This window comes from Akebia trifoliata, chromosome 3, assembly GCF_017979445.1.
Source record: "Akebia trifoliata isolate Shusen 1 chromosome 3, ASM1797944v1, whole genome shotgun sequence".
Taxonomy (NCBI): Eukaryota; Viridiplantae; Streptophyta; class Magnoliopsida; order Ranunculales; family Lardizabalaceae; genus Akebia; species Akebia trifoliata.
This window is the reverse complement of record NC_141377.1, coordinates 43,557,615-43,701,793: the sequence shown is the minus strand read 5'-3', so window position 1 is coordinate 43,701,793 and position 144,179 is coordinate 43,557,615. Positions and strand designations below refer to the sequence as shown.

At 34.8% G+C, this 144,179-nt stretch overlaps 10 protein-coding genes across 14 annotated transcripts in view; 4 read left to right on the top strand and 6 right to left on the bottom strand.

The window, feature by feature from the left end:
* The window catches only part of LOC147407187 (transcription initiation factor TFIID subunit 1-like), a 51,769-nt gene extending 8,288 nt beyond the window's left edge, over positions 1-43,481 (bottom strand). Inside the window, 21 exon segments of the mRNA XM_086432592.1 lie at positions 801-1,007; positions 2,598-2,804; positions 3,256-3,348; positions 3,538-3,747; positions 6,970-7,238; positions 7,241-7,270; positions 7,273-7,304; positions 15,629-15,749; positions 15,752-15,865; positions 16,027-16,186; positions 16,188-16,230; positions 18,455-19,155; positions 19,620-20,023; positions 20,354-20,522; positions 21,298-21,407; positions 22,980-23,060; positions 23,383-23,640; positions 25,855-25,903; positions 26,040-26,102; positions 42,923-43,032; positions 43,436-43,481. Of these exon segments, the coding sequence (XP_086288718.1) occupies positions 801-1,007; positions 2,598-2,804; positions 3,256-3,348; positions 3,538-3,747; positions 6,970-7,238; positions 7,241-7,270; positions 7,273-7,304; positions 15,629-15,749; positions 15,752-15,865; positions 16,027-16,186; positions 16,188-16,230; positions 18,455-19,155; positions 19,620-20,023; positions 20,354-20,522; positions 21,298-21,407; positions 22,980-23,060; positions 23,383-23,640; positions 25,855-25,903; positions 26,040-26,102; positions 42,923-43,032; positions 43,436-43,481 (3,477 nt within the window).
* Positions 43,482-48,974: 5,493 nt separating this feature from the next.
* On the bottom strand, positions 48,975-56,867 carry LOC147407186 (Clathrin adaptor complexes medium subunit family protein). The gene is made up of 13 exons (XM_086435617.1): positions 56,709-56,867; positions 55,922-56,016; positions 54,879-55,082; positions 54,081-54,197; positions 53,825-53,953; positions 52,379-52,505; positions 52,074-52,177; positions 51,862-51,966; positions 51,671-51,765; positions 50,304-50,391; positions 50,145-50,205; positions 49,914-49,987; positions 48,975-49,220 (listed from the first exon to the last, which is right to left on the bottom strand). Exons 1-13 carry the CDS (start codon positions 56,764-56,766, stop codon positions 49,122-49,124), a joined length of 1,356 nt encoding a protein of 451 aa, XP_086291743.1. The 5' UTR covers positions 56,767-56,867; the 3' UTR covers positions 48,975-49,121.
* Positions 56,868-63,977: 7,110 nt separating this feature from the next.
* On the top strand, positions 63,978-74,099 carry LOC147407185 (peptidyl-prolyl cis-trans isomerase CYP40-like). 5 transcript variants are annotated; one of them, XM_086435613.1, is made up of 11 exons: positions 63,991-64,352; positions 65,220-65,720; positions 65,812-65,899; positions 65,991-66,043; positions 68,319-68,423; positions 72,275-72,350; positions 72,936-72,973; positions 73,071-73,124; positions 73,226-73,333; positions 73,668-73,726; positions 73,833-74,099. In XM_086435613.1, exons 1-8 carry the CDS (start codon positions 64,182-64,184, stop codon positions 73,122-73,124), a joined length of 1,086 nt encoding a protein of 361 aa, XP_086291739.1. In that variant the 5' UTR covers positions 63,991-64,181; the 3' UTR covers positions 73,226-73,333; positions 73,668-73,726; positions 73,833-74,099. The 5 variants fall into 5 exon arrangements, with proteins under 5 accessions (XP_086291740.1, XP_086291741.1, XP_086291742.1 ...); XM_086435612.1 differs by lacking the exon at positions 73,668-73,726; XM_086435614.1 differs by lacking the exons at positions 73,226-73,333; positions 73,668-73,726; positions 73,833-74,099 and adding an exon at positions 70,326-70,389 and having other exon boundaries at positions 63,978-64,352.
* A 2,111-nt stretch (positions 74,100-76,210) lies between these two features.
* Positions 76,211-77,216, top strand: LOC147407184 (blue copper protein 1a-like). The gene is made up of 2 exons (XM_086432591.1): positions 76,211-76,391; positions 76,957-77,216. The coding sequence occupies exons 1-2, from the start codon at positions 76,211-76,213 to the stop codon at positions 77,214-77,216; spliced, it is 441 nt and encodes a 146-aa protein (XP_086288717.1).
* Positions 77,217-79,599: 2,383 nt separating this feature from the next.
* On the bottom strand, positions 79,600-82,235 carry LOC147407183 (patatin-like protein 1). The gene is made up of 6 exons (XM_086435610.1): positions 81,891-82,235; positions 81,589-81,770; positions 80,737-80,926; positions 80,489-80,650; positions 80,062-80,364; positions 79,600-79,973 (listed from the first exon to the last, which is right to left on the bottom strand). Exons 1-6 carry the CDS (start codon positions 82,101-82,103, stop codon positions 79,734-79,736), a joined length of 1,290 nt encoding a protein of 429 aa, XP_086291736.1. The 5' UTR covers positions 82,104-82,235; the 3' UTR covers positions 79,600-79,733.
* A 5,419-nt stretch (positions 82,236-87,654) lies between these two features.
* On the bottom strand, positions 87,655-90,165 carry LOC147407182 (patatin-like protein 1). The gene is made up of 6 exons (XM_086435609.1): positions 89,891-90,165; positions 89,604-89,785; positions 89,022-89,211; positions 88,783-88,944; positions 88,187-88,489; positions 87,655-88,036 (listed from the first exon to the last, which is right to left on the bottom strand). Exons 1-6 carry the CDS (start codon positions 90,137-90,139, stop codon positions 87,797-87,799), a joined length of 1,326 nt encoding a protein of 441 aa, XP_086291735.1. The 5' UTR covers positions 90,140-90,165; the 3' UTR covers positions 87,655-87,796.
* An 8,139-nt stretch (positions 90,166-98,304) lies between these two features.
* On the bottom strand, positions 98,305-101,071 carry LOC147407181 (patatin-like protein 5). Its single transcript, XM_086435608.1, has 6 exons — positions 100,897-101,071; positions 100,611-100,792; positions 99,543-99,732; positions 99,302-99,463; positions 98,867-99,169; positions 98,305-98,648 (listed from the first exon to the last, which is right to left on the bottom strand). The coding sequence occupies exons 1-6, from the start codon at positions 101,014-101,016 to the stop codon at positions 98,412-98,414; spliced, it is 1,194 nt and encodes a 397-aa protein (XP_086291734.1). The 5' UTR covers positions 101,017-101,071; the 3' UTR covers positions 98,305-98,411.
* An 11,278-nt stretch (positions 101,072-112,349) lies between these two features.
* On the top strand, positions 112,350-121,435 carry LOC147407180 (CDPK-related kinase 5-like). Its single transcript, XM_086435606.1, has 11 exons — positions 112,350-113,139; positions 116,001-116,131; positions 116,605-116,646; positions 116,793-116,901; positions 117,141-117,219; positions 117,331-117,627; positions 117,711-117,823; positions 119,854-119,961; positions 120,043-120,105; positions 120,222-120,389; positions 120,795-121,435. The coding sequence occupies exons 1-11, from the start codon at positions 112,591-112,593 to the stop codon at positions 120,933-120,935; spliced, it is 1,800 nt and encodes a 599-aa protein (XP_086291732.1). The 5' UTR covers positions 112,350-112,590; the 3' UTR covers positions 120,936-121,435.
* A 760-nt stretch (positions 121,436-122,195) lies between these two features.
* Positions 122,196-130,742, top strand: LOC147407179 (SAP domain-containing protein). The gene is made up of 9 exons (XM_086435607.1): positions 122,196-122,497; positions 122,602-122,768; positions 126,861-126,978; positions 128,202-128,263; positions 128,354-128,405; positions 128,521-128,626; positions 129,234-129,332; positions 129,402-129,510; positions 129,906-130,742. Exons 1-9 carry the CDS (start codon positions 122,394-122,396, stop codon positions 130,421-130,423), a joined length of 1,335 nt encoding a protein of 444 aa, XP_086291733.1. The 5' UTR covers positions 122,196-122,393; the 3' UTR covers positions 130,424-130,742.
* Positions 130,743-139,417: 8,675 nt separating this feature from the next.
* LOC147407178 (uncharacterized) lies at positions 139,418-141,082 on the bottom strand. The gene has a single exon (XM_086435605.1). It carries the CDS (start codon positions 140,812-140,814, stop codon positions 139,765-139,767), a length of 1,050 nt encoding a protein of 349 aa, XP_086291731.1. The 5' UTR covers positions 140,815-141,082; the 3' UTR covers positions 139,418-139,764.
* Between the last annotated feature and the right edge of the window lie 3,097 nt (positions 141,083-144,179).

The following is a 144,179-nucleotide window of genomic DNA, read 5'->3' as shown; positions in this document are numbered from 1 at the left end:
TAAAAGAACCCTCTAGATTTTTTTTCCAGGATAAAAGCACAATGTTCCAACACCTTCCTGACTCTTCTAGATGTTTCTAACATCTCTAGAGCGTGGTGGGAAAGAGATACCTCAGGTTGCACAATATTTCCGTGATAATAAGCTATTGTTACCAAAATGCTGAGTGGAACACATCAAAGCGGTAATGTCTACCCAGGCATTACAAATCACAGAACACTTTCTAATATGTAAATCTCGACTCTCAGAGTTTCAAAAGGTGAGCTAAGTAAAATGTTAAAACCTCAATTTGTGGTCTAGAAATCCAAATATCAAGAAAACAAAGCTACAAGTGGAGGAGGATGGAGAAAAGAGTTCTTCTATTTTTTGGTCAGCATGTCAAAAATTTATGAATCATACTCAACAAAGATAATTCAAACTTTATATCCACCCATAAAAAGATCGAATCTTACTGACTTAAAACACTGCACGAAGATAAAGGAGGAACTCTACAGGCTTCGGGCGAATACTAAATTATGCAGGTGGTGGGTCACGTTCATCTTTAACAAGCAACAATGCAGCTATAGTACAGTAACACTGCATTATGAAATATAGGTATTTACATGCCCACTGTGATTTGTAGTTTAGCTTCTCAGTATTTTCTAGTTGTATTCCATTGTTACTTTTTCCGAATTGTGATCATCAACTGAGATGATTTGTATAACCCCCAATCAATGTAACAGACATCAATTTCTTCATGGCCAATTTTGTAGGACTTACTCAAGAAACATTACCAGGAATTTGTTCGTGTAAAATAAACACACCTCACGTGCAGCCTCCATGCTCAATCTGCGAAGATCGGCATCTGTTCCAGTGACAGTTGAACCTCCTCGAGCAACAGCTGTCTTTTTCTTCACCACTGCACTTGATATCGGTGCCTTGGGAGCAACACGGACATAGCTGAAACCTAAGCCCCGACCTGATGGATCACCAACTCCCGTAATTTCTAAGCGTTCTATATTTTCCCTATCCTGCAGATAAAAATAATAAAATTTTAAATACTTCAAAATAACACAAAATTCAATCCACAATGAACCATATGTAGAATAATATATCTATCACTGAATATGTTCCCAATAAATAATGGATTTAATACACAACCAAAATTTTAATATGGTTTGGCATAAGCCAGGGATTGCCAGAAAGTATGAACTACGAAGTTGACACTACTAATAGATAGAAGAAACAATAACATGTAGTAAAAATATTTTCATGTAGTTCCTTGATCTCACACAACGTCTTAGTTATGTCTCAATGATAATCAATGAAACCTTATCCCAGAGATTTGGGGGTTACTTATATCTCAGTCTGTTAAGAAAATGGTATATCCAAACTGATACAAAGTGTCATGTAACCAATACACAAACATGTCCACACAGCTTATTCCATACATTGAGGTTATATATATATTAAAATGTTTTAGATCATGATACATGCAAAATACAGACAAAATGTATATAGGGAAGTTGATATGCATTAAGATCACATAAACAATACAAATAATAACTGAAAACAGAATAAATGTATAAATTTGTCATTCGGTATCAAAAAAAGTGTCTGAATGTGTCTACACGTGAGTACAATATGGTAAGTCAGGATCCCATTCACTTTAGTGGGTCTCTATCTTTCGAATCGAAAAAATGCATCAGTTGCCAGATGGCAATGAGTTCCAAATTTCCCTTTGAAATAAATTTCTATTCAAATACATCGCAGAATGCTTAGAAAATGGACTGCCCATGTTACATAGGCCCTAGTATATTAATAGTTCTTAGAAGAACTTCACAATAATGACAAAGTGGGTTCAAATTTTCAGATATTTAATGGCAGAACAGGATTAATGTTGCCAAACACAAATAGTTGGGACAGTTTCCACCGTAAATAATAATTATGATATTTTCCATACCACTTGAGATAGTAATCCGTACGACACCCAAGACATGTTAGCTCACAGAAGAAATAAGCCTAGGACTTAGTAGTCCAGTTTTTTGTTCCTTTCTTTTTGATTGGTAAAAAGAAATAAACCAAGAAAGATGGAAAGGAAACTAGAGATTAGCATATGGTACATATAGAATGCGCCAAGAGGCAATGTAATTGGCCCATGATTTCAATATCTTGCTGGCATCATCGATGAAATTAGGCTTGAAATGGATCAATCTCAGTTGAATCCAGTTGGATCATGTCTGGATATGGCTTTGTACACACCATACCATATTTGATTCCAATCTGGAAACTAGGATCCATAAATGACACATATTTGAAAACCTATATATGAACCAGATTGAATCCAATATGAGAACTGAAACATATTTCTAAAAAAGCATCAATTACTTCTACAACATATTTTAATTTATATAAAAAAAGAGTTTAAGTCATTTGCATTCCACTAATCAGCAAAATGTGAAAAGGGAGGAAAATCCTCCCACATACATACTATCAAGAAAGAAGCATAAACGAATAAGCTTGTGTATCTACTTATTGGACAATGATTTGTCATTCACCATTGAGGCAGCAGAATTGATGCCTTACATTGCATAAATAATGACAAAAATATATTTTTTTACCTGATTTGTACAGGCAACGAAATTGCTACTCAGATTCCATGGAGTTATCTGCACTTCCCTCTCAATGTGTGATGCAGCAGCAAGAGCTATGGCTTCATCAGGAAGTTGGTTCATTGCAGAAGAAAGGCCAGTAGGGTGTGTCAGCTTGCTAATTCCTAAACGTTTGAGCCGGTAAAGGCCAGCTAGCATGCTTTCATAACTGCACACCTGAAGACAGAAAATGTGTATGTCACACTGCAATTAAAATGTGATAAAAAGAGATCTGCGTGCGACCCATAGATGCAAAGTATCAAACCAGATTACAAATTTAGGCAACCTGAACTACAAGAACTAACTTTGAAACCAATTATAGTTGCAAAATACACTTCTAGGTATATAAAAAGACCATCTACACCAAATTGTATACAAACAGGATACGGTTACAATAAAAGAATCAAAAGTCATAAAATCACAAATGCTCGGTGAGAAAAATACACCAAGAGAGAATGTTCAATAATGCAATTCCTCAATACATGGTATATTAAGAAGTGCCCAAATTTCTTCCATTAGATTCAAGTTATGTTTAATTTGTTAAGGTAAGGGGAAACCTTTTCCACTTTTAAAGTACAATACACTACATAATCAAAGCAACAAAGTGAAATGACATGTAAAAACTCACACTCTCCGGTGTCACCATCCTTCTCAGTTCTTCCTCCAATGGAATGCGGAAATTGCGCCTCATAACCCAAAAAAGCTGCCCGTTTGATCCCCTCTGACAGGTTAATGACACAGCAACAAATTTTCAGATTAACAATAAAGCTAGCACATTGAACAGGAGAGAGAGAGGTAAAATTATCTTGGTTAATAGAGCAAACACAATTTTGCATCATCGTCATAGCTTTATCCCAAATATTGGGATCCGCTGAACGAATTTACAAGAATAAAATAAAATGCAAACTACCTGTAAATCAGCACAATGCTTCAACCTTTTCCGAAGAAGGGATTCAGTCAGGTTAGGGAACTGGGCAGACAACTCATCTGCTAGGACGCAAGGAAGCAGACCACGCTTCTCACTGGCACGAAACTCACGATACACATATACCAACAACCTGTTCCCAACATATGTCTGAAGACTTTTTGTAGCAGGAGAAATTACTTCCATGTGAGGCTCCTGAAAAGTACCATGATCTAACTAGCTTAAACAACTAAAAAAATTCAAATATAAGAGTTTAAAATAAACAAGTTCAAAATGCCACTAATTAGTCCACAATTCACATAAGGAACTAAAAAGATAACTCTATGAATGAAAACTAACAAAAGAAAATATTTAAGTCAAAAGATGAATTGAATGTTTGATTATGGATCATCGTCTATCTCTAGTTCCCTCTCTCATCCTTGCAAGAGTGTGAATATATTTTTTTTCTCTGATAGGTAGAGATAATTTCATTCAATCAATAAAATGGAGGTCAAGGAGACTAGCTAAAAGAAAGAAAAAACAAACCTAACAATAGGTCTGCAAACAGCCAAAGAACAGAATCAGAAACAAGATTACCCCATATCTATATTACACACCCTCCAACATCTAACAATGAAGTTTTCGAAGAATATACCCCCAAACTCCTTAAACCTTTTACACACAAAAAATAAAATAAAAATAAGGCTAGCACCTCCAAAACTAACTCATGCTCTTCCTTAGATTTGTTCTCAACCGCTCGTTTGTTCCTTTCCTTCCAAATCATCCAACACACTGCAAAGGGAATAAGATCCCAAAGCGTCCACTTTGCCTTGGTAAAATATCTCCCCCAAACAATCCAACTCTCCATCTAAACCTTCACCGAGCTTGGTAAACATCCTACCACCCCAAACAATTGAAGATAATGATTCCAAACCTTAGAAACATAGCGGCAAGAGTGTGAATATCTTTCTCACTCTTTCTTGTACCCAACCTATTATATAGAGAATCGTATGCCATACACTTTGCCTCACTTACTACTTTATTTTTTTGCTTCTATTATGTTGCAAAGTTTTCATTTTACTATACAGACATACAGCTTACAGCTTTTGTTGATCTCATCATATTTCGGTATGAACCCAATATTGTTGTCTTAATTTACCTAAAATGATTTAGGACTTTTCTCTTCTCTCAATCTCGCAAGCACTTAAGACATCTTTTTCACCCAATAAAACATGAAAACCATAATCAGAAAATTGCATAACATCGGTGAAAAATAAGAGCAAAACACATGATCTAAGACCTACTAATTATTAATGATATATGGCAAGACAATTAAAACCTTCCATCCGAGCACACAAGCATAATAATCATATATAAGTAGAACATTCATAAGACAAGTAATATGCAAAGAGTAACAACTTTCAACAAGTGCAAGGGGATCCGTTATCTCCGTTTTTGTTTCTTATTGTTGCTGAAGCTTTAGGGAGGTTGTTTAGAAGAGCGGTTGTTTTAGGTAAGCTCTCGGGGTTCAGGGTGAATGAAGGACCGTTGATCTCTCACCTTCAATTTGCCGATGATACCTTAGTGTTTTTGGAGCATTCTAGGGACCAAGTGAGGGTGCTCCGTGTGTTGCTGTGCTGTTTCGAGGCTATGTCAGGTTTACATACTAACTTGCAAAAAAGCAAACTGTTCAGAGTAGGGGAGGTAGAAGATATTCATATGCTGGCCACTACTCTTGGTTGTGAGTATGATACCTTGCCCACTACCTACTTAGGCTTACCGTTGGGAGCACCTTACAATAGTTCTAAAATTTGGGATGACGTGATTGAGAGGTTGGAAAGAAGGTTGAGTACGTGGAAGGCTAATTATTTGTCGAAAGGAGGGAAAGTGACCTTGATTAAAAGCACCTTAACGAGTATTCCAGTTTACTTTCTTTCTCTATTCACACTCCCGAGGTCCGTCGAAGATAGATTGGAAAGGCTCATGAGGAACTTTCTTTGGAATGATAAGAATGGTAAGAAGAAGTATCATTTGGTTAGATGGAAGACGATTTGCATGCCCAAGAAGAACGGGGGTTTGGGCATTAGGGGTCTTAGATTAACCAACAAAGCGCTTCTAGGTAAGTGGCTTTGGAGGTTTGGTGAGGAGAGGGGTAGTCTGTGGAGGAAGGTGATTAAAGCTAAATATGGGGACAGGAGTCTAGGATGGTACAGCGGCAAGTCTAAAGTCTCGTATGGGTGTAGTGTTTGGAAAGGGATTTTGAAAGTTAGCAAGGATTTTGAGCAAGGGATTAGATTCAAAGCAGGCATGGGGGACAGAATCAGATTTTGGGAAGATAATTGGTGCGGCTCTTTGTCTCTGGCGACTCAATTCCCATCCTTATACACTTGTTCTATTAAGAAGAACCATTCAATTCAGCAGTGTTTGGTTCGCAACGAGTCCGGTCCTACTTGGGATTTGGGGTTCAGGAGAAATTTTAATGATTGGGAGCTAACTGAGGTTACATCTTTCCTTGATTTCCTGCATACTTGTCACCTCAATGAAAGCGATCAGGATAGGTGGGAATGGACTAAAGTGAAGGATTCGAGATTCTCCGTAAGGTCATTCTATAACCAGCTCACTCCTCTTGTTGAACGGGCCATCCCAGGTTCTATTATTTGGTCAAGGTCAGTGCCCTCAAAAATCTCCTTCTTTGTTTGGTTGGCTTCACTTGGTAGAATTCTTACGATGGATAACTTAATTGTTCGGGGTTGGATCACTCCCAACTGTTGCCCCCTTTGCTTGTTGGAAGGGAAATCGGTTGACCATATTTTAATTCATTGTTCATTTTCCTATCAAATTTGGTCATATTTCCTTGGTTTATTTCGTATTAATTGGGTTCTTCCTCGTAAGTTTTCTTCCTTGTTGGATGAATGGACCAGTAAAGTCTTCCACACCAGAAAACGTTACCTGTGGAATATGCTTCCTTCGGCTATTGCTTGGGGGATTTGGATTGAAAGAAATAACAGGGTGTTTAACAACAAGATCAAAAGCTCTCATGCAGGTTTTTTAGAGATCTTAGGTTTATTATACCTATGGTCTAAGCAAAACATAGAGTTCGCAGGAACTTCTTTTGATGATTTTATTTTTAGATGGGACTCGTTATGTAATTAGTGTTTTTGTTTATTCTTTCCTTGTTGTTCTTTTGAGGCTTTCTCGGCCTCCTTGTACTCGGTTCTCCTCTTTGCAATATATTATACTTATCAAAAAAAAAAAGACCGGATTTTAATAACACGGCCAAGCAAGAGTAAACAAATTGCATACAAATAGGGATTTCAAGCACTGTTTATTTTTCCATGTCACCATTTCAAATATCAAAAAGAAAATCATCAATGAAAGATGCAGTTATATAATTAGAGTAAATGTAAAAGCGGCATTCATAAAGAATAAATAACTAACCTGTTGTCCAACAACATCTATTCTGTCTATGCGTCTAAGGGAAAGTTTTCCCTTCACGGAACGAACCAACAAGTAGTCAGTTGAGGACAATTTATGGGGAAATATCGGTGCTCTGTACATGTTTGTTTCAAGGCATGACTGGCTGCTACCAGGTCTTATGTCTCCGAGAAAAGGGGATTTGTCTGCAGGATCAAGTGTGAGGACATTCCCTAGACTGCTACTGCCACTGCGAAGCAAGGATGCATTTTGGTCACCAGTGGTCGATTTTGATAATAAGTGCAGAGTCTTGCACCCATCCCAAATTTCCCAACATCAAAGGTCTTTCTTCACAGTACCTGCAAAAATCGTCAACAATATGAGTCGTGAGATGATATCTTTCAATAATCAACCATGAAATAAACATAAAGTAGTAACAGCAATAGCTAATATAATAAATTGACTATAGTTATATATATATATATATATATGGGGAGCGTTCGGAGGCCCTAAAGAGAGCCAAACATTTTTTCAAAATATGGTTTAGAAGTTTCGGAATGGGATGATTTTTTATGAGTATGATCTCTATGTGAGGAGATCATCCTCACAAAAAATCAGTCCATCCGAAACTTCTAACCCATATTTTGAAAAATGTTTGGCTCTCTTTGGGGCCTCCGAATGCTTCCCAATATATATAAAAAGAAATCAAAACAAAGTCAGATGATATGATTTGAAGGTGATGGACAGAGAGCATAGCCGAGAGATGATAGTTCAGCCACTGAAAACAGACATCCAAATATAAAATAATAAGATACTAACATTGAGCTATGTATGTGTGTGTGAGAGTGAGAGAGAGAGGGTGGAGTTCCTACCACTGTTCACTTCTTAGTTCATCCAAAAAATTTAATCGTTATACCTTCAAAAATCAATATAAACATATAGTGGATGGGTTGCAAACTTGCAATTTTGTTTATATTATTTCTTTCTTGTGATTTCATCATTTTAGTTGGGTAATCAAGAAACAACAGATACATAGAATGAAGGTGGCAGAGGAGCAGATGTTGCTACTGATAAGTAGCAAGACAAGAAAAGACAATGAAAAACAATACGCGTCTAAGGGAACCCTGAGTAGCCCAATAGGTAACAATAGAAAGCAGAATTTATCATAAATGCCAAAGCCTTGTACCCAAAAATTTGGGTTGTGCTGAACGAATCTTATTTGGGGTTGGCTGAACATATCTAATTCCTCCATTCAAAAAAATATATATATATATATATATTTTATTAAAGATATATTTTATTAAAAAAAAACAGGTAATAGAGGTTGAGGTGACCATCATTACAAAAAGACACTCCACAAAACAACACAAGACCCTAAAAACAAGAGCCACTCTTCGCTAAGATTACAAACTCTATCCCACCTTACAAGAAAGTCCTCAAAGAAAATTCCTTTAAACTCCTTGAAAACTATAAACCAAACAAGCGACACTATCAAAATAGAACTTTCAACTCAAATATGTTTATATACACCCTCACTATCTCAATTCAAGTTCTTTTTGTAGAAATTCCTATAAGGGTTTCTTGGTTCTTTTCAATCTTCCAAGGGTTCTTTTGTTATTAGTAACACTCTTATGATGTTAATATATATATGAGTGAGAGAGAATAAAACAACTCTCTTCATATCTTTTCTTCTTGTCCACAAAAACCCTAACCCTAAAACTCTCAAATCTACTTGGTATCAAAGCTCAAGATCAAAAAGGACCTTAGAAATAAATTTAAAGAAAAATGAGAGAGACAAGAAGACTCTTACTTGCTGCGTCTGATGACATCAGCAGCCGGTGTGCTGACATCATTTGACGTTGTTTTCGTCGGATATTTTGATTTTTTTTTTTTTCTGATTGTTTCTAAGAGAGGATGAATTTAGAGAATTTTTTAAACAAGTTTCATGCGATTTGGAGTTGTTTTGAGCAAGTTATGATGTTTTTAGTGAAAAATCAACAAAAATGATAAAAATTCAAGATCTGTCATTTTCTCTCTGTTTGTTCATTTTGATTACTTGCTTCTGAGTTTGGACTTGAGTAGTTTGGTCTTTTTTTATGAGGAATCTAATGGTGGTGGCTGTTGATCGATTGGTCAGATATTGAAGCTTCAGTGATCCTTTCTTTGGACGCCTTTTCTGATTTTTTTTTGCTGAAAATTGTGTTTTTAATACAAATCTGATCTCTTGTGCTATTTTTTTATCTAGATTGACTTGTTCTTCATATTCTAATGCTTGCCATGTGTTGTTAAAGAGAATAATAAGTGTATTTCTCCATCGGGTGAAATGTACATCAATTTCGAGTATCTAGTCGAGTGTATTTCGTGCTCACAAAGTGTTTGTTATTTTTTTCGAAAGGCTTTTTTACAATGTCCGAGATTAGTCAGTCTTCGAATGTGCCTTTGAATGGTGAAGGGAGTATGAGTAATCCTCAAAGTATTACTCCAAATATTCAGATCACTACTTTGAAGCTAGATGACCATAATTTCCTTGCTTAGTCTAAATCGTCATACTATACATTAAAGGAAAAGGCAAAATGGGATATTTGACCGGTAGGTTACCAATTCATAATTCTGAAGATCCAATCTTTGACAGATGGGATGCAGAGAATGCTATTGTTATGCCTTGGCTTCTCCATTCTATGCAACCCGACATTAGCAGTTATTACTTATTTTTGCAAACCGCCAAGGAGATATGGGATGCAGTTACAGAGACATATTCATAAATAGGCAACACAGGTCGTGTGTATGAGTTGCGCCATAGTATTTGACAAATGAGGCAAGGTGATAAGCCCTTGTCTACATATTACTCCACTCTCCAACGTCTATGGGAAGAGTTGGATCATTATCAAACATTTCGGGCCCATTGCTCTATCAATGCTATTGCGTATAAGAAGTTGGTTGAAGAAAATCGTGTATTTGAGTTACTTGCTGATTTAAACTCCGAGTACGAACAAGTCAAGGTTCAAATTCTAGGAAATGAGCCTCTTCCATCATTAACTATAGTATATTCGTACTTGCATCGTGAGGAGTGTTGTTGTAATGCTATGCTCCAACCTACAATTTATGAGAGATCAGCCTTAGCCTTGATGTCCCAAAGAGGAGGCTGCAATGGTAGTCGTGCTGGAGGCGGTGGTCATTCAGGGACCAACTGTTGATGATAAAGATAAGTTGAAATGTGACAATTGAGTCTTACTCGCCATACTAGGGATACTTGTTGGGATCTTCATGGCCATCCATCACATAGAGGTTTCATTCGCCGTTGGCTGAGGAGGGTAGTCGTTACAATAGTGGAAGGGGTTCAAGCGCTCTTTCTATTACTTCCATGGAGACATTAGAGCCTACTCCAACTCTAACACAGGCATCTGATAGTACTAAAACATCTCTCGATGTGAGATTGAGGCTTTTCAGCGTTTTATGGCTCAATTGGAGCCTCCTAGTACTGCTTCTACATTTGCGTTTGCTTACTCAGATACTTTGGCCTCAGCCTTCAGTGCATCTGTTTCCACTCCTAACAACTCTTGAGTTATTGATTCAAAGGCATCGAATCATATCACTGGTATGTCTTCATTTTTTTCATCTTATCATATTGTTCTGGTAGGGGACAAATGGTTCTTATTCTTCTATAGCTGGCAAGGGTAGTGTTATTGCTCATCCATCTATGATCTTATTATTTGTTCTCCATGTCCCTACTAATTTTGCTTTAAACCTCCTTTCTGTGAGTCATATCACGAAATCATTAAATTGTAGTGTCGTTTTTTTTTTCTTTCTCATTGTGTTTTCTAGGACTTGGATACGAGGAGGATGATTGGTACGGGGCATGAGAAAAAGAGGACTTTTTTTTTGGATCTCCTATCACGGATTGCTACCTCAGTCCAGAAGCTTCCATCTACTATTCGGAGTGGCCATCGTTTTGAGGAGTTATTACAATGGCATAAGCCCCTAGGCCATCCCCTTTTTTGTTACTTAAACGCTTGTTTCCTCAGTTATTTTGTTTTATTTCTATGTCAGCTCTTCAATGTGAGATGTGTGAATTTGTTAAACATTGTCGAGCCTCTTTCCTACCAGTGGTAACAAAAGCAATTCACCTTTTTCTCTTGTTCATTCCGATGTGTGGGGACCTTCCCCAGTTACCTCATTACGTGATTTTAATTATTTCGTTATTTGTGGATGATTTTCTCGTGTTACTTAGGTTTACTTACTCAAGCTAAAAGTGAAGTGTATTCTGTATTAAAATCTTTCACAAAATGATTGAAAACACAATTTGTGTAAAAATTAAAATCCTTAGATTTGATAATGGTGGAGAATACATGTCCGATGGCCTAGCTTCATTTTTAGTGAGCATGGTATCATTTACCAAACCACTTGTGTACTAATTACTCATCACAAAATGGCGTGGCATTGAAAGTACTAGAGTTCTCTTATTTACTATGAATATACCGAAAGTGTTTTGGTCGGATGCTCTCTTAACTGCTTACGTTTCTTATTAATCGCATGCCTTCGTGTGTCTTGGGATTTAAAATTCCCATTGAGGTTTGTTTTCTCCTAATAAGGTATTTTCTCATTCCCTCCAAAGTCTTTGGATGTGTGTGTTTTGTTCATGTTTCTCGAGCTGACCGCACAAAACTTGACCTAAAGCCATCAAATGTGTTGTTTCTTGAGTATCTTTTCTAATCAAAAGGGTTATAAATGTTATCATCCTCCCTTCTCCGTAAATATTTTGTATCTATTGGATGTAACATTTTTTGAGTCCCCACTCTTTTATTCCTCTTAGAACACATCTCTCCAGGGAGAGACAAACATTTTTTGTAGAGAGATTTTTTCCCCAAGAGGAATTGTCTTGTCCTCTTCCTCTTCCTTCTGACATGTTGATAGTGGTCATAACAGTGGTGATGATGGTCCAGGGGGGTGGGTATCCTATTCTACAAGAGAAAGATTACAAGTTGCAATAATCAATGGCCAGGGGGAGATTCTTATTATTCAAGAAGATAAAGAATTACTTAATGTATTCTCAAACGTGACAAAGGCACTAAAGAGTCTTCATGAGCCCAACCAAGAATCCTCCCCAAATCCATCTGTCAAAGGTAATATCCCCCTACTCCTAAAGTTGATAATTCTAATCTTCCCATTGCTTTGTCTTCCTTCCTCCTATCTCCGCTTTTGCTATTGCTTTGTCCTAATATCTGTTCCTCGTAGTGTTGTGTTGATGCCCTGTCTCAACCAAGTTGGAAAAAGGCAATGGAGGAGGAAATGCAGGGCCCTTGAGAAGAATAATACTTGGGCCTATGATTGTTCTTCCTAGAGGAAAGAAACCAGTGGGATGTAAAATGGATCTTTACTATGAAGCATCGCCCAGATGGATCAATGGACAGGTACAAAGCCAGACTTGTCGCCAAGAGTTACACTCAAACTTGAAATACTTTCTTGGGATGGAAGTTGCTAGATCAAAGAAGGGTATTTCATCTCGCAGCGGAAGTATGTTATGGATCTCCTTCATGAAATAGGTATGATGGTTTGCAAGCCTTGTGATACTTCCATTGACTCAAACCATAGGCTTCGTGAGTCCAATGTTGAGTCCTGCATTGGTGTTGAGAGATATCAGAGACTTGTGGGCCGGCTTATCTACCTCACCTTAACCCGTCCAGATATTTCTTATGCAGTTAGTGTGGTAAGCCAGTTTATGCATGCACCAACTGCAACTCATTTAGATGCTGCTTATAGAATCCTAAGGTACTTAAAATCCACTCCTGGACAAGGTTTATTATATGCTTGTCATGGTAGTTTGCATGTTGAAGCCTACGTAGATGTTGATTGGGTAGGATCAGTGTCAGATCGTCGTTCCACCTCTGGATATTGCGCATTTGTTGGGGTAATCTTGTTTCTTGGAGAAGTAAGAAACAGACAATGTTTGCAAGATCCAATGCAAAAGCTGAGTTTAGGTCTATGGCTCATGGGGTGTGCGAGCTTTTATGGCTTCAAATCCTCTTAATCGAATTGAACCTTCCTATTCATGGGTCGATGAGTTTGTATTGTGACAATAGGGTAGCCATTAATATTGTTTATAACCCAGTTCAACATGATAGAACTAAACACATTGAGGTAGATGGGCACTTCATTAAAGAAAAGTTGTAGTCTGGACACATTTGTACTCCATTCATACAAACTAAAGATCAGTTGGCTGACATCCTTACTAAGGGGTTGGGTAGTTTACTTTTTCATAGCGTTGTTAACAAGTTAGGCATGAAAAATATATATGCACCAACTTGAGGGGGAGCGTAGAAATTCTTATAAGGGTTTCTTAGTTATTTTCCATCTTCCAAGGGTTATTTTGTTATTAGTAACACTCTTACGATGTTAATATATATATGAGTGAGAGAGAGAATAAAACAACTCTTTCTCCATCTCTTTTCTTCTTCTCCACAAAAACCCTAACCCTAAAACTCTCAAATCTATTCTTTTGGCCTTCCACTGGCTCTTTTAGAACCTTCAACTTGCACATTCCTTCTAATTGCGGACGTAATTGGCCTTCGTTGCACATGACCAAAACATCTCAATTGACTTCCCTTAGTTTACCACATAGTAAGGTTACTCCCACATTATTTTCATGAATTGTTAACATAGTACTCTAGAAGCACACCACTTTGTTCATACTTGATAATGATTGTTAGCAACACCAATGGAGAGAGCTTTTGTGCAAATGAATGTATGGCTTAAAATGGGTCGGATTTATCTGAAATCCGAGTGATGATGTGAATCCGATTTTAGCATATTTGGTTTCTTCAAGTATATCTATATTAAAATATGGGTTGATGTCCTTTGACCCGAGTCAAATTCAAGTCGGATACGGATCCATCTCTATATCCGAATGATATATTACTTTATATGTTATATTTTTATATTTTTTAAGCTATCTTTCATCAACCAACAAGTGTTGGGCGTAGTGATCAAAACCTCTCTTCAAAAAGGAAGAGATCTTGAGTTTAAATCACCTTCTGGCCAGACCTTTAGCAAATTTCCTCGAAATTGTTTGAAATTATCCGACTTGACCGACCCAAATCAATTAATTTGGTCGGATCGGATCTGGATAATCTAGATATCATTTGAGCTAGTAGGATCTGAGTTGGATCCGGATCTGGAACCGATTAAAAAATCCGGATATGGATATACGCATATTCGGATCCAACCCAACCCGTTTTAAGCCCAAGTTGAATGCTCTAAAAGATCCAAAATGACTATGGATACCAAATACTATGTGGTTACTTCTACACTACACCTTTTCTCTTAATTTCTAGTGCAACGGAAAGACAAGTCCCAATCAGAGAATAAGTTGAAGCACAAATATGAAGACATGTGGAAGTATTATGATCTCACCAACTCAATAGGGTGTTAGTTCTTCCAAACTTGGGAAGGAGGGTACACTATTGGATCTCATGAGTCCCCCATATGATGTTGCTTGGAGGCTCAATATTTTGTATTTAAATTTCGACACTTGGGGTTATTTTAGGCACTATTTATCATAAAAATTAAGCAACAGTACTATGAGTAGTCCACTTAAAGTATGGTCTTAATTATAAGTACTGAGGGTTGCTTAGACTTTTATTATTTAAATAGTTGTGAGTGGTATAAAAACCACATGAGCTCCAGAATTTTTTTTATGTTACGCTTTTAGAATTGCTTACGATTATAGAAAATGCTTTTCTTTGCAATAGAGAAGTTACTTCTCTTATAATTCTTGTAATGGTCTCGTCTCTACTTGTTTTTCTCTCTGTTTTCTGTCGTTTTCGTTGTCTGTTTGTATCAAGAAGTTTAGAGAATATAGGGGGAAAAAACATTATTATGGTTTTGTTAGACTTAAAGAGAGTATACCATAAAGTACCTAGATAGTTAATCTGGTATGTGTTGGGAGAGTTAGGAGTCCCAAATGGAAATATCGACCTAATTGGGGGCATCTATAAGAGATGTGATAACAAAAATGACGTGGTGGTGATAAAGCTGGCCAGTTTTGACATACATACTCCAGACCTCCAATTGAAGGGGGAGTGTAGGAGAATGTAGAAGGCACTACTTGTATGTAGAGGGTGTAGTACTACTTGTTTTTCCTATTTTCTTAACCCCCCCCCCCCCCCCCCCACCCCCCAACACACAATTATGGGCATATAAAAGGTGTTTTCTTTGTTTAGGGTGGGTCCCCTCAACCACCCTCGCTTTCTTTGATTATCAAGAAATTCATCTTTATCAATCAAAAAAATAATAAAAAGTGTGTTTATGAGCCCACCAACACAATAACCTTCTCTTAATCGTTATTTTCTTCTCTTCTTCTTCTCTTCTCCAATTGACTAGGTGATGCATATTAACATAAATCAACTGGATGGACAAAGATACCCTTAGTCCATTATACTTATAAATAAAAACATCACAATTATGGCATAACAAACAACGTAGTAAGCAAAAGTAAATAGTACACTATAGATTAAGAAGACAATTTTTTTTTTTTTTTTCAAATTTTGCTAAACACATAAAGAGACAATGTAAGGCAACATAGAATTTGAAATAACTCAAAACACTACAAACGTAGAAGTTTATAAATCTATTCAGCTTAAACAAACAAGTAAACCTAAATGAGTACATTAGTCTGGAAGTAACTTACTCCATTAGGAAGACATGTCCATCTTTCACAGAAAGGTCTGATTTTTTCTTAAAAGCTCCAGGAGGACGCAAAGACTTATTTTCACCAGGCAACTTTTGGGCCCTTGGCCACAAGTGAATTTTGTGCGCACAAGATGAAGCACAGAGTTTGGTTTAACATTTTGTGTGGCAAGAGTTTTTACATCTTCAAGCTCCCTTCCAGAGTAAAATATCTTTACCATTTCTGATGGTTTGAAATCTGCAGAAGCAAGGTTTCAACATATCTTATCACGAAATTGACCATTGTGAAATGTCAACAACAGTTACGCAGTAAAGTCTGAGTTTTTATGAACTTTAAATAGGAATGTCCGAAAATAGTTGGCCAATAAACAGTTAGCAAAAGAAAGAGACTTGACTAGCCTAGCTTTTTTGAAGCTTTTGCTTTGACAGAAGAGACTGTCTCCTCGGCATCCACATGAAGTTTGCTCCCTTTCCCTCCCATGCTCTTCAATATAATTTTCATGGGTCCCTGTGTAGATAGCTTGCCTTGTTCCTTCGCTGCAACTTCATTGTCATGGGGGGTACCATTGAGCTTTCGGTCTATGAAAATTAGCAATATCTTTACTGCAAAAAAAAAATAAATAAAAATCAGGCTCGACAGTTATAGTTAAGTATGAAGTGCATAGACCACAGGATGCAATTTGATATGATAAAAACACACTAGGAACAAGAAAGTTCGTGAATATAAAAAAAGAAACAGAGGAGCAAATTTCCAGCAGATCAATTCAAAAGCACAGCTTTTGGGTTAGAAGATATACTGTAAGCATGTGATAATAAAATTTGCAACACTATGGCATCCATCAACAATAACAATCAAGAAATTGGTTCATGTCTAAAAACAAACCCAGACTAGTTCCAAACAGGTTGGTTGCACTTAACAATTGTAGGGTGTTAACCAACCAACTACTCCAGAAGACCAGTCTGTTGGAGATGAGGAGAACTACGAATATAAAAGGGGTATGACACACCCGAGAGTGAGGAGGAAAATATACACTCCACACTCCCCCTCACCCATAAGGGTGGAAAGAATCGATCGCATGACCTATACAAACGTAGCGCTCCGAGACCAAGTTAACCAACCAACAACTCCAAAAGCCCGATCTGCTGGAGAGGGGGAGAACTATGAATATAAGAGGATCACAGGGTTTAACTGGGGTATGGCACAACCAAAAGTGGAGGAAAATATATACTCAACATAGGGGAAAATTCCTACGATGCAGTTGACTTCCAATAGGTGTACTTCTCACCTGGATGTCTATTTTCAGTATCTCACTCATTTCGTAGATATCTCCAGGACCTACAATGGCCACTTACTTGGTGAATGTTTGGTCGCTTTGGGCCTCACAAAGTGACTCAAACATCAGTGACAACATATGGGGTAATTAGATCATTTTTGGGTTAGATTCAGATTGTTAGCAGATGGTTATGCTTTGTTTCATGGTGCTAAAGTCATTTTTAATTTTCTTGCCTTCTTTCTGAGGGATTACTAGTTGAAGGTTCTACAAGAGCGAGAGGAAGGCCCAAAATAATGTGGATTGAGATAATGAAAGAAGAAGAAGATATGAACACAATTTCAATAACAGAAGACATTGCTCTGGACAGAACTGAACAGAGGAACAGGATTCGTTTAGCCAAACCTAGATCTTTGGGATAAGGATTCAATGATGTGATGATGATCAAAAAGGTTTTTATTTTGTTTATAACATGATATAATGTAACATAATAATAACTTTCAATTCATGTTGCTCATAATCGAGTTGAGTTTCTGAGCTAACCCATCTGATTTTTGAGCAGTGTCAAAATTCTGAGGTTTCCAAAACTGCTCCATGAACTAGAAATTTGGTATTAAATACTATGAAATGGATTAGATAATAAAACCAACAAGGACCTATCTAACAACGAAATGGGAAGGCGCTTTGGTGACTCAAATTGACGAGGCGTCTCATACCGCATCTGAAACTTAAAAACATGTCCTACACATTAATGTAAAATGATATTTCAGTTATTTATTGAAAAATAAATTATTTTAAAATAAGGAAAGAAAATTTTGAAAATTAAAATAAAACATCCACATTCACATACAGCATGCAGCAATTAATAGCTCAATAAATATAAGTAGATGTATAAGGAGGACTATCAAATAATCATATTAGCATTAACAACATAATAAAGTAGTGTGCAGAGGATGGAATGCACCAAGCCCCTTTTAGAAATTGTTTATAGCCAACATCATTAAAAATTAAAGGTGACAACACTGTATAACACGTCCAGATGTGTGCAGGGATGTACAACACATGCATCTTTGTTGATACAACATCAACAATAATGAGTGCATGGCTGTGTCCTTTTTACAAAAGTTGAACAAAAAAAAGTATAAATGTTCCTTTTTTATTCAACAGAAAGATATCAGTGCCTTATTGCAACTGTTTGAGATCAGCAAGTTGAATTTTGTTCCATCATTCACCTCAATCCATAAACATGTGCTTGAGAGTTGAGAAAATGAATTAGGATTCATGTGAAACGATTTGGCAAAGAATTTCTTGCCCACAGAAGGCAACTCTCCATCTAGCCTTATACAACAATGCAAGGCTGAACATATTAGTTTCACCTCAAAACTCATGTTTTTTTTGTAAGTATCATGACAACCCCACATTAAACATTTCAGTTGTACAGTTCACATGAAAAAAAAAACAGCGAAAACAAACTTATTCACATACTTCAAAACTTCATAGCACCTTCCTAAGTAAAATAGAACTATAGAGAAAAAAGGAAAAAAAATTACTCTTACTTGCTCAGTTTTGGTTTCATTGTCTGCAGTTTCAGTGCAGGTATTGAATGCAGGACTTTGACACCATGAGCTGCACGCTTTTTTGAATGTGATTTCATTTGTTGAGAGATTTTTCTGTTGGAATAGTACTTGTCATTAGATATATTGAATCGGCCGACAGATGCCAACCCTGGACCAGGTAGATCAAAAGAATCCCCATTGCACGCCTTCACAGAATGAGTAATTATCATAGCCCCAGCATGGAAACGAAGATGTCTACTATCCTTGGTCTCTAAAATTTCAAAAAGCATCTGCTCATCTCGAAGATCATAGATCAATTTGGGTTTTGAAATAGATTCATCTGTATCCCATATAATTTTGTCCAACCAAGACCCTTCTAGAATGTCCTTGTTTTGCAAGGAAAGTTTGTTAAATTTCCTTAGAGCATCACCCCTCTGAAGATTTTTAGTGTCGTTCTCCTTTCTCACTTCTGAATAATTTGAATCATCCACTTTCAAACGAGATTCTAACCTCAAAAGTTGGGGATGATTCTTTTCTGAAAACGCTGAATCGGAAAATTTTCTAGAGCCAAAGGGTTCTACTAGAACAGAACAGCTACGCAGAAAAGGACTATGATTCTTCTCATCTGGCTCCATTTGGAACTCTGACCCCAAATTCGGTGGCCCAACCTCCAATTCTGTTTCTCTATTGGTAACTTCAGACTCAGGTCCAGAGATGATGCAACTCTCAGAGGACTCATGATTCACAAGAGGAGAATTGTCCCAAATAATTTATCTTCCCCAGTTTTGCTGATCAAGAGGGTAAAATCTGGGACATCCCATATAATTTTGTCCAACCAAGACCCTTCTAGAATGTCCTTGTTTTGCAAGGAAAGTTTGTTAAATTTCCTTAGAGCATCACCCCTCTGAAGATTTTAGTGTCGTTCTCCTTTCTCACTTCTGAATAATTTGAATCATCCACTTTCAAACGAGATTCTAACCCTCAAGTTTGGGGATGATTCTTTTCTGAAAACGCTGAATCGGAAAATTTTCTAGAGCCAAAGGGTTCTACTAGAACAGAACAGCTACGCAGAAAAGGACTATGATTCTTCTTCATCTGGCTCCATTTGGAACTCTGACCCCAAATTCGGTGGCCCAACCTCCAATTCTGTTTCTCTATTGGTAACTTCAGACTCAGGTCCAGAGATGATGCAACTCTCAGAGGACTCATGATTCACAAGAGGAGAATTGTCCCAAATAATTTCATCTTCCCAGTTTTGCTGATCAAGAGGGTAAAATCTGGGACATGAAGGTGATTCCCATCCAGCAGCCAGATTTACAGTTATACTCTCTTTCATTGGCTCCGCACTGAGATATGAGTCTTTCCTATGCTCATCAACCTGTGTAGGCTTTATACCAAACTCATGCCTAACACCAACCATCATTGATTGTGAATCACCATCCTTCACCAATACATTATTATCTTGGTTCAAATTCGGCTGTTTAGTAAATAAGCCTTGGCAGGAGCCCCTTAGAAAAGCTTCCTCATCCTCCTCCACAATATCAGAAGCATCGATGACCTTATAACTCTCTGGAAGCATTTGAAGAATCACAAAAATTACCAAAACTACCAATAAAAGAAACCATGCTACCACACACAAAAAGGGAAAACATAAAAGTTAAAGATTTGCTAATAAGTACAAAACTTCATCTGTTTTTATCATAATCGTCAACACCAAGCCAGAAAGATGGCTATGATAGAGCTTGTTATGCTAAGACCATAATTAAGAACAAATGGATCTATCAAATTCCAAGGTCTCAAAGATCAATCCTCCGTCATGTCACTGCTGGAAAGAATTTCTTAAAAATCACAAACAATGACTATATATAAAAATGGCATCATTCAAATGTGACCACATACCTTTACGAATAGGATACCTATGGTTTCTCTTGTCCCTTTTCTTCAAGGGCTCATGAACACCGAAAATTTCTGAGAAACGTAAGACCACCTTTCCATCTTCCATACACAAAATAGGCAATGAAGTCACACTTTCTTCATTAAACAACTCCTCCAACACTTCAGGTTCATCCTATCAGATCAAGTGTATTAACACCAGGGTGTAGAAAAAGTTTATATATAAAAAAAAAAGTAAATACAAGTGAACAAGTACACAACGAAATGCATGAGCATAGATGTGTCTACGTCAATTTTTTTGTTTTTTATAGATGTCTACATCTATTTTAAAATAGCAAAAATATTGAAGCAAACAACATAAATCTCAACTCTTGTATTGGTCTCCTACTCTTTACTACTGATCCCTTTTGCCATTTGTTGGGCTATTTGGAAGGAAAGAAATAGGACGATCCTCAAGGACAGAGGTGGTGTAGAATTGCTCATTGCCAGTAAATCTCCAATCATGTATTTGTCTACTATTCTCTACGAGTGTAGGGGTCAGATTTGAAGGTTATAATTAGACTTGGAGATACTGTACGCAAGTCTTGATTTTTGTGTGGATTTGGGATCGGAGCCTTGCTCACCACTATTCTTCAAATATGTCATCAGGATTGCCCCTTCTTTAATTAATAGAATAATAGCTATTACATATCAACATGATACTAATAGTGGTACAAACATGCTGGCTAGTTCGGCAACCATTCAATATCAGTTCACCATGTCATGTCAGATGCATATTGAATCTAAGTTGCTGGATTGTTGTAGTCTGAATGCATGTGCCACCAGCCTGTCATCACTAACAATTTCTACTAAAAACACATGCAATTCATGAGTCCATTTTCATTTATTTCCTGTAACTACATAAGGTCTCAACTCCAAGGTTCCAACTACTACTACTACCGTAGACTAACCTCCTGAAAATCCTCCAAATCAACAGCCAGTCTTTTGGCATCAAAAGATCTAGGAGAAGGCACATTATTCACAGGCCCTTCTTCCTCAGAAAATACTCCGAGATCCTCATCTGAAAGAAGATAACATAAAAGGATTCAAACTTGTGGTGCAATGTCAAGAAAAGAGTCCTAGATGAATTAAAGATAGGTGTCCAAATATTAAAGATAATATAGCAGTAAAAATAATATATATAATATATATATATATATATATATATATATGGGGGCGGTTCAAGGGCCATATGTAAAAACATATGAAAAAACAATGGTTTTTCAAATATGGGTTAGAGGTTTTGGATTGAGCTGATTTTTTGCAAGGATGATCACTATGATGAGAAGATCATCCTCACAAAAAATCAGCTCAATCAGAAACTTTTAAATCCATCAAAAGTGATTTATAAATTATTGATAAAAATTGGCAAAAAATCAACGGTCCACATTCTAAATCACTTTTAATGGGGTTAGAAGTTTCAGATTTGACTGATTTTTTTTTTTTCAGATGATCTTCCCATCATAGAGATCATCCTCACAAAAAATCAGCTCAATCCAAAATTTCTAACCCATATTTTGAAAATTTATTAATGTTACATTGTTTTTACATATGTTTTCTCATATGTCCCTTGAACCTGACCCTATATATATATATAATTTTTTGATAGTAACATTTTAACAAAGATAAGAATTACTTAACAGAATGAGAAGAATTATATTAGTGATTGTCAAAAATAGCGTTACTAGAAAAAATTGTCTTACATTGGACGGAGCTATGGATTCATATTCAAAGAGATCTCAAGCCCTCAAAATGACTACTCAAAGGAAAAAAAGAAGGAAACAAAAAGGCATTGTAAGAGGGCATATTGTTGTGAGCTCATATTGGCACAACACGGTACAAAAAGTAGGCCTGTTTTAGAGTTCTATAAACATTTTCTTCAGGGGGGTGTTAAATGGGTTGCTTTTTGAAAAAGGTGAATCTATTCTAGAAAAAAAAATCTGGGCTCAGTTGAATGAAACTTGTTCCTCCATTCAATTTTATCTAAACCAAAGTTTCAACTCACAAACCTTTAAAATTATGAGCATTGACATACATGTTAGATATATTTCCTAAGAAAAACACCACAAAGAAAATGTTCTTCAAATGATTGAATTGGAAGAATCACTTATGGCACAATATTACATTTGTAACTCCTGATTCCTGAAGTTAAATAAACATATTATTTTAAAATAAAGCAATGACATACAAAGTAGACTACGGACTATCTTCTCATCAATAGAATGCTTGCACAAACAAATTCAATTAATTTCATGTCCTAAAACTTAACCACATAGGAGGTCCTATTGTGTTGCCCTATTAACTTTCTTGTTAATGACCCTTGTAACTTATATAGACAAAATGAAACAAAAAAGAGAACTCAAAAAAAATCTACAAGAGGACCCACAACTAGTGGTGGGACCATATTAGAATGATCTTTTTGTCTGGGAAGAAACATGCCTCTGCCCTGGAAGGCTTGGTTCATGGTGAAAGAGAAGTTTGGGCCAGGAGATTGAGAAAGAGACAAAGCAGATGGCTCGGTTGGCCAAAAAACAATAGGTGCAGTGAAGGGGTATGGGTATAGGGCCGAAATAGTAAGAAATATTCAACTAACCATTCTCAAGGGAGGGTCGTAGATTTTGTTCAATAATCACATCGCAAGGGTGCTCCGAATTATGTTCCAAATGAAGCGTACCTGCCAATTCTAAACAAGGTAAGAAAAGATGCAAGATGGAATAGAAAACACGAAAAAATTATCGTCTATGAAAAGCATTACAAAATAAAAGCTTCTAATACGATGTGACAGAGTCATTAATAAAGCCAACCAAAAATACCAACAAAGTCAAGCCACCGAAAGGAAGGGAAACTCCCGAAGCATTTCAATGTGGCTGAGTTATATGGTTTAAAGAGTCGACCTCGGTAATTTTCACTTAGTTGGTATGGGCGGTATGAGTGAAACAAGATATTCTAAAATAAACCACCAACATGTCGATCTGTTTACCATTGATATGTCTCACCTGCTGAAGAAATGGATTGTGCTTCTGAACTATTATCCACCACTTTTTGTTCCTCATCAAAATCCTCATCCTCATCATAATTTTCATCGTCAAAAACTGATTTTCTATGCTCCAAACTAACAAGTGAAACTCCAGCAGAGAAATATTCCTGTTTTGGCAGCAAATGGTCTTCCTCAGAAGTAGCTTGTATCTCAGGCCCTTCATACTGCTCTTCAATGTCTTCATAGTCAACAGCATCTTCAGCCTTTTCATCATAATCTACCCACAGGAAAAACAAACCAACATAGCCATTAGGGAACAAGTGAATTATTTAAGAAAGTGCCACTTAGCTAAGGGGTAAGACGTGCGGAGAGTTGCTCCCACGTCCTAGGTTCAACCCCCTTTGAACCCATACTTCTTATGCTAACCACTAACCCTAACCACTAACGTTATTATCAGTCACTAACCAAGCATTTACCTATCAAAAAACAAGTGAATCATCCTTAAGAAGATAATCATATGAGGTAGATTAATATTTTGCCTCAACAAACTGTTAGAAAATGTGAAGGAAAATAATTCCAAGGTTAAGGTGATCAGTGTTTAGCATAGCTTCGATGAGTGCAAAAGAACTTTAACATGCTAGCATTTCATATATTAAGCCAAATAATATCAGTTTATTATTGTTAATCCTTTTAGATCATTTACGATGTGAACCCTGATATTTGGCATAGATAATGATGGTTAGCTGTATACTCATGCTTCAAATGTTTATATATGTGTAAATAGATCATTGGTGGTAAAACCAAACTGTCAATATCAGCTATTTTAAAATCCTAAGGCACATCAACGAAAACTTGGATGTTATTTTAGTTGATGTAGATGCATCCAATGTTCCATGCACCTGATTCCTTAAAAGAGAGGGCCACCAACAGAAGAACAAATTTTTCCAGGAATCTCTAACGAGAATGTAATTTACTATTGGTAAATTACATTTTCATTGTTTATAATGATACTTTAGTTTACTATTCATATTAAATTACAAACTCGTTATTTATAATAAATTCTATTTTATTACTTATAGTGTAATTCATTAGTTAATTAGGGTTTTTAGCTAGGTAAATATGATTTTTTAAAGAAAATTATGATATCTATTAGAGACCAAATTCTCTCGAATGAGGTTTGGAATGAAAAACCCACATTGTTTGCCTAGTGATCCTTACCAAAGATCCCAAGCCAGCTTATGGGAAGATTACGTCGATGAGAAAGTTAGTTCTACAACTCTTTGTGTGTGGCGTGTGTATCGCGTTCAAGAACAATGAAGTTGAGGATTAGGTCATTGGATTCGAAGGAGTCGCCGGAGATCCAAGCACCATCTCCATCTACTCTCCAAGATCTCAAAGTTGAGAAGATCTCACTTCTGGAGATCTGATCTGATCTACACTCTAAACCCTAATGTATTTTCCGAAAAAATTGTAATTCAAACTCCAATTTTACAAGGGGAAAGTTCTCAAATTCAAGCAACTAATATTGAAGTCTCTCTCTCTCTCTCTCTCTCTCTCTCTCTCTCTCTCTCTCTCCAAGATCTCAAAGACGCCATCATTGAAAAGATCTCACTTCTGGAGATTTGATCTTCTACACTCTAAACCCTAATGTGTGTTCCGAAAAAATCGTAATTCAAACTCCAATTTTGCAAGGGGAAAGTTCTCAAATTCAAGCAATTAATATTGAACTCTCTCTCTCTCTCTCTCCTCTCTCTCTCTCTCTCTCTCTCTCTCTCTCTCTCTCTCTCTCTCTCACACACACACACAGAAAGAAACATAGGGTAAAAGTTGAACTCTCACAACCACCAAATACCAAAGTTACAATCAGGGGTGGAGCCAGGATTTCAGGATTTCGCCCATGTAGGGGCAACTAAGATTGGGAAAAAAAAATTGTGGGGGCGATAGTGACAGATTTTTTTATCCGCCACTAAAATCTGTCACAATAGCTCACTAATTCATAAACTTGGAAAATTCTTGTGGGGGCAAGTGCCCCCACTCTAAATCCACCCCTGGTTACAATAAACTCTCACCGTCAACTTTCAAGAGTGGAACCTGGAGAATTGAACTCTTGAAAGTTCAACACTTACAGAGAACTCTCCCTTCTCAAACACACCCTAAATCAAATTTAAACCCTATCACACATACACACAAAGGGAGAGATTAAGACTTAATAATGAACAAACAAAGAGAGAAGGGCCCTTTAAATAAAAAAAAATTAACCCTATCGCTCATTACCTATTGATCAAACAATAGCATCCTGACATAATCGAAAACCACATAAATTCAACCATAATTTTTCAAATAAGGTCAGTTTTTTTTTTCAAACAAAAAGTGAGATCAGTGTATTGAATTCACCAATGCACTACTATATATCCTGACATTATTGTCGCATTGTGAATGACTATTACTACCCTATAAACATTGAAAATGAATGAATTAGATATAAAATCACCTTGTTCAGAAGCATCTGCAGGTGTTTGTTGTGACGATTTTATTGATAACTACAAATTAAACAATTTCAGTTGTGTTAGAAGGTAAGACTATGATTGCAAAGAAGGCAACTCATATCTCAAATAGTATCCTCAAATGTGTACAGAACTAATAAGCATAATGGTCATATGATGGGAATCATCATACATCAATGTCTGTCAGCGATGGACCTAACTTGTCAGCCAGTGCAGCAAGATGCTCTTTTGCGTCCTGAGAAACAAATATTGTTCCGTCCAACATCAAAAAAAAATAATAATAATAATAATAATTATAAATATTCTTATAGAAGATTTTAAGGCCAAGAGAAACATATAAAAAGTAGAGAAAGAGAAGTACACAACATGAAATCGTTGTAGAATTAAATTTACAGCATTTACAATATGTAAAACATCACAAAGAAATAGTATTGTTTTCTCTCTTTACATGTAAGATGGAGAAAATGAGTCAATAAGAAATTCAATGTATTAAGGGCTGTCGATTCAAAACTTTATGGGTTCCTTCTGGGCATTTGTCCCATTTTGGATTCAAGAGAAAATTATGATTGAGAAGTCCAAATCATAGCATCTCTCACCAGTCCTAATCGATTGTTTCCTTTTTTCCTCTCTGATGAGGACTGAGGGTTTGAGCTTGCAATCAGGATGGTATGTCGTAGGTTAAGTCGTTTTACAATTCTATATTGCCTCAATCTAGTGTGGAATTCCCAGTTTATGTTTACTAGTGTGCAACAGTTCCCTTTAAGATAGCTTTTTCTTTGGTTTGCAGCCTTGGAAAAGATCTTAACCATTGGTCACATATCATACCAGGGGTATATTCTCAGTAAATTTTTGTTTATTATGTAAATCTAGTGGTATTCTGTCAATCATTTGTTAATTTATTGTTCCTTTTTCCGGGATTTGTGTTCACTTCCTTAGTTGTTCCACACATATTAGTGCTTCTCAAGATCTGTAGTTACGTTGTTTCAAAGTTAGCAGATCAAAACCTTTGTTGATAGAGAAAGGATCCTATGTAAATTGATTTCCGTTACTGTTTGTTAGGATATCTGGAAGGAAATGGACAACAGGCTTTCCAAAGGAATGAACACTTCCTTCAAAAAGTTATTATTAGTATTATTGGGGTTTGATTTTTTTTCCGGTGTGAAGTTTTTGAGGAGTTTCACGGATGTTCTTTTTTGAGGATCTTTGGTGCCATGCCAGTTTCTGAAAAGAAAACACCGCCACAATACAATCTAACAAATCCCAAACCAACCAAAACATCACAAACTTCTCCATCTAAATTAGAATGAGGTAAGAGATTACTAACGGACTCAACACGGAATGTGCGCATAAAGAAGTAATTTTCAAAGATTATCCAAAGCATATGATGTAGACACATGTCCAATGACTGATAGGAACTCGGGCGGCAGTTATTAAAAGAAATAAAACTAAATCTATTCCTATGAGGTTGAGAGGACCTGCCACAGATAAATGAACAAAAACAACAAATTAAACATTATCCTGTCCCATTAACAACAAGGTTCCAACTGAATATAAATCCTCCAAAAAAAAAAAATTCCTACAATCTGGAGATAGCTTTGACCACTTGAAAATAAGTGTTTGATTTGAGGATTAGTATTTTCCTCCCTTCCCTCAAAAGTTGTGTGCTCTCCTTTCAAAGGGCTTGGCATACCATTAATGGTAGAAACCTCCAAATCAACCATCATCTATACAAGATTGTAGTGGCATGTCAACTTCAAAATACCTAACACAGCCACAATACAGTACAGAAGAATTTTGAGAAAATAATGTCAAGTTTCTTCATGAGAGCTTGGCAGGAATTTATATTAATTAAAAGAGTCAAAAGACAAAAAAAACCTTACAAATAAAAATAAATAAAAAACTATCCCTACTAAACAATTATGACTAAAATAGCAACTAGATTATTTTCAATATTCCCCCTCAAGTTGGGGCGAATATATCAACTAAACCCAACTTGATAAGGTGAGAATTAGTAATAGACGGACCAATAGACTTCATAAGCATATCGGCAAGCTGATCGAAGAAGAACGAAGACTGTCTGAAGATCATCAGATCGAACTTTCTCCTTGAGAAAGTGAATATCAACCTCAATATGCTTAGATCTTCATGAAGAACTGAGTTTAAAAGCAAGTATAATAGCAGACTTGTTGTCATAGAAAAAAGTAGAAACGTCCTATCATGCTGGACAGGATTGTGAGCAATACTTATTGCAGCCTTATTGTCGCAGTACAGCTTCAGAGGAAGTTCCCAGTCATCTTGAGTTCTTCGAGGATTCTGTATATCCACAATACCTCACAGATCCCTTGAGCCATTGCTCTAAACTCAGCCTCTGCGCTACTTCTGGCAACAACATTTTGCTTCTTGCTTCGCCAGGTAACCAAGTTTCCCCACAAAAAGGTGCAATACCCTGAAGTAGATCTCCTGTCATTCACTGAACCTGCCCAATCTGCATCAGTAAATACCTCAACACTCCTTTGATTTGTCTTTTTGAAAAACAGACCTTTTCCAGGAGTAGACTTTAAATATCTCAAAATTCGGTAGACCGCCTCGAGGTGTTCTTCATAAGGTGCGTGCATAAATTGACTAACAACACTGACAGAGAAGGCAATATCCGGTCGAGTATGAGATAAATAGATTAGTTTTCCAACCAATCTCTGGTATCTACCAGTATCAACAGGAACACTTCCCTCTTCCCAAAGCTTTACATTGGGATCCATGGGAGTCTCAGCCGGTCTGCAACCACTTAACCCGGTTTCCTTCAAAAGATCAAGAATATACTTTCGTTGAGAGACAACGATTCCTTTCCTTGAACGAGCAACTTCCATGCCAAGGAAATATCTTAGTGCTCCCAAATCCTTGATTTCGAATTCTAAAGCAAGGCTCTTCTTCAATCTCTCTATTTCGATCACATCATCACCTGTGAGAATAATATCATCAACATAAACTATTAGCACAGCAACCTTTCCTTCATGAGAAAACTTGAAAAACAAGGTATGATCAGCTTGTCCTTGAGAATATCCTTGTTTTTTGACAGACTGTGTGAACTTCTCAAACCAAGCCCTTGGAGACTGTTTGAGACCATACAGGGACTTTTTTAGTTTGCATATTCTTGAGCCAAACTTCTCCTCAAAGCCCGGTGGACTATCCATGTACACTTCTTCCTCCAAGTCACCATTGAGGAAGGCATTCTTCACATCTAGTTGTTGCAAGGGCCAGTCCAGATTAGCAGCAATAGATAAAAGTACTCTCACCGTGTTTAATTTTGCAACAGGAGCAAAAGTCTCAGAATAATCAATGCCATATGTCTGGGTGAATCCCTTTGCCACCAACCTAGCCTTGTATCTTTCCACTGAACCATCAGAGTTGTACTTCACAGTGAAGACCCATTTACAACCCACAGTGGTCTTCCCAGCTGGCAATGCCTCAACACTCCAAGTATTGTTCTTCTCAAGAGCTTTCATCTCTTCAAGTACTGCTTCCTTCCACTTTGGAACCTTTAGAGCCTCCTGTACACTATTAGGAATTTCTACACTGGACAATTGAGAGGTAAAAGCAGCAAGAGATGATGACAATTTCGAGTATGATACAAATTTAGACAGTGGATGACTAGTATAAGATCTAACCCCTTTACGAAGAGCTATAGGAATGTCTAAATCAGAAGGCTTAGACTGACTGTTGGAAAGAGAAAGAGAATTACCTGTAACAGACTCAGATTGTTGATTCGTCCTTGGTTCAGAATCATGGCTGTGCTGTAGAGTCAATTCGTCTTTCCTTTTCTTATGATTCTTCTTCAAGTAAACAATCCCTTTCCAAGTTCGGTCACCATCCTTGAATCTATTATCATGTTGTGACATTATAGTAGGTTGTTCCTTATTTTCGGTTTCCAAAATTTGTTGTTCAGAATTCTGATTTTTAAATTGTTTTTCAAATGTAGGTCTAGACTCAGGGGAAACATCACTCATAATAGGAGGATTTTCAAGGAATGAATCTTGGCCATTTACTGTAGGTGCAGAGATACTAGACTCAGATTCTTGCAAGAGAAACACATCATCTGAGAGAAAAACATTGCCCGAGTTAAATGAATCTTCCTTAAAAATCTCCCCCTGAAGATGAATATCCTTAAAATATGGTTGTTTTTCAAAAAATGTAACATCCATTGTGACAAAACATTTTTTCGATATCGGGTCAAAACATTTATAGCCTTTCTGAGTTGGGGAGTAACCAATGAAGACACATTTTATAGCTCTGGGCTCAAGTTTTCCAATTTTTCGATGTTCATGAACAAAAACCGTACAACCAAATATTTTTAGAGGTAGATCAGCAGAAAGTCTAGTAGTTGGAAAACAATTTGTGAAAACTTGGAAAGGAGTTCGAAATTGTAAAACTTTGGAGGGCATTCTGTTTATTAAGTACGCAGCAGTTAAAAAACACCTCTCCCCATAGATACTTGGGAACTTTAGTTGTAAAAAGTAATGCACGAGCCACCTCCAACAGATGTTTATTTTTTCTTTCTGCAACACCATTCTGTTGGGGTGTATCGATGCAAGAACTGTGATGAATTATTCCTTTTTCAAGAAAAAAATTTCCCAAGGTCGTGTTAAAATACTTTTTCCCATTATCACTCCTGAAAACTTGTATGTTAGTTTGAAATTGAGTCTGCACCATATTGTAAAAATTTTTAAAAACGCGTTCGGCCTCTGATTTTTCTTTCAATAAATACACCCAGCAGAGTCGAGTATGATCATCCGTAAATGTGATGAACCATCTCTTGCTAGAAGGTGTACTTATCTTATTAGGACCCCAAACATCACTGTGAATAATAGTGAAAGGTTTTGATGGTTTATATGGTTGTGAAGGAAAAGATGTACGGTGGTGTTTTGCAAATTCACATATTTCACAATGAAACATAGATGGATCTTTATTGCCAAACAACTTAGGAAATAAATGTTTTAAATATTTGAAACTTGGATGACCTAATCTTAAATGCCATAACATAATATTATTATTGGAAACAGAAATAGATTCAAAGCAGGAACTTATTTGTTGAGATTGTCGCCTCGATTCAGATCCATCATCAAGGAAGTAGAGTCCTCCACTCTGTTTAGCACTGCCAATCATCCTCCCCGAGGTCAAATCCTGGAACACACAATGAGTTGGGAAAAAATTAGTTTGACAATTTTGATCACGGGCTAGCTTGCTGACAGACAAAAGATTACAGGAAAGTTTGGGAACGTGAAGAACATCGTGAAGAGTGAGTGATGGAGATACTATAATAGAACCTTTTCCTGCAATGGCTGAAAGAGAGCCATCTGCAATCTTAATTTTCTGATTACCTGCACAAGGATTATACGAAGAAAAAAGATTTGACAACCCTGTCATATGATCGGTTGCACCTGAATCGATGATCCAGGTGCGATCAGGGTTGACACCAATGAGAGCTGTTTTCAGGTAATTACCTTTTTGAGCCAAAGAACAAGTAGGATTTTTCTGAGACTCGAGAATCTTGTACAGTTGGTCTATCTGCTCCTTGGTGAAAGGAAACGAATTTGAAGAAGACTGCTGCTCTTGATCCGAGACACTGGCCTGAAGTGCACGCCCCGCTCCACCAGACTTCTTCTTCCAGTTTTGAGGCTTGCCATGAATTTTCCAACAGGTTTCCCGTGTGTGCCACGGACGTTTGCAGTGATCGCACCACGGCCGTTCAGAACGCTTACCATCCTTCTTCCACCTCCTCCTGAAAATCTCGAGTTACAAGGGCAGAACTTTCTACTTCCGAGTTAGTAGTACTAGGAACCGATTTGTTGTTAAGCATCACACTCTGCCGTGCTTCTTCTCTCCGAACATCTGAGAAGGCCTCACGAATTGTTGGCAGAGGAGTTTTCCTAAAATTCGGCCCCGCACCTCGTCTAATTCTTTGTTAAGTCCTGCTAAGAACATAAATACACGATCATTCTCCTGTCGTTTCATGAACCGGACACTATCATTCGCACACTCCCAGACATCATCATAACAGAGGTCTAACTCCTGCCACAATGTCATCAACTCGTTGTAGTAGGAGGTTACATCTCGGTCACCCTGTTTCGCGTGCCAAAGTTTGGATTTTAAACCAAAAATCTGCGAAGAATTTTCTAGATCGGAATACGTATCCCTGACTGCTTCCCAAACATCTTTGGCCGTCGGCAGGAACATGAAGGGCTTGCCAATTGCGGGTTCCATTGAGTTCACTAACCACGCAATAATCAAAGAATTTTCTGATTTCCAGGTCTTGAGAGTCGAATCTACATCGGCAGGTTTTGTCACTTCTCCTGTCAGATATCCAAGCTTCCCCTTGCCTTCCAAAATCAAACGAACGATTTGCGACCATTCCGTGTAGTTTTTTCCATTTAGACGGTGGATATTTAATTGGAACGAATTCGTGGACCCTTCTGAACCACTAAATGAGATGGAGGAGTTCAGGTTTCGGACTTGTGGTGCTTTCCCCTGACACCACTGAGTCCTTACTAGTCGCACCGGTTAAAGCCGTCTTCCACGGATTTTGACCCGCCATAGGTAATCCCTAGATCAGAACCTAGTGCTCTGATACCATGTAGAAAAATTGAATTTATTGAGAATTCTTGGATGATCATTACAAATGCCCCAATAGTGGTATTTATAGACCAACTATCCTATTACAAGAATAATCTAGAACTTCAAGAATATTCTAGAATAATAAACCAACTATCCTATTGTAGAACATTACAAGAATATTCTAGAAAGTTAAGAGTAATCAAGAATAATCAAGAAGAATATCCTATTTTCTTGATTCTATGAGATCAGATTTCCGGATTCTTCTACAGAATCATTTGAAGAAAATTGACAAAAATATGAAGCACCTCAGAACAAAACACATCAGATAAATCCAAGTACAACGAGAATAGTCATCAATAAATGTACCATAATATCTATAATCATTAAAAGCGTAATAAGGGAAGACCCCACACATCTGAATGACTTAAATCAAATATTGCATTAAATCGATGCATACGAGGATATAAGAAGTACATGTGTGTTTAGAAAGTTCACACACAGAGCATTGAAATTTGTGTCCACTACAACTGTTTTAAAGCAGAAAATATATAAAACCCCGAGTTTTCAATTTATATCTCGAGGAAAAATAAATAAAAGAATTTTGAGAAAATTTTGAAGTGGGAATTAGGTAAAACTCTAGGATGTTTCTTATCATTTTTATAGAATCTGACCTCATCATTGGATTCAAAATGATCGAAAAACATACTTTAGCCTATAAGCACGTTCAAATGCGAGTCCGAACAGAAAAATTGCAAAATCCTCGATTACCGAGTCAGACCAGGCTAAAATAATAACTTTTTACTAGAACAAGAATTTTTAAGATTCGATCATACCATTGGGTTCGTAACAAAAAATTATAGAAAATGGACTATTTACTTGTCATTTTTGAAAATCAAAAAATCGAATTATCGTCAAAAACGAATATGACGTCAAGTTTAAGGTCCCATCGAGCCAAAAATGTAAATTTTTGTTAGAGACAAAATTTATAGAAATTGACCACACCATGAGATCCGGAACAAAAAATTATACAAAATAGAGTATTCACTCGTAACTTTTGGAGCCCAGACGGTCAAGTTATCGTTGAACGAAACAATAGGTAAAATACCGAAATTATCCCAAAATTGTATATAAATAAATTTTTAAATTTTTTTACTATTCATCTCATCTTCGTTTTAAACAACCCAAAACCAGCCAACGGATTTTTTTTTTTTTTAATTATTTTTTTTTCAAATTTTCAAACTCAGATCCGTCGCAAACGGGCCGTCGTTGGCGACCGACACAGAAGGGAAAAAGGTCCGCAGCCTCGACATCTACAAACCCACCCAACTTCTTTTCTTTTCGTTTCATCTTTTCTTTCACCTCGTATTATCAAAAATCAACCGTATATATATACGGGAGTTTCGTAACTTCGACCTCGGATTTCGTCTATTTCGGGGTCAAATTGTCTTCCGTCGCAGAAGGGAGAAAAGAGGTCAGCGTCGAGATCTTTGAAACTACCGGGTTAAATTTAAAAATCAATCATCTCAAAGTCCGATCTACCTCGATTTACGTGCTAACTATCTCGATTTCCGCGCACACATTTCAATCCTTTCGCACAAAAATTGTAAGGAACTCTTAATTTCTATTAGTAATCGTAGATTGTGAAAATTGCATTTAGAATTTTATTAAAAATTTGTGATATGTTTCCAAAAATATAGAATTCAATTGGTTATTTCAAATTCAAGCCAAAACTTGCATATTTGATATGTTTAATTGTATTTTATAACAAATTATACGTAGGTAGGATATTTCACCGGGTTATTTCCGTCAGTTGGGTCCTGTGCACCACTCGGACCCTGTTTTGATATAAATTTTGTATGTTTTCAATGTTACTGGAAAAAAAATGAATTTAATAGTTGGAAAAATGATTTAATATTCAGTGAACTCATATTGAGTTAATGAATATTAGAAAGTGAATATTTTTTTTCGAAAGATTGAGAACTACAGAAATTGAAAACAGGGGAAAAGGGGATAAAACGATAAAATGTCAGAATCACACCCGAGGGGTGATGTCTGCATTTTACATCTGAAAAGATGGGATGTTACACCCCGTGCACGTGCCAAACTGGGCCCGTGATCAGCTGGGATAACGGTGTAGTAGCAGTGCTACACATGGCAAGCTCCATAGGCTGACACGTAGTTGCGAGTAGGAAATACGGCCAAGTGATATCTGCATTTTTATAATGTTTGCGTGTAGGTGTGGTAAAGGGAAATCCAGGGATAATTGGTGTTGCATGTTTATATTTAAATTATATTGGCGCAGAGGCTCCAAGTTATGTTATTTATTTTAGGCCAGGTGGCCACAATTGCATAATAGGAACCTGGGTATCCATTCTCAACCTTGTATTCTTAATTTCTCTTTTGTTTTCAAATGAAAATAATATATATTGTAGCTATTTTGTGAGCTGTTAAAGAGTCTGTAAATGCCTGAAGGGATAGTGCGTCATATCATTCGGAGTGGTGTACTATCTTGGGATGTACGGTAGAGACTACCAAGCTTATACGTGATATGGAATGCGTATGAGAGTGGAATCACAACTGGAATCCGGGTTTATTCCTCTCTATCTTTACCAGTGAACTTATAATGTAAAGGTAGTCGAATACGAATGGATTGTATATTTCGGAATCACATGCACGCCTGATAGGCATAAACGAAGATGATTAGTCAGTAATCAATAACAATTTATAATAGTCGAACGTTCTGACACATCGAAAAGAGACTCATTGCTTACGGTCACGTCAAACGGCCAGCCTGAGCCGGATAAATGGTCAACCAAGCATGGTAAGTGCAGCGACCGGCCACAAAATCAGGAACTAAAAGCCAATAAGGAATTGTAACATCATGTCCCGACTAGGAACGATCCAGTCGTAAATCCCAACTCTCTAATTCCACTACTCCACCATTGTATATTGTGTATTTGCTACCTTATTTTGATATATAAAATGAAATGCATGTTTAATATTTTCAATTGGTCAATCAGATTTGTATAAAAAAAAATGTTATAGTGAGTACTACTGATGAATGTAATGTGAATTTTAAAATGTTTAGTAGCTCATCCCTGGCTATATGTACCAGTTAATCGTAGTTTCTTTTGTAAAACTTTGCATATGTTAAAATGATTTAATATGTTTATTCGTTCATGTTAGGAGAGGTTCTTGGCAGAAATTGTTTGCTTCCCTACTGGGTAACCATTGCTACTCACCCTTTCCTTTTCCATTTTTTTTTAATTTCAGATCTGGAGCTTGGCAAAGCAAGTGTAGAACACGAGTGAGGACTATCTGGTAGGTCAGATAAACAACCAGAGTCCATTACCTGGTAAATATTGGGGCTATACCCCCCTAGTGGTGTCAGTTAGACCAGGAGTATTATAGATTTTGTATTGAGCATTAGGATTTTTGTTAAAGTGAGAATTTTCAGAGTAATCCTGTATATTGTTTATAATTTCACACTCTGATCTATCTTACATGGCTAGATGTATATAGATCTTCCGTTGTTATTCTGTTCTTGTATGCATATACAGGATATTGTCGATTTTGTTTATCAAGTGAAACAGGTTGAACGCCTTGGAATGCTAACATAAACAGAGGAGACCATGCCGAAATTTCGATGCACCACCTAGAGCCTTGAGATCTGACATGAGGCTGTGTTAGCGTTTGGCGTGGCGCCACAAAATAAAAAACATAAGTGCTGAAAATTAGCATGTCCTAAACGAGCATGCCATAAATCTAGAGTCTGAAAAGAAAACGTTCGACTCCCAGAAGAAGGAAACACAGAAACCAGAACAGCAGTAGGCTGAGATCCAATCAAGTACAGCCCATCTCTCTCATACCCCTTGCCAAAATAATTTCTTGTAGTCAGGTCCTGAAAAATACAGTGAGTAGGAAAAAAGGTAACTGAGCAATTTAGCGATTTAATAAACTACTTACAGAGATAGGAAAAAAGGTACCTGAGCAATTTAGTGATCTAGTAATACTATTCATAGAGATAAGATTAAGAGATAGATAAGGGACATGAAGCACAGAATCTAATAAAATCTTAGAGGATAAGGGAATGGTACCCTTACTGTGGATGGGTGTAAGAGATCCATCAGCAAGGGGAATCTCTCTACGAGTGGTAAGAAAGTAAACGAAGTAAAATGACTAAACTCACCGGTCATGAGATCGGAAGCACTAGAATCGATAACCTATGTCAAAGGAGCAGAGCCAGACTAAGTGACATAGAAAGCAGAAGATGTACCTAGAGGCGTAGTAACTGAGGTCATTGTCGAGGAGGGGTGAGTGTGAGCATGAATCTAGTCCCGAACAATAGTGGCAATCTGAGTCGGTAGCTGTTGCAAGTCAATTGTGCAAAGTGAGGAAGGAGGATCAGTAAGAGGAATGGATGATGACTTCACTGTAGCGGCACGAGGACAGACTGTCCCACAGATGGAGTGGAAGAAGATCGTGGTATCAGATGAGGATAGAGCTGAAAGCAATGGGCCTTCTCATGACCAGTATTTCCACAATGATTGCAAGTGAGGCCATTCCCTTTACCAAGACCACGACTCCTTGATCCCGGGATCCAAGAGTCGTAGAAACTTGAGTTGACTGCTAAAGCCATCTGATCTGTAGCCAGAGCAGAGAGAATACCAAGTGCCTAAGAGAGGACAACACGACGGCAGCGCTTATCACTATCAATGGTCACAAATGTCTCAAACAGAGAGGGCAAAGGGTTGGTGTTAAGAATTTTGGTCTGAAGTGTCTCAAACGCAGGACATAAACCCATAAGAAATTGATATATTTGATGTCGAAAAATCCTCTTAACGACATACTCAGTTGCCTCTACAAATAAGTCAGTCACAGACTCATAATGGGAGAGTTCCTCTCATCGAGACTGAAGAAAACCAAAGTAATCAACACCACTCTGAGTCTCTTGGGTAGCCCGTGTTATGTCGCTGTAAAGCTCATAAATCCTTGAGTCATTCCTAGCATGCACATATGTTTGAGTGAGAGCTGACCATAAGGATGAGATAGGCTCATGATACATAAACATGGTATAGATGCACTGCTCTATGGAAATAAATAACCACCCAAGAATAGTGCAATTGTCGATTTCTCATTGTTCAAATTTGGGATCATTGAGGCGTGGTTTGTGTAATAGTATCCAAAAGCCATCCGATTTTCCCTCTACTGTCCAAGTAAAAATGCACAGACCGAGACCAGGATTGAAAATTCTAACCATCTAATAGAGAAGTGGTGATACGCTGGGCAGAGAAATTTGCCCCAAGAGTCGTATTAGAATCCTTAAACTCTAGATTCGTCGTCATTACTTGCTAAGAAAGAAGTGACTTTGGTCTGAAGGGAGATCAGTGCGTAAAAACAAAAACACAAGTAGAAGGAGGGCAGGAACACTGTCGCAGGTCTTCAGAGTAATCAACAAATTAGTTGCAACAAATAAACAACAATTCCAACGTTGTCGGCAATCCACACAACAAGTCAAAAGTTATATTCATGTCGCACATCTTCAAAGAGTCCGGCAACTCTGTCACATACCCCCACAAGGACCAACAACCTGTACAAGCAATCTTACTATTGTCACACCCTCACAAGCAGTCTAGAAACTGTATCACAAACCCTCACAAGGACCTACAACCCTTTCGCAAGCCTGTACAAGCAGTCCTACTGCTGTTGCACACCCTCACACAGTCCAAAAGTTGTATCGCAGGCCCTTGAACAACAGTTATGTTATTGTAGGTCCTCAAAAACAGCATGTTCGAGCAGGCCTATTGCTGTCGCACCCTCAAACAGTCTGAAACTGTATCGCAGGCCCTAAAACATCAGTTATGTTTGTTGTTGCAGGTATACTTAGGCCCCAAGAAACTTATCGCAGGCAATAAGAGGCACTCTTACAAACAAAAACCCTAGTCGATGGCAAAAAAAATCCACATATGACAAATAGAAACCTTATCGTATGGTAAAAGCACAGCGCAGAAGATATTATCGCAGCATGTAGAGAAGAAAAAATTGATAGAATCTTTATCGCGACATGCGATCAAGGGAAAATGAACAAGAGAAAAAAAAAAAAAAAAAACCCCGAAGGGGAGACCTTCTAACGAAGTTCCTACTAGGTTATTAGGTCTCAAAAAATTCTAGAATTGTTGATGGAGGGAGGAAGAAAGGAGACTTCAAGATCCCATTACCTAGAGAGGTGAACCCAAAGGGGGTCGTTAGATTCTCTAAGCTCTGATACCAAGAAGAATAATGTCAAGTCTATTTGTGAGACCTTGGCAGAAATTTATATTAATTGAAAGAGTAAGACAAAAAAACCCTTACAAATAAGAAATAATAAAAAACTATCACTACTAAACAATTATGACTAAAATAGCAACTAGCTTATTTCCAATAAGTCCATCAAATCAAAAGCAAACCAAAACAACCCAAACTTCTCCAACCAAATCAGAATGAAGTAAGAGTTGATTAAGTCTCACCACGGGTTTCACACATAAAGCAGTAGTCAACAGAGGTTTTAAAAAAACTGCTTGATGATCAATATTCTAGATTTTATCCACATAAAAAAATTGTCAAGGTAAAGAACACCACTTTAGATAAAATTTTGGATCCACGTACAAAAGCAAAAGGGAAAGCAAATGAAAGAGAAGGATTTAAAGCTAAACAAATGGGGAAAAAAATTAAAAGGCTACATCTCCTTGAGTCCTCGTCCAAAAGAAAATATGGGAAAATGAGCATTAGCAAATTAGCAACAAGATCAACCTCACGGTTGTTCAAATTCCTCCTTAGTCCGAAATTCTAAGATAAACATCCCATCAAGATCATGAATTTATGCACGAGGTGGTCTTTTTATTTGAAAGTGAAAATAGGACCACGGAGTTCAGTATATTAATAAGCGAATCACCACACTAACACTTTTCCCAAAATCTAACACTACCCTTTTACCCACCTTAATATCTCGCACATCTAGAGAACTCCAAGCGTACATTATATACTCCTCCCAACACAATAATCATAGGGTGACTGATCCACATCCATTTTCAAGATCTTTTGCATCCATACTTGGTGGTGATAATAACTTCCTTCCAAAGACTTGTGACTTCTTCCCCAAACCTCCCACGGCCATTTCCCAAATGCGTCTCATTCATATCTTTGAGTTTCCCAACTTTCCATTGCTTGTTTTTTGGGGCACACACTACCTTCATTCTAACAAATGTAGCTACTCATGTCATGCCAATCATTCCACAAGAAGTCCTTAATCAATCTTCCAAATCTATCCATTTTTTTATAATTATAAATTTTATTCAAAAAATGAGGTCGAGGTGACCCACCTGATTGCAAAAATAGATTGACTTATAATGAGCATACAGCTTCCATCTAAAAACAAAGCCTTCAAAAAGGACACCTTTAAAATCCTTACTTAACTTACAAAAAAAAAAACATTCCTAAAATTTCTACAATAATCTCCTGAAATGAAAACTCTTTCTTTGGAAAATTCTCTTATTCCTTTCATTCCAAATACCCCAACAAATTGCAAAAGGCACAATTGACCAAAGGATTCTTTTCAATTGAAGAACACGTTCAAATTTCATTCTTGAAAAAGGGACAAAGCCGACCTTAGAAGTACCCAACAAATTTGGAATAAGGGTAAGAAATGTGACCAAATGTCAGACACAAAGAGATAGAGAATTACCAAATGATTTATTGATTCCCTGTGTTTTTTGCAAAGAAGCAAAAAAATTTGGGCATGGGAATAACTCTCCTAATGAACTTATCCAAAGTAAGGATTTTCTCCAATGATGCCAACCAAATAGAGAAAGAAATTTTAGACGGAGCATTTGGTCCCCAAATGGAAGACATTGAGAGACTAAAGATTATTTGGTGCCAAAAACGCTTTGTGAAACAACTTCGTAGTGAAACATTTCTCCTTATTCCTTGTCCAATCCCTTATATCACTCTATGTAGAATCAGTTTTGATTAAGTCTATTTGATTTGTTAGATTTGCGAGCTCTTGTAGCTCCCAATCATTGAAACCTCTTCTAAACCCTAGGTCCCACAAAATCTCACTACCCCTTTGATTCATGAATGCCTCCATTGTTGGTTTCTTCTTCAAAGATAACTAAAACAAGGATTGGAATTGCACACATAAAGGTTAGACACCACACCATCTATCTTCTCAAATCTAACTTTATCTCTATTAAAGTTATATTCATTATATGAAAGACATGTGGGTCCAACCCACATGTCTCACACATACATGTCTATACACGATATATTTAGTGGTGTCTCCCACATGCACATGTGTCTCTCACCACCTACACATGTGAGACATGTGGGTTGGACCCACATGTCTTTCATACAATGAATAGAACTCTAACAATTTCCATTTCCTACCTTGAATGATATCATCCACCAAAATTATGGCAACAATTTTAAAATACCTTACCACATGCTACAACCATGTGTTGACTTTACCTCACTGCACTCTCACCCAAAAGATTTTTCTCCATATGTGGCCTAAATCACACATCTCCAAAGTCCTTCTCTATTATCCCCAAAACGCCAATCCATTTGCCTAGTAGTGCCGAATTTGTAATCCTCAACCCTCTAATTCCCAACCCCCATGTTTTTTTGGATAATAGATTACTCACCATTTCACTAAATGAAACTTCCGATTACCTTCTTTGTCGTTCCACAAAATATATTTCATCATCTTTTCCAACCTCACTAGGTTGCGAAATTTTACAAACCCACCAACCACTTAATTATTTTTTTTATCTCTATCATTTATGACTCTGTCTATGTAATGTTTCTTTTACACTACATTGTCGGTCCTAAAAGCCCAAATAAAGGAGAGTTGTGCCAAGTTGGCAGCCAACATAAAGATTCACCACATCCTAAACATGAATCTCGATCATACATTTCATTCAATTCATGATAAGGCATTAATCCCATTGACTATAAAATCTTCTTCTTAAAAAAAAGGGCCTCTAGATAACTTAAACAGTTTGAATAGAAGAGTTTTAATGAAAGGATAATGGATATCCTCCTTGCCTTCAACATCATATCCCTCCAAAGATTGCAACAAATGGTGAAAGGTAAGAAACCACCAAACAGTGCCTCTAGGTGAAATCCAGTGTTCATAGCTCTTAAAAAATCTAATACATACCGTAGTAAAACCCAACAAATCCCACACTAACTAAAGAATGATCCCCAAACTTTTCTAGCCAAACCAACACAAAGCATGAGATGATTAAAAAAAATCATGAGCCTAAAACATTGAAAATCAAATCATATTAATTCTTCTACTACTAATCAGTAGCCTATTATTAGAATTTTATCCAATATGGTGGTTCAATAAAAAAAAAAAAGGCTACTTCAGACATATTCTAGACTTCCAACAAAGGCAGCAAAAAAGCATAGTATCCAAAGCTGAGTAAAAGGAACAAACAGGAAAGAAAGTTATCTAAGTTCCATGACTACATCTAGTTATCTTTGTCTAAGGGTGAAATATAGGAATCGCTAATGTGAGATAACGAGCTAGTGATAAGATCAATCTCCAACTCTTCTTCTTTTTTTGATAAATATAAGATTTATTGATAGAAGAAAGAGATACAAAGGTCGGTCGAGATGACCAACCGAAAGCTAACTACCGTACGAGTCCCATCTAAAAATGAAATCATCAAGAACACCCCTTTAAAATCAGGGTTTAATTGCTCCAAAAAAATCAACCCCAATGGTATATTGCTTCCCGCATTCTCAATTCCCTAACTATGTCAAAACCTACTCTGTGTCTTCTAGTCTTACAATGGTATTATTCTTCCTTTTAGTTGGGAAATTCCAAGTATTTTTTGTTTTAGGGATTAAAAACTTAGAAGTGTGTAACCATGGGCATGGTTTAGTTCTAATTTGATTTTGATGACTTTTGAATTAGCTATTATATTTTGGAATGTTAAACTATAAATTTTGTCACAATTTCTTCTTTCCTTCTCATTTTTGAGACCTTCCATTTATTGGAATTTTTTTATTTACTTATTTTATATTTAATTTGAAAATGCATACTTGTGAAATGTCTCGTCTTGCACCTTAGCATTTAAAAATACTTCTTTTGTACGTTATTGGCTGTAAATTTACAATAGAAGAAGGATTCTAGACAACCATGTGTCTGTTGTTGATTCCTTATTAACAAAGTGAACCAACGCACAAAACAAAGCAAATATCCAATAAAAAAATTTCATGTATATGAGCAAACGAACCAATCTAGACAACAACTGGGGGAAAAAAAATAGGGAACACCATAAGGCATTTATTATGGTATTTATGTAAATAGTTAATTAAATGTATACAGTTGGTCCTCAATACTATCAGCAAAACTACACCAAAGTTGGACTAAAAAAAAAAAGCAAGGGCAGATGGAATTGCCTCATCAAGGTAATCAACGTCAAGATCACCCGATCCATCAACATTTCCAAACATAATCCCAACAAACGATTTTTCTCCACCAGCCTCCTCATAGTCCTCATCATCGTCATCTGCCAAGTTAAAAATTCAAATCATTTAATAAAAGTAAATCACAACACTTCAGTGACATCATAAAAAATAGATTCAATTTGCCAGTAACAGATGAAGTTAGAAAAGTTTAGTCGGCAGTTGCATAAGGTTGATATGGATTTTCTTTTCTGCCATGCCAACCTTAGTGAAGCTTTAAGTGACTTGAACCAATGTAGACAATACCCAGAATTAACTTTAATGGAATAAATTACACCATCGGCTTCCCGCTCTTTAACTTGTTAAGGGAGTCAAGGGGAGATTTTGGAGATTTTTTAATCTTCTTTTCTTTTTAAAGCGAAATTTTGAAATTTCAGAATTTTGGCAAAATTTTGTCTGTGAAGTTCTAGAGAACAGAATAAATGACAATGATATCAAAGTTAATACCTTTTTCAAGCAAGATAGTATTAGGTGAACATGTTGAGCCCACCATATGTAATGTAGTCATTCAGTCCATAATGAAATTCTGATTCTTTAACACTGAGCACTGCCTTGAATGATCAAACATTGTGCTTGGATAATCCCATTAACTCAAGCTATGAGGTTGCCCCATATAACAATTCTAAAAGGAAGCAGAAAGATAAATCAATGTTAAGTTGAGTGGCTTAACAGGACAATGCTTTGTGTCACAACCATTAAGGTTGTTTCTCAGCTAAAATCATAGTGAAGTTGAGATTCATGAAAATTTTAGTTAGGGAAATATTCAGAAAAACAAGGGAAAAGTCAGCAAAAATTCAGGAAAAAAAAAAAAATCTACATAATTAATTATGGAAAATATAAAAATATATAAAACGATGGATTCTATTGCCACACCAACTTTTGTTAATGCCACCCCAATTCATATGTAAATCACTAAAGAATTAGAACACACATTGGGGTGGCATTAGCAAAAGTTGGGGTAGCAATAGAAGCTCTCATATATAACACGTATTAAACAAAATTTCATTCATATTCATAAAAATGTATTTTCCATATTAAACAAAATTTCATACAAAACGTAATATACAAATGCATTCTCAAAACATCGCAAGTAAGTTGGGACTAAATCACAGATTCTTTGAATTGCAACTTTTTAAAAAAATTGACAATATTTAACAATATGGATAAAAATAAAATAAAAAAATTGATAAATAGGAAGTTTCATTTTCTATTTGTATCTATTGAGAGAAAGGATTTCTCCTTGATCTTTATTTGAGATATAGACAGTTTCGATTTCCCACAAAGATAGAATTGAATGGAGAGTAAGGATTCATGTTGCCAGCTACAAATAGTTGGGTAGGGTGTTGTAAATGAAGACAACTGCCTAGAGTAAAATAGTTGGTTACAATTCATCAATTATGTAGTTGAACTTACAAAGTGAACTAGACTCTGTGACAAGCCCAAAAACTTCTAAATCACAGGCAGTTTACAGATATCCAAAAGGCTTCTTAAATGTAGATCAGGGACATAAACAATTATCTTCTTTAGATCTGACAAAATTGTGACCTAAAATGCATGTGTTGTAGAGTGTCAACATATTCACCAAGTTAAAGTTTGAGAATAAATCGGGGTATGAGTGTCGACTTTGCTCTAACAACATGAAGAGATGAATTATATGGTGTTTTATATCTATTTTGTTTGTTAGCATGTTTGGTGTGACTATTACATATGATTTTATGTATGATGATATAGGTTTTTATTATATGATAGCTATCATGTTTTTATACAGGTTTTATTTTTCATATGTCCAATATTTATGGGAGGTTCTGTCGAATTTTTTTAAAATAAGAATAAGTATATTTTGAATTTAAAATGATGTTATAATGTTTTTACTTAATAAAAACATTAACTGTTACTTTTTTTGAGCATAAGTTGTTGAGTTATAATGTTAAAAACGGTAATTATTACATATAAGGGCATTCTGGTCATTTTAAAATAATCCATAATAGTTTCAAAACACAAAATTCTATGAGAAGTACTTCTAACAGTAATTCTATGAGAAGTACTTCTAACAGTACTTCTCAGATCCTGCATCTAAATGTACAACACGTATCCAGCTACTTCAGACAGTACTTCAAAAATTACTTCTAGGAGTACTTATATTTTAAGTACTTCTGACTCCTGTGTCCACACGGGCTTTAAGATTTCAAACCTTATTAAGGGTCATTGGGCCCACATGGATTATCACACTGGAGATCCAACACCACAGCCTTCTAAATTTCATAGGAAAAAAAAAACTTTTGAACTTAATCCAAGTTGTTTTAAATGATGACTATGAAACTTCCAAATTTAAAATTAAATTTAATAATGAAAATTAACTTTTAGGATATGTTTGATTACATGAAAAGTCATTTTCCATGGAATTTGAAATCCATGGAAAAATTGAAGTGAAAAATAGGTAGGGTGAAAATATCAAATTCCTTTGTTTGATTGCATTTAAAAAATATCAAGGAAAACAAAAAAACAGAGGAGAGAGAGAGAGAGAGTAGGATTAGGATGGAGGGAGGATAAGGAGAAAGAAGAAGAATAATAAGGAGGATGAGGGTGGCCATAGATAGCATCGACGACGACTATGATGATTGTGATTGTGTGGTGATGGTGGGGAAGAAGAGGGGAGGACATGGTGGTAGTGGTGGAGGTGAAGGTGAGGGAAGAAAAGAGAGAGAGAAAGAGAAGGTGAACGGCAATGATGACTGCGATGATGACGGCGGTGGCGATTGTGACGATGACGACGACAGTGAGGTTGAGTGGGATGGTGGTGGTGGTGGTGGGGAAGAAGAAGAATAAGACATTGAATTGTCTTTTCAAAGTTCTTTCGTTGTACTCTACAACAACCCTTGGCACCCCAACTTTTACTTATTACACTAACAATTTCTTAAATTATTTCTGACACCCCAATTAATCTGGCTAAGATTATGATCTCAATATTACAAAACACTTTCATTCTCAGTTCTCACCAACTTTATGTCTCCTCTTTATATATATATATATATGAGAGAATCTTAGATTATCTAAACCCATTTTTACATTACCAAGAATCTCTGTCGCAAAATCAAAAACAAAAAACCCTAATATGAATCTAAATTTGATCTATCCCCCCAAAACCCATCTCCAATCTTCAATGGAGAATGAACATTTAAGCAAGGTTGAGATTGAAGATGACGGATTTTTGTGAGAAAAATCAAGGGTTTTTCTATATTGTGGTTGAAGAATCAAGAGTTTTTTAGATTGAAATTGAAATAAAGGGTTTTTGGTAGAAATATCAAGGGTTTTCAGTCTTGAGGTTGAAAATGTGTGTGTGTGTGGTGTGTGTGTGTGTGAGAGAGAGAGAGAGAATTGTATTTGCGAGAGAAAAGATGATTGGCCGAAGAGGAAATTAGAATTCAAAACCTAGGTCATTCTTGAGTTCATCCGACTGAGGTGTGGACGAAAATGAAATTTTAATATATTTGTTATTGGCACCCCAAGTTTTTCTTATTCTCATGCATTCGGTTATTTTCTTTATTTTTAGGGATTTTTCCCAAAACATGCCCAACTTTTGTTCAAATTCCAATTTCGGTACACTGGTCATTTTAATTCCAAAACATGCATGCGGTACATTGCTCACTTTTATGCATCTATGAATTCATAGGTTTGTCATTTTTAATAGCTATGAATTTGTAGATATTAAAAATGACGAACCTATGAATTTGTAGATGCATAAAAGTGAACAATGTGCCATGAGCATATTTTCATAATTAAAATGACCAACATATTCAACATGAAACAATAATTGAGCCTTATTTTTAATTGGGTGTAATAAGTAAAAGTTAGGGTGCCAATAGTAATTCTCTATTATTATTGGCACAAGGTGGCATGTGCAATCCACTTGTCAAAAGGCATTATCTGTAATTTAAAATTAAGTAAAGGGTTTGTGAATATTACATACTAAAAAGGATTTTTTTTTTTAAATTTGAAAACTAACCAACATCATTCTTTTATCTTCATAAGTTGCAATTTTTTTATTTTTGACTAAAATGACCATTATTTTATTAAACTCAAATGTAAAGGTCAAGGTGTTTGTGAGATTCAAAATTTGGTGTTAAACCCCTTCTACTCCACCATTTCTCATTATAATAGTAAATATTAGGATGAGTTTTGAATTCACCTAAAAATGTTTGAATCAAATGATTATAAAGAGGAAATGTCAACGTCCATGATCTCATGAGGACATTAGCATTGTCCAACATTTTTTTTCCAATAATACCCCTCATTATTTTGTCTTTTACTGAAAAAAGATAAGAATATGTTAGTCTTTTATATAATAAATGCATTTATGACATTAATAAATACATTTATTATGTTGACATTGATTGCTAAAGCATTTATCAAAACAAAATATTTAATTCAAAATACTTTAATGCACATAGCATTTATTATATAAAAGATCAATACATCATTGTCTTTTTCACTAAAAGACAAAACGAAGAGGAGTATTATTAGAAAAAAAAAAAAAAGTACTGAACAATACTAACATCCCTATGAAGTATCGGACGTTAGCATTCTCCATTATAAAATGCCAATCACATTGAGTTTGATGTGTAGCGTTTACTGAAGTGATTTCACATCTCACGAATATTGGATTGTTTCTTAATAAACACATCAAAATGAACTATAATTGAGATGTTCTTCTCTACTTGATTTATTTGTTTTTGTATGATAAGTGGATACTCGAGAATTCACAAAAAAAATCATGCATTTTTTAATGATTTTATCATGATTCATATATAATTATATAATTATTAAAAAAATGTCAAATGAAATTAATGAATTTTCAAATGTTTTTCTACGATGCTCAAACAACAAAAAATAATTTTCACTTCATTTTCCATCAGTTGCTCAAACAATGGGAAAGGATTTGCCTCCACACCATTTGCCTGACAAATATTTTACGTGCAATCAAACACACTTCGTTCTATTTTATCTTATTAAATTTTTTTTTTTTTGACTGAACTCAAATTCCTGGTCAACATATTTATATTCAAGAACCTATCAACACTTTCTCCTCTTAAATTTCATTTATATATTATTTTTTTATTCTTAATTGTTTTGCTTTCTTTTATTAAAACAAGGATGTGTATACAATAAAATAAAAAATTAAACAAATAATTTCTCAAGAAAATGATCCTAATAAAATGGCTTTCTAGACAGATCGTTTGCTGGTGTTTGATGCCAACTAGGAAAATATGGGAATTGATGGTAATTGTCTGGCACGACAATAGGATTTTTGGTTCCCAACAAGAAAATCATATTTCCTAGGACTATGCTGGGTTATACGTCAAGGGTCCCCGGGCATTCTTCTTCAAACAGGTGAATCTTGCACCTATTCAAGGTATATGTGAAACTTGAACCCAAAAAAGAGAAAATGAAGTTAGACATGATTTTTTGCTGGTTTACATCAACATACATAAAAATGATGTCTTCCCAGGAAATGATCCAACATGCATAATCGATCACTCTATGCAAACCCACGAGGATACATCAACGGGTAAAATCATCTATTAAAATCGTGATTTAAAATAAATAAAAAATAGCAGATTTTTGTCACTATGGTGGGGACTGGACCATAGACCGTCCCCCCCCCCCCCCCCCCCCCCCCCCCCCCAAACTGAATTCAGATCACCACATTGGTCACTTCAAACCACCAGATCATTTAACACGTATCCATCCCGCTCGGTGGTTGCACAAATTTCATAATTGAGCAAAATATTTAACAAGAAATAAAATATGACTCGGGGAGCTCATCAAATACCAAACAGCCACCCAATAACATGGCCCACCCCCAATTTTGAATGTCCAATCAGAAAGAGTTGAACTGCATCTTTGATGAAATAAAGACATTTACTCGAATCTTAAAATTTGCAGCAAGAGTGGTCATTTGATCAAATAAAGATGATACAACCTGCAGTTATAATAGAAACAAACCAAAAATGCTTATTTCTTCATATTAAGTGTTGGTTTGCATCATAACTAGTTTCATGCAACTAAATTGTGTAAGAAGAAAAAAAGATACAACAGGGAAGGGATGGGCGGGGAGTGAAAAAGGTTGACTATATCATAAGCGAGCAACATAGGAATTTGCTTGCGTGACATATCTCACCCATCGATATGGGTTGTAGGTCTTGGATTTCTTGGCTATCTGCAAGTATCTTACCTGCATCACAAACATTGCAGAAGTGTACATACTCAGAGGAGAGGCCTTCAGAGGATACAACCATAAAAGAAATATACAAAAGGAATACGGTATAAAACATAGCCAAAAGGGGTTTAACATCTTTGGTATATTAACAAGAATGTAAAACTAGAAGCAATGATAGAGATGCTCAATAAGTGGTTTTTGGAAGAACATAATAAGCTCTAAAGATCAAAGAAGAATATCTCAATTATCATTACCAAGGAATAATAGTACAACCCCCAACAACCACCATGGTTTAAAAACTTGTCCGAGACTGAGACATATCGCCCGAGTTGTCTCGGTATCAGGCATGGACGAAACGGACAGACAAGTAAATTTTTCGGACGAGATTTAAAACCCCATGTTTATTTTTCTCATTTTCGAACAAGACGTCTCCAACGTATCGGAAAACTCATCCGAGACGACTCGATATCTGGCATGGACGAGACGAGACGCAAAACCAAGTTTTAAAACCATGACACCCACCCAAGCCCCCATCCAAAGACGTAAAAAAATAAACACCAACACCCACAACAAAGTATTTTTCATAAAGTTGTATTCCCATCTCCAAAGATATTGCACCATTTAAATTTTGAAACATAAAAACTCAGTCACCATAAATGTAGGTATAGGCAAATTCATAAAAATGGCAAACTCATGGGAGCATCTCACCTGAAGCCTTGAAGCATTATACATTGGTATTGTGAAAGTCATGCTTACAGGTCCAGCTTCTTTCATTATATTTGCTGTATTTAGTGGAACATAAGACCAACAATTTGAAAGGGAAGATTGAACTAAACTTCAATTTAAAAATAACAGAAAAAGAGCAAATTCAAAAAATAAAAAAGAACTGTGTCAGATAAATTACTTAATAGAACACAGCCAGAAAATAAAATGTCATACCATGTGATTCATGTGAAAATGTAAGCTTTGCACGTAGAGTATGTTCAGATCCACCAACAATCTGGGACATATTGAATCTATTAGAACACTAGTTATATAAAAAGACAAAACGTTGCTACAAATCAAAATAAAATCTCCAGCATTGTAATAAAATCTTGCCTTTTTCAAGCCCCATTCAAGTTTCTTATTTGCTTCCTTGAAATCAGTTGTGTTTCCAACTGCTCCAGGTTCCAACTCAAAACTAACCCTGAAAAAATTTTCAACAAAACCAATCAGAAAAAGTTGTATACATGAAACCCAACCTTTTTTTTGGGCAAAACCCAATATGGTTTTGTGCTTCACACTCATAACTCGAAAATACTTGTCCCACTCTCAACCTTGTTCTACATGCAAAATGCCCCATTTTACAATACCATTTACCCAATTCCAGCACATTTGGAAACTTAAAGAAGGTTCTTGAGATTTTCCAACAGAGCTATTTCCAGAGCTTCTTGAATATCTGAAAACTTATGATACCTATGCTTAGTGTACTGGTATTTGTTTGTTTGGCAACGAATATACATAAAGATTGTTTTAACAAAAATAGTCATATGAGAAGTTTCATTACAAGCGGCATGACATAATGGCTTAAAATAGCTAAAAACAAAAGCATGTTAACATCCTGGAATTAAAATCAGCTTCGTGTATTTCATGGTATATAGCGTTGTTTACCTGTTTCCTGTAACAGTACGTTGGCATTCGTATCTGAGCATCTAAGCTAAAAAAACCTTTGCCTCAACTTGAGATAGCACATAACTTGAAGCTTTTAATTCAAACAAACTCATAGTATTCCAGATCACTGAAGGGGGTGGCATTTAGTCTAATATGGAATAGTATTGGATTAAAAATAAATAAGGTTCTAAAATGGAATGTGCTAGCTTTTGTTAATATGTAAATAGGCCAAGGCAATTCTAAGTAATACAAAGGCCTGGCATGTTTACACCCTAAGTGCTACACCTTTCTTGCTTCCATTTTTGTTTCACAATCATGGATACGAAAGAGGTTTTTACAATTTGTGTAACTATATCGTGAATAAATTCTCGAAGTAACATAAGAAATTCTAATACGTGCATTAATTAAAGAAAGAAGCACTTAATACCATCAAATAACCATTTTCCTCTTTTCCACCATAGTAATAGTAATAGTAATAACAAATCAAGTTACCATGGGTATTATCAGAATTTGAAATTAAATACTTACAAATTCAGTTGTTTAAGTTACAAGGTTTCTATATTTTTTGAAAATTTTGAGAGAGAACTTCTCAGACAATAATTTGATTTTTAAAAGGGAAGGAAAAAATGGTAGTGCTCTCCATCATATTTTATTTAGTGATAGATGAGTTACGCATCAAATGTGTTATGACACGCATGCTTGTGTAAGTAATTTTTAAAAAGCTACAGATTTATTGGTGTCATTCGACCTTTGCAAATATATCCATGACTGCACACAAAAGAAAAATAATAATGAAACCAAGAAAGAAGGAAAACCTAGAAGTATATTTGGGCAGTGGCATCTGTACTACAACTGTGTTCGCAGTAATGCTCGATGGAAACTCAGCACGTACTTTAAGAATCACTTCAGCCTAAGCGGTCAAAGAAGAGGGTAAGTTGTTAGACTCGATCTATCAGAATTCCATTATATCAAACCATGAGAATTATAAAGAGAGGGTTGTATTCACCTTAAAAGCTCCTGCTTCTTCAATCAGTGCGTTGATACGAAAAGGTGGCTTGAATTCTTGGGTCATGCGGTAGTTCATGACAGGAAATTCTCCATCAGGCGGTACCTGCAAGAGAGAAGTGGCTTAAAGTATAGATGTTATCAAACACAAAAGAAAGAAGGGTCTCTATATCGAAACAACCTTCAAGCTTACAGTATATCAATTCCACTTACCAATGACAAAGTTCGGTCCACGTCAAAACTGTCAAGATGTACTGATTCATGGAAGTTACAATCATCTAATATCACCACACCTGTTCCAGCAGAACTACCATAATCTGTAGCAGAAAGAAGCCCTAATAAGATAATGTGGCAAGAATTGAAAATGGGCAACTATTTCCAAGGCATGTGTCAGTGTCATTTTTAAACGTCCAAATATGCTATACAAATAACCATGGCATCACAATTATGAAAAATAAGTACTCAAAGATAATCACAGATACATATGTAGTGTATTCGTGGGTAACCCAAAGAAATACCATAGATAGACCTCCCTCCTCTTCCTATACTCAGGTCTTCATTTAAAGCTAGACGAATTTCTGGGTTTCCTGTAAGGTAACTCTTCATTTGAATGGTACCATCGATCTCAGAAGTAAGTATATAACCCTGTTTTAAGCAATATTAGATGACATATATCAGGATTGCATTAGATGAATTAAGACAGATGAAATAAATAAATAAGTCATTTCCATAAGTCAAGATAATAACATAAACAGAATTACTCTAAGGGACTGACACAAGGACCACGGAAATCATGCAATCACATGCACTAACGAAAGAACACTTGAACACTAAATGAATTTTGTTCCTCTATTCCACTTCGTCCATGGTCAAATAGTCTGTTATTAAAAGTGAGTTCACATATGCTTTCACTATCTCCATCCATGTTCCTTTGGGTCATCTTCTCACTCTTTAAGGGCCTTCAACTTGAATACTTCTTCTGATTGGGACTATAGTTGGCCTTCATTAAGCATGTGCAAACCATCTTAGTAAACTTTTTATTAGTTCACTGTCTATTGGATCTACTACTATATTTTCCCAAATGAGTTCATTTCTAATTTTATCTTTCATCTTTCCACTCATCCATCTCGATATCCTCGTCTCTGTTATGTTCAATTAATTAACATGATGCTTCTTGAGCACCCAACATCAATAAAGCACAATTGGTCATAATACTATATAACCAAATTTTTCGTTTGATTTGATTGGTATGCATCTGACACATGGCAATCCAGAAACACACCCCCAACAGTAAAATACTCTATCATTCTTAGAAGAGATCATTTTTCACAAGTATTCTAAGAAGAGATCAATTTTGATAAAGATCAGCAACAAAGAACTTGTATTATATATTTGTTACTCGTTGTTATAATAGATGCCCACACGATCAACATTTAAAAAAAAATGCTAAAATAATTAGAGTTCTATGCTTTAGCTTTTGTTTACTGTTCACTTGAACAATAGAAATGAAAGTATCAAACCATATTAAAATCAAATACATAAACTGTTGTCTATTTACACCTTTTTTGGCAAACGGGTTGACCATTTACACTCGTTTTATTTCTTTCTTCTACAAAAGGTTTTATATTATTATGGCCCGGTTGCCTGTTTTTAACTATATAAGCAACCCTAAGGTGCAACCATTATTTGAATATTTGTCAGTTGTCACTCGACAATATAGGCCCTTAACAGTCCAAACAAATAAGCAAAACCTTTTTTGCCCTTTTTTAATGTTGTTGGGAATGTTGGCATGGAACCCATAAACTCAAGGTATTTTCTTTCTATGGTATTCTTGTCAAAACATCCTTAATTGCATTCCATACTTGGTATTGAGGTTAAGTACATAAAATTGAGTAGTATCACAGCTAAAGTAAAACACAATGCACCCATGAATTTGAACCAAATGAAACAACAAAAATACTCACACTAGAGCTGAATGTAACACTTATTTTCTCAATTATGTCAACAAATATCTCCTCCCTCTTTCGACCCCCAGGTTCATTTGCCACAACAGATTTCGTAACAGCAGTTCCTGGCATCCTTTTGGTCCCTTGCTGCAGGCAAAGTATTAGAAGTTAATCACACCATAGATTCAAGTTGACAAATAAAATGCCAGCAAAGTAAGATCTTTTTAAGCATGAAGTAGAATACACAATTATTTAGAGTTCACAGCGAAGATACCATAAACATGGCAGCAGGGCCAAGAGGTGGCAAATGTGCAGCATCGACAACAATTGGCTCATTAAATACATAGGATTTCAACACTTCAGTTGATGTTGTTTGAACATAACCAAAGTCCTGATGCAAGAAAGAGAGTGAGAGTCAAATCACGTGTATAGGATGGCTAATGAAATACACAGAAACATTCGCTTATAAACATCAAAGAGTGATGAAAGCCAAATAAGAGTCAAAAAAATACTACAAAATCCAATCGAATTACCATTGTTATAAACAATTTACCATATTACTTAATTACAGAGTCAATTAAGTTTCTCATGGTTTTTTTTTTTTTTTGATCTATAAGTTTCTCGTGTTAAAAAAGTTATATAAAAAAAGTATATCATATGAAGTTCAGAATTTCAACAACCGCCTTTTTTTCAATGTCAGGTTTTCTTGGATCGCACCTTTATTTACAAATACATAAGCATTGATCATTTGGGTAGCAATCGTATGTTACAAGCAAAGAAAAGGATTTCTTCAAGAAAACAATCTCAAAATAAGCAGAAAATTCTATGTATTAAATGACAATGAAAAGCTTTTCATATCTTAGAATTGTTGCAGATAAGAACTAAAACAAAAAGTAAAGGTTGCCGTACAATTAACTATAATAGAAATGTTTCACAATATATTACAGGTTGGGTGAACAATGATTAGCTCACCAACTTAAATACCGTTCGTAAATTCAATAATCTAAATGATGCATCAGCAGAACATCCAACTAATATTATTCAAAAATGAAAGGTATGCAATGATACTTACGATGACTTCGTCAAGCAACTCATATACAAGCACAAAATTCTTCCTAAATGAATCTTCATTGAGAACTCCAAGGTAATCTTTAATTACACGGGCAATCCTTTGTAAGAGCTCCAAAACAATAGAAGGCGACACATTAACTCTTGTGGTTGCAACAAACAACAATCCCACGACCTTCACATGAAAGTAGTTCACTCCATCCAAGTTCTATTTAGAGAAAAAGAAGGAAGAAAAAATAAGTACAGTATGGAGGAAGAAGAGAACGAGATCCATAAAATATGCCCAAGCTCACAGTTAAGTCGGAAAGATCCACAAACATATAAAACAGAGTCTCCATGCTCGCATGATAAGAACCTAAATACCATATGCCATATCACCATGTAGGAATAAATAGTTTATTAAACGATCATAAGATTATAGTATTTAAGGCAGTACTTCTCTAGCAAAACTCTTTAATATGCTGGAGTGCTCCAAAGACCACGGTTAGTTGAAATGGAATGGAACTTCCAAACCTCAGAAGGTTAGAAACCATCAAGAAGAAAACGACAAGCATACGGTTTCTATCTAGAATAGATGAATTGAGAGAGAAGTATCAATTCACGTAATCCAGAACTTCTCTAAAGATGTATACCCAGTGATATAAACCAAGAGAGAACAACAATAATTACAACTAGGCTTAGCTTCAATCAATGCAGTATGAATTGGGATTATTTTCTTAAGTATAGACCTTGATTGTTTCGTTCAACTTATGATTCTGGACACTCCTAAGGAAATTTCTAGGTTATGATAGATATAGAGAGAGATGCAGAGACCTAAAAGGAAGGACATTTGGGGAAGTAACTCAAAACCATCATAGAGCTCATATTGTGATCTCTAAAAGGATTAAACAGTAACATAAATGGAAGCAAAGGAGATTGACAGAAATATCATCCACTTAAAAAAAAAAAATGGTTTCACCTTATTAAAGACATGAAATCCACTATTAAGCTAATCTACAATGCATCTTAGTTGAGAAAATTCAAACACTTCAGCAAACAAATACCTACAAAGACAGGTGGTGCCTCCTCTTCTCCGTCCTCTTTCCAAAATTTCACTTTTCGAAAAAATATCTCGGCACTTCCTTTCGGTACATCACCTCGATCTACATGTAATATCAAGCTTATAAAGTTAAAGATCTTTCCCTACAATGTACCCATACATACACCCCAACTTAAACAAGATGTAAAATTTCTGCCAGAGGAAACAGCACCATAAAAAATAGCAAAAAGGAAAAGATCAATTAACATGAACAGGTGTGAGACCATAATAAAGATCGATTTTTTCAGGAGTTACAATTTACACATCATGACTAGTTTCGATGTGGGCTTTCAACCAACTAGTCTAAAGCATGGCTTCAATGGAAGATTGAAAAAGCAATCGACAATGAAGAGGGCACAACAAGTTGGCTCAATCTTTCTTGATTTTCGCTTCAAATTAGCGGTAATTATAGATCTACTTGCACGTCTTCGTTAGAAAGTGACTAACTTTTGCACAAATATGTGAAATTTCAAGAGGAGGACGATGGAGAGGTACCAAAAGAATACATTTAGTTCCGAATGTTGTCGATACTACCTTCTACTTCGTGCTTTGGCGACTTTGAAGATCTATAGATTCTATTATAATTATAATTAAGGGTTTTTTGGTGTATCGTTGATGATTATTGGAAGATCTAGAGATCAATTTGGACTAAAACAGGAAATTGGGGTTTTAATTCATCAAATCTTAACATGCAGGAGATCAAAAACAACAAGAAGAGTATCGAATTCGATCCATTAGGGGAGAGAGAGATCTTACAATCGCGGAAGACGATATTGTCGCCCCTCTGCGACAGCACAAAGAACTGCGAGATCATCTATTCAACTACAACGACCTCCCAAACTACGCCCAGATTCCTCTCTCTCTCTCTCATTTTATTCTCGCATATACACACAGCAACGTGTTAAAGGCACCCCAATTATTACTTAGGGCATTATAAGCAATTGAACAATTTTTTTTTTCTTTTCCAACATGGGTTAAAAGTTTCGGTAGGAGCTGATTTTTTTGTAAGGATGATCTTCAAAGAATTGTGGATCAATTATTTTATTTTTTAAAACCATTTTTAATGGGATTAAGAGTTTCTGAATGGGCTGTTTTTTTTGTGAGGTGATATCTTCACCTTAAGATCATATTCACCAAAAATCAATTCATTATGAAACTTTTAATTAATATAAGACATAAACTTTGACTATGGGGGTGGGGTGCCTTTAACATGTCCCTTACATATGTCCCTACAAGTGGTGTTGTGTTAATGTAAGTGTTATTGTAGTAATCTATTGAACCTCCTTTCAATTCATCATTTTGAACCTTACCTGAATCTTGGGTAGAAGACCTTGTAATTTTATGTTAAAAAAGCTCATTATTTTCTACATAAAAAAAAATCATATATCGTTCTTTAAGTTTGAAAGTTAAAGTAGATTAGTTTTAAGGTTTAACAACGAAGGGAAGGATTTGAAGATAATTGGTTTTGGAGGAGAGAAGTCAAAAGTAATTGGCTTAGTGATGAAGATGAGGGTACGAGGTCATTTTGCATTAGTATACTAGATAAGACGGAGATCAATGAGTCATGTAAGCATTTTGATGACATATTTGAGGTACCTTATGTTTTTAAACTGATAATGTTGCCCCTTGACTTAGATCTTCTCTCATAGGCTAATGAGGAAGGCCCATTTATTTAAACTCTAGCCAACACCCTTGAATTTTCTCCCCAAAAGTAATCATCTTCTAACTCTTCAATTATCTTTACTGTTATAATGAGAGAAGGCGAAGTAGAAGTGGTTTGACACCAAAATTGAGTGGTCATATGCCCCTACTTTTATATTTAAAATTAATATAATCAAGCTCATGTTAGTAAAAAAAACTCAGAAAATTGCAACCCACAACCCTTGAATCATGTTGCTTAGTTCTAAAAATTACAAAGATGTTCTTTTAGACCATTTATTCAACAAAAATCTTTTAGTTAATATTTAAATTACAAATAAGCCCTTTTGATACATATATGTTGCACATGCCACCCTCTAGTGCTAGTTAACAGTAGTTTGCCTCCTTACAAGAAAATTATGGCTCTTTCTCTGGAATCATGGCATCTTGAACTAGTCAATACATTTAAATTATTTTTTACATATATTCATAATTTATAATTCTAAGATAGATGTTCGATCTTGAAGTCATTTTTTTTCGTAGATAGTAAGCATTTAAAAATAATTAATTTAGATCAAAGTACAAAAATTAGATGATTCGACAAAAATTTTATTAACTTGTCCAATATTTTTAAATATTAAACGAGTCATCTCAAACCTCGGACCAATCGACGTGATGGAGATTCACGTCAACCATCTCGTTTGATAGTCGTCAAGGTCAAGTATTGTGCTCTAGGATTGTGGTGGCCAACACGTGATGGGGCATGTCTAAATTACCCCCGCTCCCCCCCCCCCCAACCCACCCACACAAAAAAGAAAAGAATTAAATAAATAAACGCATCAACTGAATAGGGATGGGTATAACCCATATCTTTCACTTTAGGAGTGAATGTTGGTATTGTTTCTTCATTTGATGATAGAAACCAAAGAGCCAGGAGTGGACCCAAAAAAGTTCACTTGCGGGGGCCGAACTAAGTGTATGAAAATAAAATTTGAAAAATTATAAATAATAATTTATATTATTTTTTTTATAATAGAAGTCGTATTACATATTATTTTTTTACCACCAAGCTTGTTTTTAATGAACTCAGTAATTTGATAATAGAGGGATTTGAACCCAAGTCTCTGGTATCATCGTCCTAAGATTTTACCAAGTAAGTTAGCTGGCTCCTGTTCATATTACATATTCTTTCTATAAAATGACTAAGATTAGATTATATAAAAGTTAAAGGTACTTTATAACCCATTAAATACTTTGCAAAAATATATCTATATATCCAACTTTTGTATAGATATTTACAAAATCAAAAGAGAAATATCTACTATCAAAACTATACTCCCTCTTTAAAGAGGTAAATCAAATGGTAAATTAGGAATCGTTGGGTTCTAAACTTTTTGTAAAATAACAATACCTCTTTCACCAATTAATAAAATATAATATCTTTATGTAGAAGGCAGAGTAAAATGAGCTACAAAAATTTGGATCTCACAAATACCTCACCTCTATATTTAAATAGAGTCATTTCGATAATATATAAATAAATAAATAAATAAGAAAAAAGAAAAAAAGATAATTGCAATCACACACCCTATAATCATGTTGGTTGTTTTCAAAATTACAAAACTAACATTTTCATTGTTAATTTTAAAACCCTTTCAATTAATATTCTAAATTGGAAAATTTATTTAAGGACCTTGGCTGAATAGTCCCTAACTTTTGTGTGGTAGCTTAGTGGGACATTTAGTAAACTTTTTATTTCTTAAAGGTCCCTCGTTATTGGTAAACTCACCGTTTCTTTATATACTGTCGAGTTCACCACTTTTTATTGACTGTCAAACTCGACCTTTTTTGTTTTTTGTTTTCTGTGTTGAGTTCACAATTTTTACTGTCAAACTCACCACCATTTACTATCAACTTCACCACTTTTAAAATAAAAACTGGTGATTCGACACTGACAAAACCCACTCATTTTAAATTTTTGAGTTTTTTCAACTAAAATACATGGAAAGATCGACTAAAAACTTGAGATAAAGACTTGTTTAGATGATTTCAACCCAAAATAACCATTCTTGATTAATTTTCATAAAAATAAAATAAAAAAAAAAAATAAAAAGTGAAAAATCCTAGTTTTTTACATACATCTTCAAAATGTTTGAAAGACCCCTTGAAAATGACTTATTCTCCCTTCTTAAATCCTTTCTGACATAATGAAGTCTCCAAAACTCGATTGAAATGTTAAAAATCCTTTTTTTTTTTTTAATAACGAAAACGATGAGTTAACGATTAAGGCATTCAATCATGAAAATCATGAGAGGTGAGGTCCAGAGATTGTTAAGAAAAGAAAAGTTTAGTAAATCAACTATTAAGAAACCGTCAAAACTTAGTGACTATTTAGAAAAAAATTACTATGTCAAGGTACTTTAAGTAATTTTCTCTTTTAATAAGTCAAGTCTCATACATGCTTTTGTACATGAGAAACACTTTCCTTACTAACTTAATAAAATTTCAACAATTATCAAGATGAAGACAAGAGTGCTTTGACTCGACCAAGTTATGTTTCCATTTTGAAGCAACTTGAGCCTTAATTTTGGGGTTGGGATTAGTGTATGATAAGCTCAAATTTTCTCTTTTTCTGTTTGGAGCTATTGTGCCTCTTTAACAATGACATGTTGAAGAATATTTCGAGTATAATTGGAGATTTCAACAATTATGAAGATGAAGATGAAGATAAGGGTGCTTTGATTCGAACAAGAGATTTCAACAATTGTGAAGATGAAGACATGGGTGCTTCAATTCGAGCGAGAGATTCCAACAATTATGAAGATGAAGACATGGGTGATATTTGAGGTAGTTGCAGTGTTCAACTTTTTTGGGTGTTTAGACAACGCTTTTCATTTTAGTTGATATTTGAGATGCAAGTTTTTAAATTGATGGGATGTATAGCATATGTAACGGTGAACTATTTCCTTACCTTATTTTTCAATCAATTTTCTCTAATATCTTAGTCTTATTTTAATCCTTCAAATCATAGTCCTAAAACATAAATTAGTTATAATTTGTCATTCCAATTTCTCCTCCAACAACCTCACTCTTTAAAATTAAAAAAATGATAAACATGATAAAATTAAAAGAAATTAATAAAATATTTATATTAAAATAAAAGCGTTAGTTTTAAAAACAATAAGTTAAATGATTACCATTGCAAGGACATTAGAGACAAGAATTTTTCAAGTGAGCGAGTTGGCTGAAGAAATATTATCTTCAATGCTACGAAAATTTATTATCAAATTAAATTTGAAAAATATATTCAAATAAATATTTCCTTTATTGAACATGACTATTATATCAAAAGATAATTTGTTAAACATTTATAACTCAATTGATAGTAGTTCCATTCTCATATCAAACGCATTTGGTCACACATTAGTTATTGCGGTAGTTCGAATGTAATGTATTTGTCATCCACGAAGAACCACTCTATACATGACATGGTTTGGTTCCACATGATACACATTAAGGCCCATTTATATCATTTGTTGGTTTGGTCACCATAATAAAAGCAACAAAGCATTGTCAATATGAGGATTTAATTACCTAGGTGGGGCAAACATATATAAATTCGTCGGATTCATTCTTGAATTTTGTTTTCATATTCTATTTTGTAAATTTTAATGGTTTTACTTTTATCATCGCATAATAAATAATTAGAAGTACTAATAATTAAAGAATTGTTAATGTTGGTCGATCAAATATTGATGTTTTTATTATTGTTTGATTACAATCAGAGGATAGATAATGCTATGGTCCACCATGTTCTAGTCTTCTAGGATGGTAATGTCAAAATCACGTGTGATGACAGTAAAATGACTAGAATTAAATATTTAATTTGTTCACGTACATTAGATCATTGGTCTTTTCTTTATTTTCATTATTATAATGCGAGAAGGTGGAGTAGAAGGTTTGACATCAAAATTTGATGGACTTTCCTAGCCTCAACTCACGGTTGAGGCTTTCCATCAAGATGGCTTCAAGGTTTGAGGGAAAATGCAGGTTTCCAACAAATCAATTCTGATCTTCTAGGGATTAAAACACTCTTTCCTAAGGATTATATTTTCTTGGTCATCCCTAACATACCAATGGTCTTATTAATGGAAAGGGACATTTTCCAAATTTTATTCTCCCAAACTGTCCTTGCAATTCCATTTAACCCTATTACAATGAGAGATTTTTCATTAAATAACACTTTTATTTATCATTGTTAATGTGCCTATTATTATTAAGATTAGGACTTATAAATTGATTGAGCCTAACAACCTCCATCTTCTTTCTTTGATCTATATCTAACCTTCGATTTGACTTCAATAAAAAATATGCATCGACAACTAAAAGAGACAAATAGTAGAAAGCAAGATTCAAGTTTTCAAAAGTTTTTTTCTTTTTCTTTAATACTTTGTTTTGGATATTTGATTTAGGATACTTTATTTTGAAGTTTTTCATTGTTACCTTGCTTTTGCAAACTTATATACATATAGGGTGGTGTTCGGAGGCCCTAAAGACAGTCAAACATTTTTTCAATCTATGGGTTAAAAGTTTTGGAATGTGCTGATCATAGAGATCACCCTCATAAAAAATCAGCCCATTTTAAAACTTCTAACCTCGTCAAAAGTGATTTACTAATATTGGACGATCTACAATTCTTCAACTTGTAAACTAGGGTTAGAAGTTTTTGAATGAACTGATTTTTTGTGAGGATGATCTATATGATGAAGAGATGATCCAAATTTTTTTTAAGTACAATATGAAACTTTTAACCCCATAAAAAATGGTTTAGCATTGTGAACTGCCAATTTTTTATTGTCAATTTGTAAAACCACTCTTGATGGGGTTAAAATTTTCAAATTTGACTTATTTTTTGTGAGGATGATATCCTTAGGAAATTTTTTACCTCCCATTGACTGTGCAACCCTATATATAACAAGATTAGAAGTTTTGAAATAGACTTATTTTTGGCGAGGATGATATTTACAAGTTAAAGAATCATGGATCATCAATTTTTTTGTAAACCACTTTTTTTGGGATTAATAGTTTTGGAATGTGATGATTCTTTGTGAGGATGATCACTAGGGTGAGGAGATCATCCTCACAAAAAATCAACCCATTTAGAAACTTCTAACCCATATAAAACAAAAATCGTTGTCGCCATTGTTGTCCATTAAGCCGTCCCATCTGTATACATATATACACACATCATCATATATTCCTCCTTGGTTTTATATTAATAATCCAATTAGTAAGATCAAGAATGACGATAATCTGACTACCCCATGTGGTATACTCAATCAACCACCCTCATATGCCAAGTTTGGGAATCGTAGATTTGTGCTCCTCAATATACACAACGTTACATCCCCATAAAAAGTGTATCCTAAGGGAACCGTATGTACAAAAGAGCACAGATCTACAATTCTCGAACTTGTCACATTAGGTAGTTGATTGAGTGTGCCACATGGGGTAGTTAGATTATCACGACTTTAAAATAAAATATATTTTTTCCTTAAAACCTCATCACCCCAATAAAACAGCTATCCTCGAATCATCAGATCAAGATAGAAATTGTTGGATCAAGATTCAAATTGTCAAGATCACCAATACAGATTGTCAACAATTGAGCTTGATAATCCACGTTCAAAAGTTTGATGACGTATGATCATTGATCTTGACAATTATGAAATGTCAATATCAATGACTGGAGCAAAATGTTGATCTCAATGGATATTAATTAGGACATGGATTGGACAATGAAAAAGAAAAGATTTACCATATGGATTATCAAGACACCACCAAAAACTTAGGGTTTACATGTAAAGAAACCTTACAGTAGGGTTCATTAACGTACTGTTTTGTTCCTAACTTCTAATTAAGGTCAACTCTTGAATTGGACCCATTAGATGACGTGTAAGCCTATGCGCTCTTCGTACGTTTTTTCAAATGAAAAAGTTCGTTTCCTCTAGTATAGGCAGGAGTCGTTTTTCTGCTCACAATGCTTGCCACGTCAAGCACACCGGGTAGTTATGGACTTAATAAGGGTATTTTCGTAAATTAGGAATGTCATTCAATACACGTGGGTACTTGTGATTGGACAATCACAAATTTCTGTGACGAAAATTTTGTAAGCAAATTTTTTTTCGTGTACTGATACACGAACGAACACACGGCTACGACTATACAAGGTAGCAACCGCAGATTAACCAGTAAACGACAAAAATACTGTGACTTGTTTGATAAAATAAGCGAAGTGCGCATATTTACATCTACGTCAATGAAAAATGTACCAATGCCCAACCCGACAAGCGTGACCCTTTACGCACAGCGTATTTTAGCAAGTGGTCATCATGAATAGTGGTGATTTGAATTGAAAGTAGTGAAGTTATGGTTCCCTTTAAAACCTAAAAAAAGGAGCCCGGCCCATACTACAGTATGCCGTCGGTTCAGTAGAAAAAGCCTGGACCAGAGAATTAGGGTTTTTTCACTTTAGATAATTTGTGTTTTTTGTTGTTGTTGTTGGAGCGAAGTAGAGCAGAAACCAGAGAAATGGTGAACCCAAGGTGCTTTTTAGATATAAGCATAGGAGGAGAGCTTGAAGGAAGGATAGTGGTGGAGCTTTACAGTGATGTGGTGCCTAAGACAGCTGAGAATTTCAGAGCTCTCTGTACTGGAGAGAAGGGCATTGGCCCTAACACTTCTGTTCCTCTCCATTTCAAGGTCCCCTTCTCTCTATCTGTGTATCTGTATCTGATGTTTTGATTTTACTTTCAATGATTCTCATTTACAGAAAAAGACTGCAATACCCTTGATTCTTTTGAAAATCACTGGTTAATGTCACTTTTTTTTTCTCCGATTCTTTTATATAATGGGTATTACTGTCTTTGCAATAAAATGGTGGATTGATTCTCTGAAATCAAGGGCATGTGTTGTTCTTGTTGATGTAAAGTATCTGTATATCATATTGGTTTTGTTCTCTCTCCTTGATTTTTATTATTCAATTTTTAATAATATTTGTTAAAAAATCTGATTTTCGTAAAATAGTGGGTATTATTGTCTTTATAATAATATATTGGATGGACTCTCTGGAAATAAAGGCACGTGTTGTTCTTGTTCATGCAAAGTATCTGTTTATCACATTGGGTTTTTTCTCCCTTATTTATCTGTAATATTCAATTTTAATAATATTTGTTCAAAAAATAAAATAAATTTTCAGGGGGTTTGTTTTCATAGAATTATCAAAGGTTTTATGATTCAAGGTGGAGACGGTGGATTGATTCTCTGAAATCAAGGGCATGTGTTGTTCTTGTTGATGTAAAGTATCTGTATATCATATTGGTTTTGTTCTCTCTCCTTGATTTTTATTATTCAATTTTTAATAATATTTGTTAAAAAATCTGATTTTCGTAAAATAGTGGGTATTATTGTCTTTATAATAATATATTGGATGGACTCTCTGGAAATAAAGGCACGTGTTGTTCTTGTTCATGCAAAGTATCTGTTTATCACATTGGGTTTTTTCTCTCTTATTTATCTGTAATATTCAATTTTAATAATATTTGTTCAAAAAATAAAATAAATTTTCAGGGGGTTTGTTTTCATAGAATTATCAAAGGTTTTATGATTCAAGGTGGAGACATATCTGCTGGGGATGGCACAGGTGGAGAATCAATCTACGGGTTGAAATTTGAAGACGAGAATTTTGAATTGAAACATGAAAGAAAAGGAATGTTATCGATGGCGAATTCTGGTCTGAACACCAATGGATCTCAGTTCTTTATTACGACCACTCGAACGCCTCATCTAGATGGAAAACATGTTGTATTTGGGAAGGTGATTAAAGGCATGGGAGTCGTTCGTTCCATCGAACATGTCAGTACTCGTGATGGTGATTATCCCAGTCTTGATGTTATTGTCGCGGATTGTGGGGAGATTCCACAAGGGGCAGATGATGGGATTTCTGATTTTTTTAAAGATGGCGATACTTACCCTGATTGGCCGGTTGACCTTGATGAGAAGCCAAATGAGATTTCGTGGTGGATGAATGCTGTTGATTCGATCAAAGTTTATGGAAATGAGTACTACAAGGTATTTGGGTGTAAAACCAAGAATACATTGTCCTTTTTGTTTTCTTTGGTTGTTTTTTACTTAATTTAACTTATTCTGTTGTTGTATACAGAAACAAGACTATAAGATGGCTCTTCGAAAGTATCGGAAGGCTTTGCGCTTCTTGGATGTCTGTTGGGAGAAAGAAGACATTGATGAAGGTGAGCCATTTTGTTTCTCTATGTAATTTATTGTTTACGCACCTTAACAACAGCCTTAATTGTATTTTATTTATTTATTGTGATTGTGCAGAAAAGAGTTCATATTTGAGTAAGACGAAGTCGCAGATATTCACAAATAGTTCCGTAAGATTTTCTTTTCACCATTGGATGAGTGTGACACACACACACATGTAATTGAATTGGAAATCATCATGATATGAGAACCATACAGGTTTAATGAGTTGATTTATTTTACTATGCGAAAGGGTTAGTGAACATGAGCGGCAATTGCTAAGATTCTATTTAAGGCTTAGTTCATACTTGATACTGGACATAAGATGAGAACAAAAATTGGAATTTGTTTTGAATCAAGAGGACCCATTTCACCTTTTTTACTTTTCGTCTTTTACTCTTCTTTCTTACTTTTCCCCCCTCTCATACATGAGGTTTGCCAGATCTTTTTTTTTTTTTTAATTTCTAAAAGTAGTTATTTTATATTGACTGAAGTTCTCTTTTATATTCATTAAATATTTCCCTTGATTTGTTTCACCTATCCTAGGTTTGTTAAGAATCTAAAATGGTTCTAATTTTCTGTTCCTATTAATTAAAATCATTATATCATTATCAATCAGTCATAATTAACAATTTAATTTAAATTTTTTTTGGATTCAATATTGAGTTATAATTTTGGTTAGACTTGAGTCTATTATATATATTAGGGTGGGGAAATTGAGGAAGATGTTGTTCATAGAATCAGAGTTGGATGGTTAAAGTGGAGGTGTGTTTCTGAACTGCTATGTAACTTACGAATATCAATCAAATTGAAAGATTTTTTTTAATAATATGGTAGTAAGACCAATTATATTTTATGAAATTGAATATTAGGCAGTCAAGAAGCATCATATTAATAAATTGAACTTAGAAGAGATGTGGTTGTTGAGGACTAGGAAAGATAAATATAGAGATGAAAACATTTGGGAAAATGTATGAGTGTCTCCAACAAGCAATAAGATAAGAAAAAGTTAACTGAAATGGTTTGGGCATGTTTAACAAAGGCCAGTGATAACCATCGTTATAATAAATGTTGACATTTAAGGTCCTAAAATAGTGAGAAAAACACCCAAAAGAACATGGAAAGAGATACTGGAAGTAGATATGAACTCACTTGCAATAACGTGTGACTTGGCTCTGTGCAGAGTGGAAAGGAGGAACAAGATTCATTTAGCCAAACCTAAATCTTTGGGATAAGGCTTTGTTGTTGTTATTATTGCAATGGTGGTGGCTGATGAGTTGCAATTAGATTTTTCCTACAATTTAGAGCGGAAATTGAGATGTATGAGATCAGCCCAACATTTGATAAGTTAAGGAAAGTTGGTAGAGATGGGTTTGATTATGTGCAATAAAGGCCGATAAAAGCACCCATAAAAGGAACACACATGATGGAGGTTCAAAATGTTTAAGGGTTTATAAAGTGCAAATGGTTGGACTTTGGATGTCCACTTACATAGGTATCATTTTTGAAATAACTTATCTTTATAGTTATTAGTGTTATGGACGAGACTAGACAGTGACTGCAAAACTTTAATTCTGGAGAGCTGCTTTGGGGTCTAAGGGCTTTAAATAAGTTTTGACTAGGATGAAGTGTATGGAGTGATACATTGAGGGAATGCCCTAATTAAAATTGATTGCCAGGGATTTTCGAGGTGAACATTATGTTGTTTTGGTTCTATTATCCATGGGATGGACATATTGGGATGTTGTTACCCATTGTAATAAAATTGGATGGTGCACATTCCAAAAAAATTAGATGAAAATTTATGTGCTGAAATAAATTTCTATATGCTCTCTTGTTGAAAGTTGGGCAATCAAGATGATCTTTATAGAATGAGCGTAGAACAGATGAGGACGTTGAACCAACAAGCCTAGAATGGGGTAGTGACTAGTAAGAACTTATTTAAAGACACTTGAATTGACAAAATTGTTGGCTTTAGATAGAATTGAATAGAGGAACATTATATTTGAGATAAAGGTTTTGATGATAATCTTAAGGGTAAGTGGTAGATGTTGCTAATGGAGTCAAAGAAAGTTATGATGGACATTATTGAGTTTGCCCCCCTCCCAACACTTTTGCCTATTTGTTGTATAATATTTCAAATGTTAGTGGGTTTGTTTAGTGGCAATTACCTTTATTTCGGTTTAAAAGTTTTTGAATTATTTATATGATGTTTGTTTTATAGTTTAGTTAAGACCTTTTTGTTTGTGTGGGTGGTATGGTTTAGCCTTAAGATGACATGCTCATCTTATTATTTGGTACTTCGTCTTTTCCTATTTTGGCCTATTCATTAATTGTGAATGGGTTCTAATCTTCTTGTTCTTTTAATCTTATGAACATCTATTGATACATGATGTGTTGCTTTAGGCATGCAAGTTGAAAGTAGGAGATCTGAAGGGAGCATTATTGGATGCGGATTTTGCAATGCGTGAAGGAGAGGCTAATGTGAAAGCGTGGTTTCGCCAAGGTCAGGTTGGTATCTTTCATGAATAAGGATTTTAATTACTGGGAGTTGGGGGGGAGGGGGGAGCGGGGGGGGGGGGGGGTTCCCCTTGGATCTGAGGAGCCACCATCTTCCCTTCGATGATGATCATCACCATTAATTAACATTTTTTAATGATGTTGTGTGAAAGAGGATCCCACTTTCAACAATGAAATCTTTCTAAATGTAGTTATCAAAAAAATCTTTCTAAATGCTCTCTAATAATCTCTATAATCATATATTGCCTTCATTATTTTATGTTTTTCACTATGCAACATTTTTACATTTCTTCTTGTTTCCTTTTCTTACTCCTATTAATTATCATTTTTTAATGATGTGTGACAGAGGATCCCTCTTTCAACAGTGAAATCTTTCTAAATGCTCTCTAATAATCTCTATAATCATATATTGTCTTCTTTGACAAGTTGTTTGCTCTCCTAGGTTCATAATAGATTTAAAATCACTGTTTGCTACAGTTATGGGGGACAAATGTCCCATCCACCCTTTTGTGTGGACGCCACTTTATTGTCTTCTCTCTTCACCTCTTCAACTTTATTGTCTTTTTTCCCTCTCTTTTCCTCCATTTTTTTAATGATACCCCTCTAACTACTATTTTTCCTTTTTTACCCTTTTAACCCCAAAGATTTTTTTAATAATACCTCTTCAATTTTATTATTTTTCCACTTTTAGCCCCTTAACCCCCAAAGAAGATGTCCGTTATTAAAAGTTGGAGAGTTATCAAGAAAGGGGAAGAAGAGGAAAGACAATAAAGTGGGTTAAATGGGTAAAAGAGAAAAGATAGTAAAGTTAGAGGGGTATTATTGAAAAAGTGGTTAAAAGAGGAAAGATAGTCAAATTGGAGGGATATTATTGAAAATGGGGTGGAGGTGGGGGTGGGGGTGGGGGAGGAGAGGAGACAATAGAGTTGAAGGGGTGACGAGGAAAGACAATAAAATGGACCCCACTCGACTACTCCATTGTAGCTGGATGGGATTTAAACCCCATAATTGTAGCTGCAGTAAGATCCATTGTTGTGTTTTATCAATATATATATATATTTGGTCTTCTATCTTTCAATCATTCTTGAGGGCTCATATGAACTCATTTAAATATGGTATACTAGCCATTCTGAAGATTGCGGGGGAATTTAAGGGAGTTTACCTCTTGCAATTTTTGGGGTATTTGTAATCAATGATGTCAAAGGCGAAAAAGGCGCTTGCCTTCGCCTTTGATAATCTTATTTGTAATTAAGAAAATAATATAGTACTTGAAGGCAGGCAAGGCTTTGAAGATGGATGATGACGATTGACTCATTGAGGGTTTTTTGGAGCACTAGTTAAAATAACTCAAGGGAGTTGCAATGCCAGTTTTGCACCAAATTGGGTTGTTGTAATTTGTGGTATTACCATATATGTGTGATTAGCTATGTGTGTGTGTGTGTGTGTGTAGATAATCTATAACTGAGCTCCTTCCCCTGTTAGACTTTCTATATAGTTTTTGGTATGGAGAATCTTTCAATAAATCTTTATCAATTTTTTTTATATATTTCAATCAAGGCACACACACACAAAGTAACCTTGTTATTTTGGTCTAAAATCGGGGTAAAGTGTACTCGTGCATGATCCATGGGGTTCTCTTGCCATTGTATTTGAACACTCGCCCTTACATGTGTCCATTCGACCATTTTTCTCCATCTAGAATAGCATTACTGTTGCCATTAGTTTCCACACACCTATTTCTCCTTTCACAGTTTGTTTGGGCCTAGAAAAATTTCCGAAGAAACTTTCTCTTGGAACAAAGTAATATTGTTTGATCTTCTTGTCTCTCAAATGTTCAAGTCCTGAAAAAATCATAAAAGTAGTTCATTAAAGATTTCATTCTTTAATTGAAAGGTAATCAGGACCGGGCTTAAGGCAGACACTCGATCCACTAGAAAGAAGAACAACTCTAACAAAGGTGTGCCCTCTTAGATCTTCTTCCATTATACAAACCAGCTCACTCAACATGTCATTGAAAACTTGTAAGACGAAGAAGAAAAATAGTAGCAAGAAAGTAATATACGTACACACATACATATATATGTACATAAATAAATACATACCTTGGAGATTCCATGGTTTAAACTTGTAGATTGGGTAGTCCATAATGGGGATCAATATTGATAATTAAATATTAGAAACTTACCTTGCGAGAATTAAATATCGATGACTTGTTTAATAGTAGGGATCAATTTGATAATAAGTAAAAAAGGTAGAGGTAAAGAGAAGAGGGTAGAGAAATGCTGGTTTGAGGTTTTCTCATCAAAGAGAATGATAACCTCTCATCATTTGAGTTGTTTACAAAGCTACCGATGATGTAGGATATCTACAATTCTAGTTAGAGTATTAAGTTGTTCTCTAATTCTTGTAGGATTTGTTTTTATTTTTTAATTCTAGTAGGATTTCTATTTTATTATTGTTACTTTAGCAGTACTATTCCTTGTTTAGTTTCTATTTTTGTGTAAATTCATTTTTATTCTTTAGGTTATAACTAGAAGTGCTTAGAAGTGTTCAAATTGAGTTATAATGAGATTAGCAAGTTGCTATTATGTTTTAGATTGATTAGGAAAGTTACTTATTAGTATTTTAGAAGGATTCTATGTTGTCATGATGAAGTTATCGATATAAGGAGCCTCAAAAACGAATATTAAAACATATCAATTCAATTCTCTTTTAGTTACTTAATTTCTAGTTCTTTGCTTTATCTTCTTCAAGTTATTACTTGTTTATCAATTGAATCTATTAATGCACACACTTCCGTTACGTTAACTGATAAAATAAGTTATTAGCAATGCTAACTTAAACTAAAATATTAACTAATTATTTGAATGTAAGGTTTTTTTGCTGAGTTCATTTGAACATTAGTTAACTTTAGCCAATGCTTGCCTGATCCATGTTTAAGGTCTTAAGTATACCACCCAGGTTTATTTATCGCCTATGACCTTTTGACTAAAGTGGGTTTCTTTTAGAATTTCAGGATTAGGGAAAAATACAGTACCCAACAGTGTTAGAAGTACATGTCACAATTGTGTAAAGAATGTCTATTACTCATTTTCTCCCTTATGATGCAATTTTATCCTACACTAAATTAGGTTGATTGTTTGATCATCATTTATAAAAACTGGTGAATGATGGCATGGTTTATTTGTAAATAATTTTTAGTTGCACAATTTAGTCTCACATTGAATGATAGACAGGTGGGGCATGATCTAGTAAATATGCACGGGACTATTCCATATCTTGCTACTGTTGATTATCAAAACATCTAGAGTTACCTATAAAAATAAAATAAAAATCAAGGGTTGAAGGTGCCAACTTAGAAAGATTGTATAGTCTGTGACCTCGGATCAAAACCTCTCCTTCACCCATATAGCCTATAAAAAATAAAGAAAAAAAATAGAGTTATTTTAACCTTTCTCTTCATTAGGTAAATAGGGTTCGAACTCATAATCTGACAATTACAATACATGCATAAAATTGCAACGTAGTGGTGCCATGGCAAGCATGCCATATACAGTTTACATATCTCAATATCACTCTAGCAGTTGCAATCATGCATTCTTCGCATGGGCCTGCGAATGCACTATTTCATCCCTCTTTAGATTATGTTCTTTCAGCAATTCCTTCTTTAAATTTTCCTTCAAATTCCTATAAATGTGTTAGTGGTAATTGTTTTCTTTGTTGATTGGCTAGTGTGATTATAATGAAGAAATTTCATAAAACCAAATGTGTTGTAAGGCATAATTGGTGTTCCGTGGAGTATTTTATGACGCCTAATACTAGTGCTATTGTTTATCTATCAGGCACACATGGCGCTTAATGATATAGATGCTGCAGTTGAAAGCTTCAAGAAAGCATTAGAATTGGAGCCAAATGATGGTTGGTGACTTCTAGTTTTGACCATGCTTGTCATTAATGTCCAAAGCAATGTCAAAGTAATTTGAACCCGGTTAAGATGGATAATTGTTTTTCTCACAACTTGAACTAGCTATCGAGCAACCAATTTGGTGTCTGAGTTTGACTTGAATGTCCCACTGAAAAGGCTTTTAAGATGATTATAATAAGGTGGAACATTTTGATAGCTTGAGAGCTGACAAACTAGAGGTGGTCACATGGGATCCAACTCCATTGGAACATGCCACAATCTATAATGTGAATTATTTTTAGATGAGCAGAAAAAAATAAGAATAAATACTGTGCCAGAGCTTTAAACACCGTAGATTTCCTGATCTAGTGTTGGCAGTCACATAACCATTTAGCGAGTCGTTCACAAGCTGCCAAATCAAATATTAAATAAGTCGAGTTAAGGATTGGGTCATTTTATAGAATCAGGGCTTTGAACTGGAATCTGGGCCATTTCCAGAGCAAGTTCACTGCTGAGTTCTAACTTGATTGGTAACTTTTTGAATATTACTGTGAATAGTAATTTTTTACTCTCTATTTATCTTGATATTTTGCTCTCAGGTGGAATAAAGAAGGAGCTTGCCGCTGCAAAGAAGAAGGTCAGTAGGCTACACCCAATCTGCATGGTTTTAGCATTTTAGGACAATAGATGTTCAATACAACTTGGTGTTGATAGCCAAAAATGGTTGTTTACAGATTGCTGATAGACGTGAGCTGGAGAGAAAGGCTTACTCCAGAATATTTCAATAGGTTTTATACAATCTCTAGTATGCTTGATACTTATTTCAATTACTATTGCTTAATTATTATTTGATATTGAAATTGGCTTCCTTCTGGGGTTTGAATTACAGGTCCCTGAAAGCATTTATGCTTGATATTTCTATATGCATATCTAAGTTCTACATGGTCAACTGGTTCCTATTGCAAACAATACATCTAGTATCTCGAGGGATCATCAGGTATAAAATTCAGATTCCGTTTATGAAGTTCTGGTTAGAGTGTCAAGTTTGTTGCTCGAGTCTCTTAAACATCATATTCATGGCACAGGGTCTGTGGGGCTGTAAGGATTAGCCCCCATCCCAAAGGGTGTGGGAATACCCCGCGATATTAAAAAATAAAATAAAATCATGGCACGGCCACTTCCGGAGAGGTGGGGGTGCTACTAATGAATCAATCTTTTCTAATGATTTTAGCCATCTGATCAAATGTTATTCTTTTGGTTACAATAGTCAGATCAAGTCCTTGTAACTGATAAACATAATTAAGTTGATTTATAGATTGGTGATCTCCCAGGTGGGAGCCATCTAATGGTGTGCACTGCAGCTGAATATGTGCCCACTTAAATGGTCATGGTATTATTATCCACACTTGTGGTTTATAGGGTGTTCTCTGGCTGAAAACAAAAATATGAATGTATCTTCTATTAACAGATTGATGTTTGTTTTTTTTTTTCTCCAGGTATTGATGAAGCATGAACCACTTTACCGGACCCCTTGAACATTTCCAAGCATACTGATTGCAGGCATGAACCATTTTTTGATTTAAATTATTACCAAGTCAAATTAGGAGCTGTAGTAATATCTTGCCGGCTTACACTGGACCATGATGAAACGATCCGCAAACAAACTTATGTTTCAAGAGGAAACTTGTTAGTGTAGGGTGGACGGCTTTTTCTTGACTAATTTCTTTTAGCGATTACATTTTTATGATCTTCTTAACTGGGCACCTAACAATCTCATTTTCAATCTTTTGATCAGACTAGAAAAAGTATTTTAATTTGTTGAACCTAGTATAGACCAAATAATTGTATACTGTTGAGGTGTCATTTGGTATTCTATGTGAATTGACTGATGACCTAGGTCCAGGTTCGACCTGGTTCTTTGCTCCACGAACAGAGAACCTTGGTCCAAGTTCTCCTTGGTTTTGAAACTTTTAACCCAATCAAAAGTGTTTAAAATTGGATGAGTCGTGGAACGGTGAATTTTTCCACAGATCATTTTCACAAAAAAATCAGTTCATTTCGAAACTTGTACAGGACAAATGGCTGTCAACTCAATTGTCTTGTAAGTATCCCGATCCTGTAGTGTTGTTGGTATCTTCCAATAAAATAACTTTAATTTTGCACTTAAATGAAGAAGCTAGTGATTCATTCCTTCAACCACTATAGGTGGACAACCTAAACCCTAGCTAAGCAGTACAGGCCGAAGCTCTTGGTTTAAGATGGCAAATTTGAAACCTCAATTTTCAATCTGATCAGAGCACAACCGTTCAACTTCTTAATCAAAATCAATTTATTTTTGTAAAAATTTGAAAAAAGAATACAACAAACGACTTATTAAGAAGTTACCAAACCACTTGGGTTGGGGACGTAAGTGGTGGTTGATGGATCGGATCAGACCCAAAATTTTATTCATTTCAATCCAATAACTATGGGTTTGAATCAAGGATTTTGTGATAATAGGATCCAATCTGATAACAAACTGATTCAATAACTTATTGGATTGGTTTTGGATCATTCATTTTCCGATCCAAGAGGGATTTTGATTTGGTAATGCTTTTTGGAATATGTAACAATGTTTATTTATATTTAATATTTTATTAAACACATGAGTGCATTATTTTATGTATATTCTTGTTAAATCAAAACGGGTTCAATTAGAACCTTTTCAAAAATATGAGTAGCGTTCAATGGCCAACAGTTTGGCAAACATTTTGGCAAACACATTTTTCAAAACATGGGTTAGAGGTCTTGGAATGGGCTGATTTTTGGTGAGGATGATCTCTATGGTGAGGAGATCATCATCACCAAAAATCAGCCCATTCCAAAACTTCTAACCTCATCAAAAATGGTTTACAAAAAATGGACGGTTCACGATTTTTCAACTTGTAAAATGGGGCTAGAAGTTTTGGAATGAGCTGATTTTTTGGTGAGGATGATCTCCTCACCGTAGTGATCATCCTCACCAAAAATCAGCCCATTCCAAGACCTCTAACCCATGTTTTGAAAAAGTGTTTGCCAAAATGTTTGCCAAACTGTTGTCCACGGATAGGGACCCCAAAAATATTGTTTTTTGGGATTGGATTGAACAGTAACCAGGACAGTGCATATGTCATTGGACATTGGATCCATTCAAGACTTGAGAAAGACAGATCCAATCAGATTAATTCAGTTGGATCCAGCTCTAATTAAATTCATTAGTACCAATTTGGTACTGACCCGATCCATTGACATCCCCAGACGTAATCATTATGCGAATTGTACGTCACTTCTTGCTGTTTTGGATACCAAACTTGAGAAGCAGAGTAAAAAATGCTGTTGGTTTGACTGTTGAAGTCTTCTCAACTCCCCACTAGCCCACATTGCATTGCATGGAGCCTTCGGTGCCGTGCTTAGTGTCGGGAGGACTTCTCATCTCGCAATGGAAAATAGCCAAACCCTCTACAATATACTTGATGACACTAGACCTTATGTGTGAACATGAATAATTACACTGTCAACCCTTCCTTCCTCTATTTTTCCACATTGTCTAATTAAACTATTTTATCAAGTCTTATAATTTTTGAACTTAAAGTGGATGTTTATGTCATTTGTACATTAAAAATATTTAAATGAAGGAAATTCATTGAAGATCTAGCACCAAAACAAAGAACTGAGTTCAGAGTGATTTTTTATAAGTTTTTTTCCTACACTTACCAACTCAAGTAAGAAAAATAGGTATAATTCCATGTTTTCTCTGCCCCTATTTATATCCCATCATCTCTTGTATTTCAACCATCTAACTCCCACATATAATCCTTCTTTAGAGTTCTATTTGTGGAGTCTTTTTGTTTTGAAAATGGCTATCAGATGTGGGGTTGGTTACGCTCAAGGGCTCATCTTCCTAGTGATTGCATGCATGATGGGAGTTAGTCTAGCTAAAACAACCATCGTAGGAGGGACTGAACATTGGCGTTTCGGCTTCAATTACACTGATTGGGCTTTTCGAAATGGCCCCTTTTACCTTAATGACACATTAGGTGAGTAGTACTAGTAAATTCAATTTGATTCCTTATGGTTCACCCACACATCTCGAGATTGGTGATATAAGCTATGGAGTATACACCAAGTCAGGATTGTCTCTCATAGAATTACACTCACTGATAGAATGGTGCAAGTTTTTAGTTCACTTCACCAGCCCTTCATTCTTCTCTACATTTTTTTTTTCTAATTATTTATATTTAGATTTCTTAACTATTATTCTATAATCTCTATCACTAATTTTTAAATTTTCCGTCTTTATTCCATGGATCATCCCTCAAATTCTCTTAATCATCTTTGGGGTTTGGCCACCTGATGTAACAAACTGCCATCTTTTCAAAATCAACCTCTATTTGGGGAGACTGTACTAACTTCTTTAGTAGTTTTTTATTATTACTTATATCAAGGTGACACTTATTTGATGGGAAAGAGAACAAGGAACTTTTTATCCCGCACATATCTATACTTTTAAACTATGGTTGTAATTAAGCTTATTAATGAAAACAAGTAAATGTACTAAAATTAATAGTATTTTGATCATCGATGATGTTCTTATTGTTACAGTGTTCAAGTACGATCCTCCCAACGGCACCACCTTTCCTCACAGTGTCTACTTGTTGCCGAACTTTTGGAGTTTTCTGAAATGTGACCTAAGGAGAGCGAAGCTGGTAGCAAATGTAGCACAAGGAGGAGGAAAAGGATTCAAGTTTGTGATGAAAAAGTGGCAGCCTTACTACTTTGCATGCGGTGAGCGTGCGGGTGTTCACTGCAGTGTCGGATTGATGAAGTTCGTTGTGATGCCTATGCCTCATTGCCGTGGTTAGGAGACATACTATTAGTCTTACTGTTTTTTTTTTTTTTTTTGTGTGGCTTATATGTATTTCTCTGATTTTCTAGTTTTAACAAACATTAAATAAGATAGGCTAAAGATAGTTTTGAGAGTATTTTATATGCAAAAATGTATTGGTGGCATAGTTTTACTTACTACTAAGAATACAATCTTCATTTGCATATCTACAGCTTTGTGCTTCTTTGATGACTCAAGAATTTGTACTCAAGGAGGGTTAAAACCCGCCTCCCACACCTCTGATCTTGGTGCATAAACTTCTATTAGAGAAGAATAATACTGAAGTGACCTCAAGATTGGACCTCATATGGGAACCATAGATTCTTTTACTCAAGATACAGTGAAAAAGCATCTATGGTTCCTATCCACTTTCACGTCAAGATGTGCGATATGAGGTCACTCCAGCACGACTCATCAAAGATTCTTCTTTTTTGGGTGCATTTAATGAGCAATCTATTTTACAATATCTGAATTCGGAAGTGGGGAGCGGATCCTCTATTGTACGTTTTTTTCCTTGTCATTTCCTGTAGCGATTTTTCTACAATCTTGATTGAGTCAGCCTATGAAAATCAATAACACCCAAATCCTCTAGTTTTGGGAGGATAGATCAGATTTTGAAGAAAAAAAAAAACTTTTTAATACCATGATCAAAGGTTTCGAAACTGTCACTGAAGAACTAAATTTTAATGGTGTGAATTTAGTGTTTTGTTGATGTGGCGATATCTCAACCATTCAAAACTTCTACAGGGAACTACAAAACAAGAAAAAAGTACCACATAGGAACCACTCCCTCTTAAGGATGACTGGTTTTGGGAGAAAAAAAAAAAATTAAGGATTTTTGGCTACAAGTCATTTTCTATTAATCTATCACAAAAGGCTGAGTTGAAGGGGGGATTGTCACCCAATTGAAAATATGGGTATCTCAAATATTCTCCAAAAGATTATAAGACCTCCTTTCAAATCATTAACAATGTATAGGAAGATAACAAAGGAAAAAAAAAATAAAGAAAATTAAAATTCTCTCTGTCCTTTGATCGTGGTGTAAGAGGCCTAGAAGCAGTGATTTCGTCAGCTGCCTTTGGTGTGGACGAATTGGGGATGACATTGCCTTCTTGGGCTTGTGGTGGCTTGTAATACATCCGAGACGTTTGAGGGCAGTGGGAGCGGAATCGAGCCATGATCCTCACCCCTGTGTCCAACAACTCTACATATTTCCTCATCTTTTGGTTCCTTCTCTCTCCTGTGGTTCTCTTTGGAAGAAGAGGGAGACAGAAGAAGGATGAGAGAGAAATCAAATAGTAAATTTTTTATATTTAGAATACGTTCCACATAGGGGAACTCATAAAATGGGTTGAGATGAGAATACTTTGAAGAGAGAGAGGAGGCAGTTATTATAGTTAAGAAAGACCGTTATTACAGTTATGAAAGAGGACGTTATTTTTTGGGTTGGTTGTTGGATTCTTTCTCTTATTAATTTAGGGGTGATTTAGCCATTAGAGATTCTATTGGCACACCAACATTTACTTACAATGCACCAATCACTTTGAAATTAAGTGGTTGTTTACCTAAGTCAGTACTGTGACAAAGCAGCTGTTGCACACCTGACACGATCGTACAAGATCACAATTCACCCAACATGATCATCTAGGGTGAACAAGAATTGGGGATTGGATATTGGCAAAATTCTTGTCAATGGCTCATTCGACTCCCTCCCCCATTGTTGGGGTAAGTAAAAGTTGGGAGCTTCCACTTTTTAGTCAATATTATAAGAGAGCTTCTAATTTTTAATTTTGCTAAAAAGTCATTTTGTTCTACCTCTTGTCTAATAAAATCTCTTTTATCTATGATTTGACAAAAAGCAATGTAATTTCTTTAGCTTCCCAAATGGGAAACCCAAATAGGTCTCCCAAAGTGGGGCAAAGCACGTCACATTGTTCTCTTTCAATGGTTACTTTCTTTGACTTAAAACAAACTACTCCCGATTTCTTGCCTTAGTCGCAATTTAGGATTAGTCATTTGTCATAATTTAGGATTAGTCGTAATTTATGCTTTCAATACCATTCAATTGTGCATATTTTCTTACAAACAAAATTGAAAATATCTCACATTTGTTATATTTTATCTTGTGGTGCAATTCTAATCAAAGTTCCAAGTGCAAGACATAGGGTTGTAGTTACAACTCTGTCACTCCAACTCTACCTGAGCACCCAATCACACAGGGCAATCCTGAGTCCCTGACCGTCAACATTTTGTATTGGATATTCTCCGATGACTCCAACTGACGTGGATAACCAAATAATGGAGTTCATTTTAAGAATTGCCCCAACTCCCCATATTACTCCAACTTCATTGATTCTACCTTTTAAAAAGACAAATTTTCTTAATATTCCAATTAACCGTAAAAATTAAATTAACATTTAAGACAATTATTAGCTTGAGAGGGACTGAAAAATTAAAATTGCAGGGACAATCTCTTTCTACATGAGCAAATTTGTCACTTATTGGCAGACAGTGTGGCCTTCCTGAGGTTACGTTCGTCGGATAGAAGTTTGGCGAAACGAGTAAGGGCTTCTTCATTGGTGCCCTCTCCTTTAACCTCTTCAGATTGTCCTGTCACCAAATTTACCCTCGACACTGGCTTCTTAAGAAGATCCTTCCCAATCTGCACTAGATTTAACAAGTTCTCCTTTGTTGCAATGTCCACCGATGAGGCAGTTCCCGTCAATGTGTCATCCTATATATTAATTCATCAAGTCAGTTCGAAGCTACAACTCTCTAATATATAGCATAAAAATTATAATAGATCACTAATGGCTTGGTACCTGAATTCGAAGATAGTTCTTCTTGGATTTATTGGCTTGGAACAGAACAGAAGCATGAATGTCAACCATATCAGAACTTGCATCGCTAAAGACATCGATCAAGGGTGTGTAACCATCATTGTACAACCATCCAAGTAATCCCCACTTAGCTGCTGCAGCTGCACTGTATCTCTCCTCACGTTTGGCTGTCCCGGTCCCAAGGGAAAGTATTAGGTAACTAGTGCAATCCATTGGCTTGAAAACTGAGAAATCTGGGTTGAGCTTCATGATTTCCTCAGCAATGTGATTCATAGCAAGTAGTGTCTGCAAAGTAAGTTAAAACACTCACTTATAAATTTCTAATGCTTGCATAGTGTATACTGTCCCATTGTGAGACTAAAAATGCTACTATGGCTATTGTTTTTGGTTCAAATTTCATGAAACATACTGGATTATTTGCTGCAACCCCACCATCAATGAGATCAAAAGTTCGAGTTGTTCCATTGGAGTCTTTTGTCTCGAAATAATGTGCAGGGAGATATGTAGGAGCTGCTGAGGTGCTGAGGCAGATGTCCGATAATTTAGCGTCTTTGGAGACATCAGTTTTTGCCTGTAAAGGTTTGCAAAAAATTGTAAAACACTTTGCTGGATTGGAAATTGAAAAAATTGAAAGAATTAGAGAATATTAATTGTTACCTCTATTGATGTGAAGATGGTGGGCTGAAGGAGTTTGATGTCGAAAGCTGGGATGAGCACATTTGTGAGTGTTTGGCTGATGGTTTTGTCACCAAGCAGATCTTTAGTTAAGGTTCGCAAGTACTTCCCATCATACTTAGGCCCTGTGGCCACATTAAACAATCCCGCTGCCCAACTAAAGAAACCGCTTCTGCTTCATTCAAACACCCAATCAAATCAATCACAATCATCAGAATGGATGGTTTGGATCATCCCCTCATATGTATGTCCTATAATTTAGAGATAGCTTAACTAGATTTTCACCAACTTTCTCTTAACACAACTAGTGGTGAAACAAATCATAGCCACAAAAATTGTAAAATTCGCTGAATAAGAGTCTAGCAGATTAAATAGGTGGTGAACAATAGAATTAATCGATTAATTGTCAAATGGGGTAACATTTTTATTCAAACTCAAACTCTATTTTCTTCGACCTTTAAATCTCAAGAAAAAAATATCGTTTTTGCAAGGTTGAAGATGATAGGCATTGGGAAGAAAGCCAAAAACATCAATCATTTATATAATAAACCACACCCCTAAATCATTTAATTCACTCTTTCCATTTCGACTTCGAAGTACCCAAATCCCAAAACTTGTTCATAAGAATTAATAGATAGTGGATGAGATTAATAAATGATAGAATGATTATGCACACCCTAGATTTATCATGTATAATTTTATAATTTATAATTTTAGATAAAATCGATGAAGGGCGAAATAAAGCACATTTTGACAACCTCAATTTCAGGATGAGATGTTAGCCAATTGAACATAGTCCAGTAATAAAGAATATCTCCCCTTTTAATTACTTACCCTTTTTGAGGAAATATCTTTGGGCAGTGCTCCAAATAAAAATTATTAATATCCTTGGCAGCATAAAGAGGACGATTATTCTGATCGGGAGTCGTAAGCATGGTAGTCACTAATCCCCCTGTGCTCGTTCCCGTGATCAGGTCAAAGTAGTCTGCAATCCTCGCCTCAGGTCCATCAAGCTCCTATAACCCAAAAAAAAATAAAATAAATGCTTAATTATATTAGCTTCATGAACTACTTCACCATTTAAAATTAAATGTATCAAAATTTGAAATTTATTAATAATTAGTTTTTTTGTGTACCTGAAGCTTGTTTTCGAGGGAGTCGAGAATGGTTCCTGGAATTATCCCTCTTATGCCACCTCCATCAATGCTCAAAACTGAAATAATTCTACCAGCAGCAGGAGGTGGAGAAGAATTTGTCATTGATGCTAAGTTGATGTTTGAATTAATAGAAGCAATGGAACTAGTACAATGGAACAAAGTGGTTAATAGAAGGAAAAATAAACGCCCCATGAGACAAGGATACTAGACAACTAGATTCAAAAATGGCTCAAAGTAAGCGCCAATCGAAGTTGAGGAGAGCTATCCTGGCCTAAGTAGAGCCTTGAACAAACATCTAAGGTGGAAACTTATAATTGTAGGTCAAGCCCATCAATGCAAATTATTATATATAGGCCTTATGGCCCTACATCTCTTATTTTATTGATATATATATTGACTTTGACTTGCCTCTGATCTGATTGGCGTGAAATAAAGAATGAATTTTTAAAACGTGAAAGACCATATCCTTTGAATGTGTGCACATTTTTAAATTAGGTCGGACGGTACTAGGCCTATGGTCATCTTTGGAAACTCGGAAATATATTTAAATAATACCGATTTTTATTTACCTCCCTGGCTAATAAGATTATTTGAAATGCCTCTATGAATTAAAATAATAAATTTTTTTTTTTTAAATTTGTTAGGTCATTGGTCTGAGAATTGGATATAGTTGATTTATATCCCCTGTTCTTTTACATGAGACATGGCATACTCTCCTCCTACTTTCGAAACACTTTTTTTTAAAAGCAATATCTAGATATCTAGATAGACCTATATGTTAAAATATCACATTTGATTGACTGGTTGTTTTATTTGAATTTATAGGCTTTACGAACATCTTCATCAAGCTCTTATTATAAAAAATTGAGATCAGTTTGAATTGATTTTGTTTCTTCAATCAATTCTTTACAAAAACAAGTCAAGATTAGATAAAAGGTTCTAGTTTGCTAAGTTGGTTAAAGATTGTGAGTTCAAAACTCGAGTTCATCAATTAATTCCTAACCAATAATTTATTTATTTATTTATTGATAACCAATAATTTTATTTGTTATATAAAAAAAAATGTCGACGCCAAGTCGACGTTGAATCAAAATGAAGCATTGAAACGAGTAGCAAGCTACTGAAATGGATATATCTTCTATATTTATTATTTGTAGGAATAAAAAATATTTAATCCTAAGGATTAAAAAAAATATCATCCCAATCCAATTCAAACCCGATTGAACTGATACTATGGGTCAAACCCATATCCCACCCGGATTGGATTAAGGAATCCAATTTCTTCAATGATTCCAATAAAAAGAGGTTCGGCCTCATCTTAGGAGTCGACCCCTTCAATGTTTCTAGGGAAATGTTCAGCACCCTAAGTTTTACCACACACTTTAACAAACGTTTTTTGTCCTACATGGGTTAGAAGTTTTGGAATGGGCTGATTTTTGGTGAGGATGATCTCTATGATTAGAAGATCATCCTCCCCAAAAATCAGCCCATTCCGAAATGTTTAGCCCCATGTTTACACGTTGAAAAATCGTGGACCGTCCATTTTTGTAAATCAATTTTGATGGGGTTAGAAGTTTTGGAATGAGCTGATTTTTGGTGAGGATGATCTCCTCACCATAGAGATCATCCTCACCAAAAATCAGCTCATTCCGAAACTTCTAACTCATGTAAGACAAAACGCGTTTGTTAAAGTGTGTGGTAAAACTAAGGGTGGCGAACGGGACCCATGTTTCTAACCTCAAGGAGGTTTGGCCTCCTCTTGAGAGCCAACCCCTTTAATGTTACCAATCTCTAGGAGATTCAGCCCTCCTATTAGGAGTCGACCCCTTCAATGTTTACAACCTCAAGGAGGTTCGGTCTCCCCTTGGGGGCCAACCCCTTCACCACGTTCATATCTCAAGGAAGTTCGATTTCCCTTAAGAATCAATCCCTTGATACAGTATAAAGACCAATCATTTGAAAAGAGAAGAGATCTCTATTAAACATTATAACTAATAACTATCCGAGTAACATCAAAAGGAAGAATAAAGATATCGACAGAATAAATTTCAGATACATAACACGATTGAGTCAACTCGAGGAGTTAAATAGACATCGAGTCAAATCAATTGTAAAATAAAAGTCACTACTTTTATTAGTTACAAAAATCAAGAGAGTGGAGCTTCAAGGCCATTATGAACCTAGATAATAGTACATTAAAGTCATTATGAGGTTAGAAAGTGGCTCATAACGACATCACGGGAAGATGTTACATGCTCAAAATAAATGAGCTAATTCTATAAATAGAGAAATTTCTCCTACCTCAAAGCAAGTAAGAAAAAGGCATATCACTACTCTGATTTTAAAGTCTTTTCTCTTTGCTCTGCGATTTTTCTGAAGTTCTAACTTAATTATCAGAGGTCCCTTGATCGATATTATACTGGTGTCTTTTAAGGAAAAATTAATGAAGATGACAATCAAAAAGTAAAATTTCAATCCTAAAAGAAGATCGAAGAATGTGGAAAATCGATATATAATTCGAAGATCAACTATTATTAACAATACATATCTCGAGGAGAGTAGGAGATCTGATAAATCCCTCACACTATTTAATTGAGAGATTGAATAGTATACTATAAAGGGTATTGATATATATGAATTTTGTTTTATATCACTGAATTTTATTTTTCATATTAACATTTATGATCTCAATTCACGTTTTTGTGAATCTTTAATTTGAAAATTGAAATTCACTCCATCAACACTTTTTAATTTATTATTATTCTTTATTTAAATAGTATTTATATTTGATCATAAAATGATATAGACATCTCCTTATTGTACCATGTGGTCAAAAAAACTAGTCAGCTGATACTTATCTCATTATGGGTTTTGTCCATTTAAATAATTCATGAAACCCATCATCATGACCTGTTTGGCTTTATGGCATTCTTTCTTTTTAATGTGGCCTCTAGATTCACATGTACAAGCGTCTAGGTGCAGTTAATGGTCTAGAGTCTGGGCCCTACTGCTCTACTTTCACTTTATTATTAGTTAAGAACATAGTATCTTCCCTAGGGGATACGTCAATTCTAATGTCTAAACAGTTGAATGATCCTCGAGATTTACGTGAACCTTTATACAGTACCCACCAAGGGAGGAGCTACTACTCTCTTCGAATTTGCATCAACGTATACGTTGGAAGATAAGCTTCAAAGAGGTGAGCCACCATCGATTAATTATCAATTATAGCAAGAACCAGGATTTGGTAAGGTGTCCTGTTTCCAAAAATACTTTATAATATAAATAATTAATGAAGAAATATAATGAAATTTAAAAGACATAAACAAAAACTAAGAATAATGATGAATGAATGCACGCCAGTGGTACGTGGTGGCAAGGGAACATAGCCGCAGATCTTTTTCTTGTATATCTTGAAGAAAAAGATTTATGGTTCTGTGCTCTTGGCAAGTCAATTGCGTATCACAAATAAAAAACTACTAGTTGGGTTGCATATGAATCTAATCCAATTTTATTACTTATTGGATCGTATCTATCATTATTGGATATAAATATTTGATCTGATAAGATCCAATTCCAATCTTATTCATACTAGATCATGAACAAACTCAACATTTGGGCCCAAATTTGATTTGTAACAATTGAATCCGTTAGGATTGACTTAAGAACTTTCGATAGGATATATAATATATTGGTTCTTTATTTGATCCCAAATCAAAGTTTCATAGTTGTCTAAATTATCAAATTATGTTGGGGAGGTTTGATACAATCCTTTAACCATCTTAGGGACTATGATTAAAGTTAATGAAATAAAGAGGGAGAGAGAATAAAAGAAAGAGAGATCAGATTTAGTTATTTTTATTTATCATTATATCGGATAAATGATTATTTATATTTTTGTAAAACAACTAAGAAAATCCTCACAATGGATTATGAAATCCATAAATTAATGGACTTCATAATTGATTGTTATAATAATGGTTACCAAACAACATCTAATATGATTTTATTTTCTTTTGGAAAATGGATTTTGTGGCCATATATAAATGTAGACTAGTTTGGTTGGACATAGTCTAAAAACAAGATGATTTATTAAAAAATAGAAAAATGCTGAAGTGATCTCAAGAATGACCTCACATTGCATGTCTTGACGTGAAAGTGTATGAAACCGTTGATGCTTTTCCTTGAGATAAAATTGAAAAAGTATATATATGTCCTATCCACTTTCATGTCAAGATGTGCAATAAGAAGTCTAATCTTGAGGTCGCTCCAGTACGACTCATAAAAAAAAAAAATTACAAAGATGAAACCTATTAACAACATTTTCTTAGATTTGCACTAAAGAAAGATAACATAGGAATGATTTAAAAAAACATAAAGATTTAATTAAAAAATCAATTATAATATTTGACATATGCAATTAAACCTAATATCAAGATTGGCTAGAGAGTTCATCCTAATTGAAGGTTTAAAAAAAAAGTGATAAATACCAAAAAAAAAAAAAAAAAAAAAAGAAGCGGATTGAAATAGTACATACAAATATAGATAAATTTGAACTCACACAATTGAATAACAGATAAATGGGATGCATTCGACAAACCTCAAACTCTTAAGATTTTAATGATGATAAACAATCACAAAGAAATGTGTGATAGGTGCTGTTAACTTGTGCCATCTAACAACACACATTAAGATGCATTAAATACACCTCCAAAATTTATTTTACTACTTAAAATACACTAATTTTTTTTCTTACATAAATGCCCTCAAATGCTTATTTCCAAGTAGTTTTAAATGCATCTTAGCATGGACCCTTATGACACGTGAATGAAACCTATGTTTAATAGACTAGGGTGGGAAGTTGCAAAATATGACAAATGCATAACAAGCACAATAACTCTTTCATCGTTACATTTTGATAACACCATTCACTATGCGGTTGATGGGTATGCTAAATCTTGAATTCTTTTGGTTTGTCTATGAATCAGGTTGGGATAAGATATATTAAACTGGCTCATTGTCGAATATCCAATACAATGGGCATTTGGACGGGATTTGAATCATATTAAACATCCTAATTGTAACCTAAATCTTACATTTGGATCAAATGAGATTCGATCAAAGTGGATCATATTTTGGATCTAATCGATTCAGAGAGAGAGCTCTGAAGAAACCCACAAAAGAAAAAGAAAGAGAAAAATAGGTTGGGCAAAACCCCCCTCCCCCATCCAAGGCCTGGTCACCAAGCCCAAATCTCGTACTTTATCTAGGCTGATCTAGTGCGCCTCGTTTTTCTTTAGCTTAAAACAAACTATTCCCCAATTTTTGCCTTAATCTTACTTTAGGGTTAGTCATGATGAGTTTGTGCTTTCAATACCATTCAATTCTTCATACTCTTATAAATAAAATTGTAATTTCAAATTATAATTTAGAAACACCCCAATAAAATTAGTGATATTAGATTTACCCACTTATCCGCAAGTCAACATTATGTTTTCGTGATGATTTAACGGTGAAATTTTGATTTTGATTTTTTTTTTTAAATACTCTTTAAATTACAAAATGATAAGATCAAATTTCCACTTGTTAAATCATCAAGAAAAAGAAGTTAATAATTAGTTATCAATGTCGACATCTTGTGAGGAATATCCTTTGATGACTCCAACTTGCATGAATAACTAAATAATGGAGTTCACTTTAGGAGTTGCCCCAACTCCCATTACTCCAACTTCATTGATTCTACTTTCCAAAAAGACAGATTTTTTATTCCAATTAATCTTTAAAATTAAATTAACACAATTATTTGCTTGAATGCAGTGCAACTGAAAAATAGAGAGTTCAAATTAATATTGTAGAGAAAGTTTCTTTCAAAATTAGCAAATTTGTCACTTATTGGCAGTGAGTGTGGCCTTCCTGAGCTTGTGTTCATCGCATAGTTTTTTGGCGAAGCGAGCAAGGGCTTCTTCATTGGTGCCCTCTCCTTTAACCTCCTCAGACTGTCCTGTCACCAAATTTATCCTTGACACTGGTTTCTTAAGAAGATTTTTTCCAATTTGCGTTAGATTTAACAAGTTCTCCTCTGTTGCAATGTCCACCGATGACGCAGCTCCTGTTAATGTGTCATCCTATATATTAATTCAACAAAAAAAAAAGGAATCCAATCAGTTCCAACTGTCAACTCCACAATAGCAAGCCCCATTTAGTGCAGTCTCACCCATTTGGGATCCAACATTGTTACAATTAATCAATTTTACCGATATAATATGTCTGGGTACCTGAATTCGGAGATAGTTCTTCTTGGATTGATTGGCTTGGAACAGAACAGAAGCATGAATGTCCACCAAATCGGAGCTTGCATCGTTGAAAACATCGATCAAGGGGGTGTATCCACCATTGTACAACCATCCAAGCATGCCCCACTTAGCGGCTTTAGCTGCACTGTATCTCTCCTCACGCTTAGCTGTCCCGGTCCCAATGGAAAGTATTAGGAAACTAGTGCAATCCATTGGCTTGAAAATTGAGAAATTCGGGTTCAGTTTCAAGATTTCCTCGGCAGTGTGATTCATTGCAAGTAGTGTCTGCAGAGTCAGTTACATTACATAAGCTCACTTCAGATATTGAAATCAACCATTTAATGTACCAAGAAGTACAACACTTTACGACGAAAATCTATGGAATTTGTTTTAACATTTAGAAAATCCAAATCAATGGAAGTTCAACATGGAAGTTTCATTACAACATTCCCTTATAAATTTCTAACGCTCCCATAGTGTACTAGTGTACACTGTCATTGTGACACTAAAAATGCTACTATGATTTTTTTTGTGTGTGTGTGTGTGGTTGTGGGGGGTTCAAATTATGTGAAACATACCGGATTATTTGCGGCAACACCACCATCAATGAGATCGAAAGCTCGAGTTTTTCCAGTGGAGTCTTTGGTTTCGAAATAATGTGCAGGGAGAAATGTAGGAGCTGCTGAAGTGCTGAGGCAGATGTCCGATAATTTAGCATCTTTGGAGACATCAGTTTTTGCCTGAAAAGGTTTGCAAAAAATTTGTGAAACTCATTGTTGGACTGGAAATTGAAATTGATAGAGAAATTAATTATTACCTCTATGGTTGTGAAGATGGTGGGCTGAAGGAGCTTGATGTCGAAAGCTGGGATGAGAACATTTGTGAGTGTTTGGCTGATGGTTCTGTCTCCAAGCAGATCTTTAGTTAAGGTTCGCAAGTACTTCCCATCATATTTGGGCCCTGTGGCCACATTGAACAAACCCTTTGCCCAATTAAACAAACCACCTCTGTTTCAAGGAAACAACCAATCAAATCAATCATCAATCACAAAATGTTAATTAAATTAATTTCATTTGATCAATAGAATGGATGGTTTGGATCATCCCTCGTGTATATATATGTGCCATAATTTAGATATATTCCTAACACAACTAGTGGTGAAACCATATACAACAGACCAAATCGTAGTCCCAAAAATCGTAAAACTCGTCGAATAAGGGTCAAGCAGATTAGGTAATTGTCAAATGGGGTGAAATTTTAAACTTTCAAACTCAATACTGTCTTTTTTGCAACCTTTAAATGTCGAGAGAAAAACAGTGTTTTTAGCGAGGTTGAAGATGACAGGTATTTTGATCAAGAAAGCCAAAAACATCAATATTCACTAATCCCCTTTACTTACCCTTTTTGAGGAAATATCTTTGGGCAATGTTCTAAATAAAAATTATTAATATCCTTGGCAGAATAAAGCGGGCGATTATTCTTATCGGGTGTCGTAAGCATGGTAGTCACTAATCCCCCTGTACTTGTTCCCGTGATCATGTCAAAGTAGTCTGCGATCCTCGCTTCTGGTCCATCAATCTCCTGTAACCCAAAAAATCATGCTAACCTTATCAATCACTACATCACTTAAATGTATGAAAAATTTAAATTTCGGGTGAGGAGATTAATTAATAAGTTTTTGTGTACCTGAAGTTTGTATTCGAGGGAGGCAAGGATGGTTCCTGGAATTATCCCTTTTATGCCGCCTCCATCGATGCTCAAAACTGAAATAATCCTACCAGCAGCTGCAGATGGAGCAGAAGTTGCCATTGATGCTAAGGGGATTCTTGACTTAATTTTTGAAGAAATCGATTTAGAATAGATGGGATATTTATGTGTTGTAATGGTAGCAATGGTAGTAGAAGCTTGGAACAAAGGGGTTAATGTGTGGAACATCTTAAAGGTGTAAAATTATAATTGAAGGACCCTCCTTGCAAATTATTATATAGAGGCCTTATGGTCCAACATCTCTTATTTTATTAATTTATTGACTTTGACTTGCCTGTAGTCTGATATGATTCGCTTGCGTAGAAGCCCATGTGGTTTGGTCCGAGGTAGTGGACTTAGAGTCGTCTTGGGTGACTATGAAGTATATTTAAAGGAAAAGAGTCGTGCTGGAGTGCACAAGGGTGACAAAAACCTGGGGTTTGTGCACATTATTTTGTAGATGCGAGATACAAGTAAAAAGCATCTACAAATGTGTGCACGCCACCACATCATTTTTGTCACCTTTGTCGTTTTCAATTGTATTATTCCAACATTTTTCAAAGGAAAATCTTGGGGGGATTTTGTTTTTCACTGCAATTTTCACCGTGATGTTGTGATATCCATAGAAGTGATTCATTGAGATACGAGTAAAAAAAGTTATGTGCCACTTTCACGTCAGAAATGTGAGAATCGTAGTAAATCCCAATGTCAGAACACCATTACTCATATTTAAGTATTTTATTTTAACTATCTACATGGATAGTAAGATTATTTAAAATGACTCCCTGCACTTTTTTAAAATTCTTTAGGTCACCGACGTTGTATGATTGAGATTAGGATATGTTTAGTTTATATTCCTTCTTCTTTCATATGAGATATATGGCATACTCTTTCTACTACTTTCAAAATATTGTTTAACAATATCTAAGTAGACCTTTATGTTAAAATATTGGATTTGATTGGCCAGTTATTTTGTTTGGATCAATAAGCGTTATAAACAAGTATATGAATCATCGTCTTCGACTTCTTTTTACAACAATTTGAGATTGGTTGAATCAACTATGTTTTTTTGTTCAATTATTTAAAGAACCAAATTAAGATTAGATAAAGAATTGTGGTAGAGTGACTTAAAGATTATATCTTATATCTCACTTTCCTGACGTGGAAGTATGAAGGAAGTACAATCTTGAGGTCACTTTTAACATTATTCTTAGATAAAAAGATTGCTTTCATCTAATTAATTACTATTCACAAAACTTACTTTCTTATGTAATAAAAAAAAATGTCAGAACTAAATCGATCATAATTCAAATGGAAGATTGGATATTGAAATTGGTAAATCATCCTTATTTGCTACTTGATTAAGATTGAATTATATGATCCAAGATATTAATAAATATAAATTTTGTTTTATATTATTGTACATTATTCTCATTAACATTTATTATCTTAAATCCCTTTCTTGGGAATCTTTAATGTATATTATATGTTACTTCCCATATGACATTCATTCAATTTATGAATTTTTTTCTTAATTTATTATTTATATTTTTATAATAGAAAGAGATGTCTTACCTTCTGGTCAAGAAACCGGTCTGCTGATATGTTTGGGCATTATCCATTAAAAATTCATGAAACCCTTCATGATTCATGACAAGGCTTTAATGCCATTCTTTTAATGTGACCTCTAGATTCACATCTACAAAGGTCTAGAAGCACCCAATGGTCCCTACTTTCCACCTTATCAGACATAAAAAGCAGGGCATTTGATTTGAAAAATGATAGTGTCTTCCTTACATCTAGACAATTGTATAATCCTCGAGATCTTCGTGATTAATGAAGTTTGTTGGCAAGATTTCACGTCGTCAACCTGGCCTAATTTGAAATGTGGGCCACGACTCACGAGTCTTTTAGATATGAATGATCGCGTGACCATTATTAACCTCATGAATTTGCACCGTGCCACACAATTTTAGCAAGAGTCGTGATAAACTAACTCTTTTTTTTTTTCCACACGCACTTTGACATAATTTGAGGTGGATACAAAGTGTACGGATGCAAAATAATATTTCGTACCTAACAAAAATTAGGTGGCACCCCATTTCATGCCATTGTTTTTAGGACCGACTGAATGTATAGATATGTGTTCCATCCATTGGTGAACGTACGTACCAAAAGTCTTAGTATTTGATAACTTGTATCCTTGGATCTAAATTCTTGAAAAAGAATTTGAATCCAATGACTCAAATTCATTCTTAAGACAATCCTAAAATCAATGGATGTACATCACCAATCAGATTGATAATTTGTGGGTAGGTTTAATAAGGGATGGACTACATATCCATACGATCGATGGGACCCAAAAAAGCCATGTGATATGAAAGGGGGTGCCACCTGACCTTTGTTAGATATGACACATTGTTCTGGATCTCTATCCTTTGTATCCATGCCAAATTGCATGAAGCACATGCACAAAAAACGAGTTAATTTGTCACGACTCTTTTAATAATTAAGGATGCATTTAATTGATTATATTTTTAAACTGGATGATGCTAAAGTAACATCAAAATGTATATCGATTGTACATTTTGATGTGTTGGTGCACATATAAGCATAGATGTTTTTTTTATCGAGATACGAGTGAAAAGTATATATGATTATGTGTGCACCACCACGTTAGAATGTTAGGATCGTTGTACATTTTAATGTTACTTTAGCACAACTCTTTTAGAATTGATTTTACAAATTAAAACACGTTTTGATATGATCAAATAACAAGGAACAATAAATAAATTATTAATTTTTTTCTTTCGTATCAGCCATTTTTTCCAACAAATAGTGATGAGTAGATACAAGAGATGTGATGAAAATCAAAGATAAGTCCCTTCACCAACTACCACCCACACTCCATTATGGCGAATGTAACAAGAAGGCAGCGAGAAACAACTCATAATGTCAATATTGACAATGATTGAAAGATTATGACATTGACAAAAACTAATAATAGCGTGGGTAGTATTAAAGGCACTCCAATTATTGTCAAAAGCACCCCCACACCATAGTCAAATTGTTGTCCTATATAAGTTAAAAAATCAGTCCATTCCGAAACTTCTAATCCCATCAAAACAAGTTGAAGAATCGTAAATCGTTCATTTCTTTTTTAAACCACTTTTGTTGGAGTCAGAAGTATCAGAATATACTTATTTTTGGTGAGAATGATATTCTAACCATATAGATCATCCTTACAAAAAATCAACTCATTTGAAAACTTTTAACCCATATGAGATATAAAAAAATTGGCTATGGTATGGGGTGCCTTCACCACTACCCTTATGACATAGCATTTTCAGTGCGGAGATACTAATAAAGGTTATTGGATAGATGTACATATAGAACCAATTTGATAATAGTTGGATTTAATAGGAATCTAATTTAATATTATAACTTATTAGATCATATCATTATTAGATCTCAATATTTGAATCCAAATCTGATCTAGAATTTGATCTGATAAGAGTTTGATTGGATCCAATTCCAATCTTATACTTATTGGATTGAATATAAATTTTGTATGCTAAATTTATGGCTGGTTTCTTGTCATATTAGATCTTGAACAATCTCAACATTTGGGGTCCAAATATGATCAGTAACAATTGAATTAGTTATGATTGACTTAGGACCTTCCGTACAAGATAATGTATTGGTTCTTTATTTGATCCCAAATCAAAGTTTCATGGTCTAAATTATTAAATTATGTTTTTGTTGGGAGAAAAAGGAAGAGAGAAATTTGTTATTAGGTTAATAAAATTTTAATGAAATAATTGTTGTTTTTGTTTATCACTAGCAAATAATTTATTGTTTAGATTTTTGTAAAAGCATCCTAGAAAATTATCACAATGGATTATATATATGGTCAATAATTGAACGGACCTAATAATTTATTATTATAATCATGATTACCAAACAACCCCTAAGTGATTAGATTTTCTTTTGAAAAATGGATTTTTTGCCCATATGGCTGTTGATGTTGATGTTGATGTTGACTACTTTGGGTTGGACATTTACCATTGGTAACATAAGTTAGACAAGAAAAACTTTTAAGATGAAATCTAAAAACGACTAAACGTTTAATATATAGAACGTATACTTTCTTGATAATTAATTAACTTCTTGACTAATTTAGAAATGTTGACAAAACAGGCCATCATTTAATTTGAATTATCAAGTCTTCGGGGCTTGCAAGTGGAAAATGAATGCTTTTGGACGTATTTAAATGTTCGGTCTTGTTAATGTAGGGCACATATTGAAGTGCAATAAATACACTTGGAAATAAGCATTTAAGGGTATTTTTGATAAAAATAGATTTTTTTAGAGCATTTTTTATATAAAATTCAATTTCAATAGGTGTATTTATTGCACTTCAACTAGTGTCATTAGGGCACATGTTAATAGAACCCCAAAATAATAAAGAAAAAACAAGTGATTGTGGTGCTTCTTCTAAACAAGGTGAAATCACTCCTTTCAAAAGTAGTTTTATTTCAGTGTTGAGCATCCAAATGAAGGGTTAAGTGCTTCTGGCTTGTCCGCAAGAGCCAAAAGCATTTGAAGAAGTCAATCCAAACGTCGCCCAAGTGTCATGCCAAAATTTTGAAATGAACTCATCTTTTATATCGTTTGCATATATTTTTCAAAAGAAAATCAAACCTCCACTAAAATCTAACTAGCTATCAAACTTTTGCACGATGACTTTCGTGGATAAAAATCACATTTTTTTGAAATTATTTATTAGAAACATAACATTTGAGGGCATTTTTTTTTTTTAACCGTATGCGCATCTTAATTGCATTAATACACCTTGAAAATAAGCATTTGTGGGTATTTTTGGTAAGATCTTTTTAGGTGTATTTAATGCATCTTAATTTGTGCCTTTTGGGCACATGTTAACAACACCCTAGGTGCATTACCCTATTCGAATGATAAAAATAAGGGTTATTTAGACATATCCCTTGGCATTTTAGTGAATATTAGAATCTTTTTTAATAGACTAAGAGGAAAAGATTCAAATACCCTCATCTTCAACCTCTAGCCAAAAAAATCCATATTTTTCTTTTTAAAATTAGTCTTCTTCAGGCTCTCCAATCTCTATGGTATATCCACTCAACTTCATTATTTTCAACTTAAAATTAATATTTTTACATAAAATCCTAGACTTCCTACTCAAAATCACATTATTTTTAAAATTTTCAAAAATATTTTTTCTTCTCAAAACCAGTCATCTTAACTTTAATCTATTCAACCTTATCTTCATCCATCATTTTGACCTTACCTCCTTTGTTGAAAGGGCCAACTAATTGCACTCCATCACTTAAAATTTCCCCTTTGCACTTCATTTGGATGATTACACTAAAAAAATAATAGAAAAAATATTACACTCTTGTTGTTTTTCTTCTCCAACCGTGCCCACATAAATTATTATTAGTTCAATCATTTTTGTATAGTCTAATATGTTTGTAAACATCACAAATCCCTTATAATCACCGTGTATCTAGATTCATAAATAAAAAAATGGCTGGTTGGCAGGTTTTGATGATTTTAAAGCCATTGTAAGGATTAAGAAACTTGTTGAAATCCATATTGATACTGTGGGCTAACCGGTGATCATAAAATTCCAATAGATAAGATCCAAACATAGGCTTTTTTCAACTTCTAAACAAAGCCTATATAGATATTGGAAGACCAATACCTTCAATTCATGCCAAAGAAAACATGAGCAAAATTAATCACAAAAAAATAGAGCACAAATATAGAAGTCATTGGAAAATGAATAAGTTCCTAAATCAAAAGATTATCATAATGAAGTGTAATTAATAGGTTAAAATTAAGGTTTAATTTTTTAATTTTTTAATTTTTTTTAAAATGTTAGAGTGCAACCAATTACAACTAGTGGTGTGCAACTAGTTGATGCCTTGCAAAAAATCCTAGATTTTTCTACCCAAAATTTCAGTAATATCTACTCCCTCAAAAATTGTATCTTCTCTTGAGATTTGAAGGTTGAAAACTTGAAGTAGATAAAATCTAAAGATAGATGATGAGGGTTAAATTTTTTATACAAAAAGGTTGAGATGAATGATTTTGAGAAGAAAAATCTGGATTTTTGACTAGAGATTAAAGATGAGGGTATTTAAATCTTTTTTCCCATAATCTATGCTCAAGGAATGCATGTCATCAATTTCAAAACATGAGAGAGAGAGAGAGAGAGAGGGGGGGGGGCATGTCTAAATGACCCTAAAAGTAATATAAATCACCATATTATGCACAATAATGATGGAAATCAAGATAATTAATGATGAGTTTGAAAAAGGTAAAGGCTTTTTGTTTGGTTTCTTATAAGGTATGATGATCATGAAAGAAGAAATGACGGTGATGATTATGGTGAAGGATTTTTGTTTGGTTTCTTATAAGACATGATCACGATGATGGCCATCATCATTAATGATGATTTTGTTTGATAATGAGCGTTTGATTTTTTTATTTTTTTATTTTTTTCTCTTACCAACCCAAGTAAGAAAAATAGGTAAAACCCCCAGTTTCTTACATCCCAACCCATTGACATTAATGATTGGGCTTTTCGAAACGGTCCCTTTTACCTCAATGACACATTAGGTTAGTATTACTACCATATGATTGGTGATATATGTTTTGTGTAATGGGTTTGGTCCAGGCCCATGAGTGGCTGGTTATGTCCTATAGCCCAAGGCCCATGTTTTTAGGGCTCATGAGAGAAGTCTTATCTCTTTTATTCTCTTTGGTAAATTTTTTTTTTTTTTTCTTTTCTTCTTCTTTGAGAGAGGGTTTTAGACAAGTCAAGAAAGAGAGAGCAACCAAGAGAGTGTGAAAAAGGGTTGGAAGTTTTTGAACTTGTTCTTCTATCGTCTACCACGGCATACAATCTGATTGTAGCTAGAGTCTTCAACATATTCAGGATTTCATCCCGCAAGATTGTTTGGAGGATTCTTGGTGGTGAGAAGTTAGTGTTTGTAAAGTTTCGAATGGGTAAATCCTTGTATTTTTCCAATATTGTCTCATCTCAAGTTTTGGGTATAAACTTGAGAAGAACCTTGTATTATTCACATTGATATAGTGGATTGTGCTCGGTATTGTCCCGTGGTTTTTCCTCTTTTTCTTGGAGAGGCTTTCAATGTAAATCTTTGTGTGCTTTGGTGGGTGTTTTCTTATTATTACTCTTTAGGTGCTTGATAATTTATCTCATAGGTTATATTGTTGGTTGATGGAATAATCATTGCTAGAACACTTCTTTGTACCAATTGCTTCAAATACACTAGATTGTGTCGTAGTGTGACCCCACTATTGACACTTTATCGAGATTGATTCTCCTAAACTTACACTATAATGCTCAAGTCAGTAATTGATTAATCGACACACGTTTTTTACTTCACATCACTTCATTCTTTCATGAATTTTTTAAATAATTTTTATTTAAATTCTCAACTGCATTTGAGCTTATTTAATGGTGGGGTTGAGTTGACTCCTTACTATTAGCAAAAGATAGTGTTGTCAATGGAGCGTGTTTGATGGAAAGCACGGAAGAGAAATGCTTCCTAGAAATTAAGTATGTGGAGTAGACTTCAGATAAATGGATTGGCGGTGACATGGTGCCCTCAGTTGGAGGTGTTGTCCCATCAGGTTGTGGATGCTTGCTCGTGGACTTCTACGATTGAAGGAGTAAGCTTGGGAGTTCCCATGTTGGCCGGTGATGCCTCAGTTTTTAGACCAATTCATGCAAGTTTGTGGAGGAAGTATTGAGAGTGGAGCTTAGAGGGAAAAAAAATACAATCATGCATTAATTAGAGAAATATTGGAAGGAGTGAAAGGCGAGGAATTCAAGAGGAATGCCAAGAAGTGGAAAGATTTTGCAAAAGAGAATGGGATAAAGGTGAGGATTTTTCAGGTTTACTTGCTTGCAACTATTCTACTAGTGCTTGTGTTTTTCTAAGGCTAGCTTTTTATCATGTTTGACTTTGCCACCCTTAGGTTTTAAGGTATGTTTTTTGCTAGGTAATTATTATGGGTTTGGTTGGTCTTATTCATGGTTTAGAATCCCAATATTTCGGGGTAATGTTTCAATTGGGAGAAAAAGTAAAATGATATAAGACTGAAGCATTCCAGAACATTTGATGTTTCTTGGTGTGGGTTTCATTTTCTTAGTTACTAGACTATTTGCGTTTTTATTATGCTTTCTACCGTGTTCAACTCTTGTCTTTGCATCCTAACTTCGACTTAGAAGGTAACTTGATAGGGTGACACATTCTCAGAGAGTTTTGTCCATAATAACAAGAAATGGCATACTCATCGACTCCCTGACATGGATTTTATTTTTCCAATCAACCTTTCAAATTAAATTAACGCAAATAATACATTTCTTTGAACATTAGCAAATTTGTCACTTGGCAGACATTGTGGCTTTCCTGAGCTTGCGTTCATCGGATAGTTGTTTGGCGAAACGAGCAAGGGCTTCTTCATTGGTGCCCTCTCCTTTAACCTCCTCAGACTGTCCTGTCACCAAATTTATCCTTGACACTGGCTTCTTAAGAAGATCCTTCCCAACTTGTACAAGATTTAACAAGTTCTCCTTTTGTTGCAATGTCCACCGATGAGGCGCTCCCGTCAATGTGTCATCCTATATATTAATTCGCCAAAAAGAAATTCGATCAGTTTGAATCTATAACTCTCTAATATATAGCATAGGAATAAAAGAATAGTACTAGTGCCATCGACCCATTAAAGTTGGAGCCACTCTACAAAAGTCATTAGGATATGACACGAGGAGTTCATCCTCACTAGTTTGGGATCCAACCTTATTACAATAAATTTTACTCCTACAACATTGCTTGGTACCTGAATTCGGAGATAGTTCTTCTTGGATTGATTGGCTTGGAAAAGAACAGAAGCATGAATGTCGACCACATCAGAGCTCGCATCGCTGAAAACATCTATCAAGGGTGAGTATCCACCATTGTACAACCATCCAAGCAAGCCCCACTTAGCGGCTGTAGCTGCGTTGTATCTCTCCTCACGCTTAGCTGCCCCAGTCCCAAGGGAAAGAATTAGGAAACTTGTGGAATCCATTGGCTTGAAAGCTGAGTAATCTGGGTTGTGCTTCATAATCTCCTCGGCAATGTGGCTCATGGCTAGTAGTGTCTACAGAATTTGTTACAGAAGTTCACTTCAGAGGATGGGATGAAATCAAACATTTGATTGTACCCTAGAAGTTGAAATATTTGCGTCAAAAAACATTTTGATTGTACCTAGTTCAAATTTCATGAAACATACCGGGTTATTTGCTGCAACCCCACCATCAATGAGGTCGAAACTCCGAGTTTTCCCTGTGGAGTCTTTCGTTTCGAAGTAATGTGCAGGGAGATACGTAGGAGCAGCAGAAGTGCTGACGCAGATGTCCCATAATTTAGCATCTTTGGAGCCATCTGTTTTTGCCTAGAAAGGTTTTGTAAAATTAACACTTTGTTGGATTGGAAATTGAAAATTGAAAGAATTAGAGAATATTAATTGTTACCTCTAAGGTTGTGAAGATGGTGGGCTGAAGGAGCTTGATGTCGAAAGCAGGGATGAGCACATTTGTCAGTGTTTGGCTGATGGTTGTGTCACCGAGTAGCTCTTTCGATAAGGATCTCAAGTACTTCCCATCATACTTGGGCCCTGTGGTCGAGTTGAACAAATTCATTGCTGAACTAAAGAAACCGCTTCTGTTTCAAGGGAACACCCAATAAAATTAATCATCAATTATTTTTAAAGAAGTTGTTTACATGGGTATGTCCTATAGTTTAGAGAGCTTAGATTGCCACAAGTAATATTGATTATATAAGACACCTAACACAAAAAAATTATAAAATTCGATCCTAACGAACAAGTTGGTAATTTATCAATTAATCATCAAATAAGATCTTATTTTTACCCATCAAATTCAAAGTTTTATATTCAAATCTCAAGAACAAAATAGTGGTTTTAAGGAGATTGAAGATTATCAATGGGTTTTAGGAAGAAACCCATTAACATAATTTGTATAGTCCTCCTGGCCTCCGAATCCTAATTTAATTATTATGCACCAAACAAGGATATAGACACACTAAAAGAGTTGTGATTATCCACACCTAGGCACCAATTATATTTTCATTGTTATGTGTAGTGTATATGTAAATTCTTATTATAGTTATATTTTAGGTGAAGTTAAACTAAAACAAGACTCATCTTGCCAATCTTCAATTTTTATGTATGATAAGATTTAGAGATATTTATGAAAAAGTGATCAATTTTTTACGAATTTACAATTGCTGGCTCACTATTCATATTAATTACCAAAACATAAACGATAACAAAATAAGAGGTTTTTAAAGTGACTATTTTGCAGGTTTAAAGTGACAATTTCACTTTGAACCTGCAAAATAGGCATTTCGTTCTGAATTTTTTATTAATGAAAATGTGATTGTTCATGTTTGGGGAATAAAATGAAAAGTAGCCAGAATCGTAAATAACTCATTTTCAGTTCACGAAATAGTAATTCACCCTAAGATTTAGTGATGAACTTGTCGTGTAAATAAGAATTAATCCCACCAATTTTACTTACGCCTTTTGAGGAAAAATCTTTGGGCAGTGCTCCAAATAAAAATCATTAATATCCTTGGCAGCATAGAGCGGACGATTATCCTTATTGGGAGTTGTAAGCATGGTAGTCACTAATCCTCCCGTGCTGGTTCCTGTGACCATGTCAAAGTAGTCCGCAATCCTGACCTCAGGTCCATCGAGATCCTATAATCCAAAATAAAATGTTTAGACTCTTAAACTCGTATAGATATCAATGTAAGAAATTCAACGTGTGTGGTATGTGAAGATTAAAAAGTATTTATGTGTACTTGAAGCTTGGATTCGAGGAAAGCGAGAATGGCTCCCGGAATTATCCCTCTTATGCCGCCTCCATCGATGCTCAACACTGTTATGAGCCTACCAGCTGCAGGTGGAGCAGAAGTTGCCATTGATGAAGTAATGAACTTAGAATAGCAGTAACAACTAACAATGGTAGTAGTATAGAAGGGAACATCTTTTATATATATTTTATTGATTTGTTGACTCATGAGTTTAGATTTTTTTTTTTTCTTTTGACGTGTAACGCACCCACGTGACATTGAATGATTTCTAATTTTCAATTCTGTCCAAAAGTGGATTCGAGGTCGTTTTCGGCGACTATAAGGTAATTTAATTCTGTCTAATTTTCAATGGGTGGGTTCTCAGTTACCTTCTTGGATAAGGTAATTTAAAAGACCTCCTTTCTTCTTCTTCTTTTTTAAACTCCTTAGATCAATGAAATTTTCATGGTCTTGTACAATAGAGGTTTGGATAGTTAACTTATATTCCATGATCTTTTATATAAGATGGGACATGACAAACTCTTTCCCCTTCTCAGGAATATTGTTTAGAATTATCTAAAATATACCTTTATACCAAAATATCATATTTGATTTATTGATATAGTAGTATTTGAATTAATTAATGGACTATATATCATTAACGAAATCTTATTCTAAAAATTAGGAATCAATTGAATTGATTTTGTTTATTATTTCAGTTCTTGAACTAAATCAAAGTTAAGCAGAAGGTTCCAACTCGTTAAATTAGTTAAAGTTTGTGAGTGTTGATATCATATTCTAGATTTAAAATTCATTTTCGTCAATTAATTACTAATCACTAACGCATTTATTTATCCAAAAGAAAATGTCAAATTGATTCTAATTAAAGAATAAACATAGGTGTGTGTAGATATTAGAATATTTATATTTTATTTATTTTCTACTTGACATTGATTATTGAGTTGTTTAATCAATGAAATTGAGAAATATGAATTTAATCCACATTTTATAAGAGAAATTTTAATTTGCTTATTACTTTGAGTTATGTTGGGTGACACAAGATTTATTGTGATTCTCACAATTCTGATGTAGAGATGCATGTATAATCATAGATGATTTTTAGTCGTATCGCTAGGAAACACATCTATGATTATGTGCACATCCCAATCAGACTTGTAGAATTGCTGTAAATACCTTATGTCATTCCAGCATTTTCCTGTTACTTTCTAACTGAAATCCACTCAATCAATAATTTTTTAATTTATTATTTATTAAAATAATACTTATATTTGATTATGAAAGAGGTATGCATTTTAAATATGACTTATTACGGAGTCAGATGAGTTGAAAGTGTCGTAAAATAAAATATTTCTTTCTCTAACTCGTCTCAAATGGTCAAACTGCACCTCAAAAAAAAAAAAAAAAAAAAAAGGGTTTGGTGACATGTATCACATTCATGAAACCCATCATGGCAGACACGGCTGTGACATCATTCTGTTTGGTTTCTCGAGATGCGATTCACACAAACCAACAAAGTATGAATATGCTTCAAACGGTCCAAAGAGGCAGGCCATCTATCATAGAAACTTATCTATACTGGGCTTTAAGGATTTAATATTATATTATTGATCTTATCCTGTATTTCATGGAGTTAGCTATCAACAAGTATTGGGTGTAATAGCTAGGACCTCTCTCCGAAAAGGGAGAGGTCTTGAGTTCAAATCCCCTCGATAGTCATTCACAAAGATTTGTCCCGATTTACTTAGTATGTGTGATTTGTTAGGATATTACATGTATTTGAGGGATTTTGATGAGATAAGATGTTCTAACAGGACAATTGTCTTGCTTTTACTAGTTAAGCCAATGGTTTAGACACCCATCAATAAAATAAAATAAAATAATAATAATAATAATAACAAATTAAAGTATTTAGTAAATTTTTTTTTTATAACAGTTGAATTCTAAAAAGACTGTCGTATCTTAGACGTGCTTCAATTCTCATTGGGCTTAAGTTGGATAAGCCCATTCTAGTTTTAAAGAGTTTGAATCAGGTACAATTGAATACTTGGGGTTCTAAAAAGTATAATTTTATGCACCTTTCTAAGTCATTTTATATAATTTGATGCTAATTTTATCAAAATAAGAATTCAACCTACATCTTAATTTAAAATTGGTTGGCAATAGAGTAAATTTATTAGCTTATATTATATTGTACCATATAATAGTGAGTTTGGTCAAATTGGACATTATTTTTTTTCCTTTTTTTATTATCAGTAAGCCTATTTTTAATGAGTTCAATAACTTGGTGTCGAAGGATTTGAACCCAAGTCTATGGTATCCTCACCCAAAGATTCTAAGTCAGCCTGAATTTAATGGGCTAAAGACTTTTGAACCCAACTCTACCTTTGTGGGTTCAATATAAGACCTAAACTTTATTTTGGGCCTATGGGCCAATAGACTGAGAATTGGAATGGCCCATTTGAGAATCATTATTTTAAAATTCATTATATTTATATCATTAATTTTACAACAACAACAAAAAAAAAAATCCTTACAAATAAATTATTTGATAAAGAAATATTATCAAACAAATAAAATTAAATATTTTTTCAGAGTGATGGATTGGTAAGTACTTAGTGAAGGAAAAAAGCAAGGTGATGAAAATGAAAGAGTAATCCCCTCCACCGACTACCACAAAATAGAACATGAAAGCACAGAGAGAGAGAGAGAGAGACGACTCATATTTAATGAAAATTTTGACAATGATTGTAAGATTGTGACACGATCAAACACTAGTATGATATAGAATTTTCAACATTGCGGGACCGAATCAATTCAGTAATAGATGGATTGAATCTAAAGTTGATCCAATAATTAATGAATCATAATATTATGTAACTAATTGGAACATATACATCCTTCTTAAACATCAATATCCACTTCCAAGTAGGATCCGGAATTGATCTAAAAAGAGTTGGGACAAAAAAATTCGCCACCTTTGGGTAGCTCAATAGACTTTCTAGTAGTGTTGATAACACTTGGGTGGTTCAAAGCCCGCCTTCACCTACTAATTTTTCCCAGCATAAGAGGGAAGGAAATAAAAAAAAAAACCTAAATTAAAAACTGAATATCAACCAATAATTTTGTTTTATAGGGGATTCACGAAAAATTATTTCCCATGCACATAGACATGGGAAGCAAGTCTGGCTCCATTCTCTGTTTTTTTTTTTCTTCACGAGGAGCACATCCAACCATGGTTTTAAAACTTGGTTTCGTATCTCATCTTGTCCATGCCAGATATCGAATCGTCTTGAACAAGTTTTCCGATACGTTTGAGACATCTAGTTCAAAAATGAAAAAATAAACTTGGTGTTTTAAATCCGACCGAAAATTTGACTTGTCCGTCCGTCTCGTCCATGCCCAATACTGAGATGACTAGGAGATACCTCTTGGTCTCGGATGAGTTTTGAAACCATGCATCCAACTTCTCTATCGAAACACCAAATTTGTGTGAAAAAGCGCTTCTCAGTGTCAAAAGGGCTGGAAACACATTCCAAATGTGTTTCTAAGGCTATCAATGGACTAGGTCCTAAATATTGATGCCATCATGCTAAAAATTGTAGCCCAGCCCAAGCCATCTAATTCTCAGTTTGGGCCAGACCCAACTTTTCAAACATATTCGTAGGTTGGGTTGGGTTCCCAAGCTCGACCCTAAAATTAATCGGATCTTCTTTAGCCCTCCCTGTCCGATTACTAAATAGACTTAGTAAAACTACCCATACCTAGATCAGACCAAAGCATGGCCCATTAACAGCCCAGGGTCGTCAAATAATTAAAACCTTCATATTTTATATTTTAAAGCGTAGCATGTAATCAAAGGAGACAAATAATTGAAGCATAAGATCTCGCAATATAAAATGGCGTTCATGCGTGCAAGCTTCATCCATAATCTTCCTCTAATGGGAAATAATAAAGGCTTTTTCAACCCAACTCACAAACCGTTTCGTAGTCTAGTGTGTATCTTTAATTTTACTTACAGAGAAACCATTCCAACGTGATGGTTTCTTTATTGGTAGCTGTATCATGCAAAAGGTGGTCCAACCAATTATGTAATACTGACTGATTGGCACGTGTGTACAACTGCATCTTGCACATGTGCTTGCATCATTGGCACATGTTATGTGGGTCCTAACTAATATTTGCAATAGTGGTCATCAAAAGGGGTTGGTTGGCAGTTGTTTTCAAGTAGTTGAGCCTCACCTTCAGCTTTCCTTCATGGGTTGAACCTCACCTTCAACTTTCCTTCATGGGTTTTAAACCTTTATTTGCAAGGAAGGAGTAGTTTTCATTAGGAGGAAGGGAAACATCTTGATTTAGTGTGTATTAAAGCTTATTTAGAGTGGTCAAATTTGGTGTCTATTGGTCAAAATCTAATGATCACAAAGAGAGAAGAAGATAGAGAGCACTTGGTACAAATTCATAAGTAGTACATTTAGTGGGGAACCCACTTTAAAAGAGGATACAATGATCGACTGGATGTGAAACAGACTTAATAGGACATGTTTTGATGGTAGGGTCTGTTTGCGGAAAAAACCATTCTTGAATTCCTCGGGAAAATGAAATAGTTCCTCGAAAAATATCAAAACGACAGTTGGATTTTAGTTTTCAGGAGAGAGGCGATCCTACGAGAACAACGTTAAATAAGAAAATCATTTTCCTTGGGGTTTGAGTGTAAAACTATTTTTTGATATAAAAGGAAAAAAAATGTTTTGGATTGTAAAAGGCACAATTGTACACCTAAGAATCTCATTTTATGGAAAACAATCTTTCAATAAATTTCATATGCAATTATATAAATCTGTAAAATATTGGAGAATACTTGAGATACCCCTATGTTTTAAAATTTATGACATCGCTCCTAACATCGTTCTTCTCTTACAAATTAATGATTAATGAAGAATATTCTAAATGTCAAAAAATCTTTGATTTTTCTCCCAAATTTATGTAATCTTCAAGCTCTTTAATCTCTATGATAAATTATATTTGACCTACTTAAACTTCTTATCTTCGATCCATTCATTTCAAACTCATCTGACTTTCTCGTAAAATGAACCCTTGATTTTTCTATCCAAAATTTAATCATCTTATACTTGTCCAAAAATCCTATCTTGTTTTCATGGTTTGAAGTAGATAGAATCTTAAGGTTGAAGATGCAGATTAAAAAATAACCAAGTACTTAAAGAAGACTCATTTTGGGCATCACAACCAGCTCGATTCATGGAACTCTAGCACTTAAACGTGGTGGGACGAGTGGAGCCATGACTCTTAAGACTTATTTGTGATACGTAACTATTGCACCAAATTTAGGTTTTAGGAAGAGTTTCAATTATTGGGAATTCAAATAACTAATCAGAATTTATCCGGCGGTGCTTGGTATGTTGCATATCATTTGCAAATGCAAATAATTTTTTAAAATTCATTTTAGGGATGCTTTATTGCACAATTTGCATAAATTATCTAAATTCTTACAAATTTTCAACAAATGATTTGTTGCATAAAAAGTACCATGAAATCATTTGCAAAGTTATTCAACTCCAACCTATATATATCAAATTACTAAAATATCTATTATCAAAGAATTTTTAATTAGAAAAAAATATGATATGTATTTCTTATAGCAATATGCATATAAATTTACAAAAATACCCATCGTCAAAGATACGTATCATTGCATTTTGAAATTACAAAAATACCCTTCATCGAATAAATTTTTAAATTTCAAAATAACCCTCAATACTTGTTACACAAACATTGATATCTATTATTCACAAAAAATAAATTTCATCAGAGATGAATTTGTGTGCATTTGAAAAATACAAGAATACCCCTCATTTTTAAAAAATATCCTTCATCATAAGGGTATTTTTTGTAAATTCATATGCATGTTAGTGTAACTATGTACTATTTTTTTTTTTCTTTTAAATTAAGGCCAAATAAGTCAAAGGGTAGGCACCCATTGGTTGTAGCATTGTCTTTAAAATCATTTCTAATGGTTAGATGTAAACTCTTTTTCAAGAGCTTAGATCTAGTGGATACAAGTTATCAAACACTATGATTTTTGGTACATAGGTTCACCAAGGGATGGATGACATATCCATACAGTCAGGGGGTCCTAAAAATGCCACGTGGCATAAAATTGGATGCTACCCAACCTTGGTACCGGATACCATTTTGAATCTGTAGACGCGGGATTTCGTCATTATGATGACTACATCTACAATGATTTGGAGTCGCCACCATTCATATTGTAAGTGGGTGTGAATGGTCACCCGATGTGCATTTTTGAAAAAAGTGACATTTTGGCATTTTAGTGACTCACGTGGATAAGGTACGGATCAAACCTTAAGATCCGGGGTAAGCGGCTCGGTTGGAGAAAAGGGAAGGTGTTAGGCACCCTTTCCTCCCCGCCACGTGGCGGTAACCTCAAATAACTCGATCATTTTTTATTTTTAAAAGAAGGTGAAAAAAATTGTGCCACGTGGGTGCATATGTTCCCTAAGTAGGGATTCATTTTCGGCTTGATCATAGGGTCATTTCATTAATGGAAATGACCCTTATGAACCTTAGCCTTGGGGCCCAATCATCAAAAGGGGTAAAATAAAATAGAAGAAGGGGGTGTTAGAAGAGGGAAATAGTAGAAGGTTAGAGAAAGAGAGGGGGGTGTGCTTCAAACCCACCTTGTATCTTGTTTCTTCTTTTCTTCTTCTTGCTTGGGTCTTCTTGAGTCCTTAGTATAATATGAGAGTGTGAGAATGGGAAGAGGTGATTAGAGAGAGTAGGGATTTCTTTTGTTTTAGTGAGACTTGTAGATGATTTGTGAGAGAGAGTTGGTAAACTTGGTGAGAATTGGTGATGGTAGTTAGTAGAGAGAGTGTTGGGGAGAAGTTTTGTAATGAGAAGTTGGGGGCCATTTTTGGGAAGAGGAGGAGGGTATTTATAGATGTTTAGGAGTTATTTTAGGGATATAATGGGGTGAAGTGAAGAAAATGGGTAGAATGGTTATGAGTTTGAGAGAGAAGTGGGTGTAATTTAGAGGAGATTGGAGGGTATTTAGGTAAGGGGGGGTTAAATGGGTGAGTTTTGACCCAAATGGTTTGGATCCTACCCAACCCATTTGGGTGGAGTGTTTGGTGAGGTAAGTTTAAGATGGTGGTTGAGATTAAATGGTGTTTGGTTTAAGAGAATGAAGGATTTAAAGAGGTGGTTGATGATATTTTGGGAGGATGAAGGAGATGATGCCATGTGTTAAAGTGGGTGGAAATGAAGGGTTGGGATAGGTTGATGGGAGAGGTTGAGTGTTTGACTTGAGAGGATGGTGTAGGTTTAGGTTGTAGATGTAGGTTTTGTAGGGAATGATGAGGGTAGATTAGGGGAGGTATAGGTTAGGGGTGTGGGTAGATGTGTTTGATTTGAGAGAAAAGGTGATGGGTTGATGTGTGGGTAGATGGGATTTAAAGCAAATTAATGGGGTAGGTAGTTGGGTGAGGGAGGTGAGATGGGGTGATGACATGTGTCATCTTTTGATGATAAAAGAGTGATTGGTTGATGTGGGTTGTGGTTTATGGGTTAGGGTTGTGGGTTGGACAATGAATTGGATATGGTTAATGATTTGTGGGCTTTGTAGTGTTGGGCTTGGGTTTTAGAAATGATTTTTACGAATACGGAGGCGGAGCGGTGATAGTAGAGGAGGGGTAGGCATCTCAAGTCTCACCTTTTTAATTTTTAATTTTTTTAGATTTTTGCAATCATTAATTTGATCAAAAATGCCACGTGTTGGCGAATCGGGCTTTTTAGGCCCGTTAGTGAAATTTATCGAAAATTTGACGTTTTTTATTTTGAAAGCGGAGCGGTGAATGTTGGGAAGTCGTAAGGTAGGCCGAGTCCTTTTGGTGGCCTCCTAAACCATTGAGAGGTCTTAGGGGCCTCGGTTTGGTAAAAATGTCCATTTTCAATGAGTTGGGCCCTTAAGGCCCGTTGGCCCATTTATTTGGAAAATCGATATTTTTGGGCTCTTTCGAGAAGTGGCCCGTTCAAATTGAGGTGTCTACAGAATCCTTACTCCAAGTTAAAATTATTCCCACATTTTATATTTACAAGAAATTGATGCAAAACTTTTATATTACAAATACCAATCAAACACAAAACATGGTTTCACAAGCGACTTCCAATAGTAAATTTTTCATTGCAAAATATTTGTTCAGCAAATGATTTGTAGTGTACCAAGCAGGCCTAGGTCACAAAGTTGCAATTCAAACTTCCTCCGAGTTTGTCAGCCAAACGGGTCCTTAAACTTATAATTAATAGAGGAAAAAAAAAAAAAGTCGAGGGGGCGGACCCAGCTGAGTTGTCTAAGTAATGAAACCCAATTAAGCCACCGAGAACTTGCCCCTAATTAAACCACTAATAAGTGGTCAACTCAAATAAGAAAATTAATTATGAGCAAAACTGTACCACGTGCCACAGCTAAGTTGCAGTTGGGATCCTAAATTATTTTACACGTGCCTTATAAATCAATCAGGACCATTCAATCAGTGGACCAAGTCCTTGATCAAAACACCAAGGTCCAAAACTTGAAACAGTCCCAATATTGATGAGCTTGGATGACATCATTCCATGATGTCTTTCGTTGTGGTCCATTCAAAAAGTTACTGAATCATTCATATTGATGACTTTGTGGGCCATGTTTACGATCAAATATTATATTTTTAATTTAAAGTTAGTTGGAGAAATGAGAGTCCAGACAAAAGAACTCTTCCGGACTTATTGTTTGTTCCCCGTTTCCTGTGAGTGGGATAAATTCCCGCGCTCCACCTTACTAAATGAACATTAATAAAATATGGTTCTCTAATGTGACACCACAGACTCCCTTACCTGCAAAAGCAATCCATTTCTTGTCCAACCATGATTTTAAAATTTGTCCAAGACCGAATTGACTCGGGCTAATCATCCCAATCTTCGAGTCAATTCAGGAAAATGATCAACATCATGATGACTCATTTGAAATATAGATGATGATTCCAATATTTTGAAAAATATTAACCGAATTCATGAAAATCCAAGTGAATCAATAATCTTTTATGTTTTTTTTATATAAAAATGCTTTAATTATTTTGCTAATTATATGAAATAAGATTTTGTCACTGAACATCTAGTAATCCAGTCTATGATAAGAAAATATATAATTATTTCAATATACATTAATACGGTGGCATTCAGAGGCCCTAAAGAGAGTCAAACATTTTTTCAATGTATTGGTTAGAAGTTTTGCAACGGGTTGATTTTTTGCGGGGATGATCTTTATAATAAGGAGATCATCCTCACCAAAAACTAACCTATTTTAAAACTTCTAACCCCATCAAAAGTGGTTTGAACAATATACAATTCTTTAACTTGTAAAGTAGGGTTAAAAGTTTTGGAATGAACTGGTTTTTGATGATGATGATCTCTTCACCATAGAAATCATCATCACAAGAAATCAGCCTGTTCTAAAACTTGTAATTCCTATTTTGAAAAATGTTTGACTCTCTTTAGGGCCTCCGAACGTTTCTCCTATTAATAAACAATTTTAAGAGTATAAGTGAGAATTAATTCACTTGCATTTGGTTTTGATCTGGCGTTGAAAGAAAATAACAGATAAAAATAAGGCCAATATGTATATTAATAGATTTTTGGAATAATTTTATGGTATGTTTAAAATATTTTAGAATTTCACATGCCAATTTAGCCAAAAAATATGTTAAATATTTCCTTCATAAAAAAATTTGAAGTAGGCCTACACAATAACAGTATTTTTCCAATAGAGATGGCAAGGTGAAAAACTCAATTCCATTGTATAAATCTCCCAACTAAACATTTTTAATCATCTCATTGTCTCTAAAGACTCTTAACACTTGAGCATGAAGTTTCGGTTTAGCACAAGGAGGGCTTGCAGGAGCACTTGCCAGAGGTCGCACTAAAATCAAGAAAATTATTTCAAGCAAAAATAAATTGAGATGAATAGAGATCCAGTCATGTGTCCTGTTCCTAATCAAGGTCAGGTGGCACCTAATTTTTATGTCACATGTCATTTTTGGTGACCCACTGATCGAATGGATATGTTGTCCATCCCTTGGTTAATCTACATACAAAAGATCAATTTGATTGGTGATATGCATTCATTAAATATATCATTGTCTTAAGAATGATTTCTTATCGTTGGATTTTGGTTCATTTTCATGAGACTATATCTAGTAGATACAAGTTATCAAACAATATGATTTTTGGTACGTAAGATCACCAAAATTGCCACATGACATAAAATGGGGTGCCACCTGACCTTGGTTAGGAACCAAACACCTAACTGATCCCTACTCAATTGAGATGAGTGCCCTCATGTTTTTTTTTTTTTTTGGGTAAATGCCCCCCACTTGATGGCAGGAGGAGTCTATTTACATATAAAGAGATCAACCTCATTTAATTAATAAGAATTAGAAATGTAGGTGAAAATCAAGTGGATTCATCATCTCATTTCAAAACTAATGTATGTTAATAATTTGATAGCCTGTATGATTGCAAAAGAAAACATTTTCAAACAAAATGAATTATTCAAGAAAATAACTATAGAAAAATAACTTACGGGAGATGATTGCACCTAGAAAAAAAGTGTAAAAAAAGAAGAAGAATTGGATTTCAGTATGATGGTGGAAATAATTGTGAGATAAAAAAAAGGGTGAATTATTATTTCATGAGTAGAAAATGAGTTATGTACGATTCCGACAACTTTTCATTTTATTTACATAAATGTGAATAATCATGTTTTCGTTAAAAAAATAATTCAAAACGTAGAGACTAGTTTGCATGTTCAAAATGAAATTGTCACTTTAAACCTGCGAAATAGTGCTTTAAAATCCTCCAAAATCGTTATCGTTCACGTTTTGGTAATTAACAGGAACAGTGAGCTAGAATCATAAATTTGTCAAAAGTTGATTATTTTTTGGTAAATATCTCTAAAAAAATTAATAAGTGGGAAAATCATTTGTTGGGGAATTAGGTAGAAAATTATTTTTCCACCAAATTGTAAAATATTGCTTTGGGTAAAAATGAATTTCTTTGGAAAATGTACAATCATATAACTGAATATCATATTAAAAAAAAAAAAAAAAAAAAATCGTTTTTTCATCAATTTTTCACAGACCCTACCACCTTTTTACAGGATTAAGTGCACTGTAGTGTTCACCTAGGGAGTGTTCTTTACAGTCTTTTTGCACGATAAAATCTCACGATTTTGCTGGTAAAGATCTCTACAGTGACGCACCAGAAAGTTGCCATTAACAAAAACAAAAGTATAATAAATCCGGTTTTCCTTAGATTGACACGTGGCAGTCTAGACTGTACAACCTGGATTTTCTGCCTCGATAAGGATCCATTACACTGACCAGCAAAAGCGAACTCTCACAGAAGATTCCCATTTTTTATCTCCATTCTCATCTCTCTATCTTCTCTCCAATATCCGTCTTTAATTGGGATCGAATCTGAAAGCAGAGCAGAGACCAAAGAGTCCACAACAAAACCCAAAAACAAAAAACCCTAAATTTCGATCGATCCCGGAAATTAGAGAAATGTTGTGAAGATTAGGGTTGCCAGATTGTGTTTGGTTGGGAGGAGATGGGTCTCTGCAACTCGAAACCCTCCCCCAAACCTAATCTTTATGCTTCCAGAGAAGAACTGAAAGAAAACACTAAATCTTCCGAATCTCCTGTTAATGGCGGAAACGAGCAGCAGCAGCAACAGCAACAGCAACAGAAAGATGGTGTGGAGGTAGTAAAGCGGTCTCCTTTCTTCCCATTTTACAGTCCGAGTCCAGCTCACTACTTGTTTTCGAAGAAATCGCCTGCACCGAGTTCCAATTCTACGCCACGGAGGTTCTTTAAGAAGCCTTTTCCACCACCATCGCCTGCCAAGCATATTCGATCGGTGTTGGCGAGGCGACATGGATCGGTGAAGCCGAATGCGGCTACGATTCCAGAGGGGAGTGAAGCTGATTCTGTTGCGGGGCTCGATAAGAGCTTTGGGTTTTCGAAGAACCTTGTGAACAAGTATGAGCTTGGAGATGAGGTTGGGCGTGGGCATTTTGGGTATACTTGTGCTGCAAAGTTTAAAAAAGGGGAGCTTAAAGGTCAGCAGGTTGCGATTAAGGTCATCCCCAAGGCCAAGGTTTGATTCTCTCTCTCTCTCTCTCTCTCTCTGTCTACGGGTTAATAATTTCTAGATGGAAAATTTGATCTTGATTTGCTGGACGTGATTCATGATGTTAATTTGAACGTTAAGTCATTAGTAGGATCTGAATTATTGGCACTGATTGTTTCAATTAATTGTATTAGTTGTCGTGTTTTCTTTCAGCGGAAAATATGTTTCTGTGATGAAAATTTTGTTTTTTTTAATGATTCCTTGTGAGAAATGGTCATTAAAATAGTCGTTAGCGATCCTTTCCCTTTAGTGTACTTCTATACAAAAAAAAATTATGCTGGTAAATTGGGCTGTATTTTGTAGAAGTGATTATTGGACGATGATTTTGATATACGGGAAAAAGGAAGTTCTCGATATCTAGAAATGGAAGGTGTAGTTTGGAGGAAATAGTATTTTGATGAGTAACTGAATTACATAATCTATTGTAGTTGGTGCAGGCCAAAAGCCTTTGAGATATGGATGGTGAAAATTTGCTGAGTTGACTTTCATATGGAGATGCTCTCCCAGGAGCCCCCTATGGGTAGGCAGAGAGATGCGTCGTATTTTCTATGTAGGGATAGCTAAAATCATGTTAACCCTAGGGAGGCTGGTTTTAGTGGATCTACGTTAAATGTGGATGGTAATATAATTTTTTATTATTTTGATGTGCCTTTTGGGAACATGAACGTAATTTTTTATTTTGGTTAGGGAGTATTTATCAATTTAAATAAAAGGTGAAAGAAAAATAGAGGTGGGGTTTTAATTGGGGTAAGTCGTAGGCTTCGGTTAGGGTTTTTATGGTGTAGGGAGGAATTGGATGGATTTTTTGATGGGGTTAGAGGATTCTTGATGAGTTAGGAAGGTTGTAACTGGTTAATGGTTAATGTAAGGTTTGGAATAATCATGCAGTAATAAGATAAAAATAAGGTCCATGGAGATAGGTGTATCATGTATGGATCGCCTGACACTGTATGGGCTGCAGATTAAGGGGACAACAGGGTTCTTGATGATGAAATTAGGGTTTAGAAAGGGTTCAGCCAAGAAAACGGTGGCAGTAGATTTCTTGACAGCAAGTTCTAGAGGCAAGAAAATCAAGAAGAAAGAAAAAAAAAAGAATCTAGAGAAGAAGGTCAAGAAGATGAATATTAAGATGATAGAGAAGAACATAAATGATTATTACATTGGAAGCACACGAAGAAAGTAATCCTACTCTGCAATCACATCAAGAAGAGCAATGGTTTCACACCACACATCCAATCTCTGGATCTCAAGAAAAACTTTTAAATTTTATTCAATCTCATAATAATAAAAAATCTGGAATAATGTCCTTACAACTATTTTTATAAGACTTAAAACCCTAATCTAATCTCAACCATTAAAACAATCAATGGCCAATATTAAAACATGACTCAAGTAACCCTAATTAATGTGGGACACAAATTAATAAAATAAAATATACAAAATTAGAATTAATCTTAATCATTAAGTAAATCTACCGTTAAGGTTAATTTGTTTTTCAGCAATAAATAAAATATCTAAACTACCTAAAATACACCTAAATAATAAAACGAATCCTAAATAGTAGGCTGGCTATCAGCCCTTATTAAGCTAAATATTTAATAAAAATGACCTAATAAGTGGCCCAAGTTACCGACCAAAAAAAAATTGGCCCAGATGACTTTAATGATGTCCTCATCAGCTCAGTAATTACAAAAAACTAAGATGTATATATGGGAGAACGATCAGGATAGGAGGAAATGGGTCAAGGCCTAGAGATTCATAGTTCAGTTTTTCTACAAAGCCCTTCTTCCTAGGCCAGAATCTTCTTATCAAGTACCTCTCATTTGGTTTACTATGATTCCTTCCAAGATATTCTTCTTTGTTTGACTTGCCTCCTTGGAGAGGATTCTCACTTTGGATAATCTGATTGCCCATGGGTGGATCACTCCAAACTTTTGCCCCCTATGTGTGAATGACGGGGAATTTGTAGATCATACTTTACTCCATTGCTCTTTCTCCCAAGATGTTTGGGCTTTATTTCTTATCTTGTTTCAAATAAATTGGATTCTTTCAAAAACCTCCTTGATGATGTTAGAAGGGTGGGCTTATAATATCTTCTCTTATAGAAAGAGGCATTTGTGGGCGATCCTTCCTCTGGCAATTGCTTGGGATCTTTAGAAAGAGAGAAACAACAGGGTGCTCCATGGCAAGGAGAGTAATGAGCACACTGTGTTTATGGAAATTTTAGGTTTACTATTTCTTTGGGCGAAGCTAAATAATGTGTTTTTCAGTGTTTCTTTTGAGGACTTTGTGTTCAGATGGGATCGTTTTTGTAACTTGTAATTTTGTTTCAGTGGTTCTTGTGTTTTTTCTTCTTTTTTCGTTTTCTTGCTTGGGGCTTCCTCAGCCTCCTTTTAACTCTCTTTTTGGTATTTATAAAATCTTTATACTTATAAAAAAAAAATTCTTGATAACACGCTTTCTCCAGACTTATTATTTTTTGGATAAACATCATGAAACTGTTTGAAACTTCTTGTACTGCAAAGTTTTTCAGTATCACACTATCATGTTATGCAGTTATTTACATATTTCTTTTTACAAAGAAAAAATATGTTAGGAGTTAAGGAATTAACAAATGGTGATGTAGAAAATGAGAAAATTGTGATATAGAAGTATTTTTGCAATATCCGATATCAGTATCACTATTTTAACGTGTTGATATGGTTCTACTGGGCATGTTGAAGTATCCAGATATCATAGGTACATAGGTTTTCTTTGTTTTTTTAACTTTATTCTGAATATTTTTTACATTTCGATCTAATAACAATTGTCCATTCCTTTGTTGGCAGATGACTACGGCCATTGCCATTGAGGATGTGCGAAGGGAGGTGAAAATCTTGAAGGCTTTGACAGGACATGATAATCTAGTGCAATTCTATGATGCCTACGAAGATCATGACAATGTCTATATAGTGATGGAGTAAGCTTTAAACACGACACTGCTATTTAAAATTAGACCCCATAAGCATGAACACCATGATGCTTCTTTTTGTTGTTTTATTTGTTTATTTAAACTGTACATTAAAACTCTCTATACTTAAACTGTACATTATAAAAAGGTAATGTACAAGAAATTATGGATTTGATACTGTTTCCCATGTAATGAGGGATACCATTCCCATATCAATGTCATGGTAAATTGGCATGAAATGTCAATTCTTTATGACTGAGTACAATTAATTGGTTACTTACATCTTTTGTGTTTGGGATAATTGAACACATAATTGAAAGAAGGAAATAAAGAGGAATGAGGAAACAAAGAAGAGCCATTCTATGCATAATGTTGTCTAAATACATTTCTTTGGGTATGTTGGCATGGTTGTTGGTGATTCTATAGATATTCTTGTTGGTACCTGACATTCAGAATTTGATGGAACCTTTATGCGTTTTTAGGTTATGTGAAGGAGGTGAGCTTTTGGATAAAATACTTTCAAGGTATTTCTTTTATTGATGCTTATGCTTAACTTCAAGTTCATTTCTTGAGACTTCCAAATGTGAATGTTCAGAATGAGTTGAATTCCACTTTGGATTGTTAGTTGTCTATGGATTATAAATAGCCGGTCTTTTCTTTATTTGTACAGGGGTGGAAAATACTCAGAAGATGATGCAAAGGCTGTCATGGTACAGATATTGAATGTTGTTGCATTTTGCCATCTACAAGGTGTGGTACACCGGGATCTTAAGCCAGAGGTAGAGCATATTCCCATGTAACTTGTTAGTCTATTTTATAAGATGGAATTGCTTCTAGGGGATGTATCTTGTCATGCGAGTTGGAAGTTATTTATTTGTTGGTCTACTTTGGGAAATAAGATTTCCCACCTTGGAAGTTATTGCATATTCTCATGACACATAGTGATTACTGGATAATTAGTAGATTTTTGTTTATTTTTCTGTATTCCTCTCTAAGTGTAGCTATTTCAATGGATCAGAATTTTCTGTTTACTTCAAAGGATGAAAACTCCCAATTGAAGGCTATAGACTTTGGATTGTCAGATTTTGTCAAACCAGGTTGGTCATGATTCCCTGGTGACAAGTATCCACTTCAAATACTGTTGATTTTAGTCTACTTTCACCTTCAAGAGTTATAAACGGATTTCTAATGCCTCTAGTGGTTTGCAGATGAAAGGCTTAATGACATTGTGGGAAGTGCGTACTATGTAGCACCTGAAGTTTTACATAGATCTTACAGCACAGAAGCTGATGTATGGAGTATTGGCGTGATAGCATATATTCTTCTATGTGGAAGCCGTCCATTTTGGGCTCGAACTGAATCCGGGATCTTTCGGGCAGTTCTTAAAGCTGATCCAAGTTTTGATGAACCACCTTGGCCTTCACTATCTTCTGAGGCAAAGGATTTTGTCAAGTGTCTATTGAATAAAGACCCACGCAAAAGAATGACTGCTGCTCAGGCTCTAAGTGAGTACATTTATCCTGTCAAAAATGCTGGATTTCTGGTGTTATATTCATGAACCAGTGAAAAAATCTTTTTTTTTTTGCAGGTCATCCTTGGATTAGAAATTATAATGATGTAAAAGTACCTCTCGACATTCTAATATTCAAGCTTATGAAGGCATATATGCGTTCCTCATCTCTGCGTAAGGCTGCTTTGAGGGTGTGTATCTGGTGATATTACATTCTATTTTTGTTTTTCTGTTTTTGTTTGTGTGTGTGTGTGTGGAAATGAATGACTGATACATATTTATGTTTAGCAAATGGCTGATGCAAAAACATACGTGTCAAAAAGAAAATTTATGCAGATTTTTCCCCTCAAAACTTTGTTTCATATGGGTTGGGCAAAATTATCTACTACACTGATGTTTTCTGAAAATTATTAAAGCAATAACAGTAGCAAGTTCACAGGGTAAACACATCTAAAACTTTAAGTTCATGAAATTGGCATATTGTTCTTTTTCAGAAAAAAAAAAAATGAAATTGATATTTTGTAGCTTGAGGAAGCTGTTTCTGATAATATAAAAAATAAAAAAAAAGTGGGCGGGGGTGGGAAGAGATATCTTAAAGAAGCGTTTTTTGGTAAGAAAAAAGTCTTCTGAAAAATGAAAAGCATGAGAGGTCGAGAAGGCCCAACAATAAAGAACAAACAAAAGAGTAGTCGGTAACAGCACCAGTTCTCAGCACGCGCCCATCTAAACAAAAAAACCTTGAAGAACTCCTTAAAGTCTGGGAATAATTCGCGCAAAAAATGATAACTTAAAATGCTTGCAATATTGGGGAAAAATAATAGTCATGCTGGAGTGACCTCAAGCTGGAACCTCATATTGCTATTCATAACGTGAAAGTGGATAGGAACCATAGATGCTTTTCATCGAGATACGAATGGAAAAGCATCTATGGTTCCTATCCACTTTCACATCATGAAGTGCGATATGAGGTTCCAGCTTGAGGTCACTTCAGCATTATTCAAAATAATAACTTAAGGAAGTTGTTAAAATGATTTAAATATTGGTGAAGTCAGCAAACATTTGTGGAATTTATGGGCGGAGCCTGCACAGTAAGGTCATAGCTCCACTGATAACCATAGGAAGGCACTACAACCCCTGTAGAACACTTGAAAAGTTTTACAGGAACCCTAAATCTCAAAGAATCCTCATAATATGCTTTACCTCCCAAACCTTCCACAAGAAATTGGGCTTGTTTGATATATGTTGGTTTGTATTGTAGCCTTAGTTGGAATTTATCTATTTTTGGGCCAAGCCATAGTTGTAACTACAAAATTGAAGATCTATTTCACCCTGAACATTCTTAAGGGTAACTCCATACAGACAACTATCGAAGAGTTATTTTAGTGGATAATTGGTCTCAAGGTGGGGAATGAACAGAAGTCTGGCCCAAGGCTTTATTACTTTCAAAATCTCCAATAGCTTGCACCACTTTCCTTTTCAAGTCATATCTTAGGTTCTGGTGAAACTTGATCACACTTGAGGATGTAGAAGAGCTGGAAGAAAACACCACCACCCCACTGGAATAGCCTATTCTTTATCCGAAATTTTGGATCTTTTGAACCCATTTTTGGAAATTTGAAAGAATTACTAGACCGAAGTGATTGATGCAGGCCTGGAAGAATTGTGCATTTTTTGTGCTCATCTGCAGTTGGCTTATTGCTGTTGGGGTTTACAAATTATGGAATCATGAACTATATAGCTTACTTGGAGCTGGACAGGGACCACTAAACAGGCAAATGATACAATGTACAAGAAAATAGATATGAGAACCCTAATTTTTCAAATGTTTGGCAGAAAATCCATTATGATTCTCCAACTACGCTTGGTATTGACACTTTTTCCTCATCTTAGGTGGGTGAAGGGTTGAATTTTTATGCTTTTGAATTGTAGTGTTTCAGTGAAGATTTAAGTTAAAAGAGAAAATGTTGAGAGTGTATTCAAGTGAAGTCACGAATCTATCAAAATCACTGGACTTTTACTTTGTTACTGCTTTGCAACTTTGCCATTTGTTATATTTAGTTTTCAATTTCTAATACACAACCTCATGCAATGAATGGAGAGAGATGTATGTTTGAATTAACTTCTACTACACAACCACATGCAATGTATAAAGAGAGATTTTATGTCGAACTTCTTGCTTACATGCGCATTAAATTTCTTTTCATTTGCATCTATGTAACAGGCTCTGTCCAAAACATTGACTGTGGATGAGCTCTTTTATTTGAAGGAGCAATTTGCTCTATTGGAACCAAAAAAAAATGGCAGCATAACCTTAGAGAATATAAGGACGGTCAGTTTTCATCAAATAATTTGTTTAAATTTCTTCACTGCTTGTTAAGAAGGATGTTTCCAACATTTACGTTCTGGGCAGGCTTTGACAAAAAATGCAACAGATGCAATGAAGGAGTCCCGTGCACTTGATTTTCTTGCCTCGGTAGATATGTTTACTGCTAACAGAAGCCCTATTCTTTAATTTTAATTTATACAGCTATTTCTTTTGTGGTCTCTAACTGGCTGGTGGTACCTTTATTTTCTTCCCTTCTATGACAGCTAAATGCCCTTCAATATAGGAGGATGGATTTTGAAGAATTCTGCACTGCAGCATTAAGTGTCCATCAGCTTGAAGCATTCGATCGGTGGGAACAACATGCTCGTTGTGCCTATGAACTATTTGAGAAGGATGGCAACAGAGCTATTGTCATTGAAGAACTTGCTTCGGTAAGTGTGTTCTTTTATTGATCAACACTATAATCTGCAATTAACATGTAAGTGACCTTTTTTTGAGTATGGGTAGTTGGCCTCACCACTATATATTCTAAGTTTCTAACACTGTTTCCAATACATGTCCTTAGTAATATCAATGTTGCTGTTTGGGACTCGTTTTTTATCCTAATACATCTCTCCAATTATTAACTTCCTGGTGTCTATCATATATATATATATATAGATTTTAAGTCTACAATCATTCATATGTGGATTGTTCCTCATTTCTTGGAACTTCTTCATTAATAGTACGAATGAGTATATGACATATCTGCAAACTTTTTTTTGGGGTGTTAACATTACTTGTATTTTAAACCACAGAACCTGCATTGATTTTTTCTTTTCCTGTCATTGTTTCAGGAACTTGGACTTGGCCCTTCTGTCCCAGTCCATGCAGTTCTTCATGACTGGATAAGACACACTGATGGGAAGTTGAGCTTCCTTGGATTTGTCAAGTTATTGCATGGTGTGTCGAGTAGGACCCTAGTAAAGGCTCAATAATAAGTTTTAAAAAGCTTGAAACACATGGGAATTCAAGCAGGTATCGGTTATTGTTAAGCTGTATGTCCAAGACAAAGTGGATAAGTGGTGGTTAAACACATTTTCAAGATGCTTCTGCAGGCTCGTAGTTGAGGATCGTGTCTTGAAGACAAATCCCACAACAACCCACGAAGGCTCAAAAGAGGAGGTGTTTGGCAGAAGCTTGTGGTTCACATAATTGGTGAGAATCATGGAAGTGGAGTGGTCAGTCCAAGATTTTCAGAGATGTTTGTATTTTTACTGTTTCAGAGGCACGAAATTGTTGCCGTCAGTGTTGTTGCAGTGTAAATGTTAGTTGAACTTGTTATATTTACACTTACTCTAGATATATCATCGGATTGTTTGGTATCGGTATTGCAGTCCCATTGTATTGTCCAGTGTGTTATGTACTTGCTAACGAACAGCTCTGCCCCTGACTACATTGCAAAGTATAATGAAGAAATCTCTTCTGTTGTGTTTTATCTGTAGGATTAGGAAGAGCTAGATTTTGGCTGGCTTGTTGCTTTATCAAAAGAAACAATAATTTCATGCATCTGTCATGTTTAATCTCAAGTTAGCCCTCTTTTCCCTTGACAATTTGCACAACCATTCATTCTACAGACCATGCGAACATTACTGAAAGTAATTTCTCAACTTGGGGCCTAATGTGCTGTTATACCAAGTTAAGTTCGGTGTTAGTTTGTGTGAATGCCACGACTTTGTCTTTCGGACCCATTGATCCAATGATATGCTACCCATCTATTGGGGTAGGCCTACACAAACATATTAAATCGGACTCTTTATGATCATTATATTTTAAGTACCCCCAAAGATCATAATATGGATAAAAAAGAAGTGGGATAATGAAATTATTAATAAGATTAAAGATGGAACAGACGAATTGAGAAAAGTATCATAATATCAAATAGGACATTCATATGTTTTCCAATATGTTTTAAGTCGTCTTGTTCAACAATGAGAAAAATGGATCGTGATTTTAAATATCGTCTGGTGCTTTTGACTTGTCTATCCATCTTTTTGGTGGACGATACCGAGATGTATGGGACGAGTTGGCTTGGTCTCAGACGAGATTTAAAACCATATGACATGAGTCTGTTGCATTTGATCAATCAAATTATAAAAATTGGTGGATTGTTCAAAAGATTGATTTGAGTTTTTAAAATAGAAAATCAATGGGTCATATCGAATCGCTCGAGTCAAGTCAGACCTCTCTCTCTCTCTCTCTTTGTTTCAGTTGTTTGTGAATTGTGCCGCTCCCAGCCCAGTATTGGAAGTTTGAACTTCCCCACTTATATCTCTTTACATGATAATGATGTATATAATCCAAAAGAAATGAAATTGAAAGGTCCTGCTACTGCTAGTCTTTTTGTCAATTCGATTCATCTTATTTGATTCGATTCGATTCGTTCACAAATCACAATGGAGGGGAGAAAAGCGAAGCGCAACTTCATTTATATCTCTGAATCAGATCAAGACTCAGAACAAGAACAAGATGAATCATCATCATCATCATCATCATCCAGGTATATTTTTTGTCTAAAAATCTTCGAAATTGAAATATCTTCTTCATTACTGATCATCATTATCTATCTTCTCATATGTGTGTGCGACCTCGTTATGAGCTCAGTGATGATGACAGCGAGTGGAGTTCCGAGGAGGAGGAACCCGATTTCGACTCAGTCGAAGAAGAAGACGAAGATGATGAAGATGACGATGATGATCAAGATTCGGAATCCAAGATTTCTCCTCTCAATGAACAAGAACGCTATAACCGAGTCATCGATCTTCTCAAAGGTTAGGGTTCCATTTCAATCCAAAATTTAACAGTTTTCTCCTATCGTCGTTCCACTATCTTACACTTGTTCTCTTTGGAAGATTATTTGTTAATTCTCTCAAATATTCTTTTCCAGAAGAAAAAAAAAGGCATAAATTCTTTTCATCTAATTTGCCATTTCGTTGGAAAATACACTTTCTCTTCAGTTAAATCTAAGGATTTGATTTCTAGATGACGATCAATTATGATTGATTGCCTTGACAACAGTTAAAACAGAGAATTTCACAGTTTTTCCAAGCCTTTTATGACAACATGCTATCAAAAGACCATTCAAAACAAAAAGACTGTATTAAGGTTAATCTTGTTCTTCCTCAAGATCCATTCGTTTCCCTTGCAAAAACCCTTACTTATTCCCCACATTTGCATTCAATCTCAATCAAAACTGATTTTAGAATTGAATTGGATTGAAGGTGTTACTTAGCTAAGTTGGTAAAGGCTTGAGGAGAGTTGATCCCATGACCTAGGTTCAAATCCCATTGATCCCACCTTTGCCTCTGTTCACCACACTAACCCCTTGCTTGCCTAGCCAAAAAAAAAGAAAAAGGAAAAAAGAATTGAATTGGATCATCAATTCATTACAAATAATATGCCTAAGAAGTACGCACTTACATGAAGGCTGGTTCCAAAGATAAATAATATGCCTAAGAAGTACGCACTTACATGAAGGGTTTGATACTATTTTTACGTCGACTGTCAATCTAACGCAGTCCTTTATTTTGTTTGAGGTCCTTTTAAGCAATTTCTTGCGGGATAAGCATTTAGTACACATGTAAATATAGTTCAAATATATGGGAAAATACGCGAATTTTGTTGTATAGTTTTAAATATAACAAACATGTATTTATATATTTTAAATATCATTATCATCATTAAAAGCCTTATCTCAAAACTATGGGACCAATTACGTATTTTTGAAATAGATGCCTAAAACTAAGGTAATATTAGATAACAGATCTGTAACCCAATCCATTTCTCTGCTTAAAGTATCCTTTTATCTTCTTGCCCCCTCCCAACCACCTTCTCCCATACATCCTCTCTCTCTCTCTCTCACACACACACACACCCACGCCCACTCGCACGCATGCACACACACACACACACACATTGTCGTCATCGTCCTTTCCCTATTTCACATTGGCATCACTGTCTGATTTTGAATTAACATGGGACATGAGGCTTTATTGGAAATATCTTAGATCCGAAAAAGAGCTTCAAGGAAGTTTTTTTTTTTGTAACTATAATCTTTATTGGGACTACTTGGGCTGTAGACAACCCATTTGACATAAAATAAGATTTGAAATGACTCAACTATATCATCCACAGTTTACATTGTATCATGAGTGGATCTTACCAAAATATCTCATTAGTGTAGAGTGGTCACTGATCAAAATGGCTCAATTGATGAAACCTAACTAGGATTATAAAGTTAAAACTGAATAATACTCAAATGTTTGCCATATGCCAAATATATTACAAGGCTTGGGTCCTTCAATGCAAGTGTAGTACTCACATAATTGGAATCAGGTTCGCAACCTGTGCGGGCTGGCCCGAACTCAAACCCGATTGATAGGCGAGCTTGGGCCAAGTTATGTAGAAGATGAGCTGAGCCTAGGTTAGAATATCTCAACCCAACCTCAATTCCGGTTGAGCTTAGGTTAAAGGTTCAAGCAACCCAACCCAACTCAACCCAAATCCAATGCTATATACTACTATATAAATATTTTTGTATTAATTATATATTTAATTTTTTTTTAAATTATTTCTTCCTATATTTATTTTTAGTAACTAAGGAAAATCTTTTTTTTTTTCACTTTTCTTTCTATTTGAGTCTATCTCTCTATATATATTTACATATAGTATTGGTTTTGTTTATGATGTATTTCCTGTTTAAGATCAAAATGGAATTAGAACGAGCCCAACCTACCCAAAATTACCTAACTTGAGCTCAACCTAATTTTAAAATGATGATGCTCAAGCTCGGGCCTTGTTAACAATCTCCCGTTTAATTCTTGAAAAATTCATGAATTTTTCTGTTTTTTCAATGAAAGTATTATTCTCGGGATTATTGAACTATTTTGAATAATTCACGGATTTTAAGTTTGAAAAGAATAAAACGCGATTTTTACAAATTTTACAAATTTTTATAAAACTTGGTGGAAAAAAAATGCTACTATAACTTGATATATGTTGCAAAGTATAAACTTGTAAGTTGTGACATGTAACACAAGTTGACTTTGAAGCGGCCATACTTCAAAATTTTGGAGTAATCCACATTTTTATGTGACAAATGTCTCTTTTATCTTTAAAAAAATAATATCATGACCCTCTACATTTATTTGAGATTACACCTTAATTTTTCAAATTGATGATTTGTCCCTTGACTTTGGTCTTCTTTTTAAAATCAATGAAACAATAACCTCAATGTCCTCATTATCACAACCATCATTCTTACCATCACCATCACCATCACCATCACCATCACCATTAACATCACCATCACTATCATATGGCCGAATTTTTGGTTTTTTTGAAATCAAACGGATAACACACGTATGAAGCATATGTTGCATATTTTCCATTTATTGAATTTTTGGCCGAATCTTAGATCGGATTTTTGCAATCCAAAATCGAATAGAACTCGAATTTTTCACGAATCAAAATTTTGTCGTATTCCAAATTGCTAACAAGGATCTCGGGTTAATGAGCTTAGACCCAATGGTCGGTTTGAGTTAGCTCGGGTTTTTTGCAACTTGGATTGAGCTTGGGTTTACCCTCCAACCCGCCCAGGTTGCAGCCCTAAGTGGAATACAAGATTTCCTACAAACACTTTTGAATAATGACAACAATTCATCTGGCATTCTAGATATGCATTATCGGGACATTGTTTTGAACTCATACGGTCATTGTTTATAGACGTATTTTCTTAAAAATAAAAATAAAAACTGGAAAACACGTTTCATCAATTCATCTCCAAATTAACCAAGTTTCCATCTATTATCAATACTCTATTTTCAATCTATCAAATTGCGTGAATGGACAAGTATTTTTTGTTGTTCATGTTAGGTGTAGTTAAGTAATTTATTTGAAAAAAAAAATGTAGGAAGCATTATTATGACTTGAAAATGTGTCCCATATTTATTTAAATTGTAATATTTGAATTGTTAACAATACTTGAATCATAAGATTCACTTTAGAATAGAATAGGATTTTTAATCTTAAGGAAGACATAAGATTAAATCATTTGGGATTGAGTAGTAAGATTAAAGTAAAAAAAAAATCTTACGATTTTAGTACCATCAATCAGAACAACAACAATTCACACCATGGGCATCAATTTCTTTAGAATTGGATCGATCGTAATCCAAGTTGAAGATAGTTTTTCTAGTAGGATTATTAGATCAAAACGTTGCTACTTTGTTTGACTCCACATCATCCCTTGCGACGTCCCATATCTCTCATCAAGTGGTTTTATTTGTTAATGACGTCTAGCAGATCCCCTGCTAAACTGAGCAAGCTTGAAAATAACTTTCCTACATTCATTTAGGAAGGTATTCCTAATGGGTTGAAGACCATATCAACAGATGTTCCCAAGATCTCATTTAGAAAAGGATCATTAGAAATTACAAACAGGATCACATTGTGGAGAATTCCAGGATTTATTATATTTTATTCAGTTTAAGATATTACTATTAATTATATTTTTATTTAATGTTAATATTAAAGTTAATTTTATTTGTTAATTTAATATAAATTTGCACCAATGTAAGTTATTTTGTCTTAACCCATCTTAACATGTAAAACATGTAAAAAGCCCCCGACCAAACAAGCCCCATTCTACTCTATTTATCTGTTTCAAATTCCGCTCAGGAAGTTACTATCATTCATTTTTCAAGTACAACTGGAAACAGAAGCTTTGTAATGCAAAGTTTTGTTTTCTGTGAAAATAATAATAATATGAAAAGGAGATTTTAGTTTATCATATATGACTTTGTTGTTATAACTAGTTGATCACTTATTTTGGTATGCATAATGATATCCTTGATCTTATATAGGAAGGCGTGATCTGCAAACACTAAAACTAGAAGAATGCAAAGCGTATTTGCGGAAGCATGGTCTGAGATTAACAGGGACAAAAGAAATTTGCCTCCAAAGAATTCAGGAGCACTCGAGGTTGGTCTTTTTGTGCAACCTAATTTTTTTACTGTACCTGCATATTTATGTTCCTGGGAGCATTGATGGTTATAAATAGTGTAGTTAAAGCTTCGCCTGTTCGACCACCTTGCCTAGCCAGGACCCTTAACACCTAGGCGTGCATGGTTGCCGAAGTTTTAACCTAGGCATGATGCTTTGCATAGCGTGTGTCCACATACAAGTAAAACTATCATAAACTTAAATATAACTAGCTCAAATAGAATATTTTCCTTGTATTTAATGTGTGCATTTCATTTGAGTTGATCAAGTAGGTCTTTCGTTTCATGGTTCAGTTTGAATATAAGTTGTGTATGATCATTTAAATACGAATAGCTTTAATAGATTATTTTCCTTCCATTTTATTAATTCTTTTAGTAAATTTGTACTTGTTACAAAAGAAATTATTTTTGACCAATTTCTTTCCTCCATTCATATAAACCCTCTTAAGTATAAATAGCTCCAGTAGATTATTTCAAACATTTTCCATTCTTCATTCTCACCAACTTTAAGCATAAATAGGTGCCATTGATTATTTTCAACCAGTTTCTTTACTTCATTAAGCTTAAGAGACTTATCTATGTCATATCCAATTTACCTCAAAAAACAGCAAAACTAATGTACTTCTTACCAAAGTTATGTATTTATTTCTCTTTTACCATACTGTAAATGGTACAAAGTGAACTAATTCGCAGTACAGTTCATTCTAGGTTCGTGGAATTCAACAAACCACCTACCAATAGATATGCAAACCAATCGTTGTGGTTTACTGAATCTTTTTTATTGGGTTTGGTGACCTCAACGTAGCATTCAATCAGACCAAAATTTGATTCTCTCTTTGTTTTGTTCTATGTATATACAAGAGAAGCTACTAAAGAGATTTTAGTCTTTTATGTCAATGTGCTTTACTTTGCCTCAAGGAAATCTTCAATCTTCCACAAACTTTAGCCTCATTTCAGCGCAAGAGTCCTCATTGATTAAGGGTCTACTTGATTCTTCTCGTCAGCTTCTAGCCGCCACCAAATGAAGATTTTTCTTTTGCATTCTTCTTGGAATATGAATATTTGATGGTAATAGTTTGATTATTATGTTACTTAAACATGATGAGCTAGTGATTTTTATTGAAAATAAGATGAACAATCAGGGAATGTGCATTCTCTTGTTTTTTTTGTAAGTTGACTAATGTGTTCTTCTATGCTTCTCAGGATTAAAGACGGAAATGGCGAGAAACTGTATCCTAGATCATCCTTTACTATTAATTGTACAGGTAGAGAGTGTTGGATGATCTTCTTTCACCTGCTCATATACTTGGTAGAATTTATAGTTACAGATTGAAAAGTCTCTTTTACCTCTGCAGGTGATGTCTGCAAAGGTGATGTTGTTGTGTTCACACAGAGAATTTATGCGAAGTACGCCTACATTTCCTAGCTTCTGTTATTTCAAAAGTTTGTGAAGCTTTCTGATTTTCCATTTATGCTCCCAATTTTTTTTACTTGGTTTAATTAAGTTTCTGATTTCCAATAGATTCAATAAAGTCACAAGGAATGGGAATCCTCTAGGGAAGCGAGTAATCGCTGGGAGAATTGTGAAGGATAGTTACGGTGCAGCCAAACAGCAACATACTTTCACTGTAAGAGATACCGATACTGGAAGTAATTATAAGTCAACTATCAGGTAGAGTCATATGGATGGTGTACCAATAGCATAGCAGTATATGCTGCATATGTGGAGGGGCAGTGACCCATCATTCAATTGTCCCTTCCAGTTGATCTAGTTCAAGATTGTTCGAGAGAGCGACTGATCATATTATCTGAATCATGTTCTCTATTTGCATCCTTTTGGATGGTCACAAATAAATGTGGCATACAATCCAGAAGAGGAAATTGATGGACATAGGTTTAAATATTCGTCTTGGGGCAATGCGTTGGCTAGAAAAAAACAGAGATTGTTTTAACTGAAACATTCGATGTTGAGGTCAATGTTACATTCTGATCTCGGCTGAAACATTCCGAGATGGTATGGAACCTTAAGCCATGGTTGGGATGATGCAATTGAGTTAATTTTGACCCGGGAGGGCTTCACAACTGGAATGATGGATCCAACTCTCTGACATCTTAATGTGTTTGCATGTACTGATATGCTTTTGTAGAGTCACCTTTTGTTCTAACAATTGGTTCCATGGGGCTTTGCCATGTTCAATCCCTCTGATGATTCTTGTTGTTCATGCGATCGAGTAGGTTGAAGTACTGTGGAGTAAGGGGGGTAAAAAATTGCCACCATTGTTTCCTTTGCTCGTGAAGGGTCGCAACCTTTATAGATTGAAAACTTTCCGACAGGTAAAATGGTTATTTATCTTATGGGATTACCAATATAAGTTAGTTTGCTCATTCTTTTCTTTATTTTAGCGTTGGGATAATGAAGCAAAGAGGTCAGAAGTTCTTGCTGAGAAGCACAAAAGAGGGACAGCAGCAAGACATTTCAGAGCTATGAAGAAGGCACGTTCTGCTAATGGAGGTCTATTTTCTTCCTTCCAAAGCAAACCTACATTTTGTGTGCGTGTGTGTGTGTGTGTGTGTGTGTGCATAGTGACAAAATCTGCGATTTTTTTATAAAAAAATCAAGATTTTAAAAGTTGTTGATTAAATCATGATTTTTTAAAAAGTTAACGAAGTTTTTGAAAAAATCACGATTAATCGTGATTTAATCGACTTTTTTTTATAAATCACAGATTTATTTTATTTTTTAGCATTTTTAAGCGTTATTTTATCATTTAATATCTGAAATACATGTTTTTTATTCCTGAGCCCCGACTTTGTCACTATGTGTATGTGTGTTTAACTCAATAGTTAATTAGAAAGGCCAGTGGCTGAGATTACATGTTGTACTTCTTCCTCTTTATTGTTAACTAGGTGCTAAGCACCGGAGCTCTTCCCATCAAACAAGACCATCTCCAAAGAGACACCGAAATGAAGTATTTCCTCCTGCAACCAAAGCAGATACAAGGAAAAATGGTGGTGGTCACGGAAAGGCTCCGGTATCAGGACAGGCAAAAGTGAAGAGAGTTGCAAAGCAAAGGGCTCCGAAAACATCCTCTCCAAGACAATTTCAACCCATCAGCTCAAAACAAAATATATTTCCCGTGCTTCATTCGTATACTAGAAATGGTCCTCCAAATTACCATTACGGGACACAACAGCACTTTCACCATCCCAGGGACATCTCATCCATGATACAAAGTGATAGAAGATCGTTCAACTTCTCCAATGAGATAGCTTCCACTTCAACATCAATGCCCTACACAAATTCAACAGTGATACCCAGGTCACAGCCTCAGGGGTATGGTCACACCAACTGCATGCATCATGTTAACACCAATTATGGCTACCAGTTTGATCCGAGGAACCTGAAACGCATGGATAGGCAGTGACATCCAGTACCTTACAGAACCGAGGAGAGGCATGGAGGGCTGGATAAGGGATTTTGGCGTTGTTCAAGACCAGGGTGCCTAGAACTGCGAGATGAGAACTGTGTTGTTTGTTCGTGCTCGAGATGCTGCAGAGGTACAGGGACAAGATGCCTCAGGCATCAATTGTAACCCCATTCTAAAAAAATCGTACATCTACTCGTGCAGATTTGTCTGTAAGTCTCATCCTTGATAATAAAACTTTTTTCGGCTTATAAATCACAGATATTAAGTACACAGATCAAAGAGAAGAAAAGTTATGATTACGTGCTTTTGGATCCAACTCTCAATTCCTATGCTCAAATATTTCTGCATGAAAAAAGTGTTTTTGGATATTGTCCACCTTCCCCACCGCCATTACCAACTCCATTGTGTCCTATTGCCATCTTCTATTTCAAAATTGGTGATTGTGTAGATGAATGGCATACAGGTTTCAAGATCAGACCTATTTAAAAGTTACTGAAAAACATGTCCGTTTTGCCCCCTACAGTAGAGGTGAATGAGCTGCAGCACTCCCAGGCAGACCCTTGTTTCTGTTTATTAATGGTAATATTAAGTTCCTTTTGGAAAAATAAATCGTAATGGCCTAGCATTCAAAACAGAAGTTAATCTGCATCTGAACAGGGCCAACATTTGGAGGTTCTTGGTTTTCAAACCATTATAAAGTTTCTTGTCTTTTGATTTCAACATGCGTGCATCGGAACACTTGATAAAACTGATTAACTGCTAGTCACATGACATTCAAGCCATCTTCGGCATAAGTTTGATCAGAGCATTTTTTTTTTCTTAAAATGAAGCAGAAAAAATCATTAATGTAAAGACAATTTGCCTATTTCGTTGGATTGGGACTTGGGAACAAAGAAGAGAAGGGTGTCTCTAAATAGTTGTTTGATATTCCAACTTTGTGGACAGTTGGCATTAGGGTCTCCAACTACAATCATATGGAGTTCAAGATCAGCTAAACTAGGCATGTACTTGTAGATTTTTGGGGTATAATTTTAGTTGGATTGGGAAAAAAGCAAGAGATACCCTGACAATTGTTGGTGGGGTAACTTTATGAACAAAGTGTTACTTGGATCGTTATTCTTCTCTCTTAAATGAGTTGGATCGTTTATAATAAATAATTATTGTTAAGAGTTTAAGATAGCACTCTTGGCTAAATTTGTGGGGGCAAGAGTTGAAAGTAATATTTTTGATTTGGTATTTCACGTTATAGATTTAGCATTAGTAATGCTTATTCAAGTTGTTTTAAAAATTGTCAACAGATTAAACATGAATCTCTAAAGATTGGGGACATGGTTTAAAATCTTCGGGTGAGTCATCTCTGTCTCGAACAAGATTTGAAATCATGGTTGAGACATGGTTAATTACGTCAAAAACAATGATTTTTAAGTTTGGAGAGTTTGAAGATAAGGGTTTTGTGTGAAAAAAATTAAGGACTTTTTACTGGAGGTTGAAGAAAAATATAAGTAAATATATTTTAACTATTATTTTGTGACAGTAATGTTTGTTGCAAAATAAATAAAAAAATGAAAATTGTTTAGGGCATTATGATAATAAAGCAGCAACATTGGAGCATATCACGTTTGTAAATATAGGCTAATTATGGTTTTTTAAACTATCATAAAACAATCAAATCAACATTTTTTTTTTTTTTGAATATTTAAAAGAAAATTGCAAAATGTCAATTCGTTTCTTGGACCAAATTTACATTCTTCCTTTACTAATTTTTTTTTTAATTCCATATTTATATTTTTATTTCTTGTCATGATTGTTCTACCGACAGTTTATTTGTTTGATTGCTTATTTTCATTGGCTATTACTATGGTTTGTTTGTGTTTGTCTCCATCATTAATTTCAATTATTTGACAATTGAAAAAGACATCTAAAGTAAGATCAAAATCTGTAATTAATTTTGGCAACATTTAACTGACTTTATTATTATTATTTTTTTTAATGCCGCAAAGTTGGAATAATTACGAAAATTGTGTCACTTAAAGGTAGCTTTCAGTGTAAACGTGTGGGATTTATTTATTTATTTATTTATTTTCTTCTACTTGCACCCTGAGTGTTTTAATTTTAAAAGAAGTGATTCTTCTACTTGCCACGTCCATCGACTGAGAATTTTCGAATCCTTGTATGGCAAACTCTATAATTAAATTGTGCCGTAAGGACTCACGCTAAAGTGTAATAAATGCACTTTGAAAATTGGACTTTGTATCGAAAACGATCTCAAAATTTTTCTTTTCTTTTTTACCAAAATACACTCAGATCCCGATTTCAAAGTGTGTTTAATGCACTTTAATCAGGGAAGGATTGTGGTGTCGATAATACTTCTTTTGGGTTTCTTAACTCTCTCTGTAATTTTCCCGCCTTTTTTTTATTTTTGGGCAGAAAAAACGGCGAGACAGGAAGATATTTTACTGTTTTACTGTGACGTTTGTTTGATTTGACTTTTTTTTATTCGTCCTCGTGATGGATAGTGACGGGACCCACATAATTGACCAATCAAGCTGTTTAAAGAAAAAAAATGCCACGTGCTGTTAAATAAGTAAAATAATTTCTAATTAAGATAGTTAAACCGTTTCAGCTACTCACTAATGCCACCTTGTCAGCTCATCCAACCAGCCAATCAGACTCAATTTGAAAGTGCCAAGCTTGTTAACTTATTGAGACTTGATGTATCTCCATGTCACATAAATATGGATTAGAAAGACTAGGTAGGATGTTAACATCTGTTAATTTAGCCACATGTCAATATGTAAGAGCATGATACAAACTCATTTGAAGTCAAAGATATGAAAATTTTCTTTACTTTAAATCTAAATTTTGTTGGACCTATGACGAAAGTGGTAAAACATCCATAAGAGAGTTCGATCGTAAAGACAGTTAAATATTTTTATGCATAAAGACAATAGATTAATTAGAAGAAAAGATTTCAAAATCATCACAAAGACTTCTTTTTCTCTTTTTTAAAATACAATTTTGTACTTATTTGATCGTTAGAGTGTCATTACAAATCATCATTGATGGGACAAAGAGCAATAAACCCAAGTTCAAATCATAAGAGGAATATAGACTATGGGCAAAAAAATAAGATATTTGCACCGATAATAAGATCTAAGTGATCTATTCCATGTGAATCATATTAATTTTTGTCCTAAATTAATCAATTTTTTTGAAGAGACGTGGTCGAATACATTTTTTTAATCAAGGTGTCTAAGCCTCCTAAAGCACCCGACTAATCCTGAGGCACGTTCAACCTCCTCCCCCACACGCATTGGGTAATTTCTGGGATAAATCCTCAAGGGTGGCTCCTATGGAGTAATTTGAACTCAGAACCTCAGTACTTGAGTCATGGTCTTAACCATCTCATCGATTATTTGGGGTTACATTGGTTTGATGTTGTAGCATCGATTAATCAAATTTTATAACATATATATATATATATATATATATATATAAATAAAAAAAAACTATTTTGAAAATTAAAAATATTTTAAAAAATTGGAAGGAATTAACTTGCCTAGTTTAATCGGACTCAAGTAATCTAAATTAGACTCGACACTTGCCGTTCTAATCCCAAAATTTGGTTCTTGAAACCATTCTCCTAAACAAACTAACAAAAATAATACAAGATAAGAAAGTCAAAATTGAAGATTCAATTCTCCCTACTTAATCGAATTTCTCTTAAGTTATAATTTATTAGTCTTCTCCTTTATTTTATATGAATTCATTTGGGTAGAAATTATGTACATATAGTTCTAGACGAATTAACTTTGTTCTAAAGGGCTATAGAACCAAAGGAGAGAGGAGAAAATTAGAAATGATAGAAAGAGAACTTGTGACCAAACTGATTGAATATACTTACATAGTAAAGTAGGCTTCAAAGCCGTACTACATGAGCTAGTTTATGGAACTCTACTCACTACCAATTAGTAGGCTTTAACATTACGTAACTATAAAAAGGAAAATGCTTCAATGGTTTCTTTTTCCCTATCGTCGAATTATAGGAAAGAAAGACTGTATGAGAAAATTAAAAAAAAAATGTGATTATTCTATTGATCTGTCATCTTTTTAATTTGCAAAAGTTACTTTTAAAAAGATAGAATGATAAAATAGTAATATCATGAGATTTGAAGGTCCTAGAGACTTGTAAAGCTTATGCAAAAACAAATTTAAGTTTGGGAGAGAATGTGATAGGAAAGGATTTGAAAAAACCATTGGGAGTATTTTTTTCATCTTTTCCTCCCCAAATATAAGTAAAGTGAGTATTTGAGGAGACTATTGCATATGCTCAATGAGATAGGATAAAATAATGATGAAAAGTCGTAGTGCTACACTTGAGAGAAAAACACAAGAATATTAGGACACACCCACCATGTACTCTATTTCAACTAGACACATTTGGGTTCATCGCTAAAACTTGACGATTCACTTATAAACTTAATCAATTTAACCTGCTTTGATGAAATTTGAAGGTGATTCGTTAAACAAACTCAAAAGGGGTTTGACTTATTGACTTGACGCCTTCTAATCTGATTGTACGTTTTACTTTAAAAATAAATGACTTAAATTTTAAACATTTTTCTATTAGACTTCAACTTGAGTTTTAAAACATTGATGATACCCTCTTTAGCATTATTATTCTATAATCATCATCATCATCATCATTAAAATTATAACTATGTCATCACTATCACCATCCATGATCATAATAGATATTATACTTCTACTATCATCATTATCAACCATTCATTCCATAAATTAAACAACAATTCCTTGCAATGGTGGGAATTTGAATTTTAATCAAAAGAAATAAATGAAAAATTACGTACTTCTAGGGAGGAAATAAAAAACTGTTATGATGTTGCATTACACCCTGTTTGCACCCCCACCATAATTGCATCCAATATCATGGGCCAAGGTTCTAACTAAATTGATCAAGAGAAGATAAGATAATTCATTAATGATTATTCAATTCTCCCTTACTCAAACGACTTTCTCTCGTATATCACTTATAAGGATTTCTCCGTTCTTTTGCAAATGAGTACTTCATTCATAATTTTATCTTTCTTGGTCATTTGGCCCATCCATATTATTAGCATCATCATCATTTTTAGTACTTCATTCAATTTATTAATATGTTTTTTTAAATGCTCAATATTTAATTCCTTAAATCATTAACTATGTTATTAGTATCTTAGCTTATATAAAATTCTCTTCTGTACTTGATTAAAGTTATTATTTTTTTGGTTAGGCAAGTGAGATTAGTGGCTTGTAATTGGTAGGTGAAGGTGGGTTTTGGGCTGAGAGGTCATGGTATGAAACTATTACTACCGACATACTTGAACCAACCCAAAAACTTCTAATAAAATCCATAAGACCATCGATTTTATGTTATAGTTCTAAGACTCTACGAGTCATCTAAAAAATCTTGATTGTTTTAACTCAATTTGATGTAATTTCAAGATGATTCATGGTAAAAATTCAGAAAAGGTGAAGTTATTGAGTTGGCTCCTTAAAATCAAGCTAGATACTCAGTCGAGTAATGTCTGTTACATGATTTCGCGCTCTCTTTTACAAATAAATATGAAAATTTAAATATTAAAATACTTTATTAAAAATCTTAATATACATTCCATTGACTCTGCTCAAGTCGATGGAGTTTTAAAACATTGATTGCACTCTCTCTAACATTATCGTTCTATCGTCATTAAAATATCATTATATCATTATCACTATCCTTGTCAATATTACTAATTTTTCTATCATAATTAATACTATCAGCCATTCTATGAAAAAATTCCTTCTTGTGGTGGAAATTTTTATCAAAAGAAACTATGAGTATTAATGCTTTTGGGTGTGTCAGGTAAAAGGAATGTCCACTAAGCAGGTGCCAGCTAGCTTGATTAGTAAAAATCATTGGGCGATGATACCATACATCTGGGTTCATATCCCGTCAATATTGAATTATTGAGCCCATTAAAAATAGGTTTACCAATCCAAAAAAAATCCACTATAATCAATTACCCGATTATTCTATGCATGGGATACTTGACTATAGGTGGCTAGAATCAATTACTAATAATTTGGCACATGGGATAACTAATCGAATCTCCCTCAATAGGCACCTCCAAAAGGTTAATGATTTTCTGACTTGATTTTTTTTTCACTAGGTCTTGTACTCAGCTAAGGGTATGTTTGGTAACACTTTTGAAGTCTGAAGTCTAATTTCTATTTTCTAAAATTTGGAAACTAAAATCTTGTTCTGGAAAAGTTTTTTGTTATCATTTTTAAAAGTTTATGATTACAAGTAGAATTTTAAGGTATAATGGTCATTTTGGCAATATTACCCTTTTTATTATAATAAATTGTTAACTGAAAAATCTAAAAATATAGCAGTTATGCATAATGAAACTTTCTATACATTTAATTTCGACTTCTAACAAATCAAAGATCCTAAAAGTATTGTTTTCAAATTGAATTCATCCTTAAAAAATTATATTCCAACAAGATCATATTCAAATAATAAAATGTGGTATAAGTGATAAATAGAAACATTTTCAAATTGCTCTATGAAATAATCTTTATAGTTATAAATCAATAACACCTACCAAGTTTTTGTCAATAGCTTTGCTAAAATTTTTGCAAAATCATATATATATATATATATATATATATTTATATTGTATCTGTTTGATGAAGGATTGTATATTATATAACTAATATAGTTGGAAATTTGTTAGAATTGTAATGCCAATCATTAGGAAACCTCATGTAAAAATTACTTTGGAGTTTGGAAAAACAAAAATCTAAGAAGAGTACAAAAAGAGAAACTACATGGCTTTTGTTCACATATTCAATTAGAAAGTTCTCAGTTGAATCCACAAAAGCCAATTTCGATTTTGCAATTTTTCCTACCACCCAACCCTAAATTTCCTAAATTCTCTATTATTTTAAATTTTTAGAGTATTGAGGATGGATAAATTCATGAGGTTTTGACTTCAAAAAGGAGATTTTTTGGATCAAAAATTAGTTTAACCAATTAATTTATGCATAAAATTAACAGACTTGTGATATCTGAAACAATCTCATTACATTTATTGATAGTATGCAAAAAAAGATTACTACAATTGAAAGAAGAAGTCATTGACCTGAAGGCGTTGTGAAGTAGAAGCGAAAGAATAGAAAAAAAGAGTTGAAGAGATGAAAGTGATGAAATGGGTTCCTATAAAAAATGGATAAGAGTTGGAAATAAATTATTAGATGAGAGTAATTTAGGAAAATAAATATAAATCAGAAATCATAACTTTCATCCAACGTGATTCCATCGTTGGTTCACAACTTCTAGTTTAGTTTATGGTTCACATCTTCTAGTTTAGCTTTTGAAATCTGAAGTCTAAAAATTAAACAAACAAGTTGTTTGCTTTTGAAGTCTGAATTTGAAGTCTGGACCACCTTCATTCATACTTCATAAGTATTACCAAACACACACTAATATGACAAGGGTAAGGAACCAAAGATCTTTTTCCTTGTGTATCTCGAAGAAAATGATTTATGGTTTTGTGGCCTTACCACGTCAATCAAGTGAAAAAAATCGAGTAAAAAATCACCGACTCCCTCCAAAAACAAGAGTCATGCTTAGGCAAGCCCTACTGATGGAAAAATTACTTCCAAGAGAACTAAGGGTATGTTTGATTGCACAAGAAAATATGGTGGAAAATCGTTTTCACACCAAATCGAGTGGTGATAATATGACTTGCCAGGTGGCATACTAAAATGACTCTATTACGTGACAAGTTCAGGTACCGTAGATCTGTACGCCTTGGGATACATAATTGCACTTTTCCATAAAAGAAGTGTATCCTGAGGCGTACAAACCGTTCCTGTATTTGTCCACATCATGGAATCATTTGAGTATGCCACCTGACGAGTCATATTAGCAAGACTCTATTTCCATATATCCATTTAAAAATTATTTCCATAACCTAATCTGTTTAGGAACAAACTCAATAAGATATGAGAAGGTGCAATGATGCATGTGTATTAGTGCAATTTTTTTTTAAAGGGTCGTGCTCAAGGTCCAGGAAATGAAGAATTACTCATGTAACCATATAACACAAATCTCTTGGATACTTACTTTGAATATTAATATTAACAGTTGGATTTTTATGTTTACTCGATTGGTATCTTGCATTTTTTCCATTAATCATTCTTCATAAGATATGTTTGATTGCACAAGAAAATATGGTGGAAAATCGTTTTCAATGGAAAATGACATTTTTCATGTATTTGATTTCAGTTTTACATAAAAAATAATTTTCCACCCTCCTCTAAAAATTCTACAAATTCACACATATTTTTCATCTCAAATTAAAATCCTAACTTCATATCTTGTTCTTCTCCATCATTACCACCTTCATTCACTCTATCCATCGGCGTTGTCGTCGTACCATCTCCATCTCTGTCACCGACCACCCCTCTCTCTCCCCCTATCCCCCCCTTTCTTTCTTCTTTTTCTTCTTCCTCCTCATCCTCCCTCCACCCCAAGCCTCTTCCTTTCCTCTCATCTTCTTTCTCCTCCTCCTCTTCTTCTTCTTCATCTTTCTCAGAAATTTTTTCTCATAATTTTATTTAAATAAAATCAAATAATAAAATTTGATTTTTCAACCTTACTTATTTTTCATAACTATTTTTTTTTTATGGATTTCAAATTCCATGGAAAATCACTTTCCATGCAATCAAACATAACTGAAAGACAAATGCTGAATTGATTTCGTTGAACACTACACTAGTATGGCAGTGAATAGAGAATCATAAATTTTCTAACTTATATCTTGATGGAAAAATTCTACGATTCTCCACACACTACCACGTTAGTACAATTTTGAAAGCAATGTGGAAGAAGTCATTTTAGAATGACCATGACTAAAATAACTGTTATATGATGTTGCATTACACCCTGTTTGGGCACCCCTACCATAATTGCATCCAATGCCATGGGCCCTTCTCCCATTTCATTTTTTACGCTACAAAGTGCCCCTCCACATGAAAAGGAAAGAAAGAGAGACCTCTCTTTCCATTCTTGTCTCCTGGAACGCTAACCCATTTAATCATAAATCTTCTTCTAATCGTTCAAAGCTCATATTCACGGTTACACAACATCATAAAAGATTAAAGAAAAAGGAAAGAAGGGTGAAGGCAGCACTTTATTATTATTTTTTTCTTATAAAATATAAAAGATGAACAAAGTGATAAAGAAAGAAAAGCCCAGAGATAGGGAAATCTGAACCGTCCACGTGTTACAAATTGAAGCCCTTACCAAGCCCTTGGACGGCTGGATTGAATCCTAAACACCCTAACAGCCCTTGATTGTACGGCAAGAAGGTTCTCTTCCTCAATTCCTCCGAAACTGCCCTGTTCACTGTGTAATGCAACTCGTGAGGTGAAACCGGTTCTCTTCTCATCGAACCGGAACTATCAGTAGACCTAAAGCTCTCGTTCTTAACGAGGTCTTCATTTTTCTTGGATAGAACTGCGAATTTTCTTAATGGGTCTTTGTCCGTCGCTCTACCTTCTGATGCGCTTCGAAACAACAAGAAATCCTTTAATTTCCATTTTCTGTAACCCTTCAAAGAAGAAAACGAGAACGAAGAAGTGAAAGAAGAGAAGGGTTTCGAATTTGATGAAGTGGGTTTCTCCACATTTAATTGTTTCTGTTGTTTTTGTTGTTGTTGTGGTTCCCATGGTGGCTCAGAAACTCTTAAAGGTGAGAGAGATCTGCTCCCTCTACGACTCGAAGAATTCGAAGATGAGGAAAAAGTTTCCCTTTCTCTCCCTCGTTCTTGCTCTGCTCCTTTACAGGGTTTTTCGATTGCGGCATCAGACGAATCGTTCTCTTTCCCGTGTCGGGTCGAAAACGCGTCGCGGAACATCTTCTTCCCTTGCGTGATTGGTGATCTAGACGACTTTGGGGGCGACTCGTCTCTACCGAGTTGTAACTCCGGAAGTGATTTCAAAGGTCGAATCTTTCCGCCATCGAAGAGCTCTTCAGCAGTGCGAGAGGCTTTTCCGAAATGCCCACTGAAATCGAACTCGAAATCATCGTCTTCGGTTGTGTGGGTGTCGTTGGATTTGGATTTTGCTTTTGAAGAAGAACCGCGTCTGCTAGTGTTGTTGATCGAGAGGTTGTGCAAGTCATGGTAGATAGCAAGGCCACGTGTAGGGCTTGCAGGAGCGCTGAAGTAGAACTCATCGTAGCGTTTCGGGCTCGATGGGGCGCTGATGTACGGTGTGGAGCAGGCGCTATCGAAAGTGAGATCTGTGGAGGTCATTGGGACAACTACCTCCATTTGTTTCTCTCTTTCTGTTTATAGAAGCTGAGATGGATTGTTTTGCGTGGATTTCATTCAGACAGACAGACAGACAGAGAGAGAGAGAGAGAGAGAGGAAATAGGAGAGAACTCGCAGAGCAGAGATGCTTGACTACGAAGACACGAGAAGCCGCCTCATATAAATTAGTTGGACTTTTTGAAATCTGAATCAATCAAACGTGCGGCTCAGATAAGAAGAAAAAACACAGATTTCCTTGAGATCAGTACAAATTCTGAGTGAATTCTCCCTTACCAACAACCGTTCTTTTGATGCGGAGAATATCGTTAAACTCAAACCAGTGTTAAGGTCAATGTTTTCTTAATTTCTATTTATTATTACAAATTTGCAGTGGACTTTCTAAATCTCAAACGTCAGCGTCAAATGGACGGTCGAGATGGAATAAAATACGGATTTCCTAGGGATCAGTAGAAAAGCTTTCTATTTTTAATTTAAAATAATAGATTTACGGGGGGTAGACCGATATGTTGCAATTTTATTATAAAAACTCCATTACAGTTTTTTTACTTGGACCAAGCCACCATGATTAACCAAGAAAGATATAACATTTAAGGGCCATTGGGCACGCGGGGATTATCAAATTAGCAAACCGAAAGTACAGATTTTTAGATTTCATGAAAACAAAATACTACTCATATTTAAAAGAAAAGAAAATAAAAAATCTTTTTGAACTTGATAGATTGTGTTGATAATGGATGATTACTGAACTCTTAAATTTAAAATTAAAATTTAATGATAAAAATTAATTTCTTAAAAAAAATTTATGTTAAAAGTTATTAGAATTTCCTCCTATATAACCTGTGACATGAGATATGTTAAATAACAAATTTACAAATTTACCGAATTTTACGACATGGATCCCCGCTCCAAGGTTTGCTCAACAACAAAGTGAGGTTTGGTTGGTAAACCAATATATATATATATATATATATATATATAACAAAAAAATACACCTCATATTACATTACTTGGCATCCTCGCCTTCTCGTCTAGTAACATGCTTCAAAATTTATATCTTATCACCAGACATATATATCTTTAATATATATGAGGTATAATATGATGGTAACATCCTCGCCTTCCTGTCTTGGTAATCTACAATCGTTTAAACATTTATATCTTATTACCAAACATATATACAACAAAAAATAAACCTCATATTTACGGTGAGCTTCACTCAACCATCATTATTTTTAAGAGCTTCTATTGCCTCACCAACTTTTGTTAACTCCATCCCAAGATATTTGGTAATTCTTGGGTGATTTACACATGAATTAGGGTTGCATTAGAAAATTAAAGTTGGTGTGGCAAAATAATCTCTCTTATTTTTCTAAGGATTTTTCTTCTCTCAAATCATGAGGTGTAACGCATAGCTTGGTAAGAATGAGATAGGATAAAAAAATTATTTTAGAAGGGATAATGGGGGAATTATCCTCTCAATTGATATAGAACTTCACAACCTGTTTGAGTTAGGTGTTTCCTTATTATTTTATTTTAGAATTTTAATAGTTCACTAATGATAAGTTCTAGTCTACTTCAAAATTAATTGGCAATGAGTGGAGAGGCCTAAGAGCTTATAAAGGGAGAGACAAGATAATGAGTGTTCAATGTGGGATTAAACTCAATACGTTCTGCATGTGTGAGTTGGATTGAGCTAAACACATGAAAATATGAATTAGATGATGTGGAGAAGAGAGAGACCTGCTCTGATATTATGATAAATTTGAATGTCTAACTCAAAACCAATTGATAATGAGTGGAGAGACCTAGAAGATTATAAAGAGAGAGACAAGACAATGAGTATCTAATATAGGATTAAACTCAACAACTAATGAAAAAAATGTATCATCTTTACTATGTAAATATGAAATTCAATGATCGAAATTTATCCTCAAATTAAGTATTTCCAGGATATATATATATATATATATTATTGGAATACATACACTATTAAGATCATGTGCTTCTAAATTTTAATTACATGAACATATTACATATCCAAGAGAAATCTAACCTTTTTTTTATAACCTTAATTTAACCAATTATTATAATATGAGTTGAATTCCAATGAATCTCCTCCATAAAACCACGTGGTTATTGAAAATCTGTTGCTCCTCCAACTGTCCGATCTATCAAAAATCAATGTACTTCCAATTTTGGTTGTTAGATAAACCATCTAGAAAGCTCAATTGGTCAATAATTTGGATACATGTTTGTCAAATACAATTTTGAATTTTGTCTCTTTGTTATATATAATATTATTAGGCCTTGTCTGATATTGCTGGTTTGATTAAATAAATTTATTTTAAACAAATTAATAAAAAAATAAAATAAAAATGAGGATGAGTGAAGTTGAACAAGCATATATCCTCTCTGACTTCTAGCATGATTATTAATTTTTTTTTTAACCATCAAATCCGAACACGGGATTTGGCTCATCTAGAATTCTTAGATACATGAAATCGAGTTTTATATTTCAAGTTGAGAGAGAGAGAGAGAGAGAGAGAGAGAGAGAGAGAGAGAGTGCAGTAAAATAAAAAAATGACGTGTGAACTGTGTATAAAATAATCATATATATTTAATGTCTCAAGCAATTAATAGGACATGTGGAGTGCGTGTCAAATGATACTTGATAGCTCAAGCAATAGCGACTTGTGCATGTATTGTACCCAATTGTAGCTTTAATTTGGGGGGAGAAGAAATAAAGGTTGGTTGATGATTTTTAGACCCAATTTATTTGTAACACACACACACACAAACACACATCAATCGATGAAATTAGATATGATATCTGGGGTTGAAAGTAATCGCTCATTTTTGTTTTTTTTATTTATAATTATGACCCTTTGCATTTCTTCTCTTTTTCTGAAGTTCTTTAGTTCTTATGAAAAAGCTCTTCAAATTACACTAAAAGGTAAAGTTAATAAGTGATTGGGGAAGAATTTGAAGGCTGGCTGTTGTTGCTTCCTTATTTTTCCTATTCTTTATTTGTGTTGTTTGTTTCAACCTTTTAATTTTAGGTGTATTTATATCCTTATTTGGTGTGTTATATATGATTTCGCTGATTGATGCATTATAACAAAAAAAAAATGTTACACGCAGATATCACTTGATTTAGGAAAAATTCGAGTTCTATTCGATTTTGGATTGCAAAAATCTGATATAAAATTTGGTCAAATATTCAATAAATGAAAAATATGCGGCATATACTTCATGCATGTATTATTCGTTTTATTTCAAAAATTCGAAAATATGATAGTAATGTTAACAGTGATAGTGATACTGAAATTGGTGATGGTAATAATGATGGTGGTGATAATGAGGA

Bases quoted from the DNA above. Each gene is read 5' to 3' on its own strand.
- LOC147407185 (XM_086435612.1), top strand. From the start codon at position 64,182: ATGGTGAACCCAAGGTGCTTTTTAGATATAAGCATAGGAGGAGAGCTT. The intron at 65,721-65,811 runs GTATTTGGGTGT...TGTTGTATACAG, and splicing joins ATGGAAATGAGTACTACAAG to AAACAAGACTATAAGATGGC. The intron at 65,900-65,990 runs GTGAGCCATTTT...GTGATTGTGCAG, and splicing joins GAAAGAAGACATTGATGAAG to AAAAGAGTTCATATTTGAGT.
- LOC147407179 (XM_086435607.1), top strand. From the start codon at position 122,394: ATGGAGGGGAGAAAAGCGAAGCGCAACTTCATTTATATCTCTGAATCA. The intron at 122,769-126,860 runs GTTAGGGTTCCA...GATCTTATATAG, and splicing joins AGTCATCGATCTTCTCAAAG to GAAGGCGTGATCTGCAAACA. The intron at 129,511-129,905 runs GTCTATTTTCTT...ATTGTTAACTAG, and splicing joins GGCACGTTCTGCTAATGGAG to GTGCTAAGCACCGGAGCTCT.
- LOC147407186 (XM_086435617.1), bottom strand. From the start codon at position 56,766: ATGATCTCGCAGTTCTTTGTGCTGTCGCAGAGGGGCGACAATATCGTC. The intron at 55,083-55,921 runs GTAGGTATTTGT...TTCTCTAAATAG, and splicing joins AGGAGGCACCACCTGTCTTT to AACTTGGATGGAGTGAACTA. The intron at 49,988-50,144 runs GTATGACATTTT...CACTAAATACAG, and splicing joins ATTTTCACATGAATCACATG to CAAATATAATGAAAGAAGCT.
- LOC147407178 (XM_086435605.1), bottom strand. From the start codon at position 140,814: ATGGAGGTAGTTGTCCCAATGACCTCCACAGATCTCACTTTCGATAGC.
- LOC147407181 (XM_086435608.1), bottom strand. From the start codon at position 101,016: ATGGCAACTTCTGCTCCACCTGCAGCTGGTAGGCTCATAACAGTGTTG. The intron at 99,170-99,301 runs GTATGTTTCATG...CAAATTCTGTAG, and splicing joins GGGTTGCAGCAAATAACCCG to ACACTACTAGCCATGAGCCA. The intron at 98,649-98,866 runs GTACCAAGCAAT...ATTAATATATAG, and splicing joins AGAACTATCTCCGAATTCAG to GATGACACATTGACGGGAGC.
- LOC147407184 (XM_086432591.1), top strand. From the start codon at position 76,211: ATGGCTATCAGATGTGGGGTTGGTTACGCTCAAGGGCTCATCTTCCTA. The intron at 76,392-76,956 runs GTGAGTAGTACT...TTATTGTTACAG, and splicing joins TTACCTTAATGACACATTAG to TGTTCAAGTACGATCCTCCC.
- LOC147407182 (XM_086435609.1), bottom strand. From the start codon at position 90,139: ATGTTCCACACATTAACCCCTTTGTTCCAAGCTTCTACTACCATTGCT. The intron at 88,945-89,021 runs GTAATAATTAAT...AAACCTTTTCAG, and splicing joins CCATCTTCACAACCATAGAG to GCAAAAACTGATGTCTCCAA. The intron at 88,037-88,186 runs GTACCCAGACAT...ATTAATATATAG, and splicing joins AGAACTATCTCCGAATTCAG to GATGACACATTAACAGGAGC.
- LOC147407180 (XM_086435606.1), top strand. From the start codon at position 112,591: ATGGGTCTCTGCAACTCGAAACCCTCCCCCAAACCTAATCTTTATGCT. The intron at 116,132-116,604 runs GTAAGCTTTAAA...ATGCGTTTTTAG, and splicing joins AATGTCTATATAGTGATGGA to GTTATGTGAAGGAGGTGAGC. The intron at 120,106-120,221 runs GTAGATATGTTT...CTTCTATGACAG, and splicing joins CACTTGATTTTCTTGCCTCG to CTAAATGCCCTTCAATATAG.
- LOC147407183 (XM_086435610.1), bottom strand. From the start codon at position 82,103: ATGGGGCGTTTATTTTTCCTTCTATTAACCACTTTGTTCCATTGTACT. The intron at 80,927-81,588 runs GTAAGTAATTAA...TGAATGAAGCAG, and splicing joins AAGATATTTCCTCAAAAAGG to AAGCGGTTTCTTTAGTTGGG. The intron at 80,651-80,736 runs GTAACAATTAAT...AAACCTTTACAG, and splicing joins CCATCTTCACATCAATAGAG to GCAAAAACTGATGTCTCCAA.